At 38.1% G+C, this 144179-nt stretch overlaps 4 protein-coding genes, 1 non-coding gene and 1 pseudogene across 7 annotated transcripts; 4 read left to right on the forward strand and 2 right to left on the reverse strand.

Moving 5' to 3' along the window:
* Positions 1-7519: 7519 nt before the first annotated feature.
* Positions 7520-80939, reverse strand: LOC149832706 (autophagy protein 5-like). 2 transcript variants are annotated; one of them, XM_090014670.1, is made up of 9 exons: positions 80702-80939; positions 80336-80507; positions 79096-79220; positions 75758-75824; positions 54955-55044; positions 50242-50329; positions 49758-49895; positions 8903-9034; positions 7520-8397 (listed from the first exon to the last, which is right to left on the reverse strand). In XM_090014670.1, exons 2-9 carry the CDS (start codon positions 80441-80443, stop codon positions 8030-8032), a joined length of 1116 nt encoding a protein of 371 aa, XP_089870796.1. In that variant the 5' UTR covers positions 80444-80507; positions 80702-80939; the 3' UTR covers positions 7520-8029. The 2 variants fall into 2 exon arrangements, with proteins under 2 accessions (XP_089870796.1, XP_089870797.1); XM_090014671.1 differs by lacking the exons at positions 79096-79220; positions 80702-80939 and having other exon boundaries at positions 80336-80502.
* Positions 80940-99396: 18457 nt separating this feature from the next.
* Positions 99397-103821, forward strand: LOC149832707 (expansin-A13-like). The gene is made up of 3 exons (XM_090014672.1): positions 99397-99776; positions 99963-100278; positions 103334-103821. Exons 1-3 carry the CDS (start codon positions 99626-99628, stop codon positions 103641-103643), a joined length of 777 nt encoding a protein of 258 aa, XP_089870798.1. The 5' UTR covers positions 99397-99625; the 3' UTR covers positions 103644-103821.
* A 134-nt stretch (positions 103822-103955) lies between these two features.
* TRNAL-AAG (transfer RNA leucine (anticodon AAG)) lies at positions 103956-104036 on the forward strand. The gene has a single exon. It is a non-coding gene; the product is annotated as a tRNA-Leu (tRNA).
* A 3305-nt stretch (positions 104037-107341) lies between these two features.
* LOC149832709 (NAC domain-containing protein 54 pseudogene) lies at positions 107342-109756 on the reverse strand (annotated as a pseudogene).
* Positions 109757-129022: 19266 nt separating this feature from the next.
* Positions 129023-139759, forward strand: LOC149832710 (plant/protein). The gene is made up of 11 exons (XM_090013289.1): positions 129023-129229; positions 132141-132243; positions 133051-133064; positions 133353-133571; positions 134065-134136; positions 135245-135334; positions 135893-135931; positions 136100-136204; positions 137560-137725; positions 138978-139087; positions 139585-139759. Exons 1-11 carry the CDS (start codon positions 129023-129025, stop codon positions 139678-139680), a joined length of 1221 nt encoding a protein of 406 aa, XP_089869415.1. The 3' UTR covers positions 139681-139759.
* Positions 139760-141523: 1764 nt separating this feature from the next.
* Positions 141524-143516, forward strand: LOC149832711 (uncharacterized). 2 transcript variants are annotated; one of them, XM_090014673.1, is made up of 3 exons: positions 141524-141551; positions 141672-141986; positions 142293-143516. In XM_090014673.1, exon 3 carries the CDS (start codon positions 142308-142310, stop codon positions 143253-143255), a length of 948 nt encoding a protein of 315 aa, XP_089870799.1. In that variant the 5' UTR covers positions 141524-141551; positions 141672-141986; positions 142293-142307; the 3' UTR covers positions 143256-143516. The 2 variants fall into 2 exon arrangements, with proteins under 2 accessions (XP_089870799.1, XP_089870800.1); XM_090014674.1 differs by lacking the exon at positions 141524-141551 and having other exon boundaries at positions 141678-141829; positions 141911-141986.
* Positions 143517-144179: the final 663 nt, after the last annotated feature.

Here is a 144179-nt window from a genome sequence, read left to right on the forward strand (position 1 = left end):
GGTTGACCTAGAGATAACTAAGTTTCTTCTAGAGTTGAAGTAGTAGAATGACATCTTTCAAGTGATGTTGAATTATAAAGAGGTGAAACATGGTGGTCCCCAAGAGGCACAAGCAGCACTGGTTCAGACAGAGTCTCTTTGCTCATGGAACAGAAAATTTTGTTCTTGAAAAACATCTCGACTAAAAAACAATTTGTTTTTTTCCAGATCAAAAACTCTATAAGTTTTTTTTTCATGAGCATAACCAAGGAAAACACACTTTGAGACTCGAGAATCAAATTTGGTCTTGAATTTACTAGTATTAGTAGCATAACACAAACATCCAAACACCTTGAGGTGTGTATAACTCATTTTTTTTTTAAGTTTCTTAAATGAAGTTTTGCCTCCCAGTTTTGAGGTAGGGGTGCGATTGATAAGATAAGTGGCTATTAGGATACATTTACCCCAAAATTTTTGAGATAGATTACCTTGAAAACGCAGAATCTAAGCAACCTCAAGCAGGTGACGATGCTTTCGTTCAACCACACCATTCTGTTGAGGAGTTGCAACACAAGAATGTTGATGAACAACGATGAGAGAAAATCTTGCATTTCATTTAAAAAAAAATCAGACCCATTATTCGTTCGGATGATTTTGATTGAGCCTTTATGTTGAGTGTCAATCAAGGAGAAGTAAGACTTTAATAAACCTTGGGTTTCAGATTTATGTCTCATTAAATATATCTAGGTGCATCTAGTAAAATCATCAACAATGCTTAAAAAATAGTGGGCACCATTTAAAGAGGCTTTGAAATAAGGTCCTTCAAATATCACAATGAATTAAATCAAAAGTTTTTTGTTTTAGCAATTTCACTCAGAGAGAAATCCAGTCTTGACTGTTTTGCTCTAGGGAAAATTTCACAATGACATAAATTATTCATCTGAATACTAGAATCATAACTTTTAAAAAGTTTCATATGAGAAGGAGATGGATGTCCGAGATGCCAATGTCAGAGATGTATGATTGATTGTTATGATGATAAGGCTGATGAAATAGGTGGAGAGTGATTGAAGTAGTACAATCCATCTTTTTCCTCACCCGCTCCAATTGTCATCCACGATTGTAGGTCCTGAATAAGACAGTAGTTCGAAAAAATGTCACTGAACAATTTAATTGTTTAGTCAGTTTACTAATTGAGAGTAAATTGAACCTAAAGGAGTTACATCATAAATATTTAAATTGAAATTTAGAGTGACAGAGCCAATATGGGAGACTGGAGTAAAACTATCATTTGGCAGTTTTATTAAAGGAACTGAAGAATTCTGGAACGATTGAGTCATGAATGTTGGAGAAGCAACCATATGATCACTTGCTCCAGAATCTATAACCCAATTACTTGTACACAAGGTATAGTTGGAGACTGACAGACCTGCAAGATTTACTGATGAAACATTCTGACGAAGAAGAGACATAAGCTGATGATATTCTTCTAAGATGAATGAAGGACCCAATGAGCTTCAACCAGCAACCATATCACCATTGTGAGCCTTTCCTTCAACACCAATTCCACTATGGTCGCGTGAAATTGAATTTACAGCTCCTGTAATCCTTTGATTTGCATTATGAAGCTTATGATCTGGCGAGAACCCATGAAGAATAAAGCACTTGTCCTTCACATGACCAACTTTGTTGCAATGAGAGCACACGAGTCTGCCTTTTTGGTTTCCCTTCAGATTCTGATTTTTAGTTTTTTGAAAGGTATTCGTAGTCAGCCTATTTGCATATCCTGAATTGACAGTACATGCAGTCCTATCCATGGATTGAATCGGACTGTGTCTAGCTTCTCTTTGTTTCTCTTCTTGAAGCACTAACGAATAAGCCTTTGCAATAGAAGGTAATGGCTCCATTAATAAGATTTAACCTCTTACAGTGTTCAATAAATCATTCAGACCCATTAAGAACTGAATGACATGTTCTCTATGAAGTTGATCAATCATGGTTCTAGCAGCCCCACATGTGCAAGTCGGCATGAGAGAATATGAAGATAGCTCATCCTAGTATCCTTTAAGCTTAGTAAAGTATGATACTACTAAAAGAGATTCTTGTTAATATTTCATAATGGCAGATTGAATTTGATATATTTTAGGGACAACACTCTGAGTAAGTCTCTCTCTAAGATCATCCCAAACTTCTTTAGCAGAGGTAGCATAAATTACGCTATTGGTAAGGTCTCTTGAAATAGAATTTAAAATCCATGAAAGAATCATATGATTGCATCGTATCCACAACAGTGATTCAGATGATGAAGAATCTTGTTTAAGTATTGTATCATCTATGAAGCCAATTTTATTCTTGGCACTCAACGCCATTGTCGTTGCCCTGCTCCAAGTGGGGTAATTATCTCCGTCGAGCAATTGTGTGACCAAGATTGAGCCTGAACTATATCCGAATGATGTAGATAGTATGGGCTCGCTCGATCTGAGTTGGAAGACATCATGGAGTTACTGTAGAAGTGCTACTTGTAGCACTATTGGTTCCATTGTGTTCAACCATCAATGATCACGTTAGAAACCTCTTCTTAATGAGAAATCAAATAGGCTCTGATACCATGTGAAATAACCAACTAGGTTATCATATGCAGAGATGACAAGAGAGTTGTGATAAAAGATGTTCTTTGTATTCTCAATACTGAATATATACATTCGGAAGATTACAAGATAAGCAAAACAAAAAAAGAAAAGTTACAGTGACCAAAAATACAATAATTGAAAAAGATATGTCTAAGATATTCGGTTGAGGATGATAGAGCCTTCCATAAATAACCGCTATTCTGAAATCACGGTAGCAATTGTGATCAATAGTAATTCTATGGATAATGATTTACACTTTATCGATTTACACTATATAGTGAAAAGATGATCACGATTTGTCATAGCTCATGTAACAATTTACACTGTGTGGCGGAGAGATGATCACGATTTGTCATAGCACATAGAGAGTTAGATCTTTAACATAAAGGACACAAACAAGATTCCAAATCATTGGACACTGACGAACAACAAAAGCAGAAGATATCTCAATGCATCAAAAAATAAAAAGAAAAGAAAAAAACTTTTTGTTTAAATGCAAGCTGGGCCCTACCAGTTGTACAACTATATCATTGAGTTTTGAACATGCAACGTTTCAACACAAGGTGACGTGCACTAGCTGCTCCTACCAACCAACGATAAAAATAACTAGGGCCACAAGGGCTCCACACAGGGCCGGCTGACCTCTTTGATATTTGAGGCCACCACCTCAAATGAAAAAAAATATATAACACTTATATTTCACTGAGGGGCTTCAATAAAAAAAAAATTATGGAGAAATATGAGCCTCCAGTGAAATATGCCTAGGGCCTCAACTTCTCTTGAGCAGCCCCTGGCTCACACTAGTACTCGTGGAGTTTTACACGATGGACACAAACAGGAGCACGGTCAACGTGACACTTCTTGCCTATAATAAAACGTCCGAACCATAATGGTGGTTTCTCAAGATAAAGATGTATATTGTATTGTCTCAAGACATAGGTGCATCAGACATGAACTTGACAAGTCACACACACACAAGCTGTTCCCCAACTTTGCAACCAGCATTCGTCTCTATGCATGCGTTTGTCTTCCAATATTTATCATGTGATTCCGTGTCATTCGTAAGACTATCATGTGTAAGGTTTGGGGGGGCAGAGTTTTCATGTCCCCCATTGAAGAGATATAATCATATGCAACTGAATAATGGGATGATGCACTACTAAAGTTGGGTGCCTCCCCAATGCTCTCTCTATTTGGACATAATTGGATATATGTAGCATAAGTGGGCTCTGCTTGTGCCAATGATAGTACCAACCAGATCCAAATCCAATTCGCTTCACGTTGTTCGAAGTTTAATGCATTGTTAGTTAAAAACTCGGCCAAGACGCCGAGTTGACCCGGCAGTTTCGGTGTCTCAGCCTCAGTCATGGATCAAACGGGTCAAAGAGTCAGGAAAACTCTATCTAGATCTAAAGTCGGTGTAAAATGGGTGAAACTTGGTGGTTCGCCCAAGATTTACCCTAACACGGTTTTAATTAAGGTCATACCTCAACTATATATTTTATGAAAAAATCTTAAAAAGATAACAAAAACATGGGATATTTCTTGCAAAGGAAGATATAAATATATATTTTTATACATACATAATAATATAAAGTTAAATGTTTTTTAAATAACAATAAAAGCCACACGTACCTTCAATATACAGTGAAAATGATATATATATATATATATATATATATATATATATATATATATATATATATATATATATATATATATATATATATATACTCGGACTTTGGAGAGGGACCCATTCTTCTTTATTGATGCAACAGCAATGCCGTTCAAACAATGATGGTTTCCCCCCTCCAATGCTAAACAGCTGTTTTCCTTAGCTTTGCAGGAGGGATAATATGATGACATTGAATTGACTATTTCTTAATAGTGAGAATAAACCACACGAACTAGAGCTTTGCCCTTTCTTTTGCCATACTTAATAAGGTCTCTCTTGGCCCCCATTATTATTACAAAAAATGATCGTCCTGTATAACAAAAACTATGTATTTTCAAAAAATCTTACAATTTTTTAAAATCTGCTCATGTCCAAAATCATAATTTTTTACTATAAAAAGACCTTTTCACCTTTTGCACATGCGGATTCCCTCCAGATATGCAAACTTCTCACTCAAATATTCAAATATGCAAAATTTTCTCTTTTATTTGCAAATTTACTTCAATACATTTGCGAATTTTCTCTCAAAATATGAGAATATATGAATGCCATCCAAAATATACGATTTTTTCTCCCAAAATATGTGAATGTCCTACTGTATTTTGTAATTCCCCTCTCTCCACCCCCAAATACATTCTTTTGAAGCAGCACTAAATGTTTTACCAGCACTTTTGAAGTGTCACTAAAGGCTTATCACGCTTTTAAAGTATCGCTAATGGCTTTGGTGGCACTTTTGAAGTGTCAATAAATGTTCATCGCACTTTTGAAGTGTCATTTTTTTTCGACACACTCCTAAAAATCGCATAAGGGGCGTAGACAATAGGTTGTTCGCAAATGTGTGAAGACATTCACATGCAAAGGTTAAGACATTCACAAATGTAGAAGTATATAGGAGGACATTCGCAAATGTGTGAAAAAAAATCACATATTTGAAAGAAAATTTGTAAATACATGAAGAAATTCACATATTTGGATATTTGAGATGGCAGTTTTCATATCAGGTAAAAAATTCATGTGCGAAGGGTGAAATGGTTCTTTTAGAGTAGAAAAGTTGTAGTTTTGAACATGGGCAGAATTTTTAAAATTGTAGAGTTTTTTGAAAAATGCATCATTTTTGTGGTACAGTTATTTTTTTTATTATTACAATATACTCTACCATAGAATTTGGCCTTCAGAGTCAACTTGGCAATTTCTATGAGTAAGGCCGTGCAAAGGAGTCTAGAGGGCAAGTTAAGGCGGCAAGGGCCGATAAAGCAGCAAGGCACAACAGCTGACATTTTACTGAAATTTCATGATAAAATATTTTCATTTTTACATCAAATCAAATTGAAAAAAAATTGTTTCTTAATAAATAGGTAATGATAAACACATCTAATGGTTCATATTGAGCATAAAACACCTAAAACCATAATTTTTAGAGGGTCCTAGTGGTAACCTAACAAAAAAGGGATCTCTCTCTCTCTCTCTCTCTCTCTCTCTCTCTCTCTCTCTATATATATATATATATATATATATATATATATATATATATATATATATATATATATATATATATATATATAGAGAGAGAGAGAGAGATTTTGAAAGTATGAAACTAATGAGCTAGAAATCATAGGTGCAAGTTGTATGAACTCAATCTAACCACATAGATGTGTACAACCTGATTTATTTGGTAAGGATCAAACCTTTGATCATGTTTTCCTGATGTAAAAAATGTGAAGTTTTGAGTTATGAATTTTTGGCACATTATGGGCCATTGATTTTTGGATCCCTTTAAAAACCTAATTACTTGTCATAATTACATAATTCAAAACAAGTTCCTTCCTAAACAAACCATGTAAATCACATCCGTAACATTTGGCTATAAAAAATTGAGAATTTTTGAAGAAAAAAGTGATTTCTACTCACATGAGTTGGCGAGTCACGAGTTGAACCCCGAATGGTTTTTGCCTGAGCTAGTGGGTTGGCCAAGCCCGTATCTTAATTATTTCTCCTGTAAGATCTGATTTTAAAAATATATACTGTCAAAATTTAATCTAATGGAAAAATATATGGTGGTACATACTCTTGTTTGTATAGATAATAGGGGAATTGACCTCAACATGATCGACTTCCTTAACTGCTTAGCCCTATTGTACGAGAGGGCGTATTTTTGGCATTCTTGTACAACACCAAGCTTGGTGAATTATCTCTACAAATTGATTTCGTATTATATGACAGAGACCGAACTGTGAAACACACATGGCCCTACAATTAGCCCAATAATAGGTCAAGCTGAATATCTTGTTTGAACATTCTATCGAGGAGATCACAAGGGCTCTCCGCACACCTGGCTAGGTGGGTCAGCTAAAGTGTTCAAGTTGAGGTATGTTACAATCCCTGGTGGGTGGAGGGAGTACCAGGAGTTTTACATTGCGGATACTCCTCTCGGCCCATAAAAAGATCCAATAAGTTGCAAATTTATCATGATATTATTATAGGTAATACCCAAAGAACACTACATTTTAAAATTATTGCCTATTCGAAAAATATCGTGCTTTTATCACAGCATTAATTAGCATGATAAAGACAAATTTTCTGGTAATTGTCTATTAAAAAACAAAAATTTTAGAATTTCATGAGCCCTCCCCAAGAACAAGATTTGTTACTATGATCCCAGACGGCTTTACTGTTCGAGCTGAGCTGGAGCCAGGTCTAATCAAGTTTCTAGCTGCATATGCAGCCAAACCAGCCCATCCCAGACAATACCCAGTGTAGGGTATTCCTCTGACATCCACTCATAACAAGCATGTCTACCCTACCTCTATAATTTATAGAGACGAACTTCATTCACAAGAAAAAAAATTCCAACTTCCAAACACGGTTTCGCTGACAACCTTCTCAAAGGTTAGTGGTAAAACTGCCTTCACTACTAAGGGAGAGCGGGAGAGAGACCTATCTATCCTTATGCACATCAAACAAAGAAAATTGCTGTCCATATGAATAAAATAGAAGTCACAAAAAAAAAGCCCAAGTAATCAAACGGCTCCATAAAGATGAAGCTTTCTATATCGGAAGTGAAATTCCAATAAGTAGGAGGTGGAAGTGTAATTTTTGTCTCTTTTCCATGATTTACCATGCCCTCGGGAGGATTGGCAACTCAAATAGAGCCTCAGATTATATTTGGCTGAGGCCATAACAAAATCTTCCATGGCATATCCATCTCCCACAACCAATTCCATGATACCTCAATACAGGCTATAGCCATGTCAGGCCCAGTTCTCATGTTAAGGGAGGATAGTCAAGTTATTTTGTACATCACAAAATTTCTCAACAGCCTTGTCCACAGAAAGAATAACTGTCTACAATTACAAGTGGAAGAACAATCCTGTAAAAGGAATGAAAACAAAATAATGTTTAACATGTTGGCTTACCCAGGTCCATCTATGATCAAGTTGAAGGTAAAGTTGCCAGAGCAAAAGTCACAGTAAAGCACCTTGTTGACTTGATCGATGTATCAGAGGTGTGATGAAAAGCAAATGAGTTTCAAGGTAGAAAAGAAACTGCAGAATCCCCCAAAAGATTAAATGAAGTTGAATATGTCTGTCGATAGGTGAGAAAAAGATTGGAAAGGGTTTTCTCCATAAAACAAGATGAGGTATAGGCCACGTTGGATTAAAACCTTAAAATACCTCACTTCAGAAAATCCAAACCTACCCGGTTCAGCTATCTTATTCGACACAATGGAAGGGTGTTTTCTACTCTGTCAGCTTTGTGGTCCATCAAAACCTGAGATATACAGACATACATGAAGAAAGTGTTCAGGGTGCATAAGATTGTGATAGGCCCAAGCAAAAGGCAAATCCAATCTAGGTTCTATTCCTTGGATGCGAATAAGCTCAATCTTTGCCATCTTTCCCATTTGTCTATCTGACAAACTTTTAGATGATGTTGCTTCTACCTCCTCTCCCTTTGAGTGGGATGCTGATGCTGACTCTAAACTCAATTCGATATCAGCTACCCTTAACTCATTTCCAGGTTCAGGACTCCATTGTTGATCGCCAATATGAGACTTGTCGGGGAATAACCCAGGTAGTAGAGTTTCCACCACATCGCATAACGAGAAGTACTCGCCTGCAATACCATTAGTTGAAGATCCATCAAACTGGCAATCATTATGAAGAGACCATAAGATCAATGTAACAAAATAAATTTAAAAAATACATCTACACCTAAGAAATTATTACTTTCCTCATAATAGGATCAAGACAGCCTCAACTTGAAATCTCAAGTATAAACTTGATCATCAGGAGAAATGAAACAAAAGAAGTGCCAAAAACTGACTTCAATCCTTGATGCCAACTCACAGGCAAAATTAGAACAGACTGCCTCAGAAGAAAAAGGTCTATGAAGGTATGACTATCTGAAGATGCTTGTAGATACCCAAATTTTGAGACTAAAATTGCAGTCAATTGATGACCAGAGAACAGAAAATAGATAGGGACCACAACTTGCAAATGGTCAAGTAAGAAGTCATAAAACCAATCATTCGATTAGAAATGTTAAAAAGCAGGGAGTCTAAATGATCATATCACAAGAAAATTAAAAAGAAAAAAGAAAAGAATATTTCCAAGCATACCTTCATACTTTTGGATTTCAACTGGCTTGTTTATGTAAGTGATCTCTTCCCAACTACTTATTGCAGGCAAATCTTCCAAATCATCAATTGGCATGTTAACCTTCCTTAGATACAAACGAACAGGAATTCGGCCTGACCAGGAAATATTTGTGATATGCCCAATGATTATCAAAGTGCTAGCCAGATGTAAAAAGAAAAGAAAAAAAATGAAGATAACAGAAAAGCTTAAATTTTTTGAAATATTATGTAGCAGAAACATGCATTTGAATATCCACACGTCCAAGATGACTAGGATTAAAGGCACCCAAGCATTGACAGCTATAACCCGAAGCAGCGGGCTTCAAATTCAACCACGATCATTGAGCCCATTCAGAGCCCCAAGGAAAATAAGATAAATACCAAAGCCTTATCATACACCTTATACACTTATAGCTCTGACTTGGATTTTTCCTTTCTGGTGTCTTAGGCTAAGTAGGATTCATTAAGGAGCATTACAATCTTACTCCAGCTAGAGACATCCGTTGTTTACAATAATCTCCGACATACCTAAAGCCTATGCATTTTGATCATCAACCAAGGAAGTTGATCAAAATTTTGAAGTAATAAACCCATGATTACCACCATTCCAGTCATCCACCTAGAACCATGTTCTTTTGAGAAAATAGCAGCACACACACAAAGTGAAAATCTGGTAATGTATATGAAAAATATTATAAGTTTACATAAACTTTACTCGTTTACCAGCACCATGATAATTACTATAGCTAATAAATTTGTTTCTTTCATAAAATATATGAATACATGATTACAACTAGAAAACAATCATACAAGTGTACACTTGGGCCACTGTTAATAAAATAATAAACATTGTAAACAAGAAGTTTAAAATGCAACATAGTGGTTTGGGGTTTAGATAGAATAGATCTAAGAAATAAGATAAAATGTGTGGTTACATAAAAGAATGAAAATTTACCATTTCATTTAGCACCATTACATCCAACTTAATATTTAAAAAAATGTAAAAAAGTATAAGCTATTTCCACAACTAGTAATTAAAAATTTTAAATAACACGTGGCAACATTTTTTACAGAGAAAAACTATCTATTATTGAAGGGAACACGTGGCAAATGCATGAGAAAACTGTTTCTCAACTATGAGAATTGTGTTTCCACATAAGGTAGATAGGTTTCCCATATGAAAGGAAACGTGTTTTCCATGCATTCCATACAAGTTCCCCACAAGTTTCAGTAACATTGATAGCATATATTTTTCCTGGGGCATTTTTTGTTTCTTGGGTCTCTTGTATGGGGCGGGTCTTGTATAGCCTCTCACATCTTTGAAATTGGATCATCCATGGAGGGCGCATGGGGGGATTACATGAGATTAGTGAGGGCTATTTTAGTCTTTTTGGCTGTATGGGGTCTATATATACCCAAGCTAGGGTTTGCATGTTATCATTATCCTACTTTTCTAGTGAGAATTACTTCTCTTTGGCCTCTCTCCTTGTAGAGCGGATTTGGCTCTTGCCTTTAAGGCTTGAGATAGTCATTAGGGTTTCCTAGTGCAAATTTCCTTTTCATCACCATCATCTCACCCTCTACACCTTAGCTGACCCCCCTCTTCTTCTCTAGCCGACCCATCTTCTATCCAATTCCACCCCATTTCGACCTTCTCCACCATAATCTGCTACCATTCCTGGTATCAGATCATGGTTTGCCTACATTCAAATTAAAAAGTCAAAAAACAAAAGCGTTCGTGATAAAGTTCAAGGAGGAATTTCACCACATGAAGTATGGGCTAATCGATTGATGGTTTTCATGAGAAAACATGAAAACCGAGTGGAGTATTGTGTAGATCTTAGAGAGCCCATCACCTGTATGATCATTTAGACTCCCTGCTTTGCAACATTTCTAATCGAATGATTGGTTTTATGACTTCTTACTTGACCATTTGCAAGTTGTGGTCCCTATCTATTTGCTGTTCTCTGGTCATCAATTGACTGCCATTTTAGTCTCAAAATTTGGGTATCTACAAGCATCTTCAGATAGTCGTACCTTCATAGACCTTTTTCTTCTGAGGCAGTCTGTTCTAGTTTTGCCTGTGAGTTGGCATCAAGGATTGAAGTCAGTTTTTTGCACTTCTTTTGTTTCATCTCTCCTGATGATCAAGTTTATACTTGAGATTTCAAGTTGAGGCTGTCTTGATCCTATTATGAGGAAAGTAATAATTTCTTAGGTGTAGATGTATTTTTTAAATTTATTTTGTTACATTGATCTTATGGTCTCTTCATAATGATTGCAAGTTTGATGGATCTTCAACTAATGGTATTGCAGGCGAGTACTTCTCGTTATGCGATGTGGTGGAAACTCTACTACCTGGGTTATTCCCCGACAAGTCTCATATTGGCGATCAACAATGGAGTCCTGAACCTGGAAATGAGTTAAGGGTAGCTGATATTGAATTGAGTTTAGAGTCAGCATCAGCATCCCACTCAAAGGGAGAGGAGGTAGAAGCAACATCATCTAAAAGTTTGTCAGATAGACAAATGGGAAAGATGGCAAAGATTGAGCTTATTCGCATCCAAGGAATAGAACCTAGATTGGATTTGCCTTTTGCTTGGGCCTATCACAATCTTATGCACCCTGAACACTTTCTTCATGTATGTCTGTATATCTCAGGTTTTGATGGACCACAAAGCTGACAGAGTAGAAAACACCGTTCCATTGTGTCGAATAAGATAGCTGAACCGGGTAGGTTTGGATTTTCTGAAGTGAGGTATTTTAAGGTTTTAATCCAACGTGGCCTATACCCCATCTTGTTTTATGGAGAAAACCCTTTCCAATCTTTTTCTCACCTATCGACAGACATATTCAACTTCATTTAATCTTTTGGGGGATCTGCAGTTTCTTTTCTACCTTGAAACTCATTTGCTTTTCATCACACCTCTGATACATCGATCAAGTCAACAAGGTGCTTTACTGTGACTTTTGCTCTGGCAACTTTACCTTCAACTTGATCATAGATGGACCTGGGTAAGCCAACATGTTAAACATTATTTTGTTTTCATTCCTTTTACAGGATTGTTCTTCCACTTGTAATTGTAGACAGTTATTCTTTCTGTGGACAAGGCTGTTGAGAAATTTTGTGATGTACAAAATAACTTGACTATCCTCCCTTAACATGAGAACTGGGCCTGACATGACTATAGCCTGTATTGAGGTATCATGAAATTGGTTGTGTGGGAGATGGATATGCCATGGAAGATTTTGTTATGGCCTCAGCCAAATATAATCTGAGGCTCTATTTGAGTTGCCAATCCTCCCGAGGTCATGGTAAATCATGGAAAAGAGACAAAATTTGAACTTCCATGTAAAGAAAAATGGTGTTTTAAGAGATGCAGCAATCTACTGATTCACTTTATTGTTGCCAAAGGCATCTCCTACTTATTAGAATTTCACTTCCGATATAGAAAGCTTCATCTTTATGGAGCCGTTTGATTACTTGGGTTTTTTTTTGGTGACTTCTATTTTATTCATATGGACAGCAATTTTCTTTGTTTGATGTGCATAAGGATAGATAGGTCTTTCTCTCTCTCCCGCTCTCCCTTAGTAGTGAAGGTAGTTTTACCACTAACCTTTGAGAAGGTTGTCATCTTTATGGACCCGCGCCGGGGGGGAGCCCCCGGACCCCCCTTTCTGCAAGGCTATGTCACACGGACTCGGCTAAAGGGTTGCCGCACCCGCGTCGACACGCACGGACTCGGGTGCGGCTTTGGACTCGGCCCGGACTCGGTCAACGCCGAGTCGGACTCGGTCAACGAGTTCGGGCCGACTCCGACCACATTTTGGACTCGGTCAACTTTGACCAAGTCCAAAATTGTCCAGTTCGAGTTTTAAATTTTGTTTTGGATCCGGGTCGGGTCGGGTCCAAACCCGACCCAGATCCAAATTTTTTTTGGCAGCCGAACCCTAAAAGGGGTTTATCGACAGGGAGAGGGGCTTACCCTCTCGATTTTGCCTCTCCCCCTCAGCCCCTGCAGCTTTCTCCTGCAACCATGCCGGCGATCCGAACTCCGGCGACAGGCAGCCACCGTCTCCCCCTCCGTCAGGTATGTCGACCCTCCTGCACCCTCTGCTCGTAGCCTCCCTCCTTGCACCCTTTGCACGCAGAAGAGGGGCTCGGCCCCCCTCCCTGCACCCTCTGCTCGCAGAGGAGGGGCTCGGCCCCCCTCCCTGCACCCTTTGCACGCAGAAGAGGGGCTCGCCCCCCCTCCCTGCACCCTTTGCACGCAGGGGAGGGACTCGGCCCCCCTCCCTGCACCCTCGGCTCGCAGGGGAGAGGCTCGGCCCCTCCCTGCACCGTCTGCTCGCAGAGGAGGGGCTCGGCCCCCCTCCCTGCACCCTCTGCTCGCAGAAGAGGGGCTCGGCCCCCCTCCCTACACCCTCTGCTCGCAGGGGAGGGGCTCGGCCCCCCTCCCTGCACCCTCTGCTCGCAGAGGAGGGGCCTGGCCCCCCTCCCTGCACCCTCTGCTCGCAGGGGAGGGGCTCGGCCCCCCTCTCTGCACCCTCTGCTCGCAGAGGAGGGGCTCGGCCCCCCTCCCTGCACCCTCTGCTCGCAGGGGAGGGGCTCGGCCCCCCTCCCTGCACCCTCTGCTCGCAGGGGAGGGGCTCGGCCCCCCTCCCTGCACCCTCTGCTCGCAGAGGAGGGGCTCGGCCCCCCTCCCTGCACCCTCTGCTCGCAGAAGAGGGGCTCGGCCCCTCCAATATTCCCTGTTTTATTAACTTTATTTTATTTACTTATTTAATTATTTTCTTTTCAGTTTTCACTTTTCAGATATAATGGCGAGTTCTAGCGGTAGTGTCAATACATTTGGTTCAAGTTCTAACCCTGAATTAGATGTTTCTCAACCACTTTGGAGGCTTGTGACAAAAGGGATAAAAGCTAGTAGTGGTGGTGGTGGGAATGTGCAGTTTCATTGTAATCTATGTAAGACTGTTTTCACAGGTTCTTATACGCGTGTGAAAGCACATCTTTTGCATATTCGTGGTCAAGGAATTAGGGCATGTTCTGGGGTTGACAAAGACATGTTAAAGCAATTAAAAAAAGAACAAGAGGAAGCTGAAAAGAAGAAAATTGCAGAGATGAAAAGCGATTCGATTAATTTGTCTTTTCCTACTGCTAGTGATACACAAGAAGAGCTTTTAAAGAAAAGAAAGATGGAAAGCAATAAAACAATACAAGCGTCATTCAAAAACATGGCAAGAGCAGAAATTGATAAAAAGATTGGTCGATTCTTTTACTCAAGCTCAATTCCTTTTAATGTAGCTAGAAGTCCATACTGGAAAGATATGATTACATCTTTGGCTAATTGCAATTTGAGTGGTTATGTGCCTCCTAGTTCAGAAAAACTAAGAACAGTCATTCTTGCAGAGGAAAAAAATAGAATTGAAGACTTGCTAGAGACCCAAAAATTTGCATGGAAACGACATGGAGTGTCGATTGTTTCTGATGGGTGGACTGATATACAAAGGCGACCACTGATAAACTTCATTGCTTACTCACTAAATGGGCCAATCTTTTTGAAGACTGTTGATGCATCTGGAGAGTATAAAGATGCTGAATATTTAAAGAGATTATTTGTTGAAGTGATAAAAGAAGTGGGTGAAGAAAGTGTGGTGCAAATCATTACTGACAATGCTCCAGTTTGCAGTTGTGCAGGAATGAATTTGGCAAGTGAAGATACATATTCACATATTTTTTGGACTCCTTGTGCAGCACACAGTTTAAATTTGGCACTTAAGATTATATGCAATCCATCAAAAGATGATGCACATGCACATGAAATGTGCTTATGGATTGAGGAAATAGAGCATGATGTTCGAAATATTAGAAATTTTGTTGTAAACCATCATCATGCCCTTTCTATATTTAATAGGCATTCTGATCTCAAGTTACTGAAAGTTGTTGAAACTCGTTTTGCTTCTCTAATTGTTATGATAAAAAGAATTAAGCAACTCAAGAATGCATTGATGATGATGGTGGTTGATCAAGATTGGGATTTTTATCGTACTGAAGATGATGTCAAGGCTCAAGCTATCAAAAAATGCATCTGTGATGATTTTTGGTGGGATAAAATTACATATTTTGTTGAATTTACAGAGCCTATTTGGGAAATGCTGAGAGAAGTTGACAGAGATGTACCCATGCTTCATAGAATTTATGAAATGTGGGACAATATGATTGAAAAAGTTCAAAATATCATTTTTAAACATGAGAAGAAAGATATTGCACTTGATGATTCAGAATTTTACAATCATGTACATTCAGTTTTAGTTAGAAGATGGGATAAAAGCAATACACCTTTGCATTGCATGGCACACTCTCTCAATCCAAAATACTATGCAAAAAAATGGTTGACAGCAGGTGTTGGTCGTGTTTCTCCAAATGAAGATCCTGAGATATCAAGAAATAGAATGATATATTTGGGAAGAGTTTTTAATGATCCTCACATGTTTAAGGTTGTAAATAGTGAGTTTGGCAAGTTTTCTACTGGAAGATTTGATTCTTTAGCAGCACTTGTGGCAAGGGACGAGGAAGATCCCCTTAATTGGTGGGCAACATATGGATCAGAGACACCAAATCTGCAACGTCTTGCAATGAAGTTGTTATCCCAACCTGCTACATCATCTTGTTGTGAAAGAAATTGGAGTACATATGCTCAAATTCACAACATTAAAAGAAACAAACTCACTAGTAAAAGAGCAGAGGATTTGGTATATGTTCACTCAAATCTACGATTAATTTCTCGCCGCACCAAAGAAGAGTATAGGTACTTTTTTTCTTTGTATTCAAAGTTTGTATTTAAATATTTCATATTTGTATTCAAAGTTTTAAGTTAGATACTAATATAGTGATTTTTTGATGCAGTTGTGGACCATCCAAGAATTGGGATGTAAATCCAGAAGATTTTGACTTGGAGGGAGAACATAATTTACATACTCTCAACATGGACTACCTCGATCCTGTTCTTCCTTTATGATAAGTTTTGTTGTTTATCACACTCACAAGCTTCTTTATGTGTTATATTTTGGTAAGTTTGTGTTGTTAAGAATTGCTTTTTTTTTGCTTTAAAATTTACAATCTTTATGTGTTAATTAATTGTTATATATATAATTATAATATTTAAAATATATATATTTATAATATATATTTTTTAATATATATATATAGCCGAGTCCCCGTGTCCAAATTTTTTGGAATTGCGCCGCACCCGTGTCGCACCCGCACCCATGTGACATAGCTGCAAGGGCAAAAGTACAATTTGCAAAGTTTATAAAAACACTCATGCTGGTGCCAAACTTTAGAAGACAATATCCACATATATGCAAACAGGATATATATATATATATATATATATATATATATTGTAACGCCCCAAATTTCAAACTTGCGAACATTTTCAGAAAAACAGGCAAGAGACTAGAAATATCTCTTTCCTTCAGAGTTTGTTTATGAAATCAGCGGAAGATTTTTCTTTTGTTAAATCAAAAGGCAAGCTTACAACTTTGGGCACGTTAGCTAAATAACCAAAACTCACAAAATTCGGGTATCCTAAGGAAAATCCGATACAAACTCATAGCGTCCAGGATGCGAGCTAAGAGCAGGAAGAAGAAGTCTTGAAGTCATCTTGCAATCGCGTCATCGCCCGTAGTGTACTTAATCATCACTTGTACCCATAGAATTGGTTAGTTTCGCGAAAAACTAGTAAGTGCACAAGAGATACTACAGGAAACTAAATTAAGTACATTTAATTCAGTAGGTTACGCAGTTTAAAGCAGATATGCAGTTAAACAGGTAAGCAATACAACAAGGTAAGCAGTGCAAACGGGTGAATAGTGCAAACGCGTAAGTAGTACAAACAGTAAGTAGTTCAAAGTAAGTAACGAGTTCAAAGCAAGTAAGCAGTGCAACTGACAAACGCAGCATACGATTCAATTGATCTTAGGCTGTGAACCACCACGCAACTAGCTTGTTCTCGTTCCTAGAACGAGGTCTCTGCATTGAATCAGTATCAGGACATCATTTGTCGCTCTCACTACTGCTAACAAACGCTTGTCCTGAACAACCTTAATCTATTCTCATCTCTCAAAGCCTTACGCGGCCAACTATCACCGGTTATGACTCTCTAAAGCATCATACTTTCTCAGAAAAGCCCACCCTTCCGTAGAAGGTCCAAAACATGATCACTAACTCACATCGCTAACGATCTGATTCTCACATCTGAGTCCTGCATGTAATCATGCTAAAACAGAAAGCCGAAGCTATAAATTTATAACTGGCTATCTCGAACAATCTCAGAAGAGCATCACAGCTTACCATAACTTGTTATGGTAAGCAAAAACACAAGCTCCACGTCGGATCGCTCGGTCCGGGAGATATACGACCTGACAAATAATTACAGCCCTAGAGGGTATACCTGGTCTTGGACCATACACTTCCTCACAGGAGTTCACCGTCTTTGCGGCTACCCCTTCATGGACAGTGTACATCCTCATAGAGAATCTCTCACTCTAGTCGGGTCACCTGATCTTGATCATACATATCCCCACAGCGAAACCTTTGGGAAGCCGGTCCCCAACAAATGCCATATCCAATGAAAATCATTGCGATACACGCATCAACATTAATGACCGCTCTCAGGGTCGATAGTCACTAATACAAACAACAAGATCAACGACGGATCACCTGGTCTGAGAAATGTATAACCTCACAAGGAATTCCGCCCTAGATGGTATACCTGGTCTTGAACCATACACTTCCTCACAGGAGTTCACCGTCTTTGCGGCTACCCGTTCGTGGACAGTGTACATCCTCACAGAGAATCTACCACTCTAGCCGGGTACCTGGTCTTGATCATACACGCCCTCGCAGATAATCCTTTGGAGATCAGGTCCTCGACAGACACCCTACTCAGTGATACATGCATCTATACAATCGACTGCTCTGAACAATTGACTGCTCTTGGGGTCAGTAGCCACAGTATGGGCACAAGCATGTATATCAGCAATATGCATTGAGAAATGAAATGGGGATCTTCGAAACACGAGCTTTGATTAACAAGAGCAAGTGTCAAGAATGACACTAAAGCATAACCCTTAAAAAGGGTATAACTGGAAACAAAATAAAAATAAAAAATGTATTCTTTATTGATATGAAAAACCAATTGCTTAAGAAGCATTGGAGTAAAATACAAGAGGGGCTGCACCCCTTTATATACACAGCTGAAAGAGGACTCAATAGAGCTGTTGGGCACAGTCCAACAGCTCTATTTAGAGCTGTTGGAATGTGTCAGTCCAACAGCTCTATTAAGAGCTGTTGGACTGTGTCAGTCCAACAGCTCTATTGCTAGTCAAGTCTGGACAGGACTTGACTAGCAACAGTCATTCTAGTTCAAACTGAACTAGATGACATAAAAACAAAAAATAAAAATAAAGGAAAAAAATACAGAAAAGAAAGAAATTAAAAATGTATTTATATATATATATAATAATATAATATTATTATATATACATATATGTACAGTTTTACATTTTAACACTCCCCCTCAAACTTACGGTACAATGAGCGAAAGTTTGTCTAAGAGAAAGTGAAATCGGGGAGCAGCGAGAGGCTTTGTAAAGAAGTCTGCTAACTGATATTCTGAAGTGACATATGGCAGATCAATTATCCCGTGTAGATATTCCTCTCTGACGTAGTGACAATCCATTTCGATGTGTTTGGTGCGTTCGTGGAATGTTCTGTTACTGGCAATGTAGATCGCACTTTTGTTGTCACAACACATTTGTGAAGCCTTTGTTGCTTCAACTCCCATGTCAGCAAGCAGTCGTCGGAGCCAAACTACTTCCATGGTCGTGGTTGCCATGGCTCTGTATTCAGCTTCGGTGGATGAGAGAGATACCTTCTGCTGCTTTTTACACCTCCACGAGATTAATGATTCCCCTAAAAAGACACAAAAGCCAGTGGTTGAGTGTCTGTTATTGGGATCACCTCCCCAATCAGCATCAGTATATGCAATTAAATCAAGAGAAGAGGAGGAAGATAAGAAAAGTCCTCGTGAAAGAGAGGACTTGATGTATCTGATAATACGCATGACTGCTCCCATATGAACAGAAGTAGGAGCATGTTGAAATTGACTTGCTGTATGAACAACATGTGCTATATCTGGTCTGGTAATGGATAGATAGGAAAGTGCCCCGACAAGCTGTCTGTAAGGAGTAGGGTCTGCAAGAAGTTCTCCATCATCAATCTTCATTTTAACATTAACAACTTCTGGAGTGTCAACTTTCTTATCATCAGTAATACCAGACCTGAAAACAATATCAAAAGCAAATTTAGTCTGAGATAATAAATATCCTCTAGGAGAATAAGCAACTTCAATGCCTAAAAAATATCTCAACAAGCCCAAATCAGTCATTTCAAAATGAGATTTAAGAAGTGTTTTGATTGTTGCAACTCCCTGTTTATCGCTTCCGGTGATGATCATATCATCCACATAGAGAAGAAGCACAATGATCCCTGCATCAGAATTCTTAATAAACAAAGCAGTGTCAGTTAAACAGAATTGAAAACCAATATCAATCATAACACGACTAAACCTATCATACCAAGCTTTTGGTGCTTGTTTAAGTCCATAAAGAGCTTTTTCTAAGCGAAGGACTTTACCCTTAGGAATACTTAGACCAGGAGGGGGTTCCATATATACTTCTTCAACTAGCTTTCCATTTAAAAAAGCATTTTTGACATCCATTTGAAAAATAGACCATTTTTTTATAGAAGCTAAGGCAATTAAGGTTCGGACAGTAGTCATACGAGCCACCGGAGCAAAGGTTTCTTCATAATCAATCCCATATTCTTGGGCATAACCTTTGGCTACTAAACGGGCTTTATATCTTTCAAGAGTACCATCACTCTTGGTTTTAATTTTATAAACCCATCGACATCCTATAGTTTTCTTCCTTGGAGGAAGATCTTGAATATTCCATGTAGAAGCCTTTTCAAGTGCATCTAATTCAGCTTTCATGGCTTCTATCCATTTGATATCATTTTTTGCTTGAAAATATGTGGATGGTTCTTCATATGAATGAATTAATGCAATAACTGCCCTATATGTGGGTGAGAAAGACTCGTATGATACAAACTTTTCTGGAGGCCTCGAGATTCGGGATGATTGTCTAGTTGGAATGTTAGAATATTTCTCAAGTGCACATGGAGTATTAGACTCTTGTCGCCTGGAATATTGAATACTAGTATCTCTATGAACTTCTTCATTTTCAACATTAAGATCAATAATTCTGTGATCATCATCAAAGTTACAATCAAGGTCATATTCATCAGATGTTGATGTTAGATCTAGCAAAAAGGAGTACTCAGTGACGTCTTTTAATTTTCTAAAATCAAAGAAGCTCTCCTTTTCAAGAAAGGAAACATTTCTAGACACATATAGTTTATTATTTTTGAAGTCAAAACATCTATAACCTTTCTGGTTTTCAGCATATCCTAAAAAGGCACAGGGAATCGCACGAGGGGAAAGTTTATCATTTTTGTCAGTAAATATGAAACATTTGCACCCAAATATTCTTAATCTAGAGTAGTCTGGAGAAATGTTCATAAGTTTTTCAATGGGAGTGATATTTTGTAACGAAGAAGATGGCATCCTATTAATGAGATAGGTGGCAGTTAAGGCAGCTTCTGCCCAAAAGTCTTTAGGGACTTGATTTGCTATTAATAAAGTTCTAGTGGTTTCTATAATATGGCGATGTTTTCGTTCTGCCAGTCCATTTTGTTGAGGTGTATAAGGACAAGATCTTTGATGTGTGATGCCATGCAATTTAAGATAATTTTGAAAATCTGTGGATAAAAACTCTCCCCCTGAATCTGTGCAAAAAATAGTAATATCATTTTGAAACTTGTTTTTAACCATATTATGAAAAGTTTGAAAGTATGAAAATACTTCAGACTTATGTTTGAGAAAGTACATCCACGTATGTCGGGAGAAATCATCGACAAAAATAACATAGTAAACAAATCCTCCTTTAGAAATTACTGGTGCAGGACCCCAAACATCCGAGTGTATTAATTCAAGTGGTCTTGAAGAGAAAAAGGTTCTGTTCTGAAATGGTAATTTTTTCATTTTGCCGAGAATACAATCTTTACAATCAAATGATTCAGAGTTACAAAATTTCCCTAGATTTGGAAAATGTTGGATTTTGGCTATATGTGGGTGACCAAGTCTCTTATGCCACAGTTCCAACTCTATTTTTTGAATATTATAACAAAAAGCTTTCTTCGGCATTTCCAAAAAATCCATGTAATAGAGCCCTCCTTCTCTATGGCCTTCCCCAATCAGCTTGCCTGACTGGCGATCCTGTACCCAACAACCATGAGAAGAAAAAGAAATATTACACCCATAATCAGAAATTTGAGATACAGATAAAAGATTTAAATTTAATTTGGGAACATGTCTAATTTCTGGAATAAAAAAATTTTTTGTTTTATAAATTTTTTCAAAATTTCCTATTCCTTCTATTTCAAGAGAAGTCCCATCAGCAGTAAAGACCTTTGACACACTTGTTTTATTTTTAACACATTTGGATAGACTTTGATTATTTGGGGTCATATGAAAAGATGCACCAGAGTCAAGAAGCCAAGAAATTTTACCTAAATCAGAAAAAGATGAGGCTGCTGCGCCGGTTGAAGCTTCAGATGAGGAAGAGGCACCTTTGATGAGAGGCTGAAGAATCTCCATTAGTTGGGCCAGGGAAACTGGTGCATCCTGATCTTTAGGCTCCGATCCAGCAATTGCAGCTCTTTTTTCTCTCAGTTCCTTAAGTTTGGGACATTGTGGCCTGTAGTGTCCCGGTTCATGACAGTGATGACAAATAACTTTCTTCTTATCATAGTCACCATTTTGTCGGTTAAAGTGAGGAGGCCTATATGATCGAACATGATTCCCTGGTCTAGACACGGCTAAAACGGAATCATCTTCAATTTTTAAAGAACCTTTCCGGAGACGATTTTCTTCCATTGTTAACTCTTCAATAGTTTCAACAATAGAAGGAATTTTTCCCCTGTGAAGTAGGGCCGATTTAGTGGTTTCAAATTCCGGCCTTAATCCAGTGATAAACTGGTAAAAAAGTTCAGCATCGAGTTGTTTCTGACGAAGCTCGATGTCTTCGGCACAATGCCACTTTGGTTCTAAAAGGGAAAGTTCTTCCCAAAGTTCGGACAACCCATTGTAATATTCACGAATAGTTTTGTCTCCTTGTGTCATCATTCGAACTTTTTCTTGGAGGTTGCACACGTGTGCAATATCTTTAAGGGAATACATATTCTTAAGGTATTCCCATGCCTTATCGGCATGATCAAATTTGGCAAGACTTGAGCATTTTTTAATGTCAACGCTATTGATAAGCCATGACATTATCTTCGCATGAGATATTCTCCATTCTTTCCATTTCTTCTCGTATGAGGCAATAGCCTTGATTTTCTCTTCTTCCGATAGAGGGACCTCTTTATCTCCCTCCTTTTTAGTAAGAGATAGCTTAGGTTCTGAATCGGAACCATCCACAATCCCCCATAAGCCTTTTCCCCATATATGGTGCTTCATGATTGAAGCCCATGTTACATAGTTCGTATCGCTTAGTTTCATAGGCATGATGGTGACTTTATCATTGTCATCCATCGATTACAAGGAGAGAAAGAATAGGGATAGAAGAGAAACAAGAAGAAAATGAGAAAGAAAGAAAAAAAAAAAAAAACAATACAACAAGATGTGAAATCTTCTCCAATGAAGTGATAAAACACTTCTCTTCAAGTGGCGAACACTTTTGCAAACGGGCACGGAAACCGAGGCAGCTTTTCCTCAAGATTTAGTACTTCCGCGGCTCTGATACCAAGAAATGAAATGGGGATCTTCGAAACACGAGCTTTGATTAACAAGAGCAAGTGTCAAGAATGACACTAAAGCATAACCCTTAAAAAGGGTATAACTGGAAACAAAATAAAAATAAAAAATGTATTCTTTATTGATATGAAAAACCAATTGCTTAAGAAGCATTGGAGTAAAATACAAGAGGGGCTGCACCCCTTTATATACACAGCTGAAAGAGGACTCAATAGAGCTGTTGGGCACAGTCCAACAGCTCTATTTAGAGCTGTTGGAATGTGTCAGTCCAACAGCTCTATTAAGAGCTGTTGGACTGTGTCAGTCCAACAGCTCTATTGCTAGTCAAGTCTGGACAGGACTTGACTAGCAACAGTCATTCTAGTTCAAACTGAACTAGATGACATAAAAACAAAAAATAAAAATAAAGGAAAAAAATACAGAAAAGAAAGAAATTAAAAATGTATTTATATATATATATAATAATATAATATTATTATATATACATATATGTACAGTTTTACATTTTAACAGTATCACTCCACACAGAAGCATATAATCCTACGCATCGTGTTATTGCCATGAGGAACATTACAATCCCCAAATAGGACCTCAAAGCATGTGTAAACGACACATGAGAACACGCAGATATGGCAATCCAGTTGATTCTACAGGTGAAGAGTAACTAACTCTACCCGTCAGCCAAACAAAACAACTGAATACGACAAGCACTCATAACAATGCTCGTAAAACATACAATTACCATAAAATGGCTCAGTCCATCAACAAGTAATTAAATTAATCGTAATGCATAAACCATTGCATCACAAGCCATTCATAAGCAATCATACGGCAGCAGTTATATCACAATATGTAAGCAGCTTATAAGACAAGCGGCCACATCAATCCTAGTTGCCACCAGTTCGTAGATTACGAGTTGTATGCAATCACATCAATCATAAGAGATGCAAGCCAACAAGTGCTACGCTACAATAAGCACCAAATAGTTTGACCAAGAGGTAAAGCAAGTCACATGCTAATATGTAGCAACTGGCATAATGTTATTATTATAAGCATTTAACTAGTATGAGAAGCTCCTTATTACTCAACAAAGAACTGCGTAAGTAGTTTAACCAACTAGAGTAACGCCTTGACAGGCGTGCACAGCTCAACGAGTAGCATACTGAACTACCGAGCAAGCAAGTGATCGACCATTGTGAACAGACTTTATGTTTCGGTATTACTAGCATGCGGGTATGCACAGGCAAAACGTAGAAACAACGGAGACTAGTTCGGGCGTCTGTTATTCTATGTATTTTCAATAACCCGAATAGCTAGTTGAGTCTGCTCCAAAGGGGACGACTTTAGCCGAGAGAGGATTCCCCAGAGGCTGAAAAGCAGTGCCACGGATGCATCCAACTTCTGCAAAAGTATTAAGCTAACTATTGTAGCCCATTTTCCCTTAACTCCAATGACTGAGGAGGCTGGATCATTGCCTGTGGGGTGGTTGTTAACAACCTGTCCATTGGAGTTTTGTACCACTCTGTCCTCTCCCTTGACAGACAACCAGAAGCGAATGGGTGTTGTTGAGAGTAAGAGGTTTCAAGTTTAAGTTTTCTTAGATTAGAGGTTATTTGAAATTTTAAGTTAATAAGGGACTTATATGTAATTTCTCCTTTTTGGCATCTCTCTATTTAACTTAGAGAGTAGCCCTAATATGGATAAACGAGTTCTCCTTTTCTAAACAACCGTCTCTCTCTCTCTCTCTCTCTCTCTCTCTCTCTCTCTCTCTCTCTCTCTCTCTCTCTCTCTCTCTCTCTCTCTCTCTCTATATATATATATATATATATATATATATATATATATATATAGGGTTCGGTGCATCTCATATATTCTTCAACATGGTATCAGAGCACTGATCTCGGGAGCGTGATCGATCGTGATCAATCTGCAATCGATCTACACCAACGAGAAAAAATATTGGAACCAAGGTGTGTATTAATTTTTTTTTTGTAAGATCTGATAACAGATCTGGTGTCTGACTATGGTCATGACCCAGATCTGTCATCAGATCTAAGAGACATCGTGGGTGTGTGTCTTCAGATCCGGCAGCCGTAACCCTTTAGCCCTCGAGTTCCACCAATCTTCTTTGAAACAGCTGCCGTGATTTTTTTTGGGTTTGGGAGCAGCAAAAATCTCTTTTCATATGCTGCTATTTGTGATCGAGCTCGAGATGTGCTGCTGCCGTGATTTTTTTTTTGTGTCCCCTTGATGTCCCTGAAGCAATGAGATTCTTCTTTTTGGCTGTCGTGCTTTATTTGTCTGGGAGCAGCAGTTGTCGTGATTTACAGCACTTGTCAATATGATTTCAGCTGCCGTGATTTGGTTTTATGCTGTGAAAGAAGCATGTTCAGTTGTGTTCATGTCGTGGAAGCAGCAGGCATGAGTCTCTGCTGTGTTGAAAAAGAAAAAATATCATGTTTATGTGAAAGTTATTCTGCTGACGTGGGATTCTGTGTTGCGCAGCATGCGTGATTCCTTGCTGTGTTGGAAAATATCCTTGTTTATGTGAAAGTTTTTCTGTTGTCGTGGGATTTTGTGTTGGGCAGCAGGCGTGATTCCCTGATGTGTTGGAAAATGTTCCTGTTTATGTGAAAGTTTTCTGCTGTCGTGGGATTCTGTGTTGGGCAGCAGGCGTGATTCCCTGCTGTGTTGGAAAATATCCTTGTTTATGGGCTGCTGTCCATTACTGTCTTTGCATTCTGTGTTGGGTACAGTTGCTGGTTGTCATATTGGCTGACGCGTGATTCTAAAATTTGTTGTTCAAGTGAGTGAATTTTTTTGCAGCTGAAATTGTATTAAATCTTCAGAATAGCTGAAACTTCGAAATGTGATTCCAAAATTGAACATATTGGGAAGTATAAGGCTTTTGTCAATCCCTTCTCGTACGGCTCTTCTGTAAGGTTGAATGAAACTAACTATGCCAGATGGTCCAAAACTTTTATGATGTCGGTATCTGGACATCGTAGAAAACATATTTTGTTGGAAGACGAACCCATTGAAAAAGTGGGAAAATATGTTACTTGGGATGAAGATAATGACATAGTTATGTCATGGATCATGAACAGTGTCGAACCCCATATTGCAGATGGTTTAATTTACTATAATACAGCCAAACAGATGTGGGACAATCTTCGAGATACATACTCACAAGAGACTAATGTGAGTCGTATCCTGCAAGTTGAACAGGAGATATATACTTTACAGCAGGGAGATCAGACCTTGGCTCAGTATTATGCCTCCGTCAAGGCTGTGTTTGAAAGACTCAATGCTCGCAGGCCTCTTTGTTGCTCGAAGCAAAAGGATCATCAAGAACAGACTATGGTTGCTCGGTTTCTTACAGGTCTATCCTCAGAATTCTCTGTTGCAAAAGTCCAAATGTTGACTGGATCAGATGTACCTACTCTTGTTGATGCATATAATCGTCTGAGTAGACTTGCGATCTCTCTTCCACAATCTCAACCTGTGACTCAGTCATCTGCTCTAGTTGTCTCCTCTGGTTATGGGTGTGGAAATCTTCAGAATATCAGAGGACAAGGTCGTGGACGAGGTATGGGAGGCAGAGGAAAGCTTCAATGTACATTCTGTGGAAAATCTGGACATCTAGAAGATCGTTGCTAGGATAAGCATGGTCAGCCAACCACTTCTTCATCAAAGCCATATGCTCCTAAAGCAAATGTAACTACACTTGAGGCAACAAATGTACATGATAATATCTCTGCAAGTGAAAGTATCACCCTCAGTCGAGCTGAATATGATGAGCTGATAGCTCTTCGCCCCTTGAGCTCCGCCCCTCCTGCAGCCGGTGTTGCCTACTCAACAGGGAATCATCTTCCTCTAAATTACAGTAAGTGGATTATTGACTCTGGTGCATCCAGACACTTGTGTGAAAATTCGCTTGTTTTTTCAGATCTAAAGGATATTATTGTTCATCGAGGAGTCTCATTAGCCGATGGGAGTTCCTCACCGGTTGTTGGTCAGGGAAACATTTGTATATCCTCCTTCTTACAGTTGAAAAATGTTCTTCATGCTCCCAACTTTCCTCAAAGTTTACTCTCTGTTAGCTGTCTTACAAAAGAATTAAACTGTAGAGTGATATTTGATCCGATGGGTTGTCATTTTCAGGATTTGCTGACGGGGAAGAAGATTGGTGGAGGCTATAAAGAAAATGGAGTCTACTACCTACATCATCCAGTGGGAACTGTTCATGCGGCAATGGAACACTTATCCAGTCCTGTTCAGTGGCATCGACGTCTTGGTCATCCTTCATTGTCAAAGTTTCGTTCTGTCTTTCCTCAAATTCCTTCCACTATATCATTTCAGTGTGAAGCATGTCAGTTGGGCAAGCATCATCGAAGTTTGTTCCCTTCAAGTCAGAGTCAGTCTAGTCATAAAGTCTTTGAACTTCTTCACGCAGATGTATGGGGTCCTAGTAAGATTCCTACTAGGACTCAGTGTCGATATTATCTTGTTATTGTTGATGACTTCTCTAAGTTGTCATGGGTGTTTTTAATAAAGGAACGATCTGAAGTTCCAAGTATTATCAAATCCTTAATTCTTGAAATAAAAACTCAGTTTGAATCTATTGTCACGATTGTTCGCACTGATAATGCTCTTGAGTTTAAATCAAAACTTTTGTTACAATTTTACCAAGATCATGGCATTCAACCCCAAACTTCTTGTGCCTATTCATCGCAACAAAATGGGGTGGCTGAGCGAAAACATCGGCACCTGCTTGATGTTGTCAGGACCATTATGATTCAATCCAATGTTCTTGCGTTATATTGGGGTGATGCGATTACCACTGCTTGTTATCTGATCAACCGCATGCCTTCATCTTCTGTGGGTGATCAAATTCCATTACATATCCTAAAGCCTAATGCCCCACTCTTATCTTTCTCACCAAAAATATTTGGATGTGTTTGTTTTGTACACAAACTTGGTCCTGACCGTGATAAATTATCTGCTCAAACTACAAAATGCATATTTATAGGTTATCCAAAAAATCAAAAGGGATATCGATGTTATGATCCTATTTCTCGCCGAGAGTATGTCAGTGCGGATGTATCTTTCTTGAAATCCATTCCATATTACTCTAGTACCGGTTCCCCGTTGCAGGTTGATCCAGCTGAGTTTTTTCCATTACCTATACCTCCTTTTCCTTTGGAATTTGTGCCCTTGGTACCTAACCAAACTCCATCCTCTTCACGATTTAATAATCCTCCATTGGTATATGTACTTAGAGCTCCACCTCTGCCCGTGCCTCCACCATCTTCTTCTCCTGAGGTAAGTACTACTGACAACAGTGATCTTCATGATGATGATAACAGGTCAATTGCTCTACGCAAGGGGACACGACAATGTACCTTATATCCCATATCTTATTTTGTCTCTGATGTCAGAATTGGAAATCAGATGAAAATTTTTATTTCAGCCCTATCTGCTGAAACGATTCCTCTGAACTATCACCAGACAGAGCTAGATAACCGCTAGAAGCTGTCTATGCAAGAAGAAATGGATGCTTTTGTGTCTCAACATACATGGGATTTAGTTGATCCCCAAGTAAATCCTGACATTGTTGGATGCTAATGGGTATATACAATAAAGTACAAATCAGATGGATCTATTGAAAGGTACAAGGCCAGATTAGTAGCAAAAGGATATACTCAGACATATGGTATTGATTTCTTTGAAACCTTTTCTCCTATTACACGAATGGGCACCATTCGTCTTGTTCTCTCAGTAGTTGTTCATCATGGTTGGAGCTTATGTCAATTAGATGTGAAGAATGTGTTTCTATGGGATCTATCTGAGACTGTTTTCATGCAACAACCTCCAGGTTTCGAGGTTGAGGGGGAGTGTCAGAAGGTGTGTAGATTGAAAAAGGCAATTTATGGCTTGAAACAAAGCCCTCGTGCATGGTTTCAAAAGTTGTTTGAAGTGATGTCACGCTTTGGCTTCAACAGGTCAGCAGCAGATCATACACTATTTATCAAGAAAACTAACTCAGGCATAGTTGTTATGGTGGTATATGTGGATGACATCATTGTTACAGGAGACGATGTGTAAAATATTGAAGCCACTAAGGCTCATCTTCAAAAACACTTTGTTACAAAAGACCTTGGTTCACTCAGATACTTTCTGGGTATAGAAGTTGCCAGGAACCGTGAAGGGATGGTTTTGTCTCAACAGATGTATGTTCTTGACTTATTAAAGGAAACGGGAATGTTGGGAGCTAAACCAGCAAATATTCCCATGGACCATCATAAAGTTCAGTTGTTTGAAGAAGGGTCAAAACCGGTTGATAGCAAAAGCTATCGCTCACTAGTAGGGAAGCTACTGTATGTAATTGTTACCAGGCCAGATATTGCTTTAGCAGTAAGCAAAGTTAGCCAGTTTATGGACAAACCAACTGAGGTACACTGGAATGCAGCTATAATGATTCTCAGGTATTTAAAATCTTCTCCTGGAAAAGGGTTATTGTTCAGGAAAGGTGGTAATCTGGAGATAGTGGCCTATTCTGATGCTGACTATGCAGGATCTATAGTGGACAGAAAATCTACCACAGGATTCTGTGTGTTTTTGGGAGACAACCTGATTTCATAGAGAAGTAAGAAGCAAAATGTGGTTTCTAGATCGAGTGCAGAATCAAAATATAGGGCTATGGCCCAAACAGTTGCTGAATTGATGTGGGTTCGTATTGTTCTTCATGACCTTCAGGTGAAGGTTTCATCTCCTATGACCATGATGTGTGATAACAAGGCTGCCACATATATAGCAAACAATTCTCTCTTTCATGAGAGAACAAAGCACATTGAGGTTGATTGTCACTATGTAAGAGATATGGTTCAAGCTGGTTATATCTCTACCAAATATCTAAAGTCGGAGGACCAAGTTACAGATATGTTTACAAAGCCTCTTGCTAGACCAAATTTCTCAAAATGTTGTGACAAGCTGAGCATGATTGATATCTATGCTCCAGCTTGAGGGGGAGTGTTGAGAGTAAGAGGTTTAAGTTTAAGTTTTCTTAGATTAGAGGTTATTTGAAATTTTAAGTTAATAAGGGACTTATATGTAATTTCTCCTTTTTGGCATCTCTCTATTTAACTTAGAGAGTAGCCCTAATATGGATAAACGAGTTCTCCTTTTCTAAACAGTCCTCTCTCTCTCTCTCTCTCTCTCTCTCTCTCTCTCTCTCTCTCTCTCTCTCTCTCTATATATATATATATATATATATATATATATATATATATACCTAGGGTTCGGTGCATCTCATATATTCTTCAACAGGTGCATTAGGGGTTGCTTAACTAACGACCCATCCTATGTTGTGGTCTTTAAACCACTCGAGCATCTTGCCTGTGAAGGCGAATATGAGGCCATTTATGTGATTACAGCATAGTCATTTAGCACTGTTCGAGGTCGCACGACCGTCTCATCCGATCATCGCAGTACTAGACATGTCGTGCACGACTACAAGTACTCTAGGATGAAGGGGGTATAACTCCTCAATAGAAGCCTCAACAGGAGTGTTTCACAAAGATGTAAAGTTTATCAACTTTACTCTATCTTTTGAAACAGCACTACCTTGTGCCAACATTATGCATGTGATTATCTCGAATCGCATCCGCTATCGAGGTATCTATATGTCTCGCATGACTCGATACCGGCCTCGATAGATGGGATACGGGTTTCTCAACAGAACACCAACTAAGAAGTTCGCTCGAACCCCTAATTCGACATCACCCGAGATATGCCCAAAAGGCGAGCAGAACCAGCCAGTCACATCCTTCCAAATGCTTCGATTTGAAGCAGTCTTTGATGCTTTTGCGCAGCTCCCTAAAATCTCAAGTCGACTCTGCAGGACTGCGCACACAAAGAGCCAGGATCCTTGCGAGGTATCCCTCTCCTTAGACGAAGGTGTATTGTCAGCTCCCGACTGAACTCTTGTCGCAAGAGGGAGTGATAGATGTCTCTTGCATCCTCCGCAAGGATGCCTCAAACGCGTATGCAATGAGCGAGAACCTGAGCATCATCTGCGATAGCAAGGCAGTAACAACACATATGCAAAAGCAAGAGCCTGGCGCAAAGCGCAACGGCAAAGTAAAGACTGTAAGCAGGAGTGCAACGCAGAAACTTTACGCGATGCGAGACGGCAAGTAAAGATTGTAAGCAGGAGTGCAACGCAAAACCTTTGTGCGGTGCGCGACGGCAAATTAAAGGACTGTAAGCAGGAATGCAATGCAAAACTTTTACGTTGTGCGCGACGGCAAAGTAAAAACCGTAAGCAGGAGTGCAACACCGAACCTTTACGCGATGTGCGACGGCAAGTAAAGATTGTAAACAGGAGTGCAACGCAAAACCTTTGCGTGGTGCGCGACGGCAAAGTAAAGGACAAAGATCGCGAAACCGCGTCCTTGAGTTAAATGTGTACTCGTATAAATATATATATTTCTATATATATTTTTATTTAATGGTCATTTTTTCGTTAATTGAACTTGATTCAATTGTCCAAGTCTTCCGTGCAATCTTTCCCTACCTTTGAGAGTTGCAAGCTTGTTGGCGTCTGCGAGAGTAAGCGATAGACAGTTCAGGTCGCGGAGCGCGAGCAGGATCCGTCGCACGAGCTGCAAAAGTAACAATCTTAGCAAGCTAATACCAAAAATAGAAAGTCAGGGGTACTGTTGTCGTCCTGACATGAAGAAAACAGAGGTTGGGGCGTCGTGCCCCTGCGCACCTGCTATCCGCGCAAGAAGCAAGGGCAGGGGCTGCGAGCCCCTGCTAACCTGTTGTCAGCAACCAACAAAGAGGCAAGGGGTTGCACCCCTGCCCTCATAAAGCGAGGGCAGGCAGGGTTGCGCCCCTGCCCGACAAAGTAGAAGAGAGGCAGGGTCAGAGCCCCTGCCTGTCAACAACGAACAGAGGCAGGGGGCTTCGCCCCTGCCTAACAAACATGCTAAGAGGGAGGCAGGGGGCCTTGCCCCTGCCTGTCAAAATGTGAATAGGCAGGGGGGCGAAGCCCCAGCCTGATGCCAGGGAAAAGCGAGGCGAGGGAGCTTGCCCCCGCCTGCCGAAAAACAGCGAAGGCAGGGGATCGCCCCTGCCTAATGAGAGAAGAGGCACAGGGAGGGCTCGGCCCTCCCCTACCCAGTAAGCATAGGGCGGCGGGAAGAAACTCAGTCCTCCCACCGTGCCCACCGGTCGAAGAAAAGACACAAGCACGGGGCTCTGCCCCGCCCAACCTGGCGTGAAAGAACAACGACAGGGGGCTCGGCTCCCCTGTCGATCGAACCAAAGAGGGAGACAGGGGGAAGTCCCCATGCCGACAAGCGGCGAGGATAGGGGGCTCTGACCCATGTCGGCCGGCTGAACACGGAGAAGGTGAGGGTTCAGGGAGGGCTCGACCCCCTCCCCTGCCGCATCTGTGAGCAGGGAGGGGCTGGACCGTCCCTCCCCTGCTGACAGGAGAGCAGGGAGGGGCTCGGCCCCCTCCCCTGCAGATATAGGGAGCAAGGAGGGGCTCGGCCCCTCCCCTGCTAAGAGTGGGCACAGGGAGGGGGTTCGACCCCTCCCGTGACCCCACGGGGAGTAAGGAGCAGGGAGGGGGGCTCGACCCCTCCCCTCCTAATAGTGGCACAGGGAGGAGGGCTCGGCCCCTCCCTTACCAAACACGACGCAGGGAGGGGCTCAGCCCCTCCCTCGCTGAAAAGAGTCGCAGGGAAGGGGCTTTGCCCCTCCCGTGTGATTTAGGGCAGCAACGGAAAGATGAGGGAGAAAAAGAGGGGAAAGGGGTGTACCTGGGGGTCGACGGCAATGGCGGCGCGGCGTTCGGGGAAGACCAGACGCGTCGGCGACTCAGGCTTGCTCCTGGAAGTTGTCGTCATCGGAGAGAATGAAGGCAATCCACGACGGCATCGGAAGGGGTCTCCGGCGAGCAGAGGGAGAATGAGATGGCCCGAGGGAAGGGAGTCGGGGAAGGTTGAGAGGGAAAGAGAGGGGGAGCCGAGAGGGCGAGAGTGCAGGAGAGAGAACGAGAGAGAAAGAAGGGGGCGGGGGTTCTCTTTGAAACCCCTGCCTCGCTGTATTCAAAACATGGGAGGCGGTGCCTCCATTTGGGTCTGGGTCGGGTCCGAGCCCGGATCCGACCCGAATCCAAACTTAAATTTTTTTTCAGTTTATTACATCCTACCCTCCTTAAAAGAATTTCGTCCGCGAAATTACCTTGGCTCAAATTAGTACAAATACAAATCAGGGTAATTTTTCTTAATATTTGACCATTCGTCAGCCAAATCTTTGTTCGAGTTCTTTATCATCCTTGATGTAAACAAGGGATACCAAAGATCAAAATCTGAGGAAACTCGAAAAAGAAGCCAAAAACATTTATACTATTCATGCGTAACATGAGTAGTGTACAAAAACCCCAGCAATGTTGGTACATAAGCATAACATGTCAAGCCATTTAGCTTGACAGCGCTAAAAACATCCATAAAGCAAGAAAAAATCGTATACTCACAGCGCGATGCGGATGCTCAATGGTCAAGAATCCTTACTTCCCTTAGCTCTGATACCAGGTTGTAACACCCCAAATTTCAAACTTGCGAACCTTTTCAGAAAAACAGGCAAGAGACTAGAAATATATCTTTCCTTCAGAGTTTGTTTATGAAATCAGCGGACGATTTTTCTTTTGTTAAATCAGAAGGCAAGCTGACAACTTTGGGCACGTTAGCTAAATAACCAAAACTCACAAAATTCGGGTATCCTAAGGAAAATCTGATACAAACCCATAGCGTCCAAGACGCGAGCTAAGAGCAGGAAGAAGAAGTCTTGAAGTCATCTTGCAATCGCGTCATCGCTCGTAGTGTACTTAATCATCACCTGTACCTATAGAATAGGTTAGTTTCGCGAAAAACTAGTAGGTACACAAGAGAGAATACAGGAAACTGAATTAAGTACATTTAATTCAGTAGGTTATGCAGTTTAAAACAGATATGCAGTTAAACAGGTAAGCAATACAACAAGATAAGCAGTGCAAACGGGTGAATAGTGCAAACGCGTAAGTAGTACAAACAGTAAGCAGTTCAAAGCAAGTAAGCAGTTCAAAGCAAGTAAGCAGTGCAACTGACAAACGCAGCATACGATTCAATTGATCGTAGGCTGTGAACCACCACGCAACTAGCTTGTTCTCGTTCCTAGAACGAGGTCTCTGCATTGAATCAGTATCAGGACATCGTTTGTCGCTCTCACTACCGCTAACAAACGCTTATCCTGAACAACCTTAATCTATTCTCATCTCTCAAGGCCTTACGCGGCCAACTATCACCGGTTTTGATTGCGATACACGCATCAACATTAATGACCGCTCTCAGGGTCGATAGTCACTAATACAAACAACAAGATCAACGACGGATCACCTGGTCTGAGAAATGTATAACCTCACAAGCTATGTCACACGGACTCGGCTAGGGAGGCACCACACCCGAGTCGACACGTCCCGACACGGGTGCTGCTTCGGACTCAGCCCAGACTCGGTCAACGCCGAGTCGGACTCGGTCAAAGAGTCGAGGCCATGTTTGTCCACATTTTGGACTCGATCAACTTTGACCGAGTCCAAAAATGTCCATTTTTAAGACGAAAAACAAAAAAAATCATTTTTTATATAACTTTTTTTTAAAAATATATATATATAACCAGACTGCAATGCAGTTGCACTGTGCAACTGCAACTGCACAGTCTGTGATTGTGCACAGTCTGTGACTTGCAGTCTATGCAACTGCACAGTCTGTGACTGTGCACAATCACAGACTGCATTGCACAGTCTATGCAATTGCAGTCTATGTAACTCTGATCCATTTGATTGGGGATGTGTGATCTTTAAGGGGAAGCGTGATTCCTCCAACGAAGGGTGTGCACTACCAATATCATGCTTGAGTGGGCCCTGCTTTCATGGGGCATACACTTATTAAACAGAAACATACTTTGACTGGTTCATGTAGTGCTTGTTTAATGTTTATCTGCCCCACCTCTCCCCAAAACACACCAACACACACATACACGTCTGGATGCTTCTGGTTTCTTTCTCTCCAACTATCTTAAGGGTGATTTGTTTTATATATTGTGCTTCTTTTGATACTATGCAAATTCTTCAAATGAGCGTAAATGCTTAAGCTGCCTACTAGAAAGTTGCTTCTCAGTGTTCAGGACCAATACTTAGTAGTTGTATATGCATAATTTTATATTCTTGAAATATCTTTCAATTTATCAATTTAAAGAAATATAAATACAATACAACCAGGATTTAGCCAGAGCAAAGGTAATTGAAACATGAATGTGCCCTCTTCCTGTAAGATGTATATTTTCATATGCAAGTCATATTTTCTCTATTGAAAAACTTGATATTTTTATATATTCATGTACTGACAAATGACAATGAAATTCCAATTAAATTTTTTCTGTTGCTATGTTATTGCTTCTATATATATATATATAGCCGAGTCCCCGTGTCCAAAATTTTTGAAACTGCGCCGCACCCGTGTCGCACCCGCACCCATGTGACATAGGTCACAAGGAATTCTGCAATAGATGGTATACCTGGTCTTGGACCATACACTTTCTCACAGGAATTCACCGTCTTTGCGGCTACCTGTTCGTGGACAGTGTACATCCTCACGGAGAATCTACCACTCTAGCCGGGTACCTGGTCTTAATCATACACGCCCTCGCAGATAATCCCTTGGAGATCAGGTCCTCGACAGACACCCTACTCAGTGATACATGCATCTATACAATCGACTGCTTTAAACAATTGACCGCTCTAGGGGTCAATAGCCACAATATGGGCACAAGCATGTATATCAGCAATATGCATCGTATCACTCCACACAGAAGCATATAATCCTACGCATCGTGTTATTGCCACGAGGAACATTACAATCCCCAAATAGGACCTCAAAGCATGCGTAAACGACACATGAGAACACGCAGATATGGCAATCCAGTTGATTCTACAGGCGAAGAGTAACTAACTCTACCTGTCAGCCAAACAAAACAACTGAATAAAACAAGCACTCATAACAATGCTCGTAAAACATACAATTACCATAAAATGGCTCAGTCCATCAACAAGTAATTAAATTAATCGTAATGCATAAATCATTGCATCACAAGTCATTCATAAGCAATCATATGGCAGCAGTTATATCACAATATGTAAGCAGCTTATAAGACAAGCGGCCACATTAATCCGAGTTGCCACCAGTTCGTAGATTACGAGTTGTATGCAATCACATCAATCATAAGAGATGCAAGCCAACAAGTGCTACGCTACAATAAGCACCAAACAGTTCGACCAAGAGGTAAAGCAAGTCACATGCTAATATGTAGCAACTGGTATAATGCTATTATTATAAGCAATTAACTAGTATGAGAAGCTCCTTATTACTCCACAAAGAACTGCGTAAGCAGTTTAACCAACTAGAGTAACGCCTTGACAGGCGTGCACAGCTCAACGAGTAGCATACTGAACTACCGAGCAAGCAAGCGATCGACCAGTGTGAACAGACTTTATGTTTCGATATTACTGGCCTGCGGGTACGCGCAGGCAAAACATAGAAACAACTGAGACTAATTCGAGCGTCTGTTATTCTATGTATTTTTAATAACACGAATAGCTAGTTGAGTCCGCTCCAAAGGAGACGGCTTTACCCGAGAGAGGATTCCCCAGAGGCTGAAAAGCAGTGTCACGGATGCATCCAACTTCTGCAGAAGTGTTGAGCTAACTATTGTAGCTCCTTTCCCCTAACTACAATAACTGGGGAGGCCAGATCATTGCTCGTGGGGTGGTTGTTAACAACCTGTCTATTGGAGTTTTATACCGCTCTGTCCTCTCCCTTAACAGACAACAAGAAGCGAATGGTTGTGTTAGGGGTTACTTAACTAACGACCCATCCTATGTTATGGTCTTTAAACCACTCGAGCATCTTGCCTGTGAAGGCGAATGTGAGGCCATTTTATGTGATTACAACATTGTGTATTTAGCACTATTCGAGGTCGCACGACCATCTCATCCGATCATCGCAGTACTAGCGTGTAGTGCACGACTACAAGTACTCTAGAATGAAAGGGGTATAGTTCCTCAATAGGAACCTCAACAGGAGTGTTTCACAAAGATGTAATGTTTCTCAAGCTTTACTTTTGACATTCTTTATCTTTTGAAACAGCCAGCAGCTTGTGCTAACATTTGGCATATGATTATCTCGAATCTCATCCGCTATTGGGGTATCTACATGCCTCGCATGACTCGATACCGACCTCAATAGATGGGATACGAGTTTCTCAGCAAAACCAACCAATCACATCCTTCCAAATGCTTCAATTTGGGCAGTCTTTGATGCTTTTGCGCAGCTCCCTAAAATCTCAAGTCGACTCTGCAGGACTGCGTACACGAAGAGTCAGGATCCTTGTGAGGTATCCCTCTCTTTAGACAAGGAGGTATCGCTAGCTCCCGACTCAACTCTTGTCGCAAGAAGGAGAATGGTAGATGCCTCTTGCATCCTCTACGAGGATGCCTCAAACGTGTATGCAATGAGCGAAAACCTGAGCGTCATCTGCAATAGCAAGGCAGTAACACATATGCAAAAGCAAAAGCCTGGGCGCAAAGCGCGACAGCAAAGTAAAGACTGTAAGCAGGGGTGCAACGCAAAACATTTGCGCAATGCGCGACGGCAAAGTAAAGACTGTACGCAGGAGTGCAACGCAAAACCTTTGCGCAATGTGCGACGACAAAGTAAAGACTATATGCAAGAGTGCAACGCAAAACCTTTGCGCAATGCGTGACGACAAAGTAAAGACTGACAGAAAGTAAAGGACAACGATCGCAAAACTGCATCCTTGAGTTAAATGCGTACTCGTATAAACTATGTCACACGGACTCGGCTCCAAGGTCGTCGCACCCGCGTCGACACGCACCGACACGGGTGCGGACACGGGTGCGGCTCGGACTCGGTCAACCCGACCCTGGGTGTGGTCAACGCACCCAAGGTCATTTTGGTCCATTTTTTGGAAAAAAAAAATTTGAAATTTTTTTTTAAATTTTCTGGGCTACAGCTGTAAGGAAAAAAACCCATCACAACTAAAAAACCTGTACACTTTCAAGTTTTAAGTACAGAATGGGCACAACTCAAGTTTTTGTGGTTTTTTCCTGTACGAAGAAAGTGAATTATTACAGTGTATGAAGAAAGTGCCCAAAAGTGAATTATTCCTGTATGAAGAAAGTGTACAGAATGCCTTCACAACTCATCACCTGTCCCCTAATGGGCACAACTTTGACCGAGTCTTATATATATATATATATATATATATATATATATATATATATATATATATATATATATATATTTTTTTTTTTTTTTAATATATATATATAGCCGAGTCCCCGTGTCCAAAATTTTTTAAATTGCGCCGCACCCGTGTCGCACCCGCACCCGCACCCGCACCCGCACCCATGTGACATAGCGTATAAATATATATATTTCTATATATATTTATTAAATGATCCCTTTTTAGTTAATTGAACTTAATTCAATTGTCCAAGTCTTCCGTGCAATCTTCCCTTACCTTGGAGAGTTGCAAGCTTGCTGGTGTCTGCAGGTGTAAGCGATGGACGGCTCAGGTCGCAAAACGCGAGCGGGATCCGTCGTACGAGCTGCAAAAGTGACGATCTTAGCAAGCTAACACCAAAAATAGAAGTTCAGGGGCATTGTCGTCGTCCTGACGTAAGGGAAGCAGAGGCAGGGGCATCGTGCCCTTGCGCACCTGCTATAAGCGCAAGAAGCAAAGGCAGAGGCTGCGAGCCCCTGCTGTCAGCGAGAAACAGGAAGGCAGGGGGTTGCACCCCTACCTGAAGAAGACAACGAGGGAGGCTTCGCCCTGCCTGCCAAGAGAGCAAAGAGGCGAGGCCCTTCCCTGCAAGCCACTAAGGGGGAGGCAGAGGGCTACGCCCCTGCCTGCCGAATATACAAAGAGGGCTAGGGGGCTCGGTCCTCTGCCATCTCTGCAAAAGGACAGCGGCAACGACTCTGTTCCGTCCTGCAAAAAAAAACAAAGACAGAGGACGAGCCCCTCTTTGCCAAGCAGAAACAGAACACAGGGAGGGCTCGACCCTCCCCTACCCAACAAGCATAGGGCAACGATAAGGGACCCAGTCCTCCCATCGTGCCCACCGGTCGAAGAAAAGACACAGGCAGGGGGCTCTGCCCCGCCTTGCCTGACGTGAAAGAACAACGACAAGGGGCTCTGCTCCCTTGTTGATTGAACCAAAGAGGGAGACAGGGGGAAGTCCCCCTGCCGACAAGAGGCGACGACAGGGGGCTCCCCCCGCCCCCTCTTGTCGGTCGATTGAACATGAAGAAGAAGAAGACGAGGGTGCAGGGAGGGGGCTCGGCCCCTCCCCTGCCGACCCAACAAGAGAGCGAGAGGGGGGGCTCGGCCCCTCCCCTGCCGAAATCAGAGGGAGCAGTGGGGGCTCGGCCCCTCTCCTGCCGATCCAACAAGAGAAAGAGAAGGCGCAGGGGGGAGGGGGGGTGCTCGGCCCCTCCCCTGCCGACCCAACGAGAGCAAGAAAGGGCGCAGGGGGTCTCGGCCCCTCCCTTGCCGACACAAGCAGAGAGCGAGAGGGACGTACCTGCAACTAGGGAGAGGAGGAGCTTCGAAGGTGGCATCGGGAGGAGAGGGTTGCACAGAAGAGGAGTGATTTGGGCAAAAAAAATTGCCCTAATCACTCCTTTTCATCAGGGTTTTTTTTTAACGTCTGAAATGTGGATGAAAATGACCCTAGGTGCGTTGACCGCACCCGGTGCCGCACCCGCGTCGAGTCGCGTCGACGCGGGTGCAGCACCTGCTTTGCCGAGTCCCTGTGACATAGCACCACAAGAGGGGCCAAGGGGACGATCACATTTGTGACCATTGCAGAGGGTCCCAACGACTCTTAACAAACCTAAAAAGGGATCCCCTTTTTAGCCCTTTAACAAACCAAAAAAGAAAAGAAAAAATATAAAATATAAAATATAAAAATACAAAAATGTCCCTAATGGACATGAATAGTTACAAAATGATGAAAAAACCAAATTGCCCTTAGTGGGCATTACAAGAGATATGTATATATAAATATATATGTATATATATATAACATCCATATATTTTAACACACCCTATCATCAGTTGATCGAGGCACCTACTTACTTATCCATCACCTGATCGGATATAGCTCATGCAATTCATTTTGTCAGTTAGTTTCAGCATTATCCGACCACTGTTCATATGAGTGTTGTGTTAAGAATTATAAGATACATCAAGAATACCATCATTGAAGGGATTTTATTATCGTCTTCTTTCTCTCTTGATTTATTTGCTTATATTGATGCTGATTGGGGAGGAAATCCCAATGATAGAATCCGAACTACAGATTTTTTTATGTGTTTTTCTCTAATTTCGTGGAGATGTAAGAAGCAGCAAAAGGTATCCATGTCCTCAAACAAAGCTGAATATCAGGCAATGACTACAACAATAATGGAACTTGTATGGTTGCAAAGTCTTCTCAAAGATGTGGGCGTAATCATCTCTTATTCTTTGAAGTTGTATTGTGATAACAAAAGTGCAATTTATATTGCAAGCAATCACACCTTTCATGAGCGTACGAAACACATTGAGATGGATTGCTATTATGTCAGAGATGAATATTTGAGAGAAACAATTATGTTGCCGTATATCACATCAGAATATCAGCTTGCGAATTTCTTCACCAAAGCTCTTCCCGCACCTCACTTTATTTTTCTCCTTAACAAACTTTCAGTTATTTTACCATATATGTATACATGTATATATATATACTTATATATACATACATATATATATATATATATATTAATCTTGTAATAGTTAAATTCCCTTTAGGGGCATTTTAGTCATTTTTTATTTATAATAAAATTATTTATTAGAAACATTTTTTGTTTTTTATTTATTTTTATTTTTATTTTTCTATTTTTGTAAATTAGAGGAGCCATTAGGGCTCTATGGTCTTTTTGACCATAGAGTCGTTGGGTGAGAGCTCTCAATGACTCTCTTGGGAGCTCTCAACAACTCTTTTTGACCATAGTTTTCCAGTTATGTAATCAATTTATTAGTTACTTTTATATGTTAATCTCATATTTTTTAGTACTTATTTGAGAATTTTTATTTCTTATTGGTTGTTACTTCATCAATAAAGCATTTCTTTATTTATTTGTATTTTTAGATATTTTTTTATAATTTTTTTAAAGTTTTCAAAAAAATATTTTGAGGCCTACACTTTACACCTTGCCTCAGTTTTTTGTGGAGCGCCTTGCTACGCCTCAATATTTTTCACAACACTGCTCCAACGACTCTTTTGACTAGTCAACAATGTGTTGACTAGTCAAGATCTAGTTCAAAAAGAACTAAATCTAGTTCTAAATGAACTAGACAAAGAAAAAGAAAAAACAAATAAAAGAAAAACTGTATACATCAAATATATATATATATGTACAATTTCACACTCAACACTGAATGCAACAACATAATAAGCATCGGCATGATAGAGAGTTCCAAGTGAGAGAATAGGTGCTATTGAGGCCTCCACCCCACCGCCAAGTCATTGTGAGGTAGGCCTTTGATCACAAGTTGGTCCCAAGGTACTATGGGCCATACCTCATCATTGAGCGCATAAGCAAGGTAGCTTACAAGCTACAACTTCCTCCAGACGCTAAGGTGCATCTTATAGTCCATGTTTCAAGGCTTAAGCCTTACATAAGCTCTCCCCCATCCGAATCTACTACAATGCATGACTTGAGAAAGATCGTTGAACCGGTTCCATACCATGTACTAGAGAAGAGGCGAAGACGCATTGATGGATACCTCACCACCAAGATCCTTGTCCAATGGAGTGAGTCTGAACCAGCTGATGCCACTTTGAAGATTGAGGACCAGCTCTTGGAGAGGTTCCCCAAGTTCCATCCTTAGGACAAGGACATTCTAAAGAAGGCAAGATTGATAGCATACCATTTTCCTTGGGTGTGTTTTGCTTTTTGGGTCTCTTGTATGGGGCAGGTCTTGTATAGCCTCTCACATCTTTGTATTTGAATCCAAGGATCCATGGAGGGTGTATGGGGTTACATGGGATTAGTGAGGGTTATTTGTCTTTTGGGCTGCATGGGGTCTATATATACCCATGCTAGGGTTTGCATGTTAGCATTATCCTACTTTTTTAATGAGAATTACTTCTCTTTGGCCTCTCTTTATAGAGTGAATTTGGCTATTGCCTTCAAGGCTTGAGATAGGCACATTAGGGTTTCTTAGTGAGAATTCCCCCCTCATCACCATCAGCTCACCCTCTCCACCTTAGTCGACCCCCCTTCAGCCGAACCCCCTCTTCCTCTCTAGCCAACCCATCTTCTCTCCAATTCCACCCCATTTCCACCTTCTCCACCATGATCAGCTACCAAACATCAGGGTTCATGATTTGAAAATGGTTTCCCAAGAAATGGGTTTCCCACATGCGAGTAGAGTTTCTGGTATCCCTGGGTTCAACCATCCAAACTTTTCTTTAAAATGAAACATTATTTATATTGCTTTTTTGGCAATGTGTGGTAACTACAATTTAGATGAAAATTATTGCTTAAGGTTAGATTATATCAAGAACATGTTTTTAAACTCATATTTGTATTAACATGTGAGATGTGCATATGATACATCTTTTGTGCATGTATATATATTCAGATTATACATGTAATAGGTTATGCCTCTTAGGGGCATTTTAGTCATTTCACATTTATAATGGTGGTAGTTTTGTAAAACTTTTTTTTATTATTTTTAGTTTCTAGCATCTTGCCCCTTTGTAATCTTATATATATATGGGATCTCTCCCATTATTTCTTTCATGTTTTTCAAGCATATTGGTGATAAATAAAATATATATTCTTTATATTTTGTTTCCCTCTAGTGGCTTGTGTTTGTGTATCTCCATAAGTGGCCCTTGGTATTTGTGCATTCTTATGTGTCCTTGTAGTCCTTAGAGGCACTCTTCTGTACTCTTCTTGTTTCATTACAAGGTGACATCTCCTATACAAAAAGAGGCCCATGTTAGAATCTTCTCAGGAACCTGCATTGAGAAAGATAAAAGGAATAGAAGAAGAAAAGGGTTGTGGCTGTCACGATTTCAATCAATGAAATTGTGACCTAAAGAGTGTATTAATATGTTTAGAGTGTACAATATGGGTCCAGGTCTGGTATAATATCCAGACCCGGAATGAAATAGAACAATACAAAGTTGTACATAAAAGCTATTAAGTGGACTCGGGTCTAGTATGATATTCAGACCCAAAACACACTTTATCACCCCCCTTCAAGTTGATCACGGTTCTCAACCATGAACAACTTGCCTTTAAGCGTCCAAAAGCGATCTTTTGTCAAGCCCTTGGTAAAAATGTTTGCAACTTGTCTTTCAGTGTTAACAAATTCAGGCTCAATCTCTTTTTCTTCAACCTTTTGTTTCACAAAATGTTGGTCGATCTCAATATGCTTAGTGCGACTGTGGTGTACTAGATTGAATGACATATTGAGAGCACTTTGATTGTCACACAGCAAGGTAGACGGAGAGATCGTTTCTCCCACTTCAGTTAGTAAGTGCCTGACCCATGTGACTTCGGCAGTAGCGACAGCCATGGATCTATACTCGGCTTCAGTACTTGATCTAGCAACAGCTTTTTGTTTTCTACTACTCCAAGAGACTAAGTTTCTCCCAATAAAAACACAATATCCTGACGTAGACCTTCGCTCATCAGGATCTCCTGCCCAGTCTGCATCACAATATACAATAAGTTCACACATATTCTTGCCAGACGACTGTGAAGAATATATCAACCCATCTCCAATGGTCTCTTTCAGATATCTGAGTATCCTCTTAACCGCCTCCATATGTCCAGTACGTGGTGCATGCATGAATTGAGACACTTGATTGACTTAATAAACAATATCAGGTCGAGTAAATGTGAGATACTGTAACATTCCTATTAGACTGCGGTACCTGGTGAGGTCTTCATACAGGTCTCCATCATGAACACTTAATTTTTGGTGGAGCACACTTGAAGTGGCTAAAGGTTTGCAGTCTTTCATACCTGCCTTGCTGAGAACATCTATCCTATACTTGTGTTGAGTGAGAGTCAAGCCATGAGCCTGGCTATCAACTTCTACGCCAAGAAAATAGCGTAGGGCTCTGAGATCTTTCATTTTGAACCTTTGACCTAATAGATTTTTTACTTCTTTGATGTGATCTTCAGAGTTTCCTGTGATAACTATATCATCAACATAAATTAACAATAGAGTGATCACATTCTGACTTCTAAAAATGAATAATGAGTGATCCATTAGGGAGCGTGAGAATCCATGTTTTTGAATCTCAAGGGAGAAGCTGTCAAACCAAGAGCGAGATGCTTGTTTTAGGCCATAGATAGTTCTTCTTAGCCTGCACACATGTATTTTACAGTTTTGCTCTTAATATCCAGGGGGTTGTTCCATATAGACTTTCTCCTTCAAATCCCCATGCAAAAATGCATTTTTTACATCAAGCTGACTCAGCTTTCATCCATGCTCAATGGTCAAGGAAAAAATAATTTGAATCGTTCCCATTCTCACCACTGGACTGAATGTCTCATCATAGTGTTGTCCTGCTTCTTGAGTGAATCCTTTTGCAACCAGTCTCGCCTTGTATCGTTCAATGGTTCCATCTGGTTTATACTTTATTTTGTAGACCCATTTGCATCCAACAACATTTTTGTCAGGTGGTCTGGAAACGATTTCCCAGGTTCCACATTCATGTAAGGCTTGCATTTCATCATTCATGGCTTCTACCCATTTAGTGGAAGTAGTTGCCTAATAGTATATGATAGGTTCATCTTCCTTATTCAGAGCAGTTAAGAAGAGTTGAAAGTCCAAAGAGAAATTGTTATAGCTGACCCACCTATCAATAGGGTGTCGCATGCGATTGGATCTTCTGACCTCAAGAGTATGAGAGGAAGTAGGTGCAACTGTTGAGGTGTGATTTAAAAGATCTGGCGTTGTTGTTCTCTGTCTAGCATAGCAAATGCCCTTGTATCTGCCCGGTACAGATGGTATTTCTTCTCCATCTTGTGATCCCGATATGCCAATAGTCTTAGACATTTCTTTTTCCTACTGCCCACAATCTGGAGGGCAAACTTCATTGAAACTAGCAAAAAGTTCTGAATTCAGCCAAGGATAATAAACTTCGGTGATGGTAGAGGACATATCCATTGTGTCAGCTTTGTGATCAAAATTGTGTTCATCAAAGATGACATTTCTTGAAATTCTGATACGTCCATTGACGGAATCGTAACACCTATATCCTTTATAGTCGTCGGCATATCCCATAAATCTACACTTCTGAGCTTTGTTCTGAAACTTGTTTCTTAGGGACCGATCAATATGCACATAACAAACACATCCAAAAGCACGCAAATCATGATAACTAGGATGAGCTCCAAAAAGACAGTAATAAGGAGACTTATTTTCTAGAACAACCATAGGCAATCTATTTATCACATGTACGGCGGAATGAAAAGCTTATGTCCATAGATTAATAGGAAGATTACTATCATGAAGTATACTCATGGCACTTTCAACGATGTGCTTGTGTTTTCGCTCAGCAATCCCATTTTGCTGAGGAGTGTGTGGGCAGGACACCCTTCTTCCTATCCCATTATTTTGAAGAAAAGAAATAAAGTCACTAGATGAGAACTCCCCACCTCCATCACATTGGAAGAATTGAATAGACTCAGAGAATTGATTTTTTACTAAGGAAAGAAAATTTTGAAACAAAAGGAAAACTTCTGACTTATATTTTATGAAATATATCCAGGTGTATCGAGAATAGCTATCAACAAAGATTAGGTAGTATCTGCTCTCAGATCCAGAGACACCTAGGGCAGGTCCCCATACATCAGAACATATCACCTCAAAAGGCTTTGAAGCTCTCTTATTAATAGAATGGAAAGGCAATACATGACTTTTGCATAAAGAACAACTGGAACATTTCTGGCTTTTCTCATCCACATTGAGACTTTCTTTTGGAAAGAGATTATTAGAAACAAGTTTCTCAATAAAATGACTCCCACAATGTTCTAATCGACTATGTCATAAGGAAGGCTTATTACATTCAGAAATACTAAAAACATTTGCTGAAGAGAAGAAACACGACTCTAATGAAGGCTTCGAACCCAGATGAATAGGGCAGACGGGATGACATGGAGCTTCTTCAAAGACATACATATTGCCTCGTCTCTTTCCTTCAGCGAATGTTTCCCTCGTGTGAAGATCCTTGACGTGCACAAAGAAGGGAGTGAATTCGACTGAAGCATGATTATCATCAACAAGCTTGGAAACAGAGACAATATTTGTCTTGATATTTAGAGCATGAAGTACATCAGTAAGTTCAAGAGTAGAATGTGACATGGGAATGACAGATTTTCCAACATGAGAAACAGGTTGATAGGATCCATCTCTAGTGACAATGTTACTTTTGCCAAAATAAGGGATAGGTTTAGAAAGTTTACCTGCATCACCAGTCACGTGAGTTGCTGCCCCTGAGTCGACGAACCATGTGCCTTGATTATTCTGTTTTAATTTCAATTCTGACAGGGCAGATATTAACAGATCTCTAATCTCTCCATTGTCTCTGATATTAGTGGGCTTTCCTTTCTGTTCTGTCTGTAGAATCTTTTCTTTATTTTCAGAGTTGTGCCAACAATTCGCCTTGATATGCCTCCTTTTGTTGCAGAGGAAGCAAGTGGGGATTGACCTTTTTCCTTGAGTATGAGTCAAGATATTTGAAGTGGGAAGCAATCCACGTCCTCCGTGTCCATTTCTCCCTTGTCCCCCTCGCCCTCATCCTCGACCATAAGTCACTCCTGTGGCAAAAACTTCTTGGAAATTTGTATGAGCATGTGTTTCTTGAGAAAATCCCTTCAGAGTCATTTTATACTGAATCAATTTAGCTCGCAACTCATCAAAGGTAAGAAGGGCAGGCAGATATAATAGTGAAGTGACAATCATATTATAGTCGGGTCCCAATCCACTCAGAGTTTGTTGCACCATATCACTGTTACTCACGGCGCATCCTATAACTGCAAGTTGGTCTGTGATAGTCTTCATCTTGTTGAGATATTCCATGATGGTCATGGAATCTTTTCTTAGTAGCTGAAATTCTCTCTTGAGAAAAACCATCCTCGCCTGTGAAACTTATGAATACGTCTGAACCAATGTCTCCCAAAGTTGCAGGGTTGTACAATTGTCGGGGATTGCAACAAGAACCTCTTGAGACAAGGTAGAAGTGATGTATGCAACTACTGATTGATTTTTCCTTTCCCAGTTGAGATATTCTGCATTTTTGACATATACAATTGAAGTTGCCCCCTTATCATCTTTCTCTTCTCTCGTAACAAATTCTAGGAGAACTGGAGTGGTTCCATCCAGGTGACCTAAGAGACCTTGGCTCCTTATAAAAGGTATGATTTGTCTCTTCCAAATCAAGAAGTTTGAGGTGTTTAACTTTTCGGAAACGAGTTGATTAAGAAAGCTTGAAGAGAGACTCGATTGAGAAGAATAAGAATCCATGGAGAAAAGAAAGGTAACAAGAGTGTTCACAAAGTGCTCAGTCTTCTGCCAGGAAGGTTTGCTGATCGCCCTTTTTTTTTTGCGGCTGAGTAAACCTTAAAACTGGCGATCAAAGATTGTCTGGTTTAAAAGGAATCAGAACTAAGTTTTCCCTTGCACTTTTATAAGATTGGAGATTAACGTAATGAAAATTTTTCACACATTGAACAAGACATTAATCTAAATGTACTAAATGTGTTTTCAGATAAAAAACAATGTGGGTACCAATTGTGACAGTGAGAGGACTGCAAGATGGGACACTTGAAAAAGGTGAGAATCAGATTAAAAACAAACTATTGTCACTCAGCAAATACGAACAGCAAGGAGGGCTTAATATCTCATATCTGAATACGCAGAGTAGATGCGTAGAGAGGATTGCGCAAGAAGGAAAACAGATCTGGTGTACCAGATCTATAAATACCAGGCGAAAAAAGGGAAGGATGAATCGTGGGTGAAAAAGTGAGTCAATTCACGTGAACGAGTGAATCAACTTCAGCGATTCACATCTTCACGTGAATCAACTTTAGCAGAATTTCCCCTTTGCAACACTCAGGGTCTGCGTGAACAAGAGTTCATGTGAATATCAAACCCTCGTGGAACGTGAATTCACCAGCAAGAGGATAGAAAAGAGATGGAGGAACGAGAAAAAAAATTAAAGAAGAGTAAAAGGCAGGAGACGGAGGAGACCTCAAACCTCTGGTCGGTTCCACGTTTCGAAAGCCTCTTCAATCCTAGATGGATCTTGGCTTTGATACCATGTTAGAATCTTCTCAGGAACCTGCGTTGAGAAAGAGAAGAGGAATAGAAGAAGAAAGGGGCTGCGGCTGTGACCTAAAGAGTGTATTAATATGTTTTGAGTGTACAATATGGGTTTGGGTCTGGTATAATATCCGGACCCGAAATGAAATAGAACAATACAAAGTTGTACATAAAAGCTATTCAGGTGGACTTGGGTCTGGTATGACATCCAGACCCAAAACACACTTTATCAGCCCCATGGCGTATGTTCTCCACACATGGTATAATTTATGTCACATAGACATGACTAACAAGCAGTCGTACGAGTGTTGACATGACCCGACACGGGTACTGGTACCAGACACGGCACGGGTATGTGCTGGTCTGGATCGGGTTTGGTCCAACCTTGACCCGACGCAAATAACATTTATTTTTCTTTTCTTTTTTTACTTTTGACTTGGGGTCGAAGAGCAAAGAAGAAGAAGAAAGAGAAGGAGAAGGAAGAAGAAGAAAAAGAAAGAAGAGAAGGAAGAAGAAGAAGAAAGAGGAAGAGGAAGAAAAAGTAGATGGGGAGAGAGTACCAGATCTTCTTCCTAACTGCTCCTCTTCATCTTCTCCACATCTGCCAGAGAAAGGGGGGTGCGAAAGCCCCCCTTTCATACCCCCACCCTCCTTTTTATTAAAAAAAAGTTCAAATTCCTCCCCTTCTTGCCAAAAATTCCATTCAACCCCTTGCCATTTTAAAAAAAAAATCTATTCAGGGGCTTTTGTTTTCAAATTTCTAATATGGATCCTAATGGAGAGCCACACCTGATGCCCTGTATCCTCACTTTTTGAAAATGCCGCATTGTACCCTCCGTACCCGTATCCATATGACAAAGGGTATAAAGAATATTAGCTAGACTACAAATTGGAAAACCATGAGTCAAGATGTTAGGAGTTTAAGAACAAAAAGAGAATATGTGCAGTGCAAATTTGCAAGTTACAAGCTGTGACATCAATCTTCATCAAGGCCATAATTTTATTGAGACCCACACGACTTCAAATTTGACATGAATAGGCGATGTCATAGCACAGAGGGATGTCAAAGATTCAAGAAAATATGTAGTGATGGATATTTGTTAAAGTAATTATAATCAAGTCTGGGTGGAAGTCTAAATCAAAAGACAAAAAAGTCTAACAGCATTCTGAAACAAACCTTAGTCATGCATTCACAATTTTCATATCAGACACTAAGCCTGCCTTAAGGCGATTCTAGCCATGTTAAAAATGACAGAATGTTTTCGAGAAACATGATGCAGCCAAGGCAAAAGAACAGAATAGATGCACCATATGAATAAATTTCCAGACATGTAATACTCACTATTAAGAGGGGACAGTACCTATACGGTTTCTTCCAATGCTTTCACCAGAAGGTTGTTGAGGCTCTTCCGAGCTAGCAATTGTTTTTACTCTACACCATTCTCCAACTGCCCCAAGCTTCAGTTTGGAAGAAACCTGGTAATAGCCTTCCATTTCACCTGTTACAATGGCAAAAGTTCTAAGTGATACAACTTGAACACTCCTATTCCCTAAGACCATGCATTCCTCACAGCAATACATTGAGAACTAACTTAAATAATGAAAAATAACCAGGGAAACTCTTAACTGCCATTTTCATAAAAGTTATGTATTACCCACAGGGTCAACTCTGTATAACCTAGATTAAATTTTAATAAGAACTTCTTTTTTATCACCTTCAAAGATAACACAGAAAACAACTATTTCCAGGATGTGATACCACTAATGATATGAAGTGTGGTGAGAACAAGGAAGCTTGCAATTAGAGATAAAATAATATACATAGCTGTTATATATTACACAAACCTTTCAGAACGCAACGCCAAAGCTCTGCTTGATCAAATTGAGACATGTTCATAATGACTTTGCTGTTGCCATTAATTATATAGGCTGCCTGCAGCCAAATGCAGACTAACAAGTGAAACTTTAAAATCCAAGACACCGGTACTGATTTGCCTAAATGTGACAATATTTTATAAGTACAAGTGAAGTGCAATCCATAAGAATCGATAGCAATAAGCTGGCAACATCTACTAATAGATCAGGAATGATGATACAGAAATTGGTTCTCTTTCATAATTATAGTCATACATAGCTAATGGGCATTCTTTGCCCCTATAATAATGTCATTTGAAAACTTAGTACCCCATAAAATATGATAGTCAAAAGTTACCATCTTATGAAATTTTTTAATCTTTCTGTATGCTAAAATTAAAGACTTAATAAAATTACCACTTCTAGTCAGTTATTTTCTACAGTATGTATCTGAGTGCTTGAATTTGCCCCATATTAGGACAACTATAACTGGAGTGGACCTAATGTTAAAATGTACCTATTATATATATATATATATACATATGTAATAAACAGAATATATATATATATATATACATATGTATATATATATATATAATAGGTACATTTTAACACCCCCCCTCAAACTTTACGGGGGAAGGACGGAAAGTTTGCCGAGAAGAAACATGAACCGAGGAGCTGGAAGAGCTTTGGTGAAGAAGTCTGCCAACTGATATTCTGAAGTGACATATGGCAGAGCAATAGTTCCTCGTAAAAATTCGTCACGAACATAGTGGCAATCCATTTCGATATGCTTCGTACGTTCATGAAAAGTATGATTGCTTGCGATATAGATGGCACTCTTATTGTCGCAACACAGCTTGGAGGCTTCAGTAATATCAACTCCCATATCTTTAAGCAAACTGCGAAGCCATACAAGTTCCATTGTTGTGGTTGCCATTGCCTGGTACTCAGCTTCAGTGGATGAGAGTGAAACTTTCTGCTGCTTCTTGCATCGCCAGGCAATCAATGAGTCCCCTAAAAAGACACAAAAACCAGTAGTTGAGACTCGATCATTGGGATTACCTCCCCAATCTGCATCAGTATAAGCAAGAAGATTCAAAGGGGAAGAGGAGGATAGAAATAGCCCTTTATTGATGGTATTCCGAATGTAGCGAATGATTCGGAGAACCGCACTCATATGCACGGTTGTAGGAGCATGCTGAAATTGACTGACTGAGTGAACCGCATGAGTGATATCTGGTCTGGTGATGGTTAAATATGTAAGAGACCCAATGAGTTGTCGGTACGGTGTAGGATCTTCCAGAAGAACCCCATCTTCTAACCGTAACTTGGCATTAATAACCTCGGGAGTCTCTACCTTCTTATCATCAGAAATCCCAGACTTAGAACATATATCGGGTGATGATGTCGAAGCAATGGCCGCACCCGATGTGGAGGAAGAAACTTTAAGCATTTGTTGGAGAGCCATAGATATTTGTCCAAGAGTTTCTTTAATGTCATTGTTTTTGCCTTCATCTTCTTTGGAGGTGGTTTCTTCAAGAGAGACTACTTTAGGCTTGAAGGCTCCCATAAGCTTTGGACAAACGGGTCTAATGTGACCCGGCTCATTGCAATAATGACAAACAATCATTTTTCTTCCTCCATTGTAGTTCCCTTGTTTCCCAAAATGAGGAGGCTTATAGGTTCTAACATTGTTACCCGGTTTGGATACGGCAAGGACTTCATCAACATGCTTACTCATGCCAAGCCTTGTCTCCTCTTGAGTGATTTCGGCAATAGCATCCTCAATAGGAGGAAAAATAGATCTATGGAGAAGTGAGGATCTCACTTGCTCAAATTCGGGGCGTAGCCCAAAAAGAAATTGAAACAATCGCTCTTGTTCCATTTGTTTTTGTCTTAAATCAACATCTTCCATAGAAACCCACTTTGGCTCTAAAAGAGCCAATTCATCCCATAGTGGGTTAAGGGCACTATAGTAGTCTTGAATGCTAGAATCACCTTGCTTGGTGGTTCTAACTTTTTCTTGCAAGAAGTATGCTCTTGCAAGATCCTTTTGGGTATACATACCCCTCATAAAGGACCAAGCCTCATTGGCTCGACGAAATTTAGCTATATTAGCACATACCTTAAGCTCCACATTGTTCATAAACCACGCAAGGATTTTTGCGTGATTGCTTTCCCAATCTTCTACTTCCTTTTGATGATTTTCAATGGCCTTGAGACGAGCATCTCCCTCAAGAGCTTTTTCTTGATCTTCTTTCATTTTTGTGAGCATAAGCTTCGGTTCCGGAACGGTCCCCATGACATAACCCCAAAGCTTCTTCCCTTTGAGATTATTCTCCATTGCCGATGCCCACATCATATAGTTCTTTCCATTGAGTTTGAAAGAAAGATCAATCTTTGTCTCCATGATGTTGCCAAGAAGTGAGAAGATGTCCACCAAAATAAGAGATACACGAACCACACCTTTCCTTCAAGAATCGAGTGGCTTTGATACCATGTAATGAGATATTGCGGAAATATAAAGAGTGCATACAAGCACATACAACAATGAATAAAAGAGAAAATATCACAAGTCCACGAAGGGACAATACAAGCACAAGCCTTTAAGAAGGCAACAATATACAAAGCCTCTTATTGAAAAGAGAGAGGAGCTCTCCAAGATGAAAATACACAAGGGCATCACCCCTATTTATACAAGAGAAGGAGGAGGAAAAAGGAGGGCCAAAGGGCCTCAAAAGGAGAGCCAAAAGGGGGCTCCCATAGAGTCGTTGGGAGCCCCCAACGGTCACATTTGTGACCGTTGGGGGCTCCAACGACTTCTATGTTGGAGCCCCTTTTGGTCCTCAAAAATAATAAAAAGAAAAAAAATAAATAATAAAAATTACATTTGATCAAAAAGGAAAAAATAGTTGTTTTCTAAAACAACTGTGAAATTACAAAAATACCCCTATCGGGTATTGATGTAATAAACAGAATATATATATATATATATATATATATATATATATATATATATATATATATATATATATATATATATATATATATATATATATGTATATATATATACATATATATATATATATGTATATATATATATATATATGTATATATATATATATAATAGGTACATTTTAACACCTAATACCTTCCACTTGAACATACAATGATAAGTGACAAGTCCAATAAAATAATCAAGTTAGGTCTACGGGGTTTGGTTATTGAGTGGATCTAAACATGGTTTGGGTGTTTACAAATTGGATCAGTTCAACTTGAGATCTGGTTAACATCTACCCCCTTCATCTATGTCACCTGGGTACGAGTGCAGGTGCGGGTACGGATAAGCATACAGAGGGTACGACACGGCAATTCCAAAAAATGTGGGTACGGGGACACGGATATATATATATATATATATAGTTTGGACTTTGACACAGATCTAGTTCTGATCTGGGTCAGCTTTAACACAGGTCTGATTCAAACCTAGGTTGAAACAGATCCGGATCTGTTCTGGCCCAGGTCTGAACAAGACTTCGGTCCATTCAGACCTGACTTTACTCAGGTCTTATTATAGCATCTGGTTTGTGCCAGGTGTTATGAAAGACATTAGAAAAAAGAAAAAAACATGAGAGAGAAACAGATCCGAATCCAGATCTGGCCCAGGTCTGAATAAGACTTGGGTCCATTAAGACCTTATCATAACACCTAGTTTGTGTGCCAGGTGTTATGAAAGACATTAGAGAGAGAGCTGTGCTTGCCCACCGGGTAGCCCGCTGCCGATGAATGAGGAGGAGCAAAAGAGGCAGATGGTGGTGGGTGTGTTCTCTCCCTCCAGCACCAACAAAAGAAAAAGAGGAAGAGAAGAAGCCAGGTATGCCTCCCCCCTCCTCCTCCTCTCTCTCTCTCTCTCCCCACCACGTTTTTCATCCTCCTTTGTTTCTTCTTCTCCTTCTTATTCTTCTCTCTCTCTCTCGTCCTCTTCTATTTCTTCTTCTTCTTCCCTCTCTCTGGTTTCGTTTCCCCCCTCTCTCCTCTTCTCTCTCGATTCACCCGTTTCCCCCTCTCGTCTTCCCCCTTGTTTCCCCCTATCCTTATTTTCCTCTCTCTCTGGGTTTTCCCTCTCGTTTTCCAAACCGGAGAAAAGGGAGAGAGAGGGAAATCGAGAGAGGGGAGAAGACAAGAGAGATAGAGGGGGAAGACGACAGAGAGCGAAAGAGAAAAGGGGAAAGAAGAGGGTTTCGGGGAGAGAGAGAGAGAGAGAGGTTTTTTTTTTGGGGGGGAGGGGGCATTTTGCTTTTTTTTTTTTTTTACTTTTGGGTCTGAATTAGACCCGACCCGCGGCCTATCTGCACTGCGTCCAGTACCCGTGTCAACATGGGTACGGCCGCCCAAATGGTGTGTCGCAGTTACATAGCCCTTCATGTGATGTTCTTTCAAGAAATAAAGGTTTTAATCAGGTTTGGATTTGTTGATTTGAACTAGACATATGGGAACTGTTAACGTCTACAGATATATGTGGACATTAACATCCACTGGAAATTTATATCTTCATAAGTTCAAAATGACATTGTGATTAGGACTGGGAAACGAGAGGGCCACAACAAAATATAATAGCATGCTTTAAAAGTTACATCAATGGAAATTTAACAATTAACAATTTCAGGAGCCATAAATGCAGTCAAACTGTATTTACTTAACCTCCTTCAATGAATTCATGAAGCTATGCTTAACATTCTCTTCCCCCTCACAGGGGCTGAACAGCTCCTGCGGATACCCACGAAAATGAACCTGTAACATCCAAAACCATTAGTATATCTTTTGAAAAATAAAAATTAAAAAAAACTACAATAGGCTAATAAAATTAATGGTTATAGGTATCTAGGTTATGCCCATCAAAAAATTAATAGTAACAATCAAAAGAGAATGAAAATATATATAGATTTTTGCTATAAAAATGTTTTCAGACCAGCAACGTAACAGGACCACATTATGAGAGGCAGCCACCATCCCATAGTTTAAAATACTTTATCCTTTTTTATTTTTAAAGACACTAGATTCTAATGTCAACACTACTCAAAGAATCTGTCATTCATTTGTCATAATTCCATTTCTTATCAAGGAACAATTGGGATGCCCTTCTACCTTTTAGTAAGAATAAAGATGTTTATAGCTTGCAATCAAGAAATAGGCCCACTATACATGCAAAGTAAAATATTTCTGCAGTTAAGAGGCCACCATATGCCCATCCTTTACATAGTTAAGTTCCAGTAGTAAATCTGAATGGTTTTCTTTTGTTTATTTTATGATATTCAGGATTCAGCAGAGAAGCAAAGTTTACTCAAGAAACCCTTAAATTCACACAGAAACCTAGCATCTTCTAGGCAAGTTGATTAAAAACTCATGAAGTAACAAGCCTTTGATGGCAAGCACAGAAGAAAAGCTATAAAAGATGGAAATGATAGGAAAAAATGTAAGTTAATAGCAATGTCTCTTAGTTTAAATAAATTCTAAATACCCACTCAGTTCTGATATGACAAAAACATTTAACATTATATAATGGTGGAGCATAAAACTAAACTATCTCGCACTCAAGGGCAATAAAGCACTCACTAGCATCATAAGTGGGCAATCATTTGAATTATAGAGAAAAGATTATATCGGGTAGGGTTGATTCAGGGGTCACAAGGTGATGACCAAAACAAAGAAGCTTGCATCAAGATGCTTCCTATAGCAAAGCTGCATCAGTATGGACTTCAAAGGTCTTGGCATAGTCTAGAAATCATAGTATATGCTCCTGAGTAACTGCATGCTTAGGTAATGCAGGAGCAGAGCAGAAGACCTAGGTCCATAAAGATCCGTTTAGATCCATTTTGATGTTTTGGGATTTTTTATCATTTGGATCATTTTTAGTATTTGGATCATTTTGTAATAGATCTTGGATCCAATATTCAGATTTAATTAGATTAGGATGATTAAGAAAAGTTTTATATTTTTAGGAGTTTATCAGATTAGGTAGTTTACTTGGATTGGGATTTGGGAAACCTCATCTATAAAAAGATGAGAGACCCATGTAGAGATTGGAGTTGATATGAGAATCTCAGTTACTTTCTTGTTAAGTTTTCAGTTATTTCATTAATTTTCAGTTATTTTCTATCTTTCCCAGCTTTTCCTAGATATACAGTAGAGATAATCGTAGACTGGTAGTTTTCTCGTAAATCAAGCCATCTCAATTTATATCAATTTAGTTCAAGGCCAAAGTCCTTATTGTGTTTACGATATCGGGAAACAAAAGCGAAGAAAGCATGGAAGAGATTGCGGTCGAAAGCCAAGATCCACCTAAAGAAGCGACGTCATTGAGGGCGATGTTTTTTCGACCGAGCGACAATATCTCGTTAATCGCTCAAAGGATGCATAAGTTGCAAGATACAGTGATTCATTGAGTTGAAGCAACAGAACGGTGTCTAGAAAAACGATCCATCGAAGAGGACACGCTCAAGGAAAACCCCCATCAAGAGGTCAATGACACCACATCAATGGTCGTAGTAAATTAGCCGGTACGCAGCAGAGAAGAGGCTCTGGCAAGCAGCGACGCGGTGCCGCCGATCGAGCCGCTGCCAGGTGTGTATAACGTTGGAGGAAATAATGGGAATAATATGAGGATCATCTATAAATAAGTGAGGATTTCTATTTCCAAACACTATGTTACTGGGACACGGCAAAACAGGCCATGTACCCGTGTCAACATGGCGCGACACGCATACGGGTACCGGATGCGGCAAGGGTACGTGGGCCTCTGGATTGGGTCGGGTCCAACTAAGAACCCAACTCAAAACCCACACTTGTTTTTTTTTCTTGTTAAACCTCCCCCTTCCCACCCTCGAGAGAGAGAGAGAGAGAGAGAGAGAGAGAGAGAGTCCTCCAGCGAGCGACTGAGGTTTTCAGCCATGGAAAAGAGGAAAGAATGAGACAAAAAGAGAGAGAACCTGTTTGGATGTTGATTTGGTTGGGAATCGACCAATCTCCACCTTCTTCCTCATCGTCGTCGTCTTTGTCTTCTCCTTGTTATCTTTCGTGGAGAGAGAGAGAGAGACGGTGAGGAAGGGGGTTACGAGGTACCCCTCTGCCTTTATATAAAAACTTTTCATTCCTCCTTTTTTTTTAAATTACACATATAGACCTTGCTTTTTAAATTTTCATTCCCCTCCCCTTTTTTCGAAAATTACACATATCATGGTCATTTAATTTTTGAAATATCCATTTAATTTTTAATATTGACCTTAATATGGATCCACATATGATCCAGACCCAAAACCTTATATAATATATATATATAGCCGTGTCCTCGTACCCTCATTTTTTGAAATTGTTGTGTCGTACCCTTTGTACCCGTACCCAGGTGACATAGCCCAAACACTAAACTCAGAGCACTCTTCATTGGTGCCCACCCATATAATGCTTAAGAAATATTTAACATCCCAGTGGAAGCAAGAATGAACATTAAGTATTAAGGATGTACCATCTTCAATAAGTATCGCTTTTCTTTGCGGTTACAGTAAGCAAGTCTATTAGCAAAGCATGTCATGGATTTCTTTATTTCCGTCTCAAGCAGTGAACCATCTACGGAAACGCTACGCTCCTCATCTTTTAAGTGGTAATGGTCAAATAGAGAGTCCAAATCATAATATGTGAAAGCTTGCCCAATTGAATACATTTTTCTTTGACCACAGATTTGACCATGTGATTTCAACAATTGACATGTCCCTCTTTGGTATCCATTTAGCTATCAAAGACTTACTCCACAATCAGTGCCACTAGCAAGCTGCTAACAAATAATTCTCTTCAATAGACCATGTCAGTATTAACAATAAAATTCAATTAGAAGACAGGATCAAACCACAATTATGCAAACATAATGTGCAGTTGGTGGCTATGTAGCCAAAGGCATACCTAGATGTCAGCCCAAAGCACCTTGGTGTGGTCAACCCTTGGTGCCCCAACTTAGGCTAGTTAGGTGAACTCGACCTAGGTGCTCACCTAGTAAAGAGGGAGCCCACCCTTTCTTTTTGAAATATTTTGCTTTTAATGTTCAACCAAAAAGAAGGGAATTATGTGTGCTCCACCCCCCTCTCACACTCCCTCAAATGAAGAAAATGATGACAAAGAACATGAAAAAAATAAAAAGGAAGAAGCAAGCCAGGTACTTCTCTTCTTCTCGTTATTCTTTCTATTCTTCAAGATCATAACTTTGTATTGCTGAATTTAGATTTTTCTAATTTTCAGTTTGTTTCATTTGGGTCTCCACTTTCTAGAAGATGCACCTAATAACTTGTAGGAGAAAGAGGATGAAGATGTAATGAAATTAAAGTGTGCACAAGTGAAATGCCACTTAAGGGATACAAGAGTACAAAGTATGCACAAACACAAAGGCCACTAATGGGCAAATACAAAAAGCCACAAAGGCATATACAAAACACTCACAAAGAGAGAGAGAGAGAGAGCACAAGTAAAAAATAATAAATGTTATTCATAAAATGCTTAAGAAAAGCATTGAAAGAAATAGGCACAAGATGTCCCTTTATATACAACAAAGGAGAGCCAAGGGAGCTCCCAATCCCAACGGCTATAATCATAGCCATTGGGATGCTCCCAATGTCTCTATGGTAGTCTATAACAAAAAGATAAAAGAAAACAGAAAAGTCAAATCTGACCCTAGAGGGCAGGACCTATTACATGAAAATGAAAAGACCAAAATGCCCCTACCTCAAACTGACAGTGAGATCACTGAAAGTTTGCTAAGGAGGAAAGAAAAAGCGAGGTGACGGCAAGGCTTTGGTGAATAAATCTACAAGTTGATACTCCCATGTGATATAAGAGAGTTCAATAGTACCCTTAAGAAATTCTTCTCGAACATAATGACAATCCATCTCTATACGCTTTGTTCTTTCATGAAAAGTATAGTTGATAGCAATATAGATAGAGTTCTTGTTGTCGCAACACATCTTCGATGGAGTGGAGATGATGACACTCATATATTTGAGCAGACTTTTTATCCAAACAATCTCAATAGTGGTAGTTGTCATCGCCTTGTATTCAACTTCAGTGGAGGTCAGTGACACTTTATGTTGCTTCTTATATCTCCATGATATAAGTGAATCGCCAAAAAATACACAATATCATGTAGTAGAAATACAATCACAGGGGTTGCCTCCCCAATCATAGTCAGGATAAGTAATTAAATTAAGAGAAGAAGATAAGAAAAGCCCTTTTCTCATTGTGCCCTTCAAGTATCAGATAGTTTGTATGACTGCCACCATATGAACCGAAGGATGACCATGTTGGAATTGACTTGCACTGTGAACTGCATGTGCTATATCAAACCTGGTGATAAATAAATACATAAGAGATCTAATCAGATGATTATAGAGAGTAGGATCCTCTAATAGAGTCCCATTATTGGCCATCATCTTTGCATTGATCATTTCCGAAATATCTACTTTCTTTTCATTAGTCAAGCCGGATCTAGCAATTATATCTAATGCAAATTTTATCTAAGAAAGTACATATACCCTAGAGGAACAAGAAACCTTGATACCTAAAAACACCTTAAAAAACCAAGGTCAAACATATCAAAATTTCATTTAAGAATATTTTTAATCTCTTCAATACCCTTTTTATCACTTTTAGCAATAATCATATCATCAACATACAATAATAAGACAATTATATTGATTCCTGCATTTCTAACAAAAAGAATAGTGTTAGTATAACATGAGATAAAACCACTTGTTAAAATGTAAAGTGTAACATATATATTATATTATTATTATATTTTTTTCCTTTATTTTATTTCTTCTTTATATATCTAGTTCAATTTGAACTAGATATATAACCCAGGCAAGTTCTTGTTAGAACTTGACTAGGGTTTTAGCCGTTGGACTCTAGTCCAACGGCTACACTAAGAGCCATTGGACTAGAGTCCAACGACTCTTTTGGGAGAGCTCAAAGTGAGCTCTCCCCACTCCATTCTTCTTGTATAAATAGGGGTGAACCCCTCCATTGTAATCTATCAATGCTTCTTAAGCATTTTGTGTATGAATACAATATTATTTGTTTTTTAAGTGTTCTTCCATTTATACCCTTTCAAGGGTCACACTTATATTGTCTCCAATAGACACCTTTTAGTGAGTTTTTTGTGCATTTGGAAGACCACCATTTTATTACATGGTATCAAAGTTGTGGAGACCTTAGATCTTGAAGAGCTTCCGCCTCGATTTTCATGCCTCATTTGCAAAAGGTGTTTCATCACCTTATTCTTGGCTTAAGAAGATTCGTTTGAAGAAAGGACAACGTGTGCTACAAAATTTGTATTTTATCCTCTCTCTTATTCTCTTATCTACTCTTTTCTCTCTCTCTTCTCCCATCTATTCCTTTCTTACCCTTGTAAAAGATGGATGACAATGATAGGATCACCATCATACCCATGAAGCAAAATGATATTAATTATGTAATGTGGGCTTCGATTATGAAGCACCAGATTTGAGAAAAAGGGTTATGGGGTATAGTGGATGGTTCAGATTCGAAACCTAAACTATCTCTCACCAAAAAAGAGGGTGATAAAGATATTCCTCTAACGGAAGAGAAGAAGAGCAAGGCATTAGCCACTTATGAAAAGAAATGAAAAAAGTGGAGGATAGGGCACGCAAAAATTATGTCATGGCTAATTAATAGCGTAGACATTAAAAAATACTCTAGTCTTGTTAAGTTCGAACATGCCGATAAGGCTTGGGAATACCTTAAAAATATTATTCCCTTAAAAATATTGCGCATGTGTACAATCTACAAGACAAAGTTCGGATAATGACTCAAAAAGATAAAATCATTCGAGAATAGTACAATAAGTTGTCCGAACTTTGGGAAGAATTGGCTCTTTTAAAGCCAAAATGGCATTGTCCCAAAGACATTGAGCTCCATAAAAAACAACTTGATATACAGCATTTTCATCAATTTATAAACGGTTTAAGACCGGAATTTGAGTCGACTAAATCGGCTCTTCTTCATCGAAGAAAAGTTTCTGTTATTGTTGATTGAGAAAAACAGAATGAAAAAGAATACTCCAAAACCAGAAGATGATTGTGTTCTAGATGTGTCTAGACCGGGTAATCATGTGCGCTTTTACAGGCCACCTCACTTCAATAGACAAAATGGTGACTTTGACAAGAGAAAAGTCATTTGCCAACATTGTCATTAACCAGGACATTATAGGCCTCAGTGTACTAAATTTAGATAATTAAGATAAAAGAGAGCGACAATTGTTGGGTCAAAACCCAAAGATCAAGATGCACTAGTTTCTATGGCTCAATTAATGAAGATTCTCCAACCTCTTATCAAAGGAGCTTTCTCCTCATCTGAAGCCTCAACTAGAGCAGTTGTTTCATCCTTCTCTGATCTAGGTAACTTCCCTTGGCTTCTTGATTCTGATGCTTCCTTTTATATGATCCCAAATGATAATAACTTATCTGAATGTTTCAAAAATAAGTCAAGTGTCAAAAGTTTTTACAGCTGATGGAACCTCTCTTGAAATAGAAGGAATAGAAAATTTTGAAAGGGTTCATAAAACTAAGAAATTTTTTATTCCAGAAGTCACATATATTCCTAAACTAAATTTAAATCTTTTATTTGTTTCTCAAATAACTGATTATGGATGTAATGTCTCATTTTCATCTCATGGTTGTTGAGTACAGGATCGCCAATTAGAAAAGCTGATTGGGGAAGGCCACAGAGAATGAGGACTCTATTACATGAATTTTTTGGAATTGCCTAAGAATGCTTTCTGTTATAATATTCAAAAAATAGAATTGGTTTTGTGGCACAAAAGACTTGGTCATCCTCATATGGCCAAAATTCAATATTTTCCTGATCTTGGAAAATTTTGTAATTCTGAAAACTTTACTTGTAAAGATTATATTATTGGCAAAATGAAAAGATAATCATTTTTTTATAGAACCTTTGTTTCTTCTAGATCACTTGAATTAGTACATTCGGATGTTTGGGGTCCTGCACCAATTATTTCGAAAGGTGGATTTGAATATTATGTCATTTTTGTTGATGATTTTTCTAGACATGCTTGGATTTACTTCCTTAAACATAAATCGAAAGTCTTTTCCTACTTTCAAACATTTCATAACATGGTTAAAAACAAATTTCAAAATGATATATCCATTTTCCGCACAGATTCAGAGTGAGAATTTATGTCCAAAGAATTCAAAAACTATCTAAGTTTACATGGCATTACACATCAAAGGTTTTGTTCATACACACCGCAACAAAATAGACTGACTGAACGTAAACATCATCATATCATAGAAACAACTAGGACTTTATTAATAGCTAATCATGTTCTAAAAAAATTTTGGGCAGAAGCGGTCCTAACTGCTACCTATCTTATTAATCAAATGCCATCTTCTTTGAAAAATATAACTCCAATTGAAAAACTAGTGAATCTTTGTCCGGATTACTCTAAATTGAGAGTGTTTGGATGCAAGTGCTTTGTTTTCACTAACAAAAATGACAAACTATCCCCCGTGTGATTTCTTGTGCCTTTTTAGGATATGCCGATAATAAAAAAAGGCTATAAGTGTTTTGATTTTCAAAATAAAAAATTATACGTATCAAGAAATGTATCTTTTCTTGAAAAAGAAAGCTTCCTTCATTTTGAAAAACCTAAGGAAGTCACTGAATATTACTTCCTAATAGATTTGACCTCAAAACCTATTGAGTGTGACCTTGAATGTGACTTTTGAAATGATCAAAGTAGTATTGATCTTGAACACAATGACGACAATGAAGAACAAATCCCTAGAGATGTTAGTTTACAATATTCTAGATGAAGAGAGTCAAATCTTCCATGTGCACTAAAAAAATATTCTGAAGTATCCACCAAAAAGTCATCTCGAGTTTCGAGGCCTCCTGAAAAATTTGTGTCATACAAATCATTTTCACCCACATATAGGGCAGTTATGAAATTAATTCACTCATGAGGAACCATCATCGTACCCTCAAGCAAAAAATCATGTAGAATGGGTAGAAGCCATGAAAACTGAGTTAGATGCACTTGAAAAAACTTCTACTTAGACTATTCAAGATCTTCCTCTAGGTAAGAAACCTACAGGATAGCGATGGGTGTACAAAGTTAAAACCAAGAATGATGGAACTCTTGAGAGATATAAAGCCCGATTTGTGGTCAAAGGCTATGCTAAAAAATATGGCATCAATTATGAATAAACTTTTGTCCCAGTTGCTCGTATGGCCATTGTTAAAACCTTAATTGCTTTGGCTTCCATTAAAAAATGGCCCATAATTCAGATGGATGTCAAAAATGCATTTCTAAATGGTAAGTTAGTTGAATAAGTGTACATGGAAGTCCCACCTGGTATTAGTATTCCCAAGGGTAAAGTTCTTCGTTTAGAAAAAGCTATTTATGGTCTTAAACAAGACCCAAAAGCTTGGTATGATAGGTTTAGTCAGGTTATGCTTAATATTGGCTTTCAATCATGTTCGACTGACATTGTTTTGTTTATTAAGAGTTCTGATGCAGGGATTATACTGTTTTTTCTCTATGTGGATGATATGATCATCACCGGAGGCGATAAACAAGGAGTTAAAAACATCAAAAAACTTTTTAAAACTCATTTTGAAATGACTGAATTAGGTTTATTAAGATATTTTTTAAGAATTGAAGTTGCTTATTCCACTCGTGGGTATTTAATGTTTCAATCTAAATTTGCTTTTGATATTGTTTCGAATTCTGAAATTACAGATGATAAGAAAGTAGACACTCCAGAAGTCATCAAAGTTAAGATGAGAATTGATGATGGAGAACCTCTTGAAGATCTTACTTCTTACAGACAGCTTATCGGAGCACTTTCCTATCTTTCCATTACTAGACCAGACATAACACACGTTGTACACAGTTAGCCAGTTCCAACATGCTCCCACCACAGTTCACATGGGAGTCGTTATGCGTATTGTTAGATATATTAAGTCTTCTCTTTCATAAGGAATTTTCTTGTTTTCTACCTCCTCACTAGATCTAATTGCATATACTGATGCTGATTGGGGAGGTCATCCCAATAACAGACACTCAACCACTGGTTTTTGCGTTTTCTTAGATGAATTGTTAATCTCGTGGAGATGCAAAAAGCAGCAGAAGGTTTCTCTCTCGTCCACAGAAGATGAATACCGAGTCATGGCAACCACAACCATGGAAGTAGTTTGGCTCAGATGTCTGCTTGCCGACATGGGAGTTGAAGCAACGCAAGCTTCAAGTATGTGTTGTGACAACAAGAGTGTGATCTACATTGCAAGCAACCGAGCATTTCATGAATGCACCAAACATATTGAAATGGACTATCATTACATCAAAGAGGAATATCTACATGGAACCATTGATCTGTCATATATTACATCAAAGTATCAATTAGCAGACTTCTTCACCAAGCCTCTCACTGCTTCCAGATTTCACTTTCTCTTAGACAAACTTTCACTCATTGTACCGTCCGTAAGTTTGAGGGAGAGTGTTAAAATGTAAAGTGTAACATATATATAATAATAATAATATATTATATTATATATTTTTTTATTATATTTTTTTATTTTTCCTTTATTTTATTTCTTCTTTATATATCTAGTTCAATTTGAACTAGATATATAACCTAGTCAAGTTCTTGTTAGAACTTGACTACGGTTCTAGCCGTTGGACTCTAATCCAAAGGCTACATTAAGAGTCGTTGGACTAGAGTCCAACAACTCTTTTGGGAGAGCTGAAAGTGAGCTCTCCCCACTCCATTCTTCTTGTATAAATAGGGGTGAACCCCTCCATTGTAATCTATCAATGCTTCTTAAGCATTTTGTGTATGAATAAAATATTATTTATTTTTTTAGTGTTCTTTCATTTATACCCTTTCAAGGGTCATGCTTGTAGTGTCTCCAATAGACAACTTTTTGTGAGTTCTTTGTGCATTTGTGGAAGGCCACCATTTTATTACACCACTATCAATAATAACTCTACTGAATCGGTCATATCAGGCCTGTGGGGCTTGTTTACGACCATAAATAGCCTTTTTAAGTTTGAGAACTTTACCCTTTTCAATATTAAACCCAGGCGAAAAATCCATATAAACTTTTTCACAAAGATCGCCATTAAGAAATGCATTCTTGACATCTAACTGCTAAATGGGTCATTGTTTAATAGATGTTAAAGCAATTGCGGTCCTAGTCATCCTAACAACAGGGGAAAATTTTTCTCATATTCTTGTGAGTAACCCTTAGCAACCAACCTAGCTTTATACCTTTCTAAGGAACCATCACTCATGGTTTTGACTTTAAAAACCCATCTATATCCTATAGCCCTTTTTCTTACGGGTAAGTTAACAATTTTCCAAGTGTTGGTTATATGATGAGCCTCTAATTCTAATCTCATAGCATATATTCAATGGAGAGTTTGCTTAGTCTCATTGTAGTTTGAAGGTTCATGATAGACATGAATGGTCATAAGACAAGTCCTATATCTTGGAGAAAAATATTCATAGGAGTAGGACACGAATTCATTACGAGGCTTAGAGAACCTTTGAGTCTTTCTAGGTAGTGGTCCTACAATAGGTTCTTATAATGATTAACCTTGTGAGTACTTTTCAAAGGCACATGGTTGATTCTCTCCTTTACGTCGAGTATAAATATGATTTTTATTAGAGGTTTCATCAAGATAATTATCCCCATCAATATCAAGAGCATTTTCCAAATCAAACATTCAATATTTTACTATAATCATTTATACTAAATGCTTTGGTATTCTTCAAAGGTAATAGAAAAGAGTAGTCGATTTCCTTCTTAGGAGAACTTTGATTAAATCCATTTTGATCTTCCAAAATGGTCACATTTCTTGAAATATATAGCTTATCATTTTTTAAATCATAACACCTATATTCTTTTTTATTTTCACCATATCTAATAAAAGAACATTCTATGGCTTTTGGTGAAAGTTTGTCATTTTTTTTAAAAAATGACAAAGCATTTACAACCAAAAAGCCTTTAATCTTTTGAAATTTGGGGATATTTTGAACAATTTTTTAAAAGGTGAAATATTTTTTAAAGAAAAGGAAGGCATTCTATTGATTAGATATATAGTGGTAAGTGCAGCTTCGGCCCAAAAAAAATTTTGATCATTATTGAAAATTAGTAGAGTTCTAATTGTTTCAATTATATGCCTATGCTTCCTTTCTACACGACCATTTTGTTGTGGAGTTATTGGACAAGATCTTTGGTGAATAATTTTATTTTGTTTTAAATATCTTTAAAATTCATCTGACATATATTCTCCACCAGTATCTTATCGAAAAGTAGAAATATTAGTTTGAAATTGATTTTTGATAAGCATACGAAATTCTTTAAAAAAAAAAGAGAAAACTTTCAATTTAAACTGAATGAAACATACCCATACATATCTAGTGGAATCATCAATAAAAATAACATAATACGAATATCCTCCTTTTGACATGACCGTCGTTGGTCCCTATATATCTGAATACACCAACTTGAAAGGTTTTTTAAAGAGAAGATTACTACTTGGAAAGGGAGAAGTATGCATTTTTCCAAGAATGCAATCATTGCAAATAAATTATTTTCCATTACAAAAAAGTCACCAAAAAAGAGAAAATGTACAATTTTAAAGCACTAGGATGACCAAGTCTTTTGTGTCAAGTAGTTACATCTTTGTTTTGAACATGACTAAAAAAAATGGATGGACGAAAAAAAATCCATATAGTAGAGGTCGCCTCACCTATGGCCTTGCCCAATCAGCTTCCTGTACCGGAGATCCTGCACAGAACAATCTGTAGGTGAAAAAGAGACTCTACAACCATAGTTGAAAATTTTAAAAATGAAAAATAAGTTTATTTAATTTTGGAATCATTTTAATTTTGGAATCATTTTAATTTTGGGAACACAAAATTCATTTTAGTTTAAAACCTTTTTTTAAGTTTCCAATTCCCTTTACTTCCAAAGATGTACCATCGGCAGTAGAAACAAATGAATTATGAGAGTTGGTGCATTGATTGGATAGAAGAAAAGCATTTAGAGTCATGTGAAAAGAAGCACCCGAGTCAAGTATATAAGAAGACATACTTAGAAGAGTTGAAGATGAAACTGCGGCTCCGGACGTGGATGGGGTAGAGGGGTTGGATTTCAAGAAATGTTACCGAACCTTCGTGAATTGAGCAATGGATTTTTTAATATCTCCCTCCTTGCTTTGGCTCTTTACTTGATTTTGTTGACTTTTCTCCAATGATGGCCACCTTCCTTTTGAGCTTAGGACGATCGGGTTAGTTATGCCCCAACTCATTACAAAATTGGCAAATGATTTTCCTTCCTCCTCCATAGTTCGGCCTCCCAAAATGAGGAGGCTTGTATGTTTTTAGATTGTTCCCTGGTCTTGAAACCGCATCTACATCATCAACCTCCTTGTTTATGGAGAGACAAGTTTTTTCTTGACATAGTTTGGCAAGTGCTTCATTTAGAGGAGAAGTTCTATGAATAAATGAACCTCAAACTTGTTCAAATTCTGGGGGGAGGCCACGAAGGAATTGAAATAAGTCTTTCTTCTCTATTTGGCATTGCCTCAACTCAATAGCCCCTCCTTCCCATTGAGGTTCAACAAGGGCAAGTTCATCCCACAATGAGGATTAAGTACTATAGTAATTGCAAACATTCATGTCGCCTTGTTTTGTTGTTATCACTTTTTCTTGCAAAAAATATTGCTTAGCAAGATCTCTTTGAGTGTAGATGTCTTTAATAAAAATCCAAGTCTCATTGGCTTTCCTAAACTTGGCAAGGTTGGCACAAATTTTGAGCTCAACATTGCTTATAAACCGTGTCAATATTTTTGCATGCTCACTTTCCCAATTTTCCACCTTTATTTGGTATTCTTGGATGGCGCTTTCTTTTTCTTCTTCATTTAGAGTCTTCTCTTGATCTCTTTCCTTCTTGGTGAGTTTAAGTTGTGGCTCGAGAACCATGCCATAAACTTTGGGGTGACTTACCATAGTCGCCACCCACATCATACAATTTGTTTCATTCAATTTGAATGAAAGAACGATCTTTGACCATGACAAAAAGAAGAGAGAAACGAAAGTGTGGAAGAATGTTGAAGAGCACGATCACCACTAGTACTCGAACACACGAGCACCATGATCAATAAGGCCCAAGGGTGCAATCACCAAGGGGCTCTGATACCATGTAATGAAATTAAAGTGTGCACAAGTGAAATGCCACTTAAGGGCTACATGAGTACAAAGTGTGCACAAACACAAAAAACACTAATGGAAAAAAGTCACAAAGGCATACACAAAACACTCACAAAGAGAGAGAGAGAGAGAGAGAGCACATTCACAAGTAAAAAATAATAAATGTTATTCATAAAATGCTTAAGAAAAGCATTGAAAGAAATAGGGACAAGATGCCCCTTTATATACAACAAAGGAGAGCCAAGGGAGCTCCCAATAGTCATTGGGAGCTCCCAACGGCTCTATGTTCAAAAGACCATAGAGACCCTAGTCTATAACAAAAAACAACAAATAAAAATAAAGAAAAAATAGAAAAGTCAAATCTTCCCTAGAGGGCAGGACCTATTGCATGAATGAAAAGACCAAAATGCCCCTAGAGGGCATTACCTATTACAAGCGAAAAAATATAGTATACATATATGTAATTGTATATACTACTCACATACATATATATATATATATATATATAACAGAAGATAGGAGTTGAAAAGCCCCAAAGTCCTTCACTTTTATGGGGTTAACACTATTAAATGGGACACCCAGTGGGCTGTTTATAAATGCTACAAAGAGATTACATTAAATAACAATGCCACTATATGGTGGTTTCTCATATACATAACGACTATTTTACATCAAATGAAAGATAAACTATCAAAATACTGCCAGACTTGTAACCCATGGTCTAAGGCACATGTGAAATGACAGAAATGCCCCTGGGCACTCAGTTAATACCACCTAGCACCTTTCACTACACAGCTTAGTGGCCACTTGAACACCTTAATTCGGAGGTTGTTATATTGAGCTTCTTAATACGAAGAAACCAAGCAAATGTTTCAGCTCAAGGGGATTTCAAAGGAAATGAGATAACTATAAACATGCACCAAAACTACATAAGAACTCAACATAAGTCACATTTATCACCCTTCTTATATTTATAGTAGAAATGTGTTACTCTTTGAGTCTAAATATTCTGACTATTCTTGCATAGAAGGTTGCAGATCTATACTTTTATCATTTCTCCTGAACTTGTCACAAAGATTGACTTAAAGAAGAATTGTATGATAAGGTTAAATCAAAGTTGTCAGATGAGGAAGCGGGAGCGAGAAGCAAGGCACTTCTAAAATTTTAGGAAGCAGGTGTTAAAATGTACCTATTATATATATATATATATATATATATATATATATATATATATATATATATATATATATATATATATATATATATATATATATATATTCTGTTTATTACATCAATACCCGATAGGGGTATTTTTGTAATTTCACAGTTGTTTTAGAAAACAACTATTTTTTCCTTTTTGATCAAATGTAATTTTTATTATTTATTTTTTTATTTTTCTTTTTATTATTTTTGAGGACCAAAAGGGGCTCCAACATAGAAGTCGTTGGAGCCCCCAACGGTCACAAATGTGACCGTTGGGGGCTCCCAACGACTCTATGGGAGCCCCCTTTTGGCTCTCCTTTTGAGGCCCTTTGGCCCTCCTTTTTACTCCTCCTTCTCTTGTATAAATAGGGGTGATCCCCTTGTGTATTTTCATTTTGGAGAGCTCCTCTCTCTTTTCAATAAGAGGCTTTGTATATTGTTGCCTTCTTAAAGGCTTGTGCTTGTATTGTCCCTTCGTGGACTTGTGATATTTTCTCTTTTATTCATTGTTGTATGTGCTTGTATGCACTCTTTATATTTCCGCAATATCTCATTACATGGTATCAGAGCCACTCGATTCTTGAAGGAAAGGTGTGGTTCGTGTATCTCTTATTTTGGTGGACATCTTCTCACTTCTTGGCAACATCATGGAGACAAAGATTGATCTTTCTTTCAAACTCAATGGAAAGAACTATATGATGTGGGCATCGGCAATGGAGAATAATCTCAAAGGGAAGAAGCTTTGGGGTTATGTCATGGGGACCGTTCCGGAACCGAAGCTTATGCTCACAAAAATGAAAGAAGATCAAGAAAAAGCTCTTGAGGGAGATGCTCGTCTCAAGGCCATTGAAAATCATCAAAAGGAAGTAGAAGATTGGGAAAGCAATCACGCAAAAATCCTTGCGTGGTTTATGAACAATGTGGAGCTTAAGGTATGTGCTAATATAGCTAAATTTCGTCGAGCCAATGAGGCTTGGTCCTTTATGAGGGGTATGTATACCCAAAAGGATCTTGCAAGAGCATACTTCTTGCAAGAAAAAGTTAGAACCACCAAGCAAGGTGATTCTAGCATTCAAGACTACTATAGTGCCCTTAACCCACTATGGGATGAATTGGCTCTTTTAGAGCCAAAGTGGGTTTCTATGGAAGATGTTGATTTAAGACAAAAACAAATGGAACAAGAACGATTGTTTCAATTTCTTTTTGGGCTACGCCCCGAATTTGAGCAAGTGAGATCCTCACTTCTCCATAGATCTATTTTTCCTCCTATTGAGGATGCTATTGCCGAAATCACTCAAGAGGAGACAAGGCTTGGCATGAGTAAGCATGTTGATGAAGTCCTTGCCGTATCCAAACCGGGTAACAATGTTAGAACCTATAAGCCTCCTCATTTTGGGAAACAAGGGAACTACAATGGAGGAAGAAAAATGATTGTTTGTCATTATTGCAATGAGCCGGGTCACATTAGACCCGTTTGTCCAAAGCTTATGGGAGCCTTCAAGCCTAAAGTAGCCTCTCTTGAAGAAACCACCTCCAAAGAAGATGAAGGCAAAAACAATGACATTAAAGAAACTCTTGGACAAATATCTATGGCTCTCCAACAAATGCTTAAAGTTTCTTCCTCCACATCGGGTGCGGCCATTGCTTCGACATCATCACCCGGTACATATTCTTGGATCCTTGATTCCGGAGCTTCTTTTCATATGACCCCTCATGAGAATGCACTTAGTGATGTTTGCATCAATTCAAAGGACTCTTGTGTCTCAACGGCCGATGGAACTTTTTTGAAAATTTCAAGTATTGGCTCTTTTAAAGATTCTCAAAATTTTTGTGTTCCAAAAGTAAGAGTTGTTCCCAAATTAAATTTAAACCTTTTTTCGGTTTCTCAAATTGCCGACCATGGATGTGAAATATCTTTCTCATCTAATGGTTGCTTTGTGCAGGATCTCCGGTCCGGGAAGCGGATTGGGCAAGGCCATAGAAAGGGAGACCTCTATTATATGGACCATCTTGATCTCCCTACAAACTTTTTTTGTTCTTATGTCCAAGAAAAAAATATGGAAACTTGGCATAAAAGACTTGGTCATCCAAGTTATTCCAAAATGTATCTCTTTCCTTTTGGAAACAAATTTTGTAAGGAAAAAGAAATTAATTGCAAAGATTGCATTTTTGGAAAAATGAAGTCTATTCCTTTTCCAACTAGATCTTTTTTCTCATCAAGGCCTTTTGAATTTGTGCATTCGGATGTTTGGGGTCCTTCTCCGGTTATGTCTAAAGGGGGTTATTCATATTATGTTACGTTTGTTGATGACTTTACTCGGTATGTTTGGATTTATTTCCTTAGTCATAAGTCGGAAGTATTTACTTTCTTTAAAGATTTTCATAAAAAGGTTCAAAATCAATTTCAAAGTAACATATCTATTTTAAGATCCGATTCCGGTGGTGAATATTTATCTCACGAATTCCAAAACTATTTAAGCCAAAATGGCATTTGTCATCAAAAGTCATGTCCTAGGACTCCTCAACAAAATGGCCTAGCGGAAAGAAAACATAGGCACATTATAGAAACCGCTAGAACATTGCTTGTGTCTAGAAATATTCCAAAAAAATTTTGGGCGGAAGCCGTTCTTACCTCAACCTATCTAATCAATAGAATGCCCTCTTCTAAGTTAAAAAATGCTTCTCCCTATGAGAAACTCTTTAAGTTTTCACCCAATTTTAATCGACTTCGTATTTTTGGTTGCAAATGTTTTGTCCTACTACATAAAAGGGATAAGTTATCTCCCAAAGCAATTGAATGTGTATTTTTTGGATATGGTGAAAATCAAAAAGGGTATAGATGTTATGATTTTAAGAATGATAAACTATATGTTTCAAAAGATGTAACATTTCTCGAAGACGAAAACGGTTTTGATAAAATAGAAGAGACAAATGAAATTGATTATGTATTCTTATATGATCTTATTGATGACATACAAGAAGATTCTCTTGAAAACATAGATGACACTCACGAGGTATCCCCTCTTGACATAACCCTCTCAAATGATAATAATTCAAATACAAATGTTCATGATAGCAATGCCAATATAAATGTTTACTCAAGAAGAAATCAAGAAAAACCTATTAGTGCCCTCGAAAAATACTCTCAAATTTCCGAATCCATTGAGGAACCACAAGTTAGGCATTCTTCTAGAATATCAATACCCCCAAATAGGTTTGTCTCCTATGACTCTTTAACTCCCAACTATCGGGCATGTTTGATAACTCTACACTCTTATTTTGAACCAACCCACTATAATCAAGCTAAATCTATACCTCATTGGGTTGAAGCAATGCAAGTTGAACTAAATGCTTTAAAAAAGGCCAATACTTGGGAAGTAGTTGATCTACCCTCACACAAAAAACCTATTGGTTGTCGTTGGGTCTTCAAAGTTAAAACTAAAAGCGATGGCTCGTTGGAACGATATAAAGCAAGATTGGTTGCTAAGGGATACTCCCAAGAATATGGTATTGATTACGAAGAAACATTCGCCCCCGTAGCTCGTATGACAAGTGTCAGAACCTTAATAGCTGTCGCATCAACCAAAAAATGGCCTATTTATCAACTTGACGTAAAAAATGCTTTTTTAAATGGAAGTTTAAGTGAAGAAGTTTATATGGATCCACCACCCGGAATAAATATTAAGCAAGGACAAACACTTCGGCTTTTAAAGGCATTATATGGTCTTAAACAAGCTCCTAAGGCTTGGTATGATCGTTTTAGTGATATCATGATAAAATTAGGATTTCATTCTTGTTATACTGACACTGCTATTTTTGTTAAAAATGCAGGTTCTAGTATCGTAATTTTGTTGCTTTATATTGATGATATGATTATCACTGGAAATGATCAAAGTAGTATTATTAATGTTAAAAATATGTTAAAAGATAATTTTGATATGTCTGATTTAGGTTTTCTCAGATATTTTCTTGGAATTGAGGTTGCATATTCTCCTAGAGGATATATTTTGTCACAGATGAAGCTTGGTGCAGATATATGTTCTAAGTCTGGGATTTCTGATGATAAGAAGGTAGAGACTCCCGAGGTTATTAATGCCAAGTTACGGTTAGAAGATGGGGTTCTTCTGGAAGATCCTACACCGTACCGACAACTCATTGGGTCTCTTATATATTTAACCATCACCAGACCAGATATCACTCATGCGGTTCACTCAGTCAGTCAATTTCATCATGCTCCTACAACCGTGCATATGAGTGCGGTTCTCCGAATCATTCGCTACATTCGGAATACCATCAATAAAGGGCTATTTCTATCCTCCTCTTCCCCTTTGAATCTTCTTGCTTATACTGATGCAGATTGGGGAGGTAACCCCAATGATCGAGTCTCAACTACTGGTTTTTGTGTCTTTTTAGGGGACTCATTGATTGCCTGGCGATGCAAGAAGCAGCAGAAAGTTTCACTCTCATCCACTGAAGCTGAGTACCGGGCAATGGCAACCACAACAATGGAACTTGTATGGCTTCGCAGTTTGCTTAAAGATATGGGAGTTGATATTACTGAAGCCTCCAAGCTGTGTTGCGACAATAAGAGTGCCATCTATATCGCAAGCAATCATACTTTTCATGAACGTACGAAGCATATCGAAATGGATTGCCACTATGTTCGTGACGAATTTTTACGAGGAACTATTGCTCTGCCATATGTCACTTCAGAATATCAGTTGGCAGACTTCTTCACCAAAGCTCTTCCAGCTCCTCGGTTCATGTTTCTTCTCGGCAAACTTTCCGTCCTTCCCCCGTAAAGTTTGAGGGGGGGGTGTTAAAATGTACCTATTATATATATATATATATATATATTCTGTTTATTACATCAATACCCGATAGGGGTATTTTTGTAATTTCACAGTTGTTTTAGAAAACAACTATTTTTTCCTTTTTGATCAAATGTAATTTTTATTATTTATTTTTTTATTTTTCTTTTTATTATTTTTGAGGACCAAAAGGGGCTCCAACATAGAAGTCGTTGGAGCCCCCAACGGTCACAAATGTGACCGTTGGGGGCTCCCAACGACTCTATGGGAGCCCCCTTTTGAGGCCCTTTGGCCCTCCTTTTTCCTCCTCCTTCTCTTGTATAAATAGGGGTGATCCCCTTGTGTATTTTCATCTTGGAGAGCTCCTCTCTCTTTTCAATAAGAGGCTTTGTATATTGTTGCCTTCTTAAAGGCTTGTGCTTGTATTGTCCCTTCGTGGACTTGTGATATTTTCTCTTTTATTCATTGTTGTATGTGCTTGTATGCACTCTTTATATTTCCGCAATATCTCATTACAGCAGGAAGCGTGGAACGACTTGGAAGCGAATCGAGAATCATTTTGAAAGCGAAAGGAGAAGCGAACTGGAAGCGACATAGGAATCAAAGGGAAAACGAAGAGGAAAGTGACTTAAGATTAGAGTGGGAAGCGAATAGGAATCGAGCTTTCTCGATATTGGGTTAAAAAAACTATTAAAAGCTAAAATTGTCTAAGCCCCCCCCCCCAAAAAAAAAAGGAAACTCATTTCCCGATATTGGGAAGTGAGCTTCCCAATAATGGGTGGGAAGCACGCTTCCCAATTAAAATAGTTGCTTCCCCGTGCACTTTGGAAGCATCACGTTTCGCGCTTCCAAAATGTGTTTCGGAAAAGTGTGTTTCCCCATGTTCTATAGAGTTTCCGATAACCCTGGGTTAAAATTTTATTGCTCGGCTTGTAAATGGAAGACTTCGGATGAAGCAGAGGAATATTAAGGTACCAATTTCTTAAGGTAGACAATAAGCTCCTCAGTGGATTTACATTTGGAACACCAGAAGTTGCATATGGTTTTGAGGATGGCTTGGTTAGGAGTGATTCCCAAGGCTTCGTAATTTGATATATTGTGTTCAACTCACTTTGAAACATGGCATGACCATAGCGACAGATACTATGTCAAGTTAAGAAACCATTAAGAAATTGAATGGAGAAATCTTACTGTTAAGTTCCAAGGTCTTTCTGGTATTGCACAGAGAAGATCAAAAAGAACTCCCAGTGGTACATACCTGCAAAATATGAAATATAGGGTAGGTAATCTTGCATATATATTTATGGTGGAAGACTAAATAGAATATTATTGTAAAGACTGTCTCAAAGGAAAATAACATGCACCATAAACAGAAAAGGAAAAGTATAAGACTAGCTCTTGCATTAAGAATACAATTTTAGCCAATAGAAAGTTGGGAACCGAAACACATCATTCACAAGAAACAACACACACTAGAAAACAATTATAAAAGTTTGACTAAAAAACATCTAATACCAGCAAATGTAAATAATATGCATGCGCTAACAGAAAATGAGCTCATAATTGCATCTACTATGGTTGTTGAAGAACTCAACTTATTTATACCGGCCAATAACAAATAGATACATTTAGCAAAATCAGTGTGAAGTTGTTTAGCTTTTGTGTTTTGAGACTGTGTAAATGTAGTTCATGTGCTCATACAGTTCTAGGTCAGGCCTATCTCTGAGGATGATTGGAGAACTCTGGGGAAATTCACTATGTTGAGGAGCTCTCTGTCTTTAGGATTATGTCATCATCAATTTTATGCTCATCTGGATTGAGCATATTAGTTTCATTGGTCAGATGTGTGTTTTATTATGACAAGGAAACTCGAAAATATGGTATCACATGCATGGATGATACAATTCATTTAGGCATTATATATCTTAACCAACTAGGAGGTCAGGGAATATTTATAACAGAACATGATTTTTCTGCTGATGCATGCAGCCTTGGTGAGATGTAGAATGCTGAGATGTAGAATGCCATTGTTTGTTTGGAACTAGTGTTTACGATTGACTTCTTATATTGATGTATAGAACTCATGTTTGAACGATCAGAAAGTGAGGATCTCTTATACGACAGCCATCCATGTAGTAACTCAGCCCAACGTTGACAGAGAGGGAAGTGGAATCAGGAAACAATGTGGAAACTGAAAGCACAAAGGGAGGGTTTTTTAGGTCCATGCCATGTAGGAAGTAAGAACTGATGCGTAAGCATATAGAAAGAAAATTACAAAATTTCAAACATTTAGAAATAAAAGGATTCAAAAATGTTAAATTATATGAAACCATAATTATATTAACCAACTAAATTCTTTATCTTCAGAAACATAGATTAGATGTTAGTATTACACCAACAGAATCTAAAAGCATCTTCTTATTTTCTCTAGATGTATAGTCATAGATTAGCATGCATGTAGTTGATACAAAGACAAAAGCTTGTATGAACATCTTTACTCCAAATAGAAATCGACCAACTACATTCTCCTTCCTACGAAACCAACCTGGCCTTTCTGTGTGAACTTTAGCACAATAATAAATTTCGGTACTAATTATATTGTTCATTAGTACCGAAATAACTAGTATCTCGCCAATAATAAATGAACTTTAGCACAAAAATCTATGAATTATATGCCTATGAGTGTAGTGCTGTGCATGTTCTCACAATGAGAAGAAAATTTTTTAACACTTTAATTTTCCCTTTCAATGTATTGCCCAAGACCTTTCAAAATTATTTTTTTTATGATTTAAAAAATCATGTGGGTTGTCATTATCATTTAAACCTAACAAAATTTGTGCCATGACATTAATTTTTAAAATGAAGAAATTTTTTAGTTGCAGAAATGTGTTGGTGTTTAATGGTAGTACAATTATCATGTTCTTGGAAGGGTTGTTCTCATGACATGGGAAGCAAGCTTCAGAAACACCTAGTTTCTAGCTTCCCTACTGGATTTCAAGTTTTGAGTCTTTTGACAGTAGGTAAAGGCTTTTAATAATCATGGCATAAGGATTTGTAGAAGCTTCTAGTAACCATGGCTCGAACTAATTTGTCTTTTTCCATTTGGAAAAAATGCTTAATCCTATGTGTATCTTGGACTTTATCTTAACAAGTGAAATCTGGATCTTTTATATGTAAAAGGTTTGAACTGTTCAGTTATGCCACATAGTATGTGTATATTTGTTAGTGATACCTTCTAATCAGAAACTTTCAGTTTTCTCAATCCTTGTACTCATTTTCTTTTTGGCTGGTAAAGAGGCAGGATTTACATCTATTTGCCTTGTTCTTCTAATACATTCATCACTTTAGTAAGCAATTGTTCATCTTGAACTGAGGGTCAGTATGGGATGATGACAATGGCAGTAGTTGAGAACACAATTTCATATGTTGCTATTTTGTCTGAATGTTCATATTTCATATAGTTGTTATTCCAATGTGATAATAAGGTTTAGACTATGTTTTTGATAAAATATAACATCATGGTTGGATGAGACAGCTGCATCAGCAGAGCTGCGCTACCTTAACCTATGTCACATACGTGCAGGTGTGGAGGGTGTGACACAGCAATTTTAAAAAACTTGGGTGCAGGGGTGCGGATATATATATATATATGTATGTGTGTGTGTGTGTGTGTGTATATAATATAGAAGAAACTGGACTTGGTTAAGGTTAACCGAATCCACTTTTAGACAGAAATGGACATCAGTACGGTTGACTTCACCTAACGCAAAGGAAGCCATGCCCAAGTGTCACATCCACATCAGTGAGGGTGCGACACAGGTGTGTCTCCCTGTTAGAAGCGTCCATGTTACATAGACCTTAACTGAGAGGTCTCAGGTTAGACTCCTGTTGTTGGCTACTTGCAAGTTTGGCAAAGATATGATGACATGGTAAACTGGTAAAGCATATTTTAATGTACTTCCACTGTCTCTGGCATCACCTTCTGACGCCATGTGCATTTTATCTGCTTATTTGCCTTTACTTTGCACAAGATCCCAAAGCTCCATAAGATTGGTCAGGTTTTCATATCGATTTAATCCATTCAAATAAGATTAGTAGCAAACTTCTTTGTTTCACTTGTGGTAAAGCATAACCACCAAGCATTAAAAAATATTTAAAATGGCATAAATCATGCATTTAAAATAGCTCAAGAACATAGATGTAAATAACAATAATATCATCTCCTCTAATATGTCGGACAAGAATTAGAGACCACCACCATAGTCATGATCAACAAGTTAGACCCATTTTCATAGGAACAGATGTGACTCTAAAGTCATCTGGGAAGTGGAAGGAGGAAATAGCATCACCATAAAAACTTAGAGCTGAAAGCTTAAACATTCAACTGAAGTTTAGCAGGAACTCATGAAAAATATTTTCCAGAAGAACATCTGGAGTGTGATAAGAATTATATTAGACAGATGTCTAACATAAATCAGTACAGAAAAACATAGAAAAGATAAAGAACAATATAAATCAATATGGCATACCATTTCAATGGCAATCCTTTATAGTCAAACCAAATGCTATCATCACCAGGAGGGAGAGCATTGCTGAAATGAGGCTTTACAAGAGGCAGTAACAGAGGAAGGTATCCATTTCGAGGGCCTAACACCTGTTTATCATATAGATGGCAATAGTTGAAACAGCAAGACCCTAAGACAGAAATTGATCAAGAAGAAGATGTTCGCAGAAGAAATCTTCACAAGTGCATACAAAATCGAGCTACCATAATACTCTTTTGAGCAGAAAAAAGATCTGACAAAAGTAAACTCTTGGTGGGATAAAGGTTTTTTTTATTAGTTTAGATTAGGCTAGGGTTTTCTGCATTGGCACTTGGTCGTGCCAATTTTTGTCTGCCAATGGATTGAAAGCCAGAATGCTTCCACATTTTTATGTAAGTTCAAGTGTCAACAGAAAAGGGGACACACTCAAGGAAGCACTTTTGCAACATGAAATGACAGAAAATGTATTGCAACCACTCTTCATTCATATAATGTGATCACAGTGACAGCATACGGCACAAACTGGATCCACCAAAATTTACATGGTGAAATATTTCCTCGGTCCCGGACCCAAAGACACTATGTTGATCAATGCATTATATCTTGTGTGAGCAATGTATATATATCTCAAGTTATTGAAGACAACAGCAAGACGATGTTGAACATCAGTGGGTTAAGTCAAGTTACTGGAAAAGTAGAAAATCATATACAAGACAAACAAAATGAATAAAATCAAACTAATCCAACACAAAAAAAATGGATATGGGGGAACAAGAAAAACGTACAAAAACTCTAACCCAAAAAATTATAATAAAGACCACCAATAGACCCAAATTCGACCACAATAGTGTACTTCACAATCAAGAAAAATGTTGTAGGCCTAATATAGCATCCAATGAGCTTAATGATGCCCAAATTGTGAAGCCATCAGAAAACGCACCAAAATTTTAACTGGAGCAACAATTTCCGATAATATCAATATGTCACAATTACAACAAAATCACAGAAACCTAGAACTCCAAGCAGCAGAACCAGCTAATAGGATGTTTCAAAAAGATGCCTAGATGATTCGATACCACTAATTGTATATAAAAACTACAAGGCACTCACCACGAGAAAAATCATTTGGGTGTTCAAATTTACGCAATAAAACAGCACATACGCTAAAATCATGGAGAAAACAAAGCGAGTGAATCAAGATAGAAGCGATTACAGAGGCATATACCAATGCAGGAGGAGGAACCGGAAGCGTCGTGATTTCGGACTCATGGAGATGAATCTGAAGAGGAATCTCCCCTTTCCACGCGTAGTTTTGGGCTTCTTTGCAATCCATGGCTCCTACCTAACGCGGCCTCATGGACAGATCCCTCATATAACCAATCATGTTCTCTCCCCAACTGAATTACAGCTAACCAAAAGAGTTCAAACGAATGAGAAAATCTTTTCTTGCAAACGTAGTCCCCTCAAGAGTCTACAAAAGTTTAACAAAAAGCCATCTCCATTCTCAGTGAAATAATCAAAGAAAACCCAAGTTCCAAACTAAATAGACTACACAAAACAAACAGCAATCCCATCACAGAAACAGTCTAACCAGGAAAAGGATCTCTGAATATCCACCAAGAGAAAGAGTACAATTGAACCAAAAACATAACTCCGAATTAGACGAAATTACACAATCGTCCGAAATTATTTCCAATAAGGAAAGAACGACTCAGAAAACAAGAATGTAAAGAGTTTGGCAAACACCGGAAGAGTTGGCTAATTTTTCCGAGGGTGGTGCAAACCGGAGAGAGAGCGGACCTTCTTCTATTGGTGTTTGGATTTGAAGGAATAAGAGGGAAGAATAAGATCTGGAATCAGAGAGAGAGAGATCTGGATTCTTGGGCTGTCAACGAGTCGGACTCGGGCAGACTTAAGTCTTTTCAGGTCCGAAACACGACTTTGGTTGCGTCCTGTCTGCGCACTGCTAGAAGTGTTCTAGAAGAGTCTCGTTTTTGTCCCAGGTGTTACAGACACCACTATCCGATACCCAACCCGATGTTCAAAGGGTTGACATTTGACCGGCCCGACCCATGGCTCAGTAAGGCTCGACAAGCCCCACCCAGTCCCAGGCATGCCAAAAGCCCGGCCCACACTTAGGCATTCCAAAAGCCTGTATAGGGTTTGGCCCAGTCACTGATCTTTCGTGCTGATTTTCAGCTGGGCTGGTTTGAGGCCTCTATCCCAGACTAGTAAACGGCTCAGGTCAGGACAGTTTCCATTGCAATGTCATTTTGGCCCTGCTTGGACCCGGACAGTTTACTAGTTGGTTTGAGTTGGAGTCGACAAGGCAGCCCTATTGCACCCTGTCAGAGTACCCAACTACTCATGGGTAGCTGACCCGATGTGGACCCAAAATGGCAGATCCATATTTAGGGTGGATGGCACACCTGAGTTTTTGATGGCCTAGGTACTTGGTTTATATCATGCATAATTTTCAAGATCCATCTTTCAGTAATTTACCTGGTGTCATTTGTCCAACCATGTCAAATTTTTGTAGGTTGCTCATGTCAAAAGTTTTTTTTTTAGTCACTCCCCTGCGGGGAATATTTCTCACCACAATAGCTTCGGCAAGACAAATGTAAATTCTTTTACTTTCCGATAAATATTTCTCATCTATAGGTAGCAACCATAACAATGGATAAAACCTGTAAAATTTTCTTAAATTCATTGTTGATACTTTTTGCCCAAACATACACATATATAGTCTAGTAGAAAACACTATTTTTCACTTTTTCCCACGTTTGTAGATTTATTTAACCTTATAGATGTTATAGAAACAGGTTTTGGATCATGTTTTCACATGTAAGTTGGCAACGGCCCACGATGTACCAAAATTTTATAACCTAAAAAATCATATGTACAAAATTATCCAAAATGGTGTCCCTAATCAACATACCATGTTGAACACATCATACGGTCAGATTGAGTAGATACAACTTACACCCTTAAATTTTCCAACTAGATTGTTAACAATAAACAAAAAGCAAATGGACTTGGATTTTTTAAGAACATCTAAATTAGACCAAAGTATTTGAAAAAGTTGTTGGAAAATATTTAAGTTTGTGGGTAAGTCAACTAAGCTTGAACCAGGTGTGCTTGGAGGCACGAATTATATGTGTTATCTTTCAAACGATAATTGTCTCACTTGGAATCATGTCCTTGGTGCAATAAGTGTTTGTGTAACTATGCTCTCAAGATGCAATCAAGCTTTTGTCTTCCCACGAAGATCGGACCATGCCTTGCACGGTGTGAGACCGAATATCCCGACATGGATCACCTTGAAGAGTCTCTTGACTGGGTGAGGCCGACATAAGCTCAACTATAGGCTAGACTTTTGGCTTAGCTTTGGTAGGGATCTTAGGCCTAGCCTAGGCTTGGGCCTTAGGCTTAGCTTAAAAAAAGCCATGACTAAGTTAAGGTCAAAAGCACTAGAAAGAGAGAGAGAGCTTACGCAAGTTAAGGACATCGAGAGAGCGAGAAAAAAGAGCATTAGCTTATAAGAGAGGAGAGCTCGCTATGAGTGAAGATAATGGGAGAGGGCTAGGATTTATATAGGCCCTAGCTCAACAGCTAGTAATAAAGGGCATAAAGAGGATCAAACGACAAAAAATAATGAGTTTGGATTGGCCAACCCGATAGGTAAAAGTAGGAGCAAAAAGTATAGGTCAATTGGACAGTCAAACTGAAGCCCAAATCTAAATTCAAGTCTAAGGTTGAAGGTCCAAAGTTTAGCAAACCATGTTGAACACATATATTAGGTCAGATTCAACGTATACAACTTGCACCCTTAGATTTTTCAACTTGATTGTTAACAATAAACAAAAGCAAATGGACTTGGATCATTTAAGAACATCTAAATTAGACCAAAATATTTCAGCAAGTTGAAAAATATTTTACTTTGTGAGTAAGTCAACTAAGCTTGAACCAAGTGTACTGGGAGACGTGTGTTATATGCACTATCTTTTAAGCGTTAATTATCCCCACTTAGGATCATGGCCTTGGTGCAATAGGTGTTTGTGTAACTACACTTCTAGGATACAATCGAGCTTTCGCCTTCTCACGAAGATCGAACAATTCCTTGCACTGAGTGAAACTGAATATCCCTACATGGATTATCTTGAACAGTCTCTTGACTGGGTTAGATTGACATATGCTCAACTGTAGGCTAGACCCTTGGCTTAGCTTAGGTAGGGATCTTAGGCCAAGCTTAGGTTTGGGCCCTAGGCTTAGCTTAGAAAAAACTATAACTAAGTCAAGGTCAGAAGCATGAGAAAAAGAGCTTAAGCAAGTTAGGGACCTTGAGAGAGCAAGGAAAGAGAGAACTAGCTCATGGGAGAGGGAGAGAGGAAAGCTCATTGTGAGTGAAAATAATGGGAGAGTGTTAGGGTTTATATATGTCTTAGCCCAACAACTAGTAATGAAGGTTATAAAGATGGCCAAAGAGCTAGAAACAATGAGCTTGGATTGGTCAAACAACCAGGTAAAAGTAGAGGCAAAAAGTATAAGTCAATTATACAATTAAACTCAAGCCCAAATCTAAATCTAAGTCTAAGGTCAAAGATCTAAGGTTTTAACAAACCATATTGAACACATATATAAGGTCAGATTGAGTGGATACAACTTTACCATTAGATTTTCCAACTCGATTTTGCGTACAATAAAAAAAAGTGAATGAACTTGAATCTTTTAAGAACATCTAAGTTAGACCAAAGTATTTGAGAAAGTTATTGAAAATTATTACACTTTGTGGGTAAGTCAGCTAAGCTTGAACCAAGTAAGCTCGGAGGCACACATTATATGCTCTATCTTTCAAGCGATAGTTGCCCCACTTAGAATCATGTCTTTTGTGTAATGAATGGTTGTGTAACTATGCTCCTAGGATGCAATCGAGCTTTCGCCTTCTCATGAAGATTAGAACATTCCTTGCACTTAGTGAGACCGAATATCTCGACATGTATTATCTTGAACAGTCTATTGACTAGGTTAAGTCAACATATACTCAACTATAGGCTAGACCCTTGGCTCAGCTTAGGTAGGGATCTTAAGCCTAGCATGGACTTGGGCCCTAGGCTTAGCTTAGAAAAAGCCATGACAAAGTCAAGTTCAGCTTTGACTAAGTCAAGGTCGGAAGCATGAGAGAGAGAGAGAGTAGGGAAAGAGAGCAGTAGCTCATGGGAGAGAGAGAGAGTGGAGAGCTAGTTGTGAGTGAAGATAATGAGAGAGGGCTAGGGTTTATATAAGCCTTAACCCAATAGCTAGTAATAAAGGTGATAAAGAGGGGCCAAACGACCAAAAAATAATGAGTTTGGATTGGCCAAACAATCAAGTAAAAGTAGGAGCAAAAAGTATAGGTCAATTAGACAGTCAAACTGAAGCCCAAATCTAAGGTTCATGGTCTAACAAACCATGTTGAGCACATATATAAGATCAGGTTAGGTGGATACAACTTGCACCCTTAAATTTTCCAACCAGATTGTGCATGCAATAAACAAAAGCAAATGGACTTGGATTTTTTAAGAACATCTAAATTAGACCAAAGTATTTGAGAAAGTTTTTGAAAAATATTTCACTTTGTTTGTAGGTCAACTAAGCTTGAACCAGGTATGCCATGCCTTCCTGTGTAAGACCGAATATCCCAATATGGATCACCTTGAATAGTCTCTTGACTGGGATAAGAAGCCCAATTCTAAAGTCCAAGCTTCAAGGTTTAAAGATTAATTACAAGCTAAGATTCAAACCCTTTTAAGACAATACCCCACTATATAAAGCCTAATCTAGTTTTAAAAACCTTCAATGTGGAACTAAATTAGTAAGAATAAATGAACTCAACTTAGTTAAAAAGTTGGAAAATGTGTACCTAAATAGTTTTGAGCCAAAATTCCAACAAAAGTTGTGTATATGGATCATTTTTCATCTATATAGCATTCCCAAAATTCTTACGTAAACTAACACCACCCACAAACATGCTACTCTTCACATGCTCCTTTACTAAAAGGCCTTTACCGAACTCCTAACGGTGACTTCAAACTCCGTCCATATCCAAAGAAAATTATCAATTGACATCAAATTAAATCAGAGGACCTGAAGATGATTTGTTCCTCATTAGCTTAGTTTTTTGCTTTTTGATATAATTATTTATCTTATTTATTTTATTTTATTAGATTTATTCATCGTTAAGGTTGCCACTCGTGGATTTCACATCCATGATAAAACGCTTACACTCTCTTTGCATTGATTCTTGTTCTATCTTTGTTCAATCATCGTTATACTCTTTAGGTAATTAAGTATAATGATTGCTGGTAAAAAATGTTGAATTAATAGCTTCAAAATGACTATAACAAACATGTGATAGAAGCCCATTAAAAGGAACTTAACAGGTGGTATTTTTTCAGTTATTTTTTTATATAGAAACGGAAGGTGAGGACCACTTTGCCTAGTGCAAAAGGAAACTCTAATTATAGAGGGTTCAAATACATCTCTAGGATGGCTTTTCTTTTATTTCATCAATCTTCTCCACTGACGTAACTTTTGGGTTTGATATAGTGAAGAAAGTGACAAATCAACATGGAGGACAGAAGTTGGATCCATAGGAATAGATATACCTAAACTTTTTTCAAGTTGAGATTAAGGGAATGTTTGCTTAAAAGCAAATGCCAATCATTCTTTCACAATGATGAGATAAAGATTGTTATTTGCCCAATTTGTCACACACAAGTAAACAAGAGAAAATGGGATAGTGAGATCTGCCATTTTAAAGTTGATACAAGTAGGTGTATATTTGTCTTGTTAAGAGATAGGGGAAAACGCAATGAAGACGAAGAGTTTCTTATTTTCTGTATTTAATCTTTACAAATTACAAAATATATACGTTGCAGTAAAAATAATACCTAGACCACAACCGACTTCTATCATATTCCTAATTCATGGGATTCAAGATTACCCCTCTTCTATGTGCTCCTTGAATTAAGCAATTCAAAAAACTGAAATATCTGAAATTTGCCTAACTTACAAAAAAGTAAATACATTTTTCATATTTACCACACAGTAAATAGGAAACAAGATAAAGATAGCTACTCCATTATTAGGAGAAAAAGGTAAGGAGACCATGGGACTTATTGTCAGAGGCCCCTATTGGAGCAAAAAAATGGGCCAGATTCCCCATTAATCATCAGGTGACACACTCGTTTATAATATTAATCCAATATTGATGGAAGCCCAAAAAAATAAAGTATCCTCCAAAAACCTCCAATCAACTCGATCATACGCCTTTGCTAAGTCAGTTTTGAACAAGACTAATGATTTAGACTTGTGTGCTAGAGAATCAACAAGCTCATGAGAGTACTAATGATTTCTCTCATTTTTTCATATTTTCCACTTTGTTTTTTTGCATGCTACACAAACAAGCGAAAAACTTTCTTTTGGAAAACTTCTCATATAAAAAACTCTCATAGGCAAAACTTTCTTTTTCTATGAAAGTTTTTCTCTCTTTCAAACATACGATGTAAGAAAAGTGTTGCAAAATGGAAAATCTGTTTAAATTTTCCGACTCTTCCAAACGAGAGACTTTTTCGTTGGGTGAGTTTTTTCTAAAAAGTACATTTTTTTATAGAAAATATTCCTCCATGGGGGTGGTGGAAGAATATTTCCTACCAAGGGAAACTTTATTTTACATTCCCCACCACATCTCACCACTACCACCCACCATCATCACCACCATCCTCCTCCTCTCATTTTTTTTTCATTTTCTCACTATATTTTTTCCATGCTACACAAACAAGCGAGAAACTTTTTTTCGGAGAACTCATATCAATAACTCTCATTGGCTAAACTTTATTTTATATGAGAGTTTTTTCTCTTCCAAACGTGTCTGTGAGAGTTTTTTATATGAGAAGTTCTCCAAAAGAAAGTTTTTCGCTTGTTTATGTAGTATGAGAAAAACAAAGTGAGAAAATGTAAAAAAAAATGAGAGAGAGGAGGAGAAGGGTTGTGGTGAGATGGATAGTGGTGATGGTGGGTGGTAGTGGTGAGATGGGTGGTAGGAAGAGTAAAAATAAATTTTCTTTTGGTAGAAAACATTCCTTCACCCTCTTCATGGAGGAATGTTTCCTATAAAAAAATGTACTTTTTAGAAAAACTCTCTCAAGTTTTAAAATGTAAGAAAATTCATACTAATTTTTTCAGTTTGCATCACTTTTCCTCTACATCTTTCTCACTTCTAAATGTGCCCTAAGATTAACATCATGCTAAATGGCTAGAAGATCTCCAGCTTCAACTTTTGTTTGAATGTCGGATATGACTTCTCTAAGGGCATGTTTGGAAGCGAGAAAGATGGAAGAAAAGTGATGCAAAATGAAAAATCTGTATGGATTTTTTTAGTGCTCCAAACAAGAGAGACTTTTTTGTTGAGAGAATTTTTCTAAAAAGTACACTTTTTGATAGAAAACATTCTTCCATGAGGGAGGTGGAGGAATGTTTTCTACCAAGAAAAAATTTATTTTTATAATCCCTACCACCCATCTCACCACCACAAACACCCACCATCAAACCACCACCCACCACTCTCCTCATCCTCTCTTATTTTTTCACATTTTCCCACTCTTTTTCTCGTGCTATACAAACAAGCAAAAAACTTTTTTTTTAACTTCTTATATCAAAAACTCTCATAGGCAAAATTTTCTTTTCCTATGAGAGTTTTTCTCTCTTCCAAATGTGCCCTAATAGTGGCAGTGTGACTTGGAATGTCACCAATCACTACGATTCCATTTTTTGAGTTGTCACGTAATCTCGTCCAACTTCCTCATTAACCTGATAATTGGACATCTCACTACTTGGATAGACCAACTATCCTGAACAACCTCCCTTCACCCATCCATTTACTTCCAAAGAGAATACTTGAATTGCAATTTAACGTCTCTTGGGAGATATTCTAACCAAAAGAGAGTTACGATTAGATATATCCTTGAGAAAAATAGTGTTTGGTACCTAGGAACCGATTTATCCACTCATTGTTGATGAAAACTCTGTTCAATGGACTAGCCCAGAATTTATTGCCTCCCTGATGATTATGCCATGTGAATTTTGTAGCGGATTTGAGATTTAGAGGTGTCCGAAAATCGCCAAGGTCTCTTTAAACTCCTCTGCTCCAATATGGCCATGGGTTAATCCCCAACAATCATCCATGGAGTGTGTCACATTCCAATCCCCTAACATTATTTGAGGGGACTTGACTTGATGTCGTTGTAGCTGAGCCAAGCTCGTCATGTTAGTGCTTGGCTCATTTACCTAAACAATTTGGCTTGTAACTTGGCTCATTGATTTCAATTTTTGATCCTGCTCATCTCGCTTCTGAGCCCTACCTATGCAGACAATTTTGGAGTTTCACGACATAGCTGAATGGTTAGGTCTCACTATCATAGCCATGAAAAGATCAGGTGCAATATGATTGCACAAATATTTGTGCATTAAGGACCTCATCACCCTCCATCTTAGGGATAGGCAGTGCCAGTTATCGGCCCAAGGCTTGATGGAGGGTAATCAGGGTTAATACATAAATTTTGTGCCATGTGATTGCACCTGATTCGGACTGGGGTTACGAGTTCAATTACAACAATGGTTATCATCTCACTTGCCTAATATATATATATATATATATATATATATATATATATATATATATATATATATATATATATAGAGAGAGAGAGAGAGAGAGAGCATATGTGATGTTGGATCATAAATCTATTGAAAACTAAAACAGGATTGATAACATGCTCTCGCTAAATCATTGAAATCATAAACGGAACAAAATCAAAAGTAGAAGCTATACCTGAATTCATAGCGCTTCGATTGATTGTTGACGGGTATGATTTTCCGGAACCTGTATATTAGCTTTTTTTTTCTGTAAACCTGATGAGAGGGACTAAATCTCTTTCTGACAATGGGGAATCCAAAGAGGGAGGACCTTAATATAAGGTTTGGGGACCACAACCTAATGTATTTAGGACTCTGGCTCAACTCAACCCATTATAGAGTTTTAGATAAGGTAGGTCTCTCCACATAGTGTTTCATACCATTTGAGATACCACATGGCTCATTCGGATTAGACCACATGAACCGGTTCTGAACCTAAGATAGACTTATGACGTGTGGATCAACGTATGTAGGCCCACACGATTTTTTAACAATCTCCCACTTGGGTCAAATACATAACCTTATAATTGGTGTGAGTTTTGAAAAATGATTTTTAAAATGATATTTTATGTAAAAAAGATGTGAAAATCAGACACCAAAAATATAAAAACCGGCTCGCACGAGTGATAGAGTTCGGGTCAATCTCAGGGAATAGGAAATACTTTATATTTAATACACAATCTAAACTACACTTTATTGCAAAAAAAAAATCAATTAATTGAATTAATAAGAAAAAGAGTGCAACCCTCTGCAGAAGGCTTAAATAAATAATAAAGTTCCTTATTACAACCCAAATGAAATAAATTGAATTAAAAATAAAAACCTAATCTAAAAAGAAAAACAAGAGTCTCCAGTGCTTGAGGCTTTAGTCCCTTCTTGAATTGATTTGCTTCTCTTTATCCTTCCCTGTTTTTATTCCTAGTTAAGCTTTTTTTTCTTTGCTCTTTGAGGGCTTCCTGAGAGCACTTTTGAGGGCCTAAAGGGACCTCAAAGAGCACTTCAAAGGCATAAAAAGGGGCTCACCACACGTCCAAACACTTTTCTGCAAAACACAGAAACAAAACAAACAACAGAAACAGAAATCTACAAGAAAATCAAAGGTAAAAATGAAGAAAAATAATAAAAATATGAACTAATTAACATGAACTAAACTACTAACATGAACTAACTAATAACAAGTTTGTAACAACCTAACACTAAAAGATAAAATAGTAAAATTATCTAACAAACAAGAATTCAAGAACTAGCTTTCTAACAAACTAACTAATGATCTAACTAATTCAAGAAGGCAAGAATTCAAGAGACAAAAGAAAACTAAGAATCAAGAACATAATCAGCTGAACTAAGAAATTAATCTAATATTAACAAGTTAATAAAGAAAGCAATTAACAAGAACTAAAACAAAATTATTGGCTAAATGAAGTTACACTAATTGGCTAATCCGAATTACTTAAAACTATTTATTAACTATGTGCAAAATTAACAATAAAATAAGAACTAAATCAACTTAACGTGAATCACCCAATTATGTTGAACCTAATACCCACTATGAAACAGAATTATGCCATTAAATAGTCTAACCTATGTATGAAAAAGATTAAGTTATCAAAAGTAAACAGCAATCGGCTATTGATATTTTAACTACCTATGCATAATAAAACCAAAATCTAAAGTAACCATTAAATCTAATGCTCAACCAACATGCAATAAGCAAACCGACTAAAAACAAACGATTAAGTTATTCTAAATAATGGATCTAATGTTATATGCAAAACTAACTAATAAAAAACTAAAAACGTCGTTGCACTAGTTACCAAAACAAAAAAAAATAAGAAAGACATGTTAACGGAAACTTTGCCGGGATACTAACTACTAAAAGATATTACTACCAGAATATTGACAAGATTAAATTATTCTAAATAATGGATCTAATACTACAACAAACCACAATGAATATCACCTAGCTATGAAAAAGAAATTCAAATGAAATGGTAAAGCAAAACCGGCTATCCGAATTCAACTACATGTGCATGATAAATAAAACTCTATCCTAAATGAATACATGAATTGCTATTAATGTAACTGACTGGAGTTATTCCTAATCTAAGCTGAAAAAAAAAATGTGAATTGAAGCAACTAGAAAAACACTACTATTCAAGCTCGACTAAATGAAATCCAACTAATCAAAAAAATGATAATAAAAAAATGACTATTTCTACTCTAATCTACGAAAAGAAATTTTTTGGAAAATAAAATAAAGTAAAACTAACTATTTATTGACAAAAGAAAATGCCTAACTTTAATCTACGCTATTTTAACAAAGAACGATAATGCAATAAAAGAAAATATATCGGCTAATGAAGACAACATTATTGATTTGATCTAAAGAACAACGAAATAAACCAACATGAAACAAGTTATTCTAGACTAGATCTAACCTAAACCTAATCAAGAACTTAATTAAGAAACACAAAAAAAATATATGAAACCCTATACTAACACTAACGATCTACCTCCAAAACATGATTATTCAATACTTAATTCAAGAAACGGCTAAACTATCAAATTGACATATATTTTTTTCTTTTCTTTTTATTTTTCAGATGCAAAACATAAAATAAACTGGATGAAATATGCAGATGCTATGAACAACTAAAACTATATGCTATGCAATGCTTAATACAACGTAAAATCTAAATCTACGGTGAAAAAGAGGGAGAAAGAAATGACCTGTCACGGATCGCCTCCGATGAAAGGGTTGAGGAGAGAAGATGGTCAATCCAGCTGCATCCATGCTGCCCCGACAAAGAAGAAGAAGTTGCTGATGATGAAAAGGTTTGAAGCTTGAAAAAAAAGGGGAAGAAGAAGAAGTGGAGAACAAGGAGAGAAAAAAATCGACAAAAGAGTGAGAGAGAGCAAGGGAGAGAGAGAAGCAAGAAGGAAGGGGCATGTTTTCCAATCTGGAAAAATGTCTCCTCTTGCTGAAAAAGATGTATTTATAATACTCTAATTAGGTTAAAATTAATTTTTTAAAAAGAGTCCAAAGATTTTTTATCATTTTCAAAACAGGATCTCTTATGAAAAACATATTTTTTCTAAAAAATAAAACTTTCTAAACTGATTAATATTAGTTAATTCAAACATAACCTAATTAAAATATAATTAAGAACATCTAAAACTAATAAAAACACTAAAAATACAGGGCAAAACAAGAAATTCATGATTTTTTGATAAATTCAATTTCAATGCGGTTTCTCAAAACTAACGATAAAAATGAGCTTTTAAATCAATTTTCACATGAATCATGCATAAAATAAGATGCATAAATGTATGCATGATCATTAATCACGTATTGTAATCTTATGAGCTCAAAAATACTCTCTTATCAATAGATACCTCTACGAATTTGGTTCATTGATCATGTCAACATAGAATCAAAGCAGTCTTCATTACAAATAACGTAATTAGACCCATCAATGATCACATATATTGACATAACTAAATGACATGGATAAAGTATGGATGTAAAGCATGAAAATTACATGCAACGTGATCAAACATGCCTATTTTCAACTGGTCCTTTCTGAAAACTTAAGTGAGATCACAACATAATGAGTACAAAATGCAACTTAACTTTAACTTTATACCAAAGCGGCAAAAGAGAACTTTATTATATCATAGAATGACCAAATACAAACTCCCACTAAACCAACATATAATAAAATGATAAAACGCCCATGCGAGCAGTATGCTCGTGAAAGACCTTGGGTGGCAAACCTTTAGTAAGCGGATCCGCAATCATGGAGTTTGTACTAATATGTTATATCGATATCTGACCATTTTGTACTCTTTCTTTAATAACAAAGAACTTAATGTTAATATACTTTGACTTTGACGAACTCCTATTATTATTAGAATATAGCATTGTTGAATTATTGTCACAAAATAACTTATGCGGTCTTTTAACATTGTCCAAAATCCACAACCCTGTGATAAAATTGCGTAGCCATATCCCATAGTTAGATGTCTCATTACAAGCCACGAATTCTGCTGCTATGGTGGAAGAAGCAATGAGTGTCTGCTTGGCATTCTTCCAGGAAATAGCTCCCTTAGCCAACAAAAAAACATAGTCTGATGAAGACAGATCAGTTAGAGATCATTGGGTACTCTGATTCTGATTTTGCGAGATGTCAAGACAGTCGCAACTTTTGTTCTTTGCAAATACCGCATAACCCCTTTAACTACTTTTCAATGATCCATACCTAGGTTACTAAGATATCTGCCTAACAACCCAATAATATACGTTAAATCTGGACGCGTACATACATGAGCATACATGAGACTCCCCACAACAAATACATAGGGAATCTGTTGCATAGTTTTAATTTCAAACTGGTGTTTGGGGCACTGAACGAGACTAAACTTGTCTCTTTTAGCAATGGAAGTATCTCCTGGTTTACAATCCTTCATGCTATACCTTTCTAGAATCCTTTCGATATAGCTCTTTTGTGATAATCCAAGAATACCCTGAAATCGGTCTCGATGTATCTAGATCCCTAATACAAAAGAGGCATCCCTGAGTTCTTTTATTTCAAATTTCTTTGTCAAAAATCTCTTAGTTTCGTGCAGTATGCCTATATCATTACTGACAAGCAATATGTCATCCACATACAAAACCAAGAAAATAAATTACTCTCACTAAACTTATGGTATATGCATTCATCAATTACATTCATCTCAAAACCAAACGAGAGGACAACTTGATGAAATTTATGATACCACTAACAAGAAGCTTACTTAAGTTCATAGATAGATTTCTTTAGTTTGCAAACCATTTTCTTGGCATTGCTTAAGACCAAATATTCTGGTTGAACCATGTATATTGTCTCATTGATGTTCTCATTAAGGAATGTAGTTTTAACATTCATCTGATGTAGTTGTAAGTCATAATGAGCCACAAGTGACATCATAATCCTAAAAGTGTCTTTCATAGAAACCAGAGAGAAAGTCTCTGTATAGTCAATGCATTCTTTTTTAGTAAACCCTTTTGTAACAAGACGAGCCTTATATCTTTCCACATTACCCTTTAAATCCCTTTTGTTTTTAAATATTCATTTACAACTAATGAGTTTCACACCTTCAAATAATGGGACAAGATCTCACACATCATTGTCACTCATGAATTTAATCTCCTCATGCATTGCTTTAATCCACTTTTGAGAGTTAAAACTTTGTGTGGCTTGATGGAGGTTGATTGAATCATCTTTCATTAAGCCAGTATCACCCTCATGTTCATGTAGAAAGACAATATAATCATCCAAAACTGTCCTTCTTCTCTCTCTAGTGGTTTTTCTTAGTGGCACTGGTTCTTGAGGTGTTTCTTGAGGTTGCTGAATTTGAACTTCAGGAGTAAAAGCTTGATTTTGGGTAGAGAGATCTGCAACATTATCTTGATCCAAATTTATGAGAACAATGTCAGGAATGAGAATCTGATCATTATCGTCTACAATTGTAGGAAGAGAAAGAGACTCTTCTTCAAAGGCAATGTCTTTTACTTTATCACTCTCCCCAAACTTAGCACCTTCAAAGAAACAAGTGTTTTCTATTTCAAAAAGGACTTATTCGCAGGGTTATAAAACTTATAGCCCATGAACTTTTCAGAATACCCAACAAATAAGCAGCTAATCATTCTGGAATCCAGTTTCTTTTCATATGGTCTGTACGACCTAGCCTCAACTGGACATCCTCAAATATGCAAATATTTTAAACTAGGCTTTCGGCGTGTCCACAAATCATATGGGGTCTTAGTTACTGCTTTAGAGGGTACCTTGTTCAAAACATAGGTTGCAGTTTTTAATGCTTCTTCAAAAAGGGACTCTCGTAAGGTAGAATGAGAAATCATACTCCTTACCATATTCTTAAGAGTCATGTTTCGTCTTTGAGAAACACCATTCATGCTAGAGGTCTGACATGGTATACTCAGAGATGATCCCACATTCCTCTAGGAATTTAGCAAAAAGCTCTGGACGTTGTTCACCTGATCCATCATATCTACCATAGTAATCACCAATACGGTTATATCTAACGGTCTTAATTCTTTTGCCAAGTTGGTTTTCAACTTCGGTCTTATACATTTTGAATACATCCAGGGACTAAGACTTTTCATGAATTAAATATAAGTACTCATAATGAGAATAGTTGTCTATGAACATAATAAAATATTATTGACCATTCCAAGAAGTTGTAGGGAAAGGTCCACAAATATCAGTATGAATTAGTTCTAAGACATTTGTTCTCCTTTCGGCACTTAATTTCTTTATGTTTGTTTGTTTTCCTTTTATACACTCAACACAAACCTGAAAGTCAGTGAAATCAAGGGAACCAAGAATCTCATGTGACACAAGCCTTTTAATTCTTTGTTTAGAAATATGACCTAAGCGCCTATGTTATAACAAAGCAGAATTCTTATTTGTTAATTTTTATTTTGTACTACGAGAACTTATTTGTAAGGTTTCATTAAATGAGGCAATAGTATCAAGCATATAAAGGTTGTTAAATGTAGATAAAGAACTGGTCCCAATAAGATTTGAGTCAAGAAATCATTTAAATTTATTATTTTCAAATAAACAAGAATAACCGTATTTGTCTAAAATGGAAATAAAAACCAAATTCTGCCTAAAAGATGACATAATAAATGTTTCTTTTAAATCTAAATAACTTCTAGTTTTTAATAATAACCTAAATGTCCCTATTGCCTCAACTTCAACTATTTTGTCATCGTTCATATAGATGAATCTTTCAACATCAATTGACGGTCGACAACTTAGGCAACCCTGCATAGATACACTTATGTGAGTGGTAGCACCAGAATCCATCCACCAAGTGTGTTCAGTCACATAAGTCAAATTAACTTCAAAACAAACCAAAGTAAGGAGCATGCATTTTTTCTCACGCCAGGCATGATACTTGATACAATCCTTCTTCATGTGACCCTTCTTTTTGTAAAAGAAACAACTAGACTTTGGGTCCTGATGTCTTTTCTATTTCTTCTGCGATTGGGGGTCAACTACAACTTCCTTAGTCCTTTTCTTTTTCTTAAACATGTCCTTAGATGTTACTGCCAGATGAGCACTTTCAATCTTTTCTTGTTTCATCCTATCCTCTTCTTGCACACAGTGAGATATAAGCTCATTAAGAGTCTATTTTTTCTTCTGAGAGTTATAAGTGATTATAAACTAGTTGTACTATGCAGGAAGGAATATCAAAACCAAGTGCACGAGTAAGTCTTCAAACAACTCTAACCTTAGTGCCTTAAGTTTTGAAGTAAGATGAGACATCTCCATGATGTACTCCTAAATGTTTCCTTTGCCCTTATATCTCATTGAGACAAAACTCGAAAAAAGAGTACTAGTCTCAGCCTTTTTTGTTTTTCGTAAAATATTTTTTAATTTCTTTAAGAAAATGGTTGGCATTGGCCTCTTCGGACATAGTGCCTCTAAAGGATTCTAGAATTGTACGTTTCATGATCATTAGACTCGTGCTATTAGATCAATCCCACCACTTGGAGTTATTTTTATCCTTAGCAGAACTCTTATTCGTAAGAGCAAGTGGTTGATCTTCTCATAGTGCAAGATCCAGATCCATACAACCAAGCACAATCATTACATTTTCTTTTCAGTTCTTAAAATTTGAATCGCTTAAAACAGAAATGAAATTAATGTTGGCATATATCATAGAAGCAGAAACAGAGGTATTAACTGAATAAAGAATAGACAAACTCACGATTAACATTCATATTCACATGCAATAACAAAAAATATACACATTCAAACAATAGTGAAACCCATCACAAGATACCCAATATAACATTAATACTTAGTCAGTGTCAACTTGTAAGTGATATTCTCAATATAGTAATCAAAATATGGACAGTTAGTCTTGTCAAACAACAAGCCTTTTTTTTGGACCAACTCATTATTCACATAGAAAACCGAATGATTGTCCCATATTCATTACTGAAAGTATACATTTGAGCTCAGCCAAACAGTAATCTTCCTTTGAGTCGATCAGTATTCGCATGAACCGCAAACATATAGCCATCACAATATTCTAAAATGAACTAACCTACACAAGAGAGGTTACTTTGGCAATATATTGATTCAGTTAATTCAATTTAAAATATTGAACCCAAAATAAAAAATAATACCACGTTCAAATATGTTGATAAGTGCATATGAAAAATAAAGCAAACATAATAATATGCATGTGCCAAAAAGTAACTGAATATTGGCTCACCAAAGTGACCCATAGTGTGCTCCAAATAGCCATATAAAATCCTTTTTTTTATAAGACATGCACACGGGTCTGGCCAAACCTGGGTATCAGCGTCCACCTCTGAGTCGAGTCCAACCAGACCCAACCCACACAATGGTTTACGTTGACCCGGTTCAGTCCCCTAAAACAAAATAGAGATTAAACCGGTCAGCAGCCCCATGACTGAATGGGACTGAGCTGGTTTGACCCGACTGGTCACCGGACTCAGTTCAAGTCACCTTAGAGGCCAGGGTCTAGCAATACACAGGACCGATCTGGTCCTGTGTATGCACACCAAAACTACCCTGACCCGGCTAAACCAGCTATGGGTCGCTGAATGGATTGCTGACTCGGTCGGCTGGGAACCGAACCGGTCCAACATAGTGTCCTGGTTAAAGTCTGTCGCTTTGTTTCGTGCCTAATGGTTGAACCGACTTGGGACAGACGGTCGAAACAGCTTACTCGATAAAATTGTCGGAAGTGCACTGAATTGGTCTGGAACCAACAACCGCCCCGCCCGGCCCAACTGGGTTGACCATATGTTGTTGAACCCGTACTGAAGGGTGATACTAATGGATCACTAGAATATCAGGAAACCGAATCAGTCAGTTCACTCGACTAAAACAACCGAAGCCTAGAGTCAAACGCCAATACCCACCGATAGACGGTCAAACACGATGACGAATGCATGCACCAACGAAGGTGGGAACCAGATGCTGACTATCATCGGCCTTCGCAAGATGTAGATGAAGATTGGATGACTGTCAGCTCTGAATCTCCCATTGACGGTGGTGAGGCACCGTCGTCGGAGGCAGCCAAACTTCAGATCACCGATCGGCGGTAGGGGCAGATCGGTTACCCTAACTGCCAGGAGCCAAGACCTCGCTACCCACCAGTGGTTGGGGCAAACCCAAAACCCTAGACCTAGTTGTCGGGCTCAATCCACCGTCCGGTGTCGGTAAGCAGTGGAGGGCCAGCCAGTAACCTTGTTCCAATCGATGCAGAGACCTTCTTCCGATCAAAATCGAAGGAGGGAGGGACTGTAATGCCTTTCCAAAAAATGGGCCAAGAGAGAGATGCCATCCCTCTGTCAAAGCACAGCCGAACGACCCAAACCCGGGGGAAGGGGGGGGAGGCCTTCCTCTGCCAGTGGTTTGACAGGAGGCAGAAAAAAAGTGCAGGCACCTGACAGAGCCTGCGCCATAAGCCATACCGCGTCTGATGATCAAACCAGATGACCGTCTGTTGGGTGGTTTGAATAGGGTCCAACCCCTTTCTCCACCAAGAAGCGATGGTGCGGCCAACCAAAGAGCAACCTTATGAAAAGCATTGATAGCATGCTCTTGTTAAATCGTTGAAATCATAAACAGAACAAAATTAAAAGTGAAAGCTATACCTCAATCTATAGTACTCTGGTTGATCATTGACGAGTATGATCTTCTAGAACCTGTATATTAGCCCTTTTTTTTTTCTAAACCTGATGAGAGAGACTGAATCTCTTTCTAACAATGGAGAATTCAAAAAGAGAGGGCCTTAGTATAAGGTTTGGGGACTACAACCTAATGTATTTAGGACTCTATCTCAACTCAACCCATTATAGAGTTTTAGACAGGATAAGTCTCTCCACATAGTGTTTCATACCATTTGAGATACCAGAGGGCCCATCCGGATTAGACCACATAAACCGGGCCTAAACCTAAGACAGACTTACGATGTGTGGATCAACGTATGTAGGCCCACACAATTTTTTAACATAATACACAAATTTTGTGCCATGTGATTACACCTGATTCAGACTGGGGTTACCCGTTCAATTACGATAGTAGTTATCATCTCACTTGCCTAATATATATATATATATATATATATATATATATATATAGAGAGAGAGAGAGAGAGAGAGCATATGTGATATATGATGGGCTTTTTTTATTATTTTTTGGTGTTTTTTTTTTGTAGTTTCTACCTAATAAATGTGTTAGGATACGGTCAATTTAAGAGGAACTCACACCTAAATCATGTATTTTTGATGAAAAAAAAATGATAGAGAAGATTTTGAACACTATAAAAATCCACCCATGTGTGGGAATAGAACACTTCAAGAGCTGATCCCCATAAAATCAAATACATGAATCACATTTGTAAGGTCAGAATTTAAAAATAAAACAAAAAAAAATTGAAAAACTCATCAAACAGCAAGCACCTCAGCTCTATTATATATAAGGGACTTTCCCTGGACTTTTATATGCGAAAAACAACCGTGTTCTTGTCTATGGGCCAGAGTCGGGTCACGATCCAACTAATGTGTACTGCAAGAGTCACTGTGCTTTCAAAGGAAAGAGCAATTCTGTAATTTCCACTAAAGAACAGTAAAGTGGGAAAGAAACAAAAAGAAGAGAAAAACCCACACTTCCTCTGTCCTGCTGCTCTCCAGATCTCAAGTGTGTGTGTGTGAGAGAGAGAGAGAGATATGCCGTTCTTCTCCTTGCCCCTACTCCTCCTCGTCACCTTCTTCCCATCACCATATTCTCCTCTCGTCTCATCTGTCTCCCTCGACACTGAAGAATGGAAGTACGCACGTGCGACGTACTACGCAGCCAACGATCCCCTCGACACCCTTGGTAATATCTCTCCCCCATCTCTTATTTCCCTCTCTAGAGATTAGGAGTCGTTTCCTTCTCCCCCTTTTGATTCATTTTCTGGAGTGTACCCACAAACGAATGAAAATCTCTGATTATTTTCTTCATCTCATCGCATGTATCGTGCCGATCGATCGATCTTGTGGAATGGAATCGCGGAAAGAGCAGAGGGGGCGTGCGGGTACGGAGATCTTGGGAAGAACGGGTACGGGTTGAGCACGGTGGCGCTGAGCGGGGCTCTGTTCGGGAAGGGGGAAGGGTGCGGGGGCTGCTACCAGGTGAGGTGCGTGGACGACCTCAAGTGGTGCATCCCGGGGACGTCCATCGTGGTGACGGCTACCAACTTCTGCCCGCCCAACTACGCGTTGCCCGTCGACTCCGGCGGCTGGTGCAACCCACCCAACAAGCACTTCGTCATGCCCATCGCTGCCTTCGAGAAGATAGCCATCTGGAAAGCTGGAAACATGCCCGTCACCTACCGGAGGTAACCCCAAAAGTCACGCTCAGTCCCCCAATAACTCTCTCTCTCTCTCAATGTTTACGTCCTTTTCTCGTCTCCTTGTGTGTCAAGTGGAATGGTGGTGATTTTCGGGTGGTTATTTTTTTGAATTATTGGTTGTTTACCTTTTGTTATTTGAAAATAACGTGTTATTAATATTATATATATTTTTTATCATGGTCATTTGCGAGTCGGTGGTAGCTGCCTACCACTTTTCTGGCTTTTAAAGGCTTTTTCAATGTTTTTCTTAAATGTGTATGTACAAATGCGTTCTAGATGTTTGATTTTATGGGGGATCAACTATTGGATGTCCTATTTCCACATAGTGATAGGTTTTATAAGGTTTAAAAAATCGATGGTGTAAAATTCTTATATTCAAGGTTTAAATGTTGTTTTTCATCTAAAAAAACATGACCCAAGTATTGTTTCTTAGCAAATGTGAAAATGTAGAATACATTTTAGGGGTCAAAATATGCCAAAAGCAACTTGAAAACACAATGCCCGCTCACATTAGGCTTGCGGTAGGCCAGAAAAGTGGTAAGCAACTACCACTTAAAAACTCCTCTTCTAATTTTCAGAAGTTGGTTTCCTAGCAAAGGATATTTCTCTTTTCGTTTCTTTTCTATTGTGTCGGTCGGTGAAGATCAATTTTATTGAATTTCACTGCCATTTCTGCTGTCACATTGCACGATGTGAATTTGGTTGTTGGCTGTGTTGAGGGTATTTACGTCATTTAGTATTCTAAAGTTTTTCAGAAACACGGGGGTTGGTACGTCATTTTGTCAATTCCCACTACTGTCTCTTTCGACCGTTGAATTATTGGCGTCGAATTGCATCAGTCATCTATGTTGACGTGATGCCGCTAGATCCGCCGTTGATCTTGAAAAATCCCGTGGACCCTGCTGCTACGAGAGGCCATGCTTTCTCCGTGCAGTGTGGATCCCACTGTAGATCTAGCACGGCAATGTGGGCCCACCCAAGATAGCACCTAGACAATTTGGTTCTCACTTGATACATAGGAAAACATTAAAATAATATTACAATATTAAAAAATATTTTGAGTTCTTTTTAAAATTATTGAAAAAAATAAGCTGATTCAGATTATTGTTTCGTATAGGTTTGTCAAAACAAATATTTCGTATCGATTTGCCAAAACAAAAAAGAAGAGAAAATCAATGTAGCGATGCCTGAAGCCTTTGAAAGAGGTCAGATCTGGTGATACGGCAAAACACAATTTGTTTTTTGTGGTTCGAAATCACCACCGTATGTGGCAGTGTTTTGGCGTGTCACGTGATCTGCTCTCCTTTGAACATCTCGGTGTGCTTAACCTTGAAATTTTTTAAGAAAACTTTTTTTATCTTTTTGTTAATTTCATAACACTAAGTGTCATTAGGGATGGTTTGGATCGAGGATGGAGAACAAGAAATGGGGATGGAGGCAGCGATGGAGGTTAAAATCAAAACCCGTACGAGAATGAAGGCAGGAATGAACTTACGCTTTCCTCCACCCCGTCCCCAATCTTTGTTTACGGATGCCAATGGACCGAAGGAAAACGGAATCCCTACCCCGCCTCACCTCATTTGGACCAGGAATGGAGGACATGAAACGGGGATGGAGGTTAAAATCAAAAGTCGTGCGAGGATGAAGGCAAGAGTGGAGGGCAGAATTTTGAGACGGTGTAGGGGTGGAGACCTTGTCCCCCGCCCCCACCCCCAAAAGATTGGCCAATTCAACTCGATTTGGGTTTAAAATCAAAATGGGCAGATTACCTAAATAGTGTTTAAAATGGATTTAGGGTACAATACGATTATCACAACCGACTTCAACACATTTTTTTTTTTAATGTTGGAACGTAACCATGAAGTATTAATGCCATTAACTCTCTTGTTATCATTGTTGTTTGCTTTAAGTATAAAAGTGAGGTGAATAAATGTGCCCTAAATTTTAGAAGTGTTTCACTCTTTTAAATCACATTGTTGCTAGTAGAACAGGAAAATAGTAGGAAACAATTTCACCATTTTTTTTTTGGATAATAAAAATAACCATCTTTTTCATTGATTTTATTGGCATAAAAACCTAGGTTCTCCTTGTTCATTAGATAGTACACCCAGCTTCAGCCTCGGGGCAAAAGATGTGCACCCGTGAGTTTCGAATTGGTGACATCCCCTTAACTTTGTGACAATTCACTACTCACCCATATCAAATGAGAAAACCCCTCATGGCCAATTATTTGAAATTTTCTATTTTTAACACAATTATAGAAACTAAACGAATGCTGCAAATCTCAATGCCGACAAAACTCAATGAGAGATATTGTCACGATAAACTAAAACCATTTGTGCTTCTCAAGAAAATCTCAGGAAAATATCTGCATATATAAGAAGATAAAAACAATATATATGTTAAAACTATGAAGCAAACTTGAAAAAGGTGATATCTTCAAGATAGTGATATTTTAGAATATCATGTTTTTAAAGAAAATGTTAAGCTTTTGAAAATATCGTGTATTTGTTACATACAGGGCATTGTTTGGAAATCGCCAAGTGTTGTTGTTGTCATTAATATTACAACAAAAATTTTGATTGTGATATTTATGGGTCCGGAATTTTATGTGCCATTGATTAGACTGGCAAATGACAATTAATAGTATGCAATGCATGGGACCTACCTTAGTTACTTGGACCGTTAACAAATATTTCAAATAAAGTCTGACAAAAGTCCGTCATGTTTTTTTTGTTTAATCCAATCATGATATCTTCAGGCATTTTTCTTAGTGAACTTCCATGAAGACTTGCAGTTCAGATCCAACTACCAAACAAAAAATATACTAAAAAAGTTTAAGAACATGACTACACAAGTATGCACATGCATGACTTTGTGACTTTTGTTTATGTTTATAAAAAGATATTTTGACAAGATGAAGTTAATTTGCTGTGCTATAAAATGACCAACATGCCCTTTGGCTAAAAACCTGCTGTGGATGCTGGTATGCATATGTGAGAAAGTGATGAATTTCCTATACATGAATGATGGAAAACAGGGTAAAGTGTGTCAAGGCAGGAGGGATTCGCTTCACCATTAACGGCTTCGGTTTCTTCTACTCTATCCTCATCACCAATGTCGCCGGTGCCGGAGATGTCATCGCCGTGAAGATAAAGGGATCCAACACAGGATGGTTGCCCATGGGGAGGAACTGGGGGCAAAACTGGCATTGTAACTCGGATCTCAAGCATCAGGCACTCTCATTTGAGGTCACCACTAGTGATGGGAAGACCCTTACTTCTTATAACGTTTTGCCATCCACTTGGGAGTTTGGTCAGACGTTTGAAGGGAAGCAGTTCCCTTCATGAAAAATCACCTGTATGTGGTCTTTTTTATATATATATATATAACTTTTGTGGTCGTTACTACGGATGATAGGGTTGGTTGTGGAAGAAAGATAAAAAGGGTAAGAGAGCTTGTTTGATTTTACCTAACATGGTGTCGTGGTGGATGTTGAGTAATTAATATGAAAGGAATATCTTTTTATGTGGCGCCTGCTCTAAGCTTTCTCCCACTTTTCGTTACTCCACACTGTTTGAACCAGCATAAAGTATAAACGTTATAAATAAGAAGAATGTGGCATGAATAAGTAAATTTTTTATTTAATGGCTTTCACGCATGTTGAGATGGCCGAGTTGGTCTAAGGCGCCAGATTAAGGTTCTGGTCCGAAAGGGCGTGGGTTCAAATCCCACTCTCAACACGGCATCCTTTTTCTTCGTTTCCAAAACTCGTCTATTTTTTCTTAAGCATAAAAAATAAAATAAAAAGCGAACTCTTTTGTCTTGCCAATGTGTTGATCGATGATTGGAGGAGGAGGTTTCCCTTGGCCTAATAAAAAAAAGTGCATTTGGAACCATGTAGGGTTCAAATTTCAAACACTTCGTATTGTGGTTTCTTTGGAAGGATTCAAGTATTGTTGTTTCTTTGGAACAATAAAGGATTCAAACACTTTATTGGCTTGACTATTCTAGTTTATTGTTCAACACCTCAGATTGCTATTGCTTGTGATGACCTTGATTTGATTCAAACTTGGCTCGTTAGTCCAAACATAGCTACTTGAGATTAGGGTCAATGGGTCAGGTATGACCCCGATCTGGACTTGTACTGGATGCAATAAGATCTAGATTTGATAACAAAAAGGAAATTTAATTAAAAATTTGCATCAGACATAGGGTATGCTCAGTATATGGACCTGGGTATGGTTTTTTCTATGGTAGGTCTGCTCGGAACTGGGCTCAAACTCGTATCAGCACCTCACCTCAGAGTCAGATCCCGATCTGGACCTGCTTGAGTCTGTTGAAGGTCCAACCTCTAGACACCCCTACCTTTATGTACCTATAGATGCGTTCAACATGCTATACATGTTTATTGGGAATCAAGCAATAGTAAAAAAAAAACTGCGTACAGGTCACAATTACATGATCACAAAAGCATTTCAAATTATGGGAAAATTAGTAGTTTTTATCGAATAGACCATTCGGTCAATTTGACTATATATATATATATATATATATATATATATATATATATATATATATATATATATATATATATATATATATAGAGAGAGAGAGAGAGAGAGAGAGAGAGAGAGAGAGAGAGAGAGTAGCCCGTATCCTCCGATGCGCCCATCTTGTCCATTGTATTTTTTTTGCATAATTTTGCGCTTAGTGGTGGTCATGACCGCCAGTAAAGTGCTGGGCAGAACCCAGGGCTTTAGCGATGCAAGTAAAAGGCCCTTTTACAAAAAAAGGGATTTTCACTGCTGATGACGTGCAATCAGCAGCGGAAAACCGTTCTACCGTCAACAAACACTTTGTGTGCATATATATATATATATATATATATGAGTGTGTCATCAAACACTCAAAAGTGTTTGACGACACTTGGACGCGTTTCTGCAAGATCAGCAGCAGAAACGTTGTTTTTTTATTAAAGGGGCATTTAGTGGCAGTCACGTCCGCCGCTTAATGCCTCGTTTCTGCCCAGACCTTTAGCGGCAGTCATGACTGTGTGTCACAAATGATTAATTAGGAGTATTCAATGCAAAAAATGAACGTTTAATTATTGAAAAGGAAATTGCTTGATCCTTAAGTGTTAAATAATGGGGGTTAAGACATTAGAACTTTCTCTTCCTACAAAAATTGTAACCTAAAGAATCTTGATTTTCTAAAAACCTATTGAATTTCTCCGTTTCCGGAAAGACTTTCTGCTTTTGAGATCCTTCAAGCCTTCAACGACTTGATTTAGGAAGTGGCGCTTCGCTATCATGTGAGTAACGAGAACCGGTCTCTGTGGCCTAGCCGATCTATACCCTTGCCTTCAAGCTTAGTTGAGAGAACAGACACCAGTTCATATTTGGTCACCCGAAGCTCTCATGTAGAGGCACCTATGACATTTATGCAAGATGTAACTGCTTTCAGTCTTCTACACGGGAATCGTTAGTTTGTGTAAATAGCAGCTTAGGTTAAGATGAATATTTCAACTGATTAGCCAGCGAACGTAATGGTATTTTTGAAATTTTTAGAAGAGAACATGTCAAGATAAATTTTTGTAAAATAATAAAAAATAGAAGAATTACTAATCCTATATACCACCAAAAAAAAAGATTAGCAGATACTTATCCTCAATTCGTAATTTTAATTAAAGTTATCAAATCAAATTGGCATGTTAAACCATTGTTTATGTTTTTTTTGACATCCAAAACTTGAGAACTAATTACTAGTTCTGCATTAGACCAAACTCCAAAGCAATCCTCCACTCCATATAGAGGCTTCAATTAAAATTGCACAGGTTGACATGAAAAGTAGTTTTTTTTTTTGAAAGGCAAAGCTAGAGTTAGGCAGACCCCTACCAGTTATACAACTATACCATTGGGTTTTGAACCTACAAAGTCCCAACAAAAGGTGACGTGCACTAGCTGCTCCTACCAGACAAGCGCGCAGAGCCCCGTGCCCTGCCTTGGGGGTTAGTAAAAGAAGTTATTCTTTTCCCCCATCAATTACTCCTAGTATTTTCCATGTAAAGTATTGGCATTATGATTTATATATAGGAAAGGTTCTCTTTGAATCTTTGGTCTTTGATGCTTTATCTTCTTGATCTAATTCATAAATCATCTTTTTGTTATCAATAGACACATCCCATTGCACTGATTGGGGGCACTCTTAGTGAGTGACGGGGTTAAAGACCTGAGTCAATTATTCCCGTGAAAAGGAAAAAGAATTTTACGTTAGTCCTTTCGTTCTTAAGAAGGGAAAATTATAGTAGCATGCTTGTCATGTTACTTCTCACCTGCTTCATGATTCACTTAACACCACCCAAAGACAATGTTATTGTGTGTGAGAGAGAAAGGATCAGGTGCCATCACATGACACACTTTGAAGTATGCCCCTGCACCTGTTGTGGGGCCCAAAAGCAGATGGAGGGCAGCCAGGTGCAGAGGCGCACTCAAAGTATGGCATGTGATGGCATCTCATCCTGGGTACAAAGAGAGAGCCGAAAGTAATTCAACATTACCACTCATGAAGATCAACAAAATGTTGAACCCATGAACTGAACAAGAACAAAAGCCAAAACAAATAAAGCACAAGAGAAAAGAACATCAGACAAATAAAATGGGCTCACGCCGGAGCCACTTGCCCAGATTGCGACAAAGGATAGGTAGCATCAGCAGGAGAGAGTGGAAGATCACTAAGATGCATACGCAAGATCGCATAAACATCTACCAAGATTTTATGCACCAGGTTTTGAATGTTAACTGGACTGGGTACAGAGAGAGAGAGATTGTTTTCCCCTGTTTGTATATATGTAATAGAGATAGTAGCATAATTACAAGGGAAGAGGCAGATAAATGCACTCACAAAATACTTAAAAATATGCCATAATACACAATGACATCCAAAAAAATGGGTCACCCTTGAAAAACAAAGCACATAAAACATGAATGCCTTCGTTTACATGTATATAAACCATGAGACTCCTCTTTAAGTAGACTGTCTGTCTGTCTTAAGCATCAAGCCCGCTTGTCTTTACACAAGAAGAACACCATGCATCGTCCACGATGAACTCCATCCAGGCATCATCATCTTCATCCGCATCAACGCATGATGATGCTTCTGGAATCTCAGGCGACATGGTCTCATTCTCTGTTGTAATTACGATGCCTTGATCTTGAGGGATGTCCAACAAATATTGTATGCTGCATTGCCCTTGATCTTCCATGTCCATGCATGCTGCATTCTTCTTGAATACTCTACACAATGCGTAAGAGTCCTTCAAAATAGAACAGTAAGATCATCACCACCGTTAATTAGTTTTTCTCCAGCATCAAACCGACGAGATCTTATCTTATCTTTGCCAGGTTTTTAATCAGCTAAACGTTTCAATCTTACTGCAAATAAATCCAATTGTAGATACTGTATGTGAACAAGGAGAGCAGATCAGGAAAAAATGCCGTTTTACAAGGCTATTATAATAACATGCCTACAAAAGCTTATTATAATAATACTAAATCGAAAAGCAGCTAGTGGGTCCAACCGTCTAAGACAGATGTCACTTTTTCATTGATGTCTTACATAAAACGTTTTACGTGATCCTTTCTAGTTAGAGAGGTGCTTGCTTCATCAAAGGGTACGACTGCACGGGTGAAAAAAATAGGATTGCACAAAAAAAAAGACTGCTCAAATTCCTTGAATAACACCTGTCTGGTCTCAATGTGGGCCCCACAAAAGTTGAGAGTATTCGGGTTGAATTGGACAGGTGTCATTCAAGGAGGCAGAGAAGTACAATTTTTTGTGCAATCACATTGCATCTGATACAAGCTCGCATACGGAGGATAAAGGATTGAAACCATGCTTGCAAGTAGGGCTGTTAATGGTCGGGTCTGTGTTGGATACCTGACCCAACCTGAACTCAAATATTCAGGTATGGGAATGAAAAATGCTGATCTAAATATCATTTTGTCAGATATTCCACCTAACCCGATGCTAGCCTGAGTATTTTATGTGTAAACCAAGAATGCATCTTTTAAACAGTTGGGTCGATCGGGTCCCATTGTATTGGCCCGAAATGACCTGAATCCAGCTAAATGTCATCTAGGTGGATTCCTGTGAATGGTTTGGATATCAGACCCGTTTCGTGGTCCCCCAGGGCCCCGGCCATCATTGTCGAGTACCATGTCAAACATGACCAAGTTCATGAACTTTCTGCATTACTACCAAATATCAATGGCCAGAATGTTGAAATTCATGAACTTGGTTACCTTTAGTTCATGATCCTTGACTAATACCAAATATTACCGAAAGTAATAAAACATTTCTCTTACAACTTGTTCATGTTCATGGCTCACCTGGGCATATATAATCACAGAAACTAATTGAAGTCCAACAATATCACTATCCTTTTGTCGGAAATAAATTATGATATTTGCTAAAAATTCTCATGGAAGTATTGCTATATATAAAAAATACATAAAAGATATACATATGTGTTAATAAAAAATTGTTCAGTACCACAAAAATGTATTTATCGTGTTAATATCGCGATAAAAATAGTGTTTTGGAAATACCAAACAAAATGAACAAAGATGAGGGAACGGGGAGGGGGGGAGAGACCTGGATCCCGGGCGTGTCCTCGCACTCCGTCTCATCGAGACGGTACTCGTGCATGACCCAGTCCGTACGGACACCCTGTGGGGCCCGCCCCTTGTAGTAGACGAGCGTCTTCTTCATCCCGATCTCCCGGTTCTGGTACCGGATCCGCCGGTCCTTACCCGTGGATTTCCAATACCCGGCTCTCGTTGCCCGGTTCGTTCTGAATCCATTGGGATATTTCCGGTCCCTCGGCCCGAAGAAGTACCATTCCGGGTCCTTACTCGGCAGGAACGATTTCTCTGCGCTTTCATTTCAATGTTAGTATACACTAATCGCATACGTAGAAAAGTAAGGTTCCAATAATATGGCCTTTTCTTTCTTTTTTCTTTTTCGAGGGAAAATAAATAATATGGCATTTCAATGTCATGGGTTTTTTGGTATCATGGTCCTTATGAAAATGATGCAGATCTGGGCCACCAGCTCATGTATTGACCTCATTGGGGTCGAGCAGGTGAGTCAAGTAGCTCATTGGGCTCGTCCAGGTGAATGGACCAACTCAAAGCTAGCAATCATGCCAAGAAGTGGCTCCACCATGGTCCTTGTTTGACCAAGATTATTGAATTCAGGATCTTGGTTGGAAGGGTTTTGATAGTAGAGAAGAAAGAGAGAGACCTGCTAGCTCCCAAGGCTCGCATTTGTAGAGATCAACTTCAGGAATGATGTCAAGATCGATTTTGAGGCCGTGGATTTTCCCCTTGAGATAGTAATTCACGAGCTCCTCGTCTGTAGGATGGAACCTAAAGCCAGGAGGGAACCCAATGGGAGCCATAGAGAGAGAGAGAGAGAGAGAGAGAGAGAGAGAGAGAGAGAGAGAGAGAGAGAGAGAGAGAGAGAGAGAGAGAGAGAGAGAGAGAAGCATTAGTGTGTGAGTTATACTGGGAAGCCCTTCTGCTTTTCCCTTTTCCAGATTCTCCAAGAAACGTTATACTGAAGCCTGTGCTAAGTCCGTTCATGTGGTCTCTCTCTACTGTTGAAAGGTGATTTTTTATCAATGCACTACAAGAAATAAAGGTTTTACTGGTGCAACAATAGCTCCAGTAAAAACCTTTGCTGGCTCAAGAATGTGCCAGCAGTAGCGCCAGGGATGGGTCAAAGAAAAACTCAGCAAGCATGATAAGCAAGCTAGAAACTCATTGCAATTAACCATATCTGTATATCTATGTGTGTAGATTGCTTACAATTTAGATCTTAAAAACTTATGAGAATTCAACTTCAAATTTCCAACAATGTACTGGAGGTTAAATATGTAGTAGCAGACAAGTCGAACAAGATTTTCCATAATGTTAATCATATCCATTTTACTTAGGTTATTATATTTTAGATAAGTTGTTGAAACCACAGTGCACATCCACCCGGCCGGAGGTGATTTTTAAAGGAAAAAGTTTGTGAAGATCATATGCAAAATCTTAAAGGTGACTTGTTATTTTGTGTCATCTTTTGCTTTTTTTTTTTAATTTATGGGGCTAAAGAAAGGTAATGTCTTATTGCAGGGCTTAACACGTACTGTGAAAGACACTTTGGTATGCAAAGCATAACGATCCCCCGTATGAGGTCAAATGGGGGTGTCTGACAGAACTAACTCTTGTGGGCCCCATAGTTTGATCACCCTTGTCTCATTCAGCGAACTACCTTGTCTTACTTGGGATTTCTTCGTTATCTCCTACTGTGATAAACATTTAGGGCCAATGGCACCAGAGGGCTCCTTGAGGGGGAAGGGGACCTTTTTTTTCTTTTCCAAAATACAGCTACACCCGGTTTTATATATATATATATATATATATATATATATATATATATATATATATATATATATATATATATATATATATATATTAAGAAAACTCAGTGGTGGCAGTGGCCAATAGCACTGAGTAGCCTTCCTTAATTTGTTCAACTAACTCTGTATAACAGAAAGAAGTGCCTTGCTTTGCAAAAGTAGGCAATGCAGTAAGAAACTTATAAAAAAAAAGTTAAGAAACTTACTGTCTCAATCATGTATTGAAACCTTGGGAAACTTTGACAGCATACCACCTTCCCCATACATGTGAAGGTAGCATCTGAAAATTGATTTTCCCTCACGCGTCCATAGCATGTCTGAAAATTGTTATATTTTAAGACTTAAGTAAAAAACGACGGTTGGGTCACTCTTTGAGTTGCTACTACCGCTTTCGGCCTGAGAGCGGATCCTGTAATCTCACCCAGCGTTTACAACCACAAACCCGACCACCATGCTCATTTTCGTCATATTCGAGTTAACATTCAAAACCTGGTGCATAAAATCTTGGTAGATGTTTATGCGATCTTGCGTATGCATCTTAGTGATCTTCCACTCCCTCCTGCTGATGCTACCTATCCTTTGTCGCAATCTGGGCAAGCGGCTCCAGCGTGAGCCCATTTTATCTGTCTAATGTTCTTTTCTCTTGTGCTTTCTTTATTTGTTTTGGCTTTTGTTCTTGTTCAGTTCATGGGTTCAACATTTTGTTGATCTTCATGAGTGGTAATGTTGAATTACTTTGGGCTCTCTCTCTCTCTCTCTCTCTCTCTCTCTCGCAGCCCACAATGAAACAATGCTTTATCCCTATCGTTTTGTTTGATTCAATTGAGTCACAATACAAAGTACTAACTGTTGTCCCTAGGGGTTTGGTTCGTGAAAAGATCAGGTGCAATATGATCATATTGCACAAATATTTGTGCATTAACCACCTAATTACCCAGGGCCTGTCAGGTGTGGGGCCCAAGACCTGATAGAGGGCGATCAGGTGCTTAATGCATAATTTTTTGTGCAATCATATTGCACATAAGCCGGACTCTTTTGGTGCAGTGGAAGGGGCGTTGGCCAATAGATGGGTGGCCAGGGTCAACTCCATGCATTAATGAGGGCAAGAAATAAGTCTTTGCTCATTTGAAGCTCCTTGGGGGCAAGGGGTGCGCCACGGGTTTACACTTAACCAGGTCTCTGATTTTTATGGTGGTTTTTTCATCCTTCATGGTGAAATGAAAAATGTACTAACTGTTCCCTTGTCTGAAAACCTATAAACCTATACAACTAATTAAGAGATTGGTCCCATAAGAAGTACTAAACAGTGTCACATATCTCGTTCTTTAGAAAATCTCATGATAATTAAAAAAAAAAATCCTCTTGTTGTGTAAATCAAGAAAAAAACATCCGTATATATAAAGATGTAAAAAGTGTAAACCTGTAAGGAAAGTGTTAAGATTACATAAAAATATTAGTTCATATTTAGATAAAAAATATGATACTTTCAAAATAAGTGATATTATGTAAATATCATGCTTTTTGAGACTGTAAAATGCTTTGAAAATACACCGCAATAAAACCAAGTAATTTTTTAAAACATCTCTGTATTTTGAAACATGGTTCTAAATTCGCTTATGTTTATATCCAGTGTTCCTAAGTAGATATCTCAAAAGAAATCGCTGACACTGTATAGAAAAGCGTTCAAAGGCACCGTTTCTGCTTATAAAGATGAACTCTTCATTGGGAAGAGAAGCATGATGCGATTTGGTCACTTTTCTTTTGAATCCTATCTTTTTCTTTTCTCATTTTTCTCTGCGTAATAATTACAGGTTCGAAAATGTTACTATACAAAAAACAATTCTAACAAACAAAAAAATAACGATAAAGATCTCCATGTTAACTCTAATAAGTCTGGTTTGTTTTCTTTTTACAGGTCGAAAGAGGGTCGCTTTTTTCAAAAGTGAGGTCAGGCACACGATAATCAGAGGTAGAGGTAAAGACAATAGGGACAAGCAGGTAATTTTTATAACCTTTTTATTAAAAATTTATCTACAAGTTGTATTCGTGGTGAAGTAAAAATAAGTTTCCTAATCTTTCCTCAAGAAGTCAAAACATGCATATCACTAAATGAATGATGAAATTCCAATATGTAAAGTCAAGGAACGCCATCGATTATCATCGGTTCTAGATTTTAGACATTATTTTGGTTGGACGGTCCCCTTCCCATAGATATATATATATATATATATATATATATATATATATATATATATATATATATAGAGAGAGAGAGAGAGAGAGAGAGAGAGAGAGAGAGAGAGAGAGAGAGAGAGAGAGGTCACCTACATCATTTCGTGCTTACCACAACCTACCATGAGCAAATAAAGGGTTTTCGGGTTGTTTTTCATAAATCTAATCCACAGATGCATTCAACATGATCAATTTGCTAAAAACCGTTTCATGGATCGTGTTTTTTGGATTAAAAAAACCCTAATTTTTAAGCCTTAGATATTTATGATATTTATAAAAATTTTACACCATTGATTTTCAAACCTCAAAAAAACCTACTGGGGAATTCCTATAAAACCAAGTATGCAGAATGCATCTATATATATAGTTAGATTAGAGAAAAACATGAAAAAAAATCCTTTAGAAGCCCATAGGTTGCTGTAGGCAGCAATCAATATAGGCAGCTACCCAAACTCTATATACATATAGGCCACTTCTATCGGGGTATACACTTGATTTACATAGATCTAAGCCCCAAAAGAAAAATCTAACCATTGGATATTGTTTGACATATTCTATTTATCATTTCATGTGTTAAAGTTGACTCAAATATGATATTTTATACCAATTTTAAACCACTCTTATTTTCATAAATTGCAAGACGTTGAATTTTCACCATCTCAAAAGGTTTATTAAACATGATAAAACCTTATAATATACTTAATAAACCATGCTAATTACATATGTGCAGTTAGATTTATCATTTGGTGGTTAGATTTATGCAAACAAGAGTGTGTACCACCGTTTGGTATCATGGTACAAAATCACCGTATATAGGAAAATTGGTTCCTCCTAATTGTCTATATGGTATGGACACTGTTGCATCTTCTCAATTAAAACTTATAGATGTACTAAACACAATTTATTTGATAGAATTCATGTTTTAGATAATGCCTTTTGGACATCAAAATAGGCTTTTTTAAGTGATAAAATTTTGGTATATTGTGAGCCACTGCTTTTTGAAGATCTTAAAAAACCTACATGTATATCATAATCACATGATCCAAAACTAGTTTTTCACTAAATAATGATTGTAGATCATATTTATGGCTACTGATCAACAAAAAAATACTCACATTTTGAAAATTTGAAGATTCTATTAAGTGGAAGTTTATATATATATATATACCCAAAAAGTTGCCTTCGCTTTAGGCGTTTCTTCATAGATCTTTGGATTTCACCCACACTTGTAAATCCTTAGGAAAGACATTGGAAAACTCGCAGACTACATCCAACTACTCTAATAGTACCTCCCGGATATCCATAGCGGACACACTAACCAAGAGCATAGCACACCTCTGTTTATGGTACTTAGAGATCCTTAATGCTGATATGATCTTCACCTCGCCCATCACCCTAGTCACTTGAAAAAACAACGCTGAAAGATCAGGTTGCTCTAAGCAGACCTTCTTCCCTTGGCAATGAAGTATTGCGTTATATCATGATAGCCAATCTATGCACAAAATGATATGGTAGAATATCATCACGAGTATAATGAGATCAGCTGACAACTTGTGTCCTTCAATAACTACTCGAACTGCAGGGAGATACTTCACACATCGAGTAGACACAATCATTAGAGACATAACATCTAATGCAATCTCTAAGCTAGATGGTGCAACATCAAGTAATCTAGCAAAAGAAGAAGATATGAAGGAATGGGTTGCCCTCGGATCAAATATAACGCGAGCAAAGTGATCTGCAACTACGATAATGCCTTTGATCAGATCACTCTGATCATTTTGCTCTGTGGTTGTGGCGGCGTACACACGTCCATTAGTCTTCCTCTGTGTCTATTGTTGGCTGCCCCGGGTGCCCGACTTGTTCGGGCAGTACTGAGCAATGTGTTTTGGCTACTTACACAGATAGTGGAGTCCAGTGAAGAGAGGACATGAACCGAAGGGATGACTCTTATTGCACCTCTGACATGTCTATTGTGCCTTCCTCTACTGATACTTCTTCTGTTGATGACAATTTTAATGGTTTTCCTACTGGGTTTTTTGCTTCTTATTCTGCGCACCATGTGCCTTACCAATAGTAGATGGATGCTTTCGAGCTCTACCATTATTGTTTCCACCCAACTTCTTGGATTGGCATCCCATGAATCACTCCCACTCATCATTTAAGATGGAAGGTAACTCAATCGTATTGTTAAACATCGTAGGGAGACTAGTTATCACCTGAACGTGTAACCCATCCTTGAGCCCTCTGACATACTTTGTTGCCCTAGCCTTGTCGTCAGCAAACATGTTGGGGCAGTATCACTCAAGGCTCCATAATTTGGTGGTATAATCCACCAAACTCATGTTCTCCTTAGTCAACTTGAGGAACAATTTCTTCATCCTTTCTCTAGCAAACGAAAGAAAATAGTCCTTCAAGAACTCATCCCAGAAGGTCTCTCAGGGGATGGACTCCACCGTGGCATACTTCACCTTTTGCACAGTATTTCACCACTTCATGGCATCACCTTTCAAACAGCAAGTGCCAAAATTTGTCTCTTTATCCTCTAGCATGGGCATGAAACAGAAGGTGTGCTCGATCTCCTCGACCCAACTCTCAGCAACTTCAAGATTGACTTTCACATAAAAAGTTAGTAGATCCAACTTTAAGAACTTTTCATAGGTCACCACACCAGTTTTAGAGGTCACGACTGATGCAAGGTTTACACATAGTGCATGTTGAGCAATCTGCGCCTAGATATGCGTAGTAACTATCTCAACTAGAATGTTGAGAGCATCCTTCAGAAAATTCCTCTGTTTATGTCAATTATTAGGAGGATTCATACGACCATGAGTATACATCTAAGAAGAAAAACAACAAATTATCATTAAATTTATACCCCTAGATCAAGCTTCCCCCCTTAGAATCGATCCTGCTGAAGACACATAATTACATTGAGCATGCAAATTATATCATCATACACAGATTTAAATACAACTATCTATATTGCCAAAATAAAAAAAATTATAATTAAAGGACAAGAAGGAAATAAAAATTTAGAAGATACCTCTTATTAGTGATGTGAAGACTGTTTTTGGCGTGCGAGTTTATGACTTTATGGTGGCGGTTCTAACTAGCTTTAATACCAACTCTGTAGTGACACCAAACTGACCCCCCCAAAAATATTTTTTTTTTCAAATATTTACGAAAAATATCCCAATTATAAGGGGAAAATTAATATTTAATATATACAACCAAACAATAATTCAAAACATAGAATAAATCAAATCATGAACTGAAATTGAATCTAATTTAATTTAATTCAATAGACCCCCTTGAGGGTTTACTGAAATCATGATGTTATTGAAAGGGCAAGAGCCATAATAAATCATACTGAATATGTTATTGCATGGTGATTTCAATTTGATTTATTCGGGCCCTTGCCCTTTCAATTCAATAGTGTAATTAATTAAAAAACAATACCAAAATTATTTTGCACTGCATTTAAAATTTACTACTTCATAAGCAACACATGCTCCTAGCCTTTAAAGGCCCACCAATGGTTCACACATAACCACTCTACAAGTTAATAACACTTAAATGACATTACATATTTCAGTGAACAATAATCACACATAGATATTCAAGTTTTGTGTTAACGATACAATATCAACGTGTATTCACAACAAATAAATGAATGCACATTTAACCAAGCATATCAATTTTACCATGCCAGCCAAAAACACAAAATTTTTATAACTGTTCAAATTCAGCATTCTATTTTCTTCAGATTGACTAACTATTCAAGGCAAATCAGTTTTAACACTTTCTAATGGGAATCAGAGTTATAAGCGGCTAAAAATTTAGTTTTCAATTTGATTTTTAAACAAATTTCTTTTACATGCCAGAAATTAGATTTTGTCTTACTGTAAATCAGATTTTTATAACATGTCAAATTTTCTTCCAGAACTAGATTTAATTAAATCAAATTTTCAGTATTTTCAAAACCTCTTTAAAAAAAATTTGATTTCTCAATTATTTAACAAAATAATTTACTCAGGTTGGAGAAAGCAAATTTCATACATGAAATTGTAATCAGATTTCTAAAGTATATCAGTCAATATATAGAAATCAAATTAACAACATAATCAACACATAATTGAATTTGTATATTAAACATAGGCTAAATCATTTTATGTATAGGAACATGGGCAATGTATGCATAATCAAATCATTAGTCAAGAAATCAGAACCCTAAAAACTTCAGAAAACATTAATTGCAACCCTGAACACACACACACACACACAAACATATATATATATATATATATATATATATATATATATATATATATATATATATATATATACACACACACACACATGTTGATTTCTCAATTATTTAACAAAATGATTTACTCAACTTGGAGAAAGCAAATTTCATACATGAAACTGTAATCAGATTTCTAAAGCATATCAGTCAATATATAGAAATCAAATTAACATCATAATAAACACATAACTGAATTTATATATTAAACTTAGGCTAAATCATTTTATGTATAGGAATAAAGGCAATGTACACATAATCATATCATTAGTCAAGAAATCAGAACCCCAAAAACTTCAGAAAACATTAACTGCAACCTTGAATACATTATATACTGGCTGATACAAGATTCTGTCTTGAATCTGCCAGCCCAATAATCGGTCTTGAATTCACAAGATTGATTCTTTGTTTCAATTCATGAATCTACTTTTCTTGTTCAAGATCAATCGGAACAATTTTTTTGTTTAGGCTGACCCAAAACCTCTCAACTGTTCCGAGTTTCAGTCAAACCCAAGCTCTCAAACTAGTTCGGATGTTAATCCAAATAAACACCTGACACACACAAGAAAATATAGATTTACATAGGTTTTCTTTTGACACTTTCACGCACAAAAAATACAGATTTGTGTGGTTCCTATCCTTAGAGAAAAAAAAAATGATGGATTTGTGTGTGGTCCATGTTAACACACATGGAAGAAAATATATGTGTGTTCCAACTCACAAACAACAAATTTAATTAATGATCAAACAAATCAGCAATTAAAATCATGTTTATATTAACAGAAAGATTTTACCTTAATTAAATATCATATTCACATTAATTATCTGATTCACATGAACATTAGATTCATGTGAAATCTTGAATTCAAGTGGAGACCCAACATATTAGATTCAAGTAGAAATATAAAAATCACCCATGCTTGATACATAACTGAACTCGTGTGAACAATATTTACTATGTTTTTTAAATCAAATATCAATAAAAATAAAAAGACTGATTTGATTTATAAAAGAAAATGCAAGCTGCATTGTACATTTAGAAAAGAAAACGCAGGTTGCATTATAAATCTAATGAACCTTTAGAAAAGGAAACCCATGTTCAGATACTGACATCATACCAAAAAAATCCTATATACAATCCAGCAAAATTTAGACATGGAGAACCAAGGTCTGTGCATGAACATAGATTTTTCTTCTTCTGCTCAAACCTACACTGAATCTAACCCATGCCAAACTCCTCAACCTCAATTTAGGAGAAAGATTTGTACCTTGTTTGTGATTCAAACACCCAAAAAAGAAGAGGAAGAAGGAGGTGTTAAAGAGGAGAGAACTCTCTCTCTCTCCAGTACAACCTTGTCCCCCCTTTTTTTTTCTATGTTCAGCTCTCTCCTCTCTCTCACAATCAAAATTGAGAGAGGTTGAGCCTTATAAGGCTAGTGGGATACCCTAGAAGGGACGTCCCACCTAAATGAAAATAGAAATGCTTCTATTTCCTAATGAAAATAGAAGTCTTCCTATTTTAAAACTTCTTATATATATATATATATATATATATATATATATATATATATATAGGCATATATTTATGGCTTTGAATTTAAAAAATAAAGATACATTTTATCTTAGCCTAAATAGGTCATGGATCTTGGCAACGGGTCTAAGATTCATATTATAATTGGATTACGGATCTTGACATCAGATATTCAAGATCCATATTCTAATTGGATTGTGAATCTTGGCATCAGATCCAAGATCCATATCACAAATGAATAATGGATCTTGGCAATGGGTCCAAGATCCATATCAAGATTCACATCATGTCAGCCACTATATACCCATTTTATATATTATTTTGATTTAGTAAATAAAAATATATTTATTTAATAAAATTACATTTATTAAAATTTTAAAATTATGCAAAATTTGTGAGATATTACAAGCTTGGTAGACGGGCGACTATACCGATGATCGAGTTATCCCAAGGGAGATCCCAGTACCAGTTCGAGCAAAGGCCGATCGTCTAAAGGTTTCTTCATCCACTAAGGGCATAGCGGCATGTAGTCTCGTACAGAGGGCGGCAACCGAAGATCCTCGAGGATTCTGGGCCATTAGTGATTCGACATAGGGAGCTGGAGATAGTCAGGGTGTATCTCAGGCATAGGGTGCTCTTTAGACTACTATGCATGACTTTTTTGATATGATATGACATGACTTTTTTTTTTTTTTCTGCATGCTTGGATGTCGTGAATGCTTGAATGGTTGTGTGGATATGGATGTGACTTTTGAGCAAGGGTAGGTAGGGAATGATGTCCTTTCTTGCATGGCATGAGTGACTACTTTTCACAGGAGCTCGTCCTTACACCAGGCTGCAGTTTTGAAAAATCATTCTTTTGAGCTCACCATTTAGTCTTCCTCTGAAATGTCTCTTGAAGTGAGATTGCAAATTCTGTTGCTTAGCCTTTTTCATTCTTCCTTTAATCCTATATATTAAAGAAATGGCTTGGCTCTCATGGTTATCCTCTTTACTGAATCTCTGATTGGGGCCAATAGATGACTAGCGATGGAGATTCATAATTGGATATTTGTGGTACTAATTGCCATATTTGGTCTTTTCAGACTTAAAAAATTATTTGTTGCCAAATAGGATGAGTACCTCAGAGATATTTTTTATGTTCTTGGGAAAGAGAATATGAAAGACAAGTCGTTCACCCTAAGTTAGTTTACCTTTTTATAACTTTCTCTAGCTATATTGACCTCCCCATTGCATAGGATTTTTCTCATACATTTTTCATGCGTGTGAACTTTTTTTTTGTTCTTTTTGTTTTTTTTTGTGTGGCCACATTGGCTCTTTAATGATAATCCCTTAACTGGATTGGGTATTAGCCAGAGTTTACCTTAGGTTAGTGACTAAGGATTCTTTGGGACCGACCAAAGGAAGTGGAGAAGAAAGGTCAAGCAGGAGGTGACCAAGTTTCATTCTTTGAACTGACTAAAAAAACTATATTGTTACTCTCCCATGTTTTGGGATTTCATCCCTATTGCTTGGAAAATAGTACCACCAAACTCGAGCTATTAGGCTAATGAGTTGGAACAATCCAAAACAAATTTGTGTTCAGAGGCTTCTGACTCGAGACAATATAATTCAGGTCAGCAAGTGCCCAAGCTCTTTGTGAGTTCGACACTATGCCCGTCTCTCTCTCTCTCTCTCTCTCTCTATATATATATATATATATATATATATATATATATATATATATAAGGATTTACTTGTCTATATATCGTTCCGCTCGATCCTTCAGGTCCCTACTTTATCTCGACGATTATGCCATGTTCTTCCTTGAAGCATATATGCGATGGATAGACTCTTGTAACCGTGCCATCATATTTAATTTCTATTTGCTTAACAGAATTCTTTTATAAATTTTGAATTCTAAAAGAAATCTAATGACTAGTTCCACGAAAGAACATAATTTATATATATATATATATATATATATATATATATATAGAGAGAGAGAGAGAGAGAGAGAGAGAGAGTATCATGAAATACTAAATCAGACACTTTTTATGCAAAAAAGCATTTTCTTGTAAAAAAGGATGCGTTACCAATTAAAGGTCTCTCTCTCTCTCTCTCTATATATATATATATATATATAGAGAGAGAGAGAGAGAGAGAGAGAGAGAGAAAAGAGTGTGTCATCAAACAATAAATCAGATACTTTATAACCACTGATCGCACAAGATCAGCAGCAAAAAAGCATTTTCTTGAAAAAAAAGGACGCTTTAGCTGAGGTCTCTCTCTCTCTCTCTCTCTCTCTCTATATATATATATATATATATATATATATATATATATATATATATATATATATATATATATATATATATAAACAGGCCCTTGGATCATGCTTTCCATTGTGTATGTCCGATTTTCCAGGGGTTTGAAAATTAATGGCGTACAATATATGGAATTTTCAACCCTCAAAAACTTGTATTTTTACTTTGAAAAAATATGATCCAAGGGTGATTCCTACTATTTGGTCAAACATCTTTGCCCTACAAGTAGCATCTAAAGGGTTCCTTACCTACGAGGGTAGAAAATATAAATAATTTATTTATTTATATATCATGAAAGAGAGAGAAAGAGAGGTCTTCCATAGTCTTATTTTATAAACCGTCATAAATAGCCTAAAAAAATGTGTAGGTGTTTGCTTAACATAGGCATACAATTTTATTTGATATAGCTTACTAAAAAACATGCATTAGATAGGGTGCCTTTCATGTTTACTTGTATTTATGGAGCAATCCAAAATCAATTGCTCAGACGGCACCGATGCTTTTGATTGGAAAATTAAAACTTTTTTGATAAATGGATTTAATCCAAACGTGTCTGTTAGTAAATAATCAACGATAAGCACATGAAAAAGTTGAACAAAAAAAAGCTTACACAATTGTCTTTTTTAAGTGTTAATTAGCATTTTTAGGATTATATATATAGGGAAATGAAAACCTACAAAATGAGTAGAGTGCTAAATGAAACATGCTATTAGATTTTGGTATTTTTTTTATTTCAACCCCATAAATGCATTCAGCATGATTGATTTACTAGAAATTGACACTTGGATCATGCATGCCTTAAAATTTTACGAAAATTGTAGGCCTTTGTTTTTTGAAACCTTATAAAAACGTATCCAAGTATTGGAATCAAATGCTCCAGGAAGTGATTTCTCTAAAAGCAAACATATAGATCACATGTGTTTCATTCCTCCCCCCCCCCCCCCCCCTCGACACACACACACATATATATATATATATATATATGAACCGTTTGCTTGTTAGGACTCCTTTAACAACTAATCAAGTGCCTATATAGAGAGCTGAGAGAGAGGAAACGTTTCCTTTAGGACTCCTTTATCAAGTTATCTTCTTTAAAAAGAACAAGCTATCAAGTGCCCATATAGAGAGCTGGGGGAGAGAGAGAGGAAACGTTTCCCAGTTAGGACTCCTTTAACAAGTTAGCAAGCGCCTATATAAAGAGCTGTTACTGTTAACGTTTCAATCAGGTTCACAACACGGGGTTGCACCAATGGATCGTTCTAAGCCAGAGAGTCATCGACCATATGCAACCGGAATTCCACTTCCTGATGATCGAAGCAGCCTGGTTGAGGTGCCTCCGGTACCGGAAACGATGACTAGATCGGTGCTGACGACACTCAACACCGGCGCTTATCCAGCAGAGAGCTGCTCAACTTCATGCCCACACACAGGGAACTTGATCACAGAGACGTGGGTGCACCCAAGGTTGCTTAGTTTCTTGGACAGTGAGCCCTCCGTCTTCACACCATGGAATCCACCCCCGGAAGAACTTGACTCTACTACTACTGCAATGATATGCACCATAGTCTAATAATCACTAAAATTTGTCATGTGATAAATCCCTGTTTGGTTAATCATGGGGACCAGATTTTATGTTTCTTGCCAATCAAAGAACAAGGGGAAACCGGTTTCCTTGGATAAAGAGAGAATTGGTTCGGGAAATCTTGTTTTGTTTTTAAATTTTAAGTTTTGTAATTTGAGAAAGAGACAGGAGGAATACACTTAAAAGCCTAGGTTGGCTTGAGGCACTTGAAAGGATGGCTTAACTCAGTCTAGTGGCCCTGTGCTCTGGGTCAGGGAAAGATCCAGTCTTGAGCCATTGAGCTTATGGTTCAGGCCTGGAACGAGTTAGGTTACCCATGTCGATCGAAAACACCATGAAAATCTTTGTCAGATAGTTAAGATATATATGAAAAATAAGAGAGACGTACCGAAAGAGCTAAAAAATGATCATAATCACAATTTGGTTACCACATATTGGAATGTGTTGCATATGAAATTCTTGTTATGTTAATGGGATTTTTATTGTTTCCAAATTTGTTGATATTTGTTTCTTTGCTACGGATATGGTTGGTTGTCATGAGCCCATGTTAAACGACTCCATGCAATTCCGAACTGTTGAGTCTTAGCTGGGAAAGTCTTGATTTAGGTAACTTGCTTAATTTCCCCAACCAGTTTCATGAATTCCAACTATTCTACCATGTTCAGAATTCACGTATAACATGACCAAGTTCATGAATTTCGTATATATATACCAGGCTCAGGTTTCACACAAAACGTGATCTAGTTCTTGAACTCCTGGTTTTCTGCTGGACTAACTGAGACTCTATCCAAGGCTTAGAATTATGGCTTTACCAAAAAAGTCTGTTAATGAGAGTCGAAGTTAAATGAGTTGGATTAGTAGCACAATCAGACTTTGATTCTTAATCTGTCAACTGCTTTCACTCAAAATCTTCTCCAGAGTCTAGATTATACCAATGAGTCTCATCTAGATTTAACTGTGGCTCGGTTATGTTGTTGCTCTTGATTTTAGCCAATTTGGGTTCAATATAAACACTAAGTTCGACTCCGATCAGGTCAGTTGAGCATATCCGGTTTGTCCATTCGCTAGTCTGAGCAATCTTATGTTAGGTGTAAGAAAGAATGGAGAGAAATTCAAAGAAGGAATGAGGTGTTTAAGATAGAGGTCTTGATGAGGTGGAATAGTCCCATATTGCTTTTGCATGAGTTTTCTGAGAGCTTTATAAGCAATTAGTGAACTCATACACTTGTTCCTGAGAACAAGGGAGTGGGATGACCACCACACACGCGCGCGCCCGCCCGCCGGGCCGGGCCGGGCCGGGCCATATCCAATCAAGACAAGTATCTTTTTACCCAAAGTTTCTTTGGATTCGGTAACGGGTAATGAGAATGGATAACGGGTCACGACTCCTCGGATTCCGTGCCCGTTATGGAACTTCGGATTCCGTAACGGATCTCGATCTTTCGAAGTGAGACTGAGACAGACGATTTCTGAAGAAGCATTCTGCGATTTCCCTTCTCTCTCTCTTTTTCCTGTGAGTTATCCCGAAAGGGGTTGTTCTGCAACTTTGGTTCGAAGAGGCTGTTTTCGAAGGACGATCCGTCGGAGTGCACCGTTTGGTTCGTCGTGGCTACTGTATCCTGAGGGAAGGACGCCGGACCCTGATCTGCACAGTATGTGGAGGCGAATCTTCTCTAAGGGGAGTACTTTCGTACGCCTTAGCCTGCTACATATTCTAAACATGTGCATGTTGTTTTCTTTATGTTCTATGCATCTGTTTAATCTTATGCTGTCGTCTGGATTTTGGTCTGATGCGGAAAATGCCATGCTTGCTCCCTGTTACTGTTTCGGTCGTTTGTTAATCATGTTATTTACACTGTTATATTTCTTGATTTATATCGTGTTTTATATCATGATGACGATTGTGAAACTGTGTGATCTGAAAAATGATCCAACATCTTACACAGTTGGTCCAGGGCAAACAAATCTAGCTAACAAGCTCATGTTGACCCCATCAAAACTCACCTAGCCTTTCATAGACTCATTAGGCTGCATCCAAAACATACAAGCATGACTGTTGGCATGATTGAGCCCATGTGTCCACCAGTCAAAACTGACTTAAATCATGGCTGAGCCATGCATCCTGGTTCACACTGGTCAAAACTGACCTAAACCATAAGACTTAATTCTAGTGAAAATCATATTGCATAATGCTTCACTGTTTGTCTTTGATTACATTACAGGCATCTGAGCAAAAGATTAGTCTGGGCAGGGGACCAATTCTACCATTCTAGATGAACAACAGAGTAATGTGTGGTGTTATAGGAAGCTGTTTTACAGTGTCCATAGTGTGCCAGTGGTGCAACACTTGCGCATACATGATATTTTATTGCCAACAGAACATGATGATGTTAAATCGTTATTGAATGATTCATTTCAACTAAATGTGCTTGTGTTTTTTATTTCTTTTTTATGAGAGGGCATAAACACGTAAGAACAGTACATATGGATTCGATACACACAAGCACTAGAATTTCATAAACTTGGTCATCCCTACGTTGGCTCAGCTTGTATACTTCCTAAGAGAAAACCGTACACAAGTCAACTAATTCATATGTTATTTTGATGATATGTATTTTCTGTTTTGTTTGAATCACGAATGACAAAAATACTTGAAAACAATACCTTTGTCAATTCGATCATTTGCGGCCGTTGATTTTTTTAACCACCAAGAAAACCTATACACACAACAGGTTTTTGGTTTTCCTTTATGCAATGTCACCTTACAGATGTGATTTACATGGCTTGTTTAGTAGGGATCAGCTTTTGTATAATCTAATTATAACATGTGAGAAAGTATTTATAAGGCTTCAAAATTTAAGTTTAAAAAATTTCATAAAATTTAAGGTTTATAAAGTAGTGTTTTTTTCATCTGAAAAGCATGATCTAAGTGTCCATTTCTTAGCAAATAGGCCATGTCGAATGCATGAGGGGTTGTAATTGCAAAAGAAAGTGTGGGACGTAGAATATCAACACTATTTTCACCCTCTTACTATTACAATGAACAAATTTCACCTATATATATATACAAAGAAAAGGTTCAAAATGAAATAAAATAATATGCACATTTATAAATATAAATATAAATATATATTGTTTGTATGAAACTCATGTTTTGACCTAATCGAGGAAGTTTAAATTAAAGGAAGTTTACAGATTTAGTTATCCGAATTTCATACTATATAGATGCGAATTTAGTTATAGGAAGTTTGAAGATTTGGTTGTGTGAACTTTCGATTATATATGTAAATTTAATAGAATATTTGTGAAGTTTTGAAAAGTTAGAGTTACATAAAGTTCAAAATTGGTATTATATATGTGAATTTAGTAAAATATTTGCAAAGTCAAGACATGTTTTAGTTACAAGAAGTTCACATATTTAGTTATGTGAATTTTATACTATATATGCGAATTTAGTGAAATATTGGTAAAGTTTTGACAAGTTTTGATTATATAAAGTTGGAAGACTCGGTTATACGAATTTAGTGAAATGTAATACGGATTTTGTGAGGTACGTGAAAAAAGTGTGAATGTACCTTTTAGTGAGAATTTGCGATAATCAAAGAGCGTACTGATATATCGCACGAACTTCAAGCAGTTTACTTGAGCAAATGATAGAATAGTCCTAAAGAAGTTGGACATTTACGAATTTAAAATCGGATAGATTGAATATATTTCTAAAACTACATCATTTTTGTCATACAATATGGTCATTTCCGTTAAAAATAACTTGTATATTATATTTGCAATCTTTGAGAACACTTTCTATATCAACTCAATTGGGATAAGACTTGATGATGGATTATTTAATGTTTGTTGCATCAACTTGGCACCAGAGTACACTTTCGACCTTTTTTTTTTTTTTTACCGGGATACATAATAATGGATGATAAAGTTTAGTGTACATGTAGAATATGAGCACCATCACCTATGAAGCATGTTATCGTCTCATCCACAACCCAGAAAGTTTCTATGGGGGATGCAAATGAAATAGGTTGGATCGATCAAGCTAGACTCAACACTAGATGGCGAACTTCAAAGAGTTTGTCCAGTGTCAGATTCAGATCTAGCTCAGATATCATAATAGAATCCAGGATCTGTTGTATGATTTGGCACCCTGTCTTATTGGATCCATTGAAAATGGGCGAATAGATTACAGGTCTGGTTATACTCAAATCTGACACAGTTTTGACCTGTATTCGGCTAGATCTGATCACTTGTTTTGGTGGAGTCTAACCTGGGCTTGGGATATGTATTTTCCAGATCCGACAAATGTGCCAGATCCAATTTACAAGAGAATTTGAGCTTCCATCCATTTCATCGTTAATTTTCCCCATGGGCCACCTAATGAGTTCTTCCACTGATCAGTGACCCATCGATCGAACTCGCGTATCCAACCAAATTGAAAAAGATCCAAATGGATCCGCTATCAAATCCATCTATTTCTCAAGAGCGTACCTCTGTCCAACCCACCAAGCCCAAATAAATCTAAACCAGTAGTTTCATTCAAACCAACCTGAGCCATTTCAAAGTATGCTTCCAAGTTCCAACTGGTCTAGTGGGGAACCGACGGACCCGGACCATTTGCGCCCCATAAATCGTAAATTCGGATACTTAGAAGGAACAAACCGACTCTGGAAAAATCATGAATGCGAAGAGAATATAATACGTGGGGCCCACTTTTAGATATTTTTATAGAAAACTAGTGGCTGACACGATAGAGATAAATGAATCGGATCCTCACCCTGTTCAAATTCCATAACTACTCTGTGTCCGATCCGTTTGATTCTTTCTTTGTTTCTTCTGTGAACCGTGGCGGTCCACCCCTTTTGTTTGGACCCTGTCTTTTAGAGGATGGATCCAGCGTCTACTCAACCACGTACGTGGATGGTTCAAGCTTCATATAGTTTCTGTTTCATGTGGACCGTAAGGACACAGATAATGGAACGGACTACCAAGATACAATTGGATCCGGATCTGGACCAGATGAGATCACTGTAAAACCCTGTCCTCATCACTCATAAGGATCCACGTGGCTGTTAACAGGATCAGGCCAGTTGACCAGAAAAAGGACACCTTTGAATTTTGAACAAAGATGCTTCTCAAAAAAGGACAAACACGCCATTGATCCCCAAATGGATCCAAAAATATCCCATTGTTATTTTCTCCCTTGAAAAAAAAAATATTCTTGACTCAAAGGTCGTCAATCCCAGTGAGTGCACACAAACTCCCTGATTTGCACTGACCAAAATCTCCCCCACCAAGATCAGAAATTGACAGAACTACCCTTCCCAAGATCCCAAAATTGACTGGATTAGATATCTGATTAATGAATAATCATAAGGATAGAACATAATTTTATAGCACAAATAGCCACAAAACAGAATAGAGCTGGAAAAGAAATGATTATTTGGGGCAAGATCTAGGATTAAATAATTTCAAATGACTTTGTAGGTAGATATTCAATATGAAAAAAAAAGACAAATTAGGCTGAGTTTCAAACCAAAAAATTTATTGTAATTGGTGAAACTATTTTGATCATAAAGATGTATATCCCAAGGGAACCAATCTATGTTCGATCAACATATAATAAGGTTTAATTCAAACTATTAGCCAAGTAAACACAAATTTTGCCAATACCTAATCAGAAGCTTATTTTATTATTATTGTTGATGATATCGATGATGATGAAGAAAAGTTTTCATGAAGAATTGAGTCACTTAATGAGCCTTTAGCTGCAAGGTAAAACTCCGGCTAGAGGACGAGACCAGCCGACCTTACATGCCCCAACCATGTTAAAGCAAACGGGATTCGATTTTGAGCCTTTAGCTTGACACAAGACCCCGCTGACCACATGGGTAACCACAGGCTTAGTTGAGATGTAACATAACATCAAAGAAAAAAAAAATACATATACAATAGGTTTCTACACAACAACTCATGAAGAATGTGTTGTTTTAGCCAAACCACAGTAAGATATGCAACAAGTTTCACTACTTCTACCCCTACCTAATACATGTTGGCTAATCTAGAGGGTAAAATCGTCTTCAGAAAAATCCTGTATGGTTAATCAAATCGCTATCCAACAACTCCGGTCACGGGTGCTCACATTAAAGAAAAGGAAAAAAATTTAAATTAAATAAAAACATAAAAAGACAAGGAAAAAAAAGGTGCAGAATGCTCTTTTATGTCCCTCATACATTCCATGCTCTCTTATTTATGGTTGCAAACAGAGAGTTTGAATACCTCTCATCCTGTCATGGCGTCTCCCTTGATTAAACCCTTCTTTCTCTTCTTTTTCTTCTTCTCTTTGATAACACCGAGTTTGGCTGCAACTCCGGCGACTTCACCAGCAGTAGGCAACATTTCCCACGTTGAGGATGCTGGATACTTCCATATCTACTATGGACAGAGCTTCAAAGTCATAAAAAATGCCATTGATTCCAAGAGCTACCTTCTCATTCAGGTAATAACCCACTTCATCCCTTTCAGTATTTTCTTGTCTTGTAAGTGTGTTTGTCACAGAGTTACCGGAAGCTTCGTGGGCAGTCCATTTTTCGGAAGCTCACTTCGGAAGCACGATACTCTTCGCTTCCGAAACTTGATGAGAACTTTGATTCTTTTGCGCTTGTCTAATGCTTTTCACAGGCTTCATCTATTCTTCTTATATGTTTGGCATAAGGTAAACATGACCAAGTTCATGAATTCTATTATTTTTTTTAAGTGATATACGGCCAAGTTTATGAACTTGCTCCGATATTGCTGCTGTAAGTTACTTTTTGGGATTTTTAGTATTCCAACTTAGCATCGAATGAGCTGTGACAAGTTCACTAAGACCAATATTTTCCTAGTAGAACAAGAAGAGAAATATGAAAGTTTGTGAACTTGGCTAGACTCTACCGCACCCACTTTTGTCTTGTCGTCCTAGAAGAGGGACCCAACATTAATCATGGCTGTTTTTAAAGGCAAACGGGGGTTAGGCAGACCCTACTGCACCCACTTTTGGCTTGTCTTCCTAGAAAAGGGACCCAACAACCATGGCTTTTTTTTTAAAAGCAAGCCGGGGTTAGGCAGACCCCACCAGTTATTATTATCATTGGGTTTTGAACCTACAACGTCCCACCACAAGGAGACCTGCACATACAGCTCCTACCAACCACAACCATGGTTTTGATTTAGGATAAGAGACCTCAAATAACAAGTAGGGATGCAAACGATTTTGATTTTGGATCAGAAAATACATTGGAGCAATGTTAAGTATCGGTATCCACCCTGAAGGGTTTGGCCACAGATTCAGCTGTATCGGCAGATACCCGATACTCAAGTGAATCATTCTGTATCGGCCCAAAAATAATAAAAAATTATTAGGTGTCAATCGTGACACTTGTTAAAACTATTAAAATAATTTTAATTTGTTTTGGTAAATTTTATATTTATTAAAAAATAGCCGATTCAGGCTTGCAGCGTATTGATGTTCTTCTGATACGATCGATGCATATCCGCACTGATACTGACAACATTGCATTGGAGAGTCGGATCCAATCGGATCTCAAACAGCTAGAATTTGCAAAAGCAGATTCCTGAACCCAACCCGTTTGCAACCCTAATAACAAGCTATCAAGTCCCAGTTGCAGCTCAGATTATGTCAAGTTGGTAAAACAAAGACCAAAACGTAAAGGAGAAAATGGATTGGATCAGATTCAGGTTGGATTTTGATATCCAAATCTAATTCAAAGTGCAAATGATAGATCCAAATCCAGATCTGATGGAGCGAGGTTGACGCGAATCCAAAGTACATGTGACAATACTGGATTTAGAAAAATGAAATAAAAACATGCTGTTTACATGTAAAAAAATGCAATTGGTCTGCATTTTCGTCTGAATTCGAACTATATCCGACTTAACATACTGATCCAAATTTGAAAGTAATCCGATTTGATAGATCTGAGTCTGGTCTAAATGCACATCCAGATTTTGCTTAAATGATCCAAATTCAGACTCAAAGCATGCATCCAATTATATCTAGCCGATTTGCACCCTTACCCAAACCTTACCCATATAATCTAGAGGTCATATATCATACGCATTCAACATAGAAATGTATAAGAAAACATTTTGTCAGCTGTATTGACAAAAATCACAGGCCAAACCTGACCCACTTGTTTCATTGGGACGGGTTCAGGACTTCAGGTCAACCCGACATTCGGTATTGACATTTTTATGCGCACACCCAGATTGCATAGTTCGGGTCAGATCCGGTGCCTAAGACATACCTGGCCCATTAACAGCCCCACAAGATTCATACAAAATGTCATTTTTAACCTTTGATTGAAAGGGTGAGTCTTGCCTATTTTAATGTCAAAAGGGCCAGTTTAGTAATTTTATCGAATGTAACTCATGGTTAACTAGGGTTACCCCAACTGAGGTCTCCAGTTAATAGTCTAAGTGAAAGTTAGTTCCTCCAACTCTTTTTCAGAAAATGTGGCACCTTTTAGAAATATATATCAGGCAAAAAGTGAGCCTGTAAATTAAAATCTCCCTACATTTATGGTACATGTATTTGGAGTAACTAGAATATGAGAACTGCCCTGTGTACTGGGGATTTTCAAGCATTTTCAACATTTTTTTTGGAAATCCAACCATGTAGATGTGTTTGGCATGATGAATTTGTTAGGAATCAGCTGTTGGATCATGTATTTTCTATGAAAAAATATGATTTTTGGGCGCTTGAATATTAAAGAAGATTATGAACAGTTGATTTTAAAGCCTTAAAAGAATCTGGTTTACACATCATAATTGGATGATTCATGAGCTGGTCCTTATAAAACCAAACAAGTAGATCACATTTATACTGTTAGATTCAAGAGAAAACAATTAAAAAAATTAAAAAAATCGCAGTTCACACAGTAGTTCTCATGTTTGGGTGATTCTACTTACTTGCATGTATTAGGTGACCAAGTTCATGAAGTCCAATGTTTGCCTTAGCTATGGTTTGAAAAACTTTTTTCCATAAATAGTTCAAAAAAAAAAAAGGTTAAGATTTGGGGTGCCACATTTAACACCTTAGATGTGATTTACATGTTATGTTATGTTTAGTGCGAACCAGCTTTTGGATCGCAGAAATCAACCAAAAATCAATGGCTATGAAGGCATCAAATTTTTTTAACTCGTAAAAACATGGTTTTTTCGACTCAAGAGTCTATTCCTACTAAAATTGAGCATGCTGTCAAAACAACTCGCATTGTGATATTCAAACTAGATTGTAGGTACAATCGATTGTACCAAATATAAACCTAAAAAAATTCACTTGATGCTAAATGTGGAGGTAAATTTTATAAAGAAAAATTGAAGTAAAATTTTTTATGGGGAATTTGCAGAACATGTCAAGGATGGCAGCACGCGCCAAGTATTGCACATCACGTATCAAATCCTTCATCATCCCTCTCTCTAACTTCTCTGTGGACACCTCAGGATTTCCAGGTACGCCAGTGGTCATACGCGTTATTATAAGAGTCCAGATCGAGCACATTAGTCGTCTGTGGTTAGGATATATGACTCAACTTTTGTTGGGTGGGGTTCGTGATATGAAACTTGATCAAGTTTTAAGAACTCTAATGCTTTCACATGAAAAATGATCAAGTTCATGAACTTGGTCATGTTTCACGTGAATGGAAAATTAGACTTGTTAGAACTCAAGTTTTGGTTGGGCACACTACAAGTATGGCTGTACTGGCTTGGATCTGACCAACTTCAATTGTAAGTTTTTTTTTTTTGACCAATGTGGGCCACCCCTCTCAATTGGGAAAAATTAACTCAAATCCAACTCTTCTTGTTTGATTATTTGTCAAAGAAAAACAAGTACCCCTTTCAATTTTCGACAAGGCCATATTGGTATTTGGATCGGACTTGGGAGGGTCTGGATTTGGGTCAATTATGAAGATACTTTAATCTAGCTAGGTAGTTTACTTTGTTTTTTTGTTTATTACATGGAGAAACCGCTCCCGGCATTAGCGACTTGACCGTGCTGGTCTTAGCTCTGTCGTACCTATGGTCGCCATCCTGATAGTGTAAAACTTAGTGAGCACCCCCCTCAAAGGGAGTCTCCTGTTTTGCCTTGCGGAAGATTCGATCTCCGGATAGGGGGAAGCTCCCTATTCACAAACCTGAGACCATGTGGACTACCCCATAGTTTTTTGAATAATTTTTTAGGTTTTTTATTTACTTCATATTCAAGATTTACAGCTTTTAGCTTATATTTCTCCATTTTTGTTTTTTATTCTTTGGCAGTGTCCTTCTTGGAGGTAAGGAAATTGTACAATTCATCATCGTCCCTATCATCTTTTTGGTTCGTCATCGAGGGAGGATGAGGGTCATTTCACACTTAGCGTGCTGCTACACCTGACCACCCTCTATCTTTGGGATAATCCTGTCAGCTGTGAGGCCCAATTAATGATGGAAGGTGATCAGGTGCAGCAGCACACTAAAAGTGTAATTAAGTTTTACCCTATCTTCCTTCCCTCCTTAATGGGACTCATCTAAGTAGATTTTGACAATATTTTGAAATTATTTTTTCTCCTTTAACGTTGTAGCTCTTGGGGATGGTGGGGAGCTTGAAGGCCATTACATCTAACTCTGTCTCTTCAGAGTGCATCCTGAAATCTTATCTCAGTGGATCAATAAGGATGCTCGGTGACAATGACACACAGCAACTCTCGCAGTTTTCAGCACATTTCATCAGCAACCCTGATCAAGAACTTGCTTGTAATTTTGCGGCGTTTCTCCCTTCCCAAGAGAACTCTCCCATACAGGTAAACGCATTCTTCAAGAGTGTTGGCAGACTGTCAATGAGTTGGGTTTGTCGCACCCAACTCGAGCCAAATTGAGATCAGGTGCAATGTGATTGTACACTTTAATTGTGCTGCTGCACCTCGTCACCCAATATCTGCTTTTGGGCCCCATAGCTGACAGGCTGTATCCCAAAGATGGTGGGTGGTCAGGTGCGGCAGCACACTAAAATTGTGCAGTCACATTGCACCTGATCTGCCCTCATCCGAGCCAAAACTCGGATACCTTGGTATGGGCACACAAAAAGCACAGAACCCAATGCTTTTCGGGTCGACCTGAACTCAATCCGAGTAACATGCAGGTCAGGCTTGGTCTATGAATTTTGCCAGATATCTGACCCGAACCAGTGATCCAAGTGATTAGTGTATATATAATTTTATGGAAAATTTTTTATTCCAAATACATAAGATCACATCCAGCATTTTCTTGTTTCCTTAAAGTGCTGTTACTCTTTAGCGTGCAGAGTGGATCAAGTTTTTGGGTGCTTTTTATAACTTGGAAGCAAGGGCCAACAGCATCTACACTGCGGTAAGATCACAATAGTAAAGCTTCACCAGAGACATTTTTGGCTTTCCAAATGAGCTTGGTCTAGACTGACCAAAGCTTGTATGCAACCCAACCAAGACCTATGAGTAAGTCCAACTTGGCTTGACTCAAGTAGCTAGGTTCACACATGATGAAGGTCATTCTGTGATGCAAATATATAAACAACAATATAGGGCTTGCTTGACCAGGGTCGACTCACTTGGTTGCATGTGTCTGGCAAACTGATCTTAGTTATCCAAATCTGTGTGGCTCATGACCACAACCCCAAACCGAATTTAGCAAAGTCAACCTGTTTCTTTTCTTGAGTTATCCCAATGGGGTTAGGGTGGTTTGAATTAGAGAGCAGATCAGGTAAAACTGTGTTTTACATTTCTAATGTGAGTGATTCCAACAAGACATCGCTAGGGGGAGAGAGGATCGGGTGCAATATGATTGCACAAAAATTGTTCATTAAGCACCCAATCGTCATCCATCAGGTATTGAGCCCCACACCTAACAGGCCCTGTCCCCAAGATGAAGGGTGATCAAATGCTTAATGCACAAAGCTTGGGGTTAGTGACTTTCGCTCTCTCTAGATTCAAGAGAAAAGAACAAAAAATCCATGAAAATCATGGTTCACCCATTAGTTTTCATATTTCCAGTTCTCGTATTCTAGTGACTCTCTCTCTCTATATCATAGTGGCAAATCTCGCGAGATTTATGAAAATTTCGTGAGAAATTATCCAAAAGTTAAAAACAACAATTTCTTGCAGTGTTTTCAATTTCTCATGATTTTTTGTTAAAAACATAAATATCATGTTTTAAACCCCATATTGATGTTTTTATTGGCTATTTATCATAAAAAAAAACTTTTTTTTATTTATGTTTTTTATAAAAAATACTTTTTGTTGCCGAGTTTTTTTTTTTAAATATGAGATTTTAAAAAAAATCAATTTCTCATGAGCTTTTGGCCGCCGATATTTTGCCTTTTTTAAAACTTTTGTCACTATGCTATATATATATATATATATATATATATAGAGAGAGAGAGAGAGAGAGAGAGAGAGAGAGAGAGAGAGATTCTCAAGAATGGATATTGTCCCATGAACAGGTGAAGGAGAACTATGCATGCCTGAGCAGAGCTGCATCAAACAGAACAGCAACAGCAAAGCCAATTGCTGCTTGGCTGCAATACAATGAGGTGAGTCTTCTCAAACAGGGACACTCATGCATGCCCACATTCACCCAAACGCTGGTCGGGCCCATTGAATCTGGGTCTTGATCCAATTTAAAGGCATCCTAACTGTGTCTGACACAGGTACTTGGTGCCTCACATTATCGATCTAACCTATTAAATCGATGCTTTTTTCCCCCTTTTTTCCTGCAATTTTTAACCATGTGCACTTACAGATAGACATCAGGTTGTAATCTGATCCGTATGCTCTACTAGTCTTGTTCAATCCTCACATGTTCTCACACCCTTTTTTGTAAGAATTACACACATATGATGATGAGACCTTTTTATATTTGTACTTATATTTTACTGAAATGCCCAAACACACTCCAATAACTAGAAGCTCCTACCCTACTGGGTCTGCAGATTGTACCCTAGAACTTGTTGGGCTTTGAATTACTAGGTACAATATCCAATATCCAACTCATTTGCAGATTGTACCCTACTAGGTAAAATATCCAACTCAACACATGATGTTTATGCATGTAGTCTCTTGTTTTTATATAGTTGGAGTTCAATGTGCAGGGGATTTGGTCTTTCTCCAAGGACCCCTACAAATTTCAGGTAAACCTGGATTTTTCCTTTTTCCTTTGTTCACTTTTTTTTGTTTCAAAGTTTTAGAGAATTTGTAAATTTCCAAAGACTATAAATATATGGGTGACTTTGCCTGGAAGATTAGCAAGGAGAAAAAAAATGCTTTAGTGATTTATTAAGAAAGAAATATGGGTGCAGTATGTTGTAGATGCAGGAGGTGAGAACTTGGACGGTTCCATTAGCAAGAACACCTACAATATCTCAGATCCTGATGATAAGGATGAATTTCATGCTATTTTATGTGTAAGTAACTCCAATCCATTAAGAAATTGCTCAAGTTAGTTTTGAGGCTGTTTGGATTTTTTTTTTTAAATTTATAACCCGAAGAAACCACACCCCACACGAAGACCTGGTTGCACTAGCTCAGCCTGCCATACATAAGATCATCTTGCTGGTAGCATGAAACTCTGAGGCTAGGACCCCTGCCCCGGGCCTATGCTACATGTTGGCTTGAACGAAATGGCGACACCTATGGGAATGAAATCTTGACTGCCCATCTAGCAGCCAATGCCCCACCCCCACTAAGCCAACCCCCATGGAGCTGTTTGGGATTTTTGAATTCCTTATTTTCATACCACTATTACTATAGGATGTGGAAAACCTTCAAGAGTTAAGAGTTAAAGATTCATTGGCATTGATAACATTATATGAACCCCTGTCTACAAGGACACTGTTCATCTGGAAGGGGCAATTGGTGAATGTCACCAAATTGATGGTACATCACGAGTTCAAAACCCACATAGAGCAAAAATGAGCGCAGTCCTGCAATGTGTTGTCGGTGATGAAAGGGTTTTCCTTTAGCCTAGCTTTTATATATATGGGAAACTGGAATATGTTTACCAGCAAAATATGTTTGCTGGCGTAGTCCATTTGCTAGGGATTGACAATGTTCCAAGAGTCTGTTTCTCTAATACCAAGCATTTAGATCACATCCGTATAGCAAAATTTTAGTAAAAAGTAAAAAAAAAAGAACTTACAAAAAATCTAGGTTCATACCAATAAACATATTTTGCAAGTAAATATATTCTAATTACCCATATATATATATATATATATATATATATATATATATATATATATATATATGATTTTATACCATGATACCATATGGTGGTACATACTCTAGTTTGCATAGATCTAGCCTCCAAGTGGTAAATCTAATCAAGAATAATTTATTTAGTATGATAGAAGGTTTTATTATGTTTAATACACCATAAGATTCCATTTTTGACACTGAAAATCAACAGCGCACAATTCTTGGAAATAAGTGAGTTTTAAAAATGGTATAAAACATTTGAGTCAATTTTAACACATGAAAATAATAAATAAAATATGCCAAGCATGATCCAATGGTTAGACTTTGGTTTTGGAGCTTAGATCTATGTAAATCAAATGTATACCACAATAGAAGCATCCATATATATGTGTGTGTGTGTGTGAGAGAGAGAGAGAGAGAGAGAGAGAGAGAGAGAGAGAGAGAGAGAGAGGGGGAATTAAGCTCTGGAATTCATGAGTTTGGTCATGTTTTCCATGGTCCCGAAAAAGAAGGTAAATTCATAATATTCAGTTATTAATATCATGTTTTGATGCTTTTGCAGACACTTGATGTGGTGATAGACGAGACATTTGCTTTCGAGCCAGAAACTTACAAGGTCTCGAACTTCCTATCCAACATCAACATTGAAGACCACACTTGCTTTGCTTTCCTCTCCATTCAAAGTATTTGGCGATATGACAAAAGGATCATCAATTCTTCCACTCTTGGTATGGTACTCAAGCTTCCACTATTGGGTGGGCCCAATTCAGAACATGGACTCACCTGTGATTTTGCTACAGTTCTGGGTTTGGGTCTTTAGTGTCTTGCGCCCGAATTGGACCAAAGATCTGAGCCTGGTCTAACTCTCTTTTTACATGAAGATTTTTCGGAGAAGGGAGATTTTACTAGGGTTCGGATTCAGATCGGATGTGGTCAATACCAGATCCAACTAATTAGATGTTGCCTAAATGGATTCGGGTTTGGATTTGGACTCGGATGGTGAAAAACTCATACCAAATCTGCTTTTTCATGTATTCGGGTTCGGATATCCATCAAATCTTCATATCCATCTGATTTGGTAGCAGAAAACCAAAACCATATCTTAATCCGATTATAATTAGTTTCGGTCTGACTAATCAAAGTTGGATTCAGTCGAATATTGGATAAAATCCGATCTATTGACATCCCTAGATTTTACCCAATAAGGTTCGAAGCAGACCAAATGAGTTCCATTGCCTAACTAGGTTACTGTCAAAGAATTATACTAGATTTATGTGATCACCTGGTTTCAGCTTGTTTGGTAGGAGCTGTTAGTGCACGTACGTCACCATGTGCTATGACGTTGCAAGTTCAAAACCCAATGATATGTAGTGTAACTGGTGGGGTCTGCCTAACCCCAGCTTGCCTATAAAAAAAAAACCTATATCACAAAGACACGGACGTATATAGAACCCGATTTGATACAAGTTCGAGATGCAAGTTTGCAAATTATGCGGAAAATAGGACATGAGGAAACAGATCTCTTCACTAGTTAATTGATTAAAAATGTTTTTGACATTTTCTTATAATAAAAATATGCTTTATTGAACCTATTATTAAAAACTATCCATATGTGCCATGGGCATGTCACGTGCCGTGTCCCTGTGTTGTGTCGTGTCCTAAGACAATGGGCCAAAATAACGTCCCTGTGACATTGGTGATACCCAATAAGAAGCGCACCAAAATGGCATGTCCTTGGGCCAGTAAAGATGCTTCGTTACTGGCATTGCATAAGAGGCACGTCAGTAAAAAGGTAATTTCTTGTAGTGACACCAATCTGACTTGGCTGAGTCCATCGGGTCCGGGCTAGTATTCAAGCACCAACTTGTGCAGAGTTGGCAGCTGGTATAAGGACATAGTTACACATGATATCAAATTGGTAAATTTGTTGAAGTTGAGTTATCTGATCCATACTTGGTTGTGCTGTATTGAATAATGCAGATTGGTATGATGGTGCAATATCTCAGCCTCAATTGGTCCTGGCAGACCTCATTGAAGCCTTCTTCCCCACTGGGAACTACACCACCACTTACTTGAGGAACATTGCTAAGGTTTGTTGCTTTCATACTATGAATGCCTAACATCCATTTAGCAACTTCAACAGTATGTAGATTAGGGGTGGCTATCCGGCCGGGTGCCGAACGGGGTGTTGGGTACTTGTCCCGTACCAGGTTGGACTCGGGCTGCAAAATGCAGCCCAAGCCTGAATGAACTCGGGCTGGGCCCGACTCAATTAAATAACTGGGCCCAACCCAAGGCTGATTATAAGTGACTTGGGCCGGGGTCGAGCCGGGGCAGCCCAATGGTCACCCCTAATGTAGATGCTTGTGACACTTGAAAATCTCCAAAAATTAGTGGAATTTGTTATCAGCATGTGATGTGGATGAAGAGATACTCTGGCCTAAAGTTATCCAGACTAAAAAAAAACCTAAACTACTAAATATTTGTTTTGAAACTTATTAGAGACGATTTCTTGGATGAACCTACTCTATGCATGCTCATGTGTGTGTGTGTGTAATTTGATTACTGATGTGTTTCATGGGTGTAGGGTGAAGGGATTGTGAACATTGTTCCTGACATGTGTGTAAGGGATGCTTCCACTGCCATTGATCCCACAGTTGTACCATGCAGTGCCGTTTCATGACTCCCAAAGTATACAGATTTTCAAGGAGTTTAGTTTAATTTCGATGAATGATTTTCAAGAAGTTGTAATCTGGAAATTTTTGGGATGAAAAAAAGGGGCATTTATCATAGAATTACTTTGTTTATTAATTCTTATAAGATCATGTCATCATGGCTGCACAGCATATAAATACGAAGCAGTGGTATCTTAGCTCAAGCTTTCGTAGTTGACGCAGAGCAAATCAGAAGACCCAGGTCTATAAAAATTCATTTGGATCTATTTTCATTTTGATTATTGTGTTTGGATTACTATATTGGGTTCATATTTTTAGGATAAATCTTATTTTTTTATAAGTTTATTTGCTTTAATTAAAATTAGGTAAAATCTCATTTATTTATAGATGAGGGATCTCTGTAGATTGTAGAGTTGATTTGAAAATACTACATCGAGTTTTTTTATTTTTAATGCAATAGTTTATTGTTGTTGAGTTTCTATTGTTCTCATTTATGTAGTTAGATCCCTATAGAAATAGTTTGGATAAGATTCCCTCTCTCTTTGTTGGTCCAACCTGCAACTTCTTGTGAAATTTTGAAAACTTTTGTTTTCCACTCATTTCAAATAAATAAAAAAATTAAAAACAAAAATATGTAAAAAGTTAACAAAAAATAAAGATATGCAAAAAAACAAAATGGCTGTTTTTTTCTTAAGAAATAGCCAATAAGAACATAAATACCGTGATGACATCACAATATTTTCTTTAAATCCTAATATTGTGATGACATCATAAATACCGTGATGAAAATACACCTGGTTTCTACCTTAGGCAAGGGACACCTCCTTGGAGTTTTGAACTGTGACTCAGCCAGGAAGAGATGGAAGCCAAGAATACCAGCTTTTCTTTTCACAAATGATGACAGTTGACTATTATAGTACGCCTTCAGTGACCTGCCATGGTTCTCTCTCTTTCCTCTTTTCTTGTTTTTTCTCCTTCTTAGTTCCCTTCCCCCTTCTTCTTCCTTCTACTTTTTGTTCATTCTTCTTCTTTCTATTGATTTCTATTATTTGGGTTTTTTTTTTCATTGATTAGGTCTTTTCAATTATTATTATTTTTTAAATTAATGTTTTTTATAGTTAATTTGATTAGGATTTTCTTTGATTTGATTAGAGTTTTTTGTTTGATTTTTATGATTAGGGCTTCTAATCAAAATCTGTTTTTGAAATTGATTTTTAAAAATTCTTTGGAAAAATGAACAACCTGAGTTGAATCTGTCCATTTGATTTTTTCAATACAAATGCATAAAATAAAATAAAAAATACAACAAAAAAAGAGGCCTATTCAAACTGATTTTTCTGATTTGGGATTGCTTATATCACAAATGAGATTCATTGTTAATAGAATGAAGATCCTGTTCTTAACGGCATATCACGTTAAAATTCATGATCCTTTTCAAATATCGGGTACCTTCGTTTGCGATGACTTGAGCTGAACCAGAAATGCCTCTTCACATGGATTCCAATTCAGATGTGAAACTCTAAACCCGAATCCGAATCGGATTATTAGTCGGATCTGGTTTTCTTTTCCGGATCCAATTAGACGGATTTGGATACAGTGGGATATCCGAACCAAACTTGAACCCACCGACTCTCGTTTTGGAGAAAAGATCAGGAGCAATGTGATTCCACAAATATTTGTGCATTAAGCACCTGATCACCCTACATCATTCTGTCAGTTGTGGGTCCCAAGGCCTGATGGAGGGCAATCAGGTGCTTAATGCACAAATTATGTGTGATGCGATTGCACCCGATCCGGACTTCTCGTTTTGACGTCCTCAATAGAAGAAAGAGAGAGGAGAGCCTGCGGTTTCGGATCGCTATCGGACGCGGAGGGAAAGGTCTCTCTCTCTCTCTCTCTCTCTCTCTCTTCGGCTTCTTCTTCCTGTTATCGATCAATCTCGAAATTTAGGGTTTGTTCGAGGCCCTGATTCCGTCGGTTCGCTTCTGAAAATTTTCAGGTTTCGGGGATCGATCGTGGTGTTTCCATCGTAGGGCAAACTTCTCCCGCTTGATTTCCCCTTTCCATTTCGAAACCCTAATTTGATCGCATCGACGGGAAGAGGAGGTTAGTGATTCTCGCGAAACCCTAATTTGATCGCGTCGACGGGAAGACGAGGTTAGTGATTCTCGCGAAACCCTAATTTTCTTCGATCGGCGTCCCTGATTCAAGATCTGGATGGTTGTTGAGTTGATTCAGCGTCCCGATTGTTGATGTTCTGGGGCTTCTTTTCTGAAGATTGATCGGCCGTTACGACAAGAGAGAGAAAAATCAGGTTCGCTCGCTCGCCTTAATTTCTGCTCTTTTTCTCTTTCCAATGTAACTTTTAGTCTTTTCGTTGACAAATTAGGGTTTCGAGCTGTTTACATGACCCGTCTCTATTGCAACATTGATTCTACGAGCAATAGCGCCCCTGTCTCTTCGATTGAGAGGCAGCGGAATCACGCTGTTCCTCATTTCTCTAAACCCCAATTTATTGCAAAATCTACCACAGAGTAGTAGTTGCATTTTTGTTTCGTTTTTTCCTAAAGAAAGGAGAATTCCTGTGAGAAACCCTAAATTTCGAAAGGCTTTTCTATAGAAATAAGGTTTCAAGATGCCGGCAACAGCGGGAAGGGTTCGCATGCCCGCGAACAACAGGGTGCACAGCAGTGCAGCGCTTCAGACCCATGGTATCTGGCAGAGTGCGATTGGATACGATCCCTATGCTCCAAATAAGGACAATTCCAAGCATGGAGCAGAGCAATCTGACTCCAAGGCGGCCGCATCTGCGCCCGATGGTGAAAATGCGTATGCCAGCTTCCAAGGATTGCTTGCCTTGGCACGACTGACCGGATCCAACGCTGATGAAGCGCGAGGCTCCTGCAAGAAGTGTGGCCGGGTTGGCCATCTCACCTACCAATGCCGGAATTTCTTGAGCGTCAAGGAAGATGTTGTTCTTCAGACGGTCTCATCTCATCCAGAGAAACTAAAAGCCAATGGGAAGGATTATCCTGCTGAGTTGAGTTCGGAGGAGGACGAAGACGAAAGTGAGAGTTCTGATAGTAGTGAGGATTCAGAGATCGAGAGGATCATTGCAGCACGGTCTGGGAAAGGTTCTACTAAGAAGAGCTCATCAAACCAGAAACACAAGCATAGGGCACGTGAAGAATCTGACTCCGATCAGGATGAGAGGAGCAGGAGGAAATCAAGGAAGAAGAGGAGCTCAAGAACTTCAGATGACTCTTCTGAGAGTGAGGATCTGGATGGAGAGAGGAAAAAGGAAAAGAGGAGGAGAAGGCATAGGAGTTCGGATAGGGATAATGCCAGAGATAATCAACGGAAGACTAGAAAGGAGAAGAGGAGGAGGAAGGATTACTCTTCTGGTTCAGATAGTGAATCGGATGAGGATGATCATCGCCGAAAAGCAAGTAGAAAGTATTCTGATTCTGAGAGTGATTCAGACAACAAGAGGAGTAGGAAGCATAAGGCACGTGTTGATGATTATGACTCCACAAGGGGAAGGAGTAGGAAGAGGTCTGAGAAAAGGAGCAAAAAGCACTGAAACTGAAAAGCTTGATTTACAGTGATCTGTAGTACTTCTCTGTTTTATTGTTTAGATGTCTGAGCAGATCAGTGGAAGGTGACGGAACTCAAAAAGATGACCGAATTCTAGTGTGCTTGGGGACGATCTGGGGTACTTCTACATTTTATTTGTTTAAGTTGGAAGACTTCTTTTGTTTCTAATTTGGCCATCTTAAAACATGTTGATTTGTTTAAATGAAAAACTTATTTTGCTTGTTAACTTTATGAACTTGGTTGTGGGGCTATCTTGCATTTGGATATCAGTGATCAGCTCTATTCTGTTTATTGCCATTGCTGGCCTTCTTCTATTATTTTTTTCAATGAAGATACAGATTAGTCAGCTGCCCACTTGCCAAAGATGCTTAGGAGTTTGGGCTGATTCCAAAAATGCAATGTACCTATTGGGAGGACATCTATGCTGTCAAAAGCATGCCTAGGCAATATTTTGGCGACCTAGTGCACAGCAAGTGTCCTATTAGCACCTAGGCAAATTGTTGGCTCTAGGTTAAGTGCCCAAGGGGCCATTAATGATAGACACTTTTTTTCATGGAACATTACCAAATTATAAAACCATCATTTAGTAATTATCTTAAATGTTTTCATTTTATTTACTAATATTTAGTGATTAAAAACCTGGCGAGTCTACTCGTTGATGCAGTCAAGTCAACCCAGACTGCTAGTTTACTGGATCATCCCAAAGAACTGATCCACAAACTGTCAAGGCTTAGAACCAGGGACTCAACTAACATTAAGAACTTGCCGAGTCAAGGCTTAATTTGGCCAAGTCACTAGGCTGACTCCACCCGACGTAGGAGTCAAACCCAAATGAGTCGATTTGGAAAGTCACTAGGCTTCCATACTATGAATGCATTTGTGCCCTACATCCCATCTACCATTAAAAAAA

This window comes from Nuphar pumila, chromosome 7 (genome assembly GCF_984573655.1).
Source record: "Nuphar pumila chromosome 7, dmNupPumi1.hap1.1, whole genome shotgun sequence".
In the NCBI taxonomy this organism is placed as follows: domain Eukaryota; kingdom Viridiplantae; phylum Streptophyta; class Magnoliopsida; order Nymphaeales; family Nymphaeaceae; genus Nuphar; species Nuphar pumila.

Excerpts from the sequence above, each read along its gene's own strand:
- LOC149832706 (XM_090014670.1), bottom strand. The coding sequence starts at position 80,443 with ATGGATTGCAAAGAAGCCCAAAACTACGCGTGGAAAGGGGAGATTCCT. Across the intron at positions 79,221-80,335 it reads CGGTTCCTCCTCCTGCATTG|GTGTTAGGCCCTCGAAATGG; the intron begins GTATATGCCTCT and ends TATGATAAACAG. Across the intron at positions 75,825-79,095 it reads AAAGGATTGCCATTGAAATG|GTATGTACCACTGGGAGTTC; the intron begins GTATGCCATATT and ends CATATTTTGCAG.
- LOC149832707 (XM_090014672.1), top strand. The coding sequence starts at position 99,626 with ATGCCGTTCTTCTCCTTGCCCCTACTCCTCCTCGTCACCTTCTTCCCA. Across the intron at positions 99,777-99,962 it reads CGATCCCCTCGACACCCTTG|AGGGGGCGTGCGGGTACGGA; the intron begins GTAATATCTCTC and ends CGGAAAGAGCAG. Across the intron at positions 100,279-103,333 it reads ATGCCCGTCACCTACCGGAG|GGTAAAGTGTGTCAAGGCAG; the intron begins GTAACCCCAAAA and ends GATGGAAAACAG.
- LOC149832710 (XM_090013289.1), top strand. The coding sequence starts at position 129,023 with ATGGCGTCTCCCTTGATTAAACCCTTCTTTCTCTTCTTTTTCTTCTTC. Across the intron at positions 137,726-138,977 it reads CATCAATTCTTCCACTCTTG|ATTGGTATGATGGTGCAATA; the intron begins GTATGGTACTCA and ends TGAATAATGCAG. Across the intron at positions 139,088-139,584 it reads ACTTGAGGAACATTGCTAAG|GGTGAAGGGATTGTGAACAT; the intron begins GTTTGTTGCTTT and ends TCATGGGTGTAG.
- LOC149832711 (XM_090014673.1), top strand. The coding sequence starts at position 142,308 with ATGCCGGCAACAGCGGGAAGGGTTCGCATGCCCGCGAACAACAGGGTG.